Here is a 144,179-nt window from a genome sequence, read left to right on the forward strand (position 1 = left end):
TCACATGTGTTGTGTGGGTTGTGCAAACACTTTACACATTCCTCTAGGTTTGACCTGACTGCTCGTGCCAAGCTACCAAGGGGGTGAGCAGGGGTTATCTTGGACGTGTAACTCCCTTGCCTTGACTAGAGTGGGTGGGTTCTGCCTGGCTTAGGTGCATCCCCTAGCCAACTAGAAACCCCATTTCTAGCAAATACCTTTGCCCAGTTTGTTTAGATTGCAATGGGAATAACATTTTCACTCCTGTAGTGTCCCACACCTTCTTTAGTTTGGTTTAGATTGGAGTGGGCAGAGTAAATGTTACCCTATTGGTGCCCAACAGCCCTCTCCAAATTAAGTTAGATTAGAATATTAGAATGGGAATGGTAAATGCCATTCCTTTGCAGTCTAATACCTTTCATAAAGTGGTTCATATAGGTTTGGGAATAGTATGTCACCTTTGTAGTGCCAAATCCTTCTTCAAACTGGTATAGATTGATGTATGATTAGTAAATCTACACCCCTTTAGTGTCAAAAACCTTCCCTAAATTGGAATAGGTTGGAGTAGGAATAATCAATGGCATCCGTTTTATGTCAAACATCTTTCTCAAATTTGTTTAGATTCCAGTGGGAATAGCATTTTTCACCCCTTTGGTGTCCCACACCTTCATCAAATTGGTATAGATTGGAGTGGGAATAGTAAATGGTACCCTTTTAATGTTAATCAACTTCCCAAAATTGGTATGGGTTCATGTGGGAATAGTAAATTACACTCTTTTAGTGTCCAACACTTTCTCCAAATTGGTTTATATTGGAGCAAGATTAGTATATGTCTCCCCTTTCATGTCCAAAACTGTCCCCAAATTAATTGAGATTTGTATTGAAATAGCATTTTCACCCATTTAGTGTCCAACTCCTTCTTCAAATTGGTATAGTTTGGAGTAGGAATAATAAATGTTAGCCTTTTAATGTCCTTCACCTTCCCCAAATTTGTTTAGGTTAGAGTGGAAATAGCAAAATGACACCCTTTTAGTGTCCAGAACTTTCTTCAAAATGACGTGATTATTTAATTTTAGATTTTTGTTAAATTCTTTGTTTTAATTTTATTTGTATGTAGTACAAATAGCTTGTGTTATTTCATTAGTATTGCTGGTGTTTAGAAACATGAAATAGTCATTTGTAAGCAATGATTTGATTACTTAATATATTTTATAGAATAAAGGCATGTAACACATTTTTCTCATTTTTTAAGTTTTTAAAATGTATTGTAGAAGTTTCCGTTTTTTAAACACAAGTTTCATCTTAAAAATAAACATTTATATATAGTTCAGTAAATGAAACATTTTCAATTATTTTTATTATTAACCCCTTCGCTGCCAGGCCTTTCCCCCCTCAGGTGCCAAGCCTTTATTTGGCTATTTGGGGCAGTTCGCACTTAGGCCCTCATAACCTTTTGTCCACATAAGCTACCCATGCCAAATTTGCATCCTTTTTTTCCAACCTCCTAGGGATTCTAGAGGTATCCAGAGTTTGTGGGTTCCCCTGCAGGAGACCAAGAAATTAGCCAAAATACAGCAAAGATTTTGTGTTTTTCAAAAAAATTGGAAAAAAGGGCTGCAGAAGAAGGATTGTGGTTTTTCCCTGATAATGGCATCAACAAAGGGTTTGCAGTGCTAAAATCACCATCTTCCCAGCTTTCAGGAACGGGCAGACTTGAATCAGACACCCACATTTTTCAACACAATTTTGGAATTTTACTGGGACATACCCCATTTCTACAATTTCTTGTGCTTTCATCCTCCTTCAAGTTAGTGACAAAAACGGGTGTGAAACCAATGCTGGATCCCAGAAAGCTAAACATTTCTGAAAAGTAGACAAATTCTGAATTCAGCAATGGGTAATTTGTGTAGATCCTAGAAGGGTTTCCTACAGACAATAACAGCAGAAATTAAAAAAAATTGAAATTGAGCGAAAAATACAGCCATTATTCGCCACGATTTACTCTGTAAATTTTTCCTGCGATGTCAGATTTTTTAAAGCAATATACCGTTACATCTGCTGGACTCTTCTGGTTGCGGGGATATATAGGGCTTGTAGGTTCATCAAGAATCCCAGGCACCCAGAGCCAATAAATGAGCTGCAGCTTGTAGTGGGTTTTCATTCTTTAACGGGTATGCAGCAATTCATTTGCTAAAATATAAAGAGTGAAAAATAGGTATCAAGAGAACCTTTGTATTTCCAAAATAGGCACAAGACAAGGTGTTGAGAAGCAGTGGTTATTTGCACATCTCTGAATTCTGGGGTGCCCATACTAGCATGTGAATTACAGGGCATTTCTCAAATAGATGTCTTTTTTACATACTGTCTTACATTTGGAAGGAACAAAATTAGTAAAGGACAAGAGGCAATAACACTTGTTTTGCTATTCTGTGTTCCCCTAAGTCTACAGATAAAAATGGTACCTTCCTTGCGTGGTTAGGCCTAATGCTCACGACAGGAAACACAACAAGGACACATCACATTTTTATATTAAAATCTGACATGTTTTTTGCAAAGTGTCTAGCTGTAGATTTTGGCCTCTAGCTCAGCCGGCACCTAGGTAAACCTACCAAACCTGTACAACTATACACCTAGGGGAATCCAAGATGGGGTGATTTGTGGGGCTCTGACCAGGTTCTGTTACCCAGAATCCTTTGCAAACCTCAACATTTGGCCAACAAAAACACTTTTTCCTCTCATTTCGGTGAAAGAAAGTTCTGAAATCTGAGAGGAGCCACAAAATTCCTTCCACCCAGCATTCCCCCAAGTCTCCTGATGAAAATGGTACCTCACTTCTGTTGGTAGGCCTAGCGCCCGCGACAGGAAATGCCCCGAAACAGAAGGTGGACACATCACATTTTACCAAAGAAAACAGAGCTGTTATTTGCAAAGTGCCTAGCTGTGGATTTTGGTCCCTAGCTCAGCCGGCACGTAGGGAAACCTAGCAATCCTGCACATTTATGAAAACTAGACACCTAGGGGAATCCAAGATGGGGTGACTTGTAGGGCTTTCACCAGGTTCTGTTACCCAGAATCCTTTGTAAACCTCAAAATTTGGCCAAAAAAAACCTTTTCCTCTCATTTTGGTGACAGAAAGTTCTGGAATCTGAGAGGATAAAAATGGCACCTCACTTGTGTGGTTAGGCTTAGTGCTTGCCCCAAAACACTATCTGGACACATCAAAATTATCAAATACAAAACTACCTGTTTTTGAGGGGGTGGCACCTGCATTTTTGGTCCTGGGCTCAGCTGCCATCTAGGGAAACCTACCAAACCCGGATGTTTCTGAAAACTAGACACCCAAGGGAGCCCAGGGAGGTGTGACTTGCGTGGATCCCCCAATGTTTTCTTACCCAGAATACTCAGCAAACCTCAAATTTAGCTAAGCAATCATTTTTTCCCCACATTTCTGTGTGGGATTACCGCACCGGGACAAATTTCTTACCTCCCAGTTTCCTGGTAAAAATGATACCTCACTTGTGTAGGTGGGCTAAGTGCCTGTGACAGGGAAGAGCCAAAAACATGTCAAAATTGAGGGGGAACCAAAGCGGGGCTAAAAGGGCAGTTTGGAAAAAAACATTTTTAGGCTGACAAGTGCATCAGTATTTTTATTGGTATAGATGAGACAAAGTAGGGTGACAGGAATTTTGTGGATTCCTGCAGATTCCGGAAGGTTCCATCACAAACATGTGGGAAAAATGTGTGATTTCCAGCAAAGTTGGAGGTTTGCAGGGCATTGTGGGTAAGAAAATGGTGCGGGTGCATGTGAAGCACACCAACCTGGAATCAACCAGATGTTTAGTTTTCAGATGTGTCTAGGTCTTGCGCATTTTTCTACATGGCAGCGTCTCAAAGCCAAAAAAGTTCAGCCCTCACCATTCCTACTGGGATGATTTTGAGAGTTACCAAGCTCTCATGGCCCAAATGTAAAACCAAAACCTAAAATAATCAAATGTCCTCTTGCTTGCCATGGGATAAGTTGTTTTAGTGTGTGGGGGGAGAGCTGAAGGACTGTTACCCCCTTCAGTTGGGGTGGGGGCATAACCAGGCCCATACTGGTTGGGAGCCACCATGCCACGTTTTTTAAATTTTTTTATTCAATGGCATCTAGTAGACTTTCTGCCCCGGGGTGTGGATCTGGGGTAATTGTCCCATCTGCCCACTGGTGGGCAGAAAAACTTTGGCCCCATTTATTTGGGGTGGGGGTATGGCCATACCCCCACCCTCCTATTTTGGAAAAAAAATCTTCCCTGGTCTCTGTTGACATTTCTGCCCCTCTGGGGAAAGATGGACCTTCCAAAAATAGGCCAATCTGCCCCTAAGGGGGGCAGGTATGGCCAACAGTAATGTGCCCCCATTGGGAGCGATCCTTGCCCAAGGGGCTGCCCCCAAACGAAACACACACTCACCAATCCCTGGTGTCTAGTGGTTTCTTCCTCCCTTGGGAGCGAATTGGACTAACAAAAATAGGCCGATCTGCCCCCAAGGGGGGCAGAAATGGCCTAAATACAATTTTTCCCCCAGGGGAGCGACCCTTGCCTAAGGGGTCGCTCCCCATACATAAAAACATAAAGTAAATAAAAATATATATAAATATCCCTGGTGTCTAGAGGTTTCTGCCCCCCTGGTGGCAGTTCGGCCTAATTATATTAGGCTGATGTGCCTCCAGGGGCTGCAGAAAAGGCCTAAACATATTTTTCCCCCCTTGGGGAGCCACCCTCGCCCAAGCGGCCGCTCCCCTTATGCGTTAGTATATATAAAAAAGAATTCCCTCTGGTCTAGTGGCTTCTGACCCCCGTGGGGGCAGATCAGCATAATATATTTAGGCTGATCTGCCCTAGGGGGGCAGAAATGGCCTAAAAATAATTTGGCCCCCGGGAGCAATCCTTGCCTAAGGGGTCACTCCCCACATGCAAAAGAAAAAAAATAAACAAAAAATAAATTATCCCTGGTGTCTAGGAGTTTTCTGCCCCCAGGTGGGGCAGAAATGGCCCAAAAATATTTTGTCCCCCCGGGAAGCGGCCCTTGCCCAAGGGGCCGCTTACCTTATGCGTAGGTATAAAAAAAAGAAAAATCCCTGCTGTATATTGGTTTCTCCCCCCCCGGAGGCAGACCTACCTAATTATATTAGGCCAATGGCCAGCAGAAATGGGGGGGCAGAAATGGCCTAAAAATAATTTGTCCCCCGTGGAGCGACCCTTGCCTAAGGGGTTGTTCCCCACATATAAAAAAAAATATCCCTGGTGTCTAGGAGTTTTCTGCCCCCCCTGGGGGCGGATCAGGCTGATCTGCCCCGGGGGGGCATAAATGGCCTAAAAATAATTTTGTCCCCCGGGGAGCGGCCCCTGCCCAAGGAGCCGCTCCCCTTATGTGTCAGTATAATAAAAAAAACTCCCTGGTGTGTAGTGGTTTCTCTTCCTCCTGGGGGCAGATCGGCCTAAATGTATTAGCCCGATCTGCACCTGGGGGGGCAGAAATGGCCTAAACACAATTTGCCCCCCCAGGGAGTGACCCATGCCTAAAGGGTCGCTCCCTACACATAAAAGAAAAAAATATATATATATCCCTGGTGTATAGGGGTTTCCTGCCGGGGGGACAGAAATGGCCTAAAAATAATATGTCCCCCCGGGAAGCGGCCCTTGCCCAAGGGGCCGCTTACCTTATGCGTAAGTATAAAAAAAAGAAAAATCCCTGCTGTATATTGGTTTCTCACCCCCCCCGGAGGCAGACCTACCTAATTATATTAGGCCAAAGGCCGGCAGAAATGGGGGGGCAGAAATGGCCTAAAAATAATTTGTCCCCCGTGGAGCGACCCTTGCCTAAGGGTTTGTTCCCCACATATAAAAAAAAAATATCCCTGGTGTCTAGGAGTTTTCTGCCCCCCCTGGGGGCGGATCAGCCTACTTATATTAGGCTGATCTGCCCCGGGGGGCATAAATGGCCTACAAATAATTTTGTCCCCCGGGGAGCGGCCCCTGCCCAAGGAGCCGCTCCCCTTATGTGTCAGTATAATAAAAAAAACTCCCTGGTGTGTAGTGGTTTCTGTCCCTCCTGGGGGCAGATCGGCCTAAATGTATTAGCCCGATCTGCACCTGGGGTGGCAGAAATGGCCTAAACACAATTTGCCCCCCCAGGGAGTGACCCATGCCTAAAGGGTCGCTCCCTACACATAAAAGAAAAAAATATATATATATCAATGGTGTATAGTGGTTTCCTGCCGGGAGGACAGAAATGGCCAAAAATAATATGTCCCCGAGGGAGCGACCCTTGCCCAACGGGTCGCTCCCTTTATTGATAATCCCTAAAAATAATAATTCTGCAATCGGGCAGCAGAAATGCTGTGAGAGACAAGAAAGGACTAGGCTACAGGAATGTGATAAAATTACTATAATAATAACAACACAGTAGAAATACGAAAAGTCAATCTCATGGTATATACATATGTACAGTTCAAGGGACACTGCCCAGTCCTCATTGTGTGTAGGCCACAGGGCCACAGGCCAAAGTCCAAGGGCCCACTTGTCACCTGCACCAAGACGGAGAGAACACTGCAGGGGAATCAGTTGGAAAATAGGCAGGCACCTCAGGGGGATGGTGAACGGGGGAGCACCTCAGCTGGCAGATGGAACAAAACCACTGGTTCTGAAGGGGGCAACATGCCCTGTGCTTGGTCCTGGTGAGTGCAAGGCCACAGTCTCTCAAGTGGGTGATTTGCCCACACGCTCTCGAGGGGACAACATGCCCTATGCTTGGTCCTGGGGAGTACAAGGCCACAGTCTCTCAAGTGGGTGATTTGCCCACATGCTCTGGAGGGAGCACCATGCCCTGTTCTTGGTTCTGGGGAATGCATCATGCCTTGTGCTCTTGACCTGGGGAAGCTGGGGTTGGTGGGTGGCTTACCCACTGTTCTGGAGGGGGCATCGTGCCCTGTGCTCTTGATCCTGGGGAGGCTGGGGTTGGTGGGTAGCTCACCCACTGGTTCTAGAGGTTGCATCATACCCTGTGCTCTTGATCCTGGGGTTGGTGGGTGGCTCACCCACTGGTTCTGGAGGGGGCATCGTGCCCTGTGCTCTTGATCCTGGGAGGCTGGGGTTGGAGGGTGGCTCACCCACTGTTTCTAGAGGAGAAATCGTGCCCTGTGCTTTTGATCCTGGGGAGTGCAAGGTTACAGTCTCTCAGCTGGGTGATTTGCCCACACGCTCTGGAGGGGACAACATGCCCTATGCTTGGTCCTGGGGAGTACAAGGCCACAGTCTCTCAAGTGGGTGATTTGCCCACACGCTCTGGAGGGGACAACATGCTCTATGCTTTGTCCTGGGCAGTACAAGGCCACAGTCTCTCAAGTGGGTGATTTGCCCACATGCTCTGGAGGGAGCAACATGCCCTGTGCTTGGTTCTGGGGAGTGCATCATGCCCTGTGCTCTTGATCCTGGGGAAGCTGGGGTTGGTGGGTGGCTTACCCACTGTTCTGGAGGGGGCATCATGCCCTGTGCTCTCGATCCCGGGGAGGCTGAGGTTGGTGGGTAGCTCACCCACTGGTTCTAGAGGTTGCATCGTACCCTGTGCTCTTGATCCTGGGGTTGGTGGGTGGCTTACCCACTGTTCTGGAGGGGGCATTGTGCCCTGTGCTCTTGATCCTGGGGAGGCTGGGGTTGGTGGGTAGCTCACCCACTGGTTCTAGAGGTTGCATCGTACCCTGTGCTCTTGATCCTGGGGTTGGTGGGTGGCTCACCCACTGGTTCTGGAGGGGGCATTGTGCCCTGTGCTCTTGATCCTGGGTAGGCTGGGGTTGGAGGGTGACTCACCCACTGGTTCTAGAGGGGACATCGTGCCCTGTGATTTTGATCCTGGGGAGTGCAAGGTTACAGTCTCTCAGCTGGGTGTCACACCCACAGGACTTGCAGGGGCAGGCTGCACAGCAGCCCATGGAGGCAGGACTACCTACCGTCCACCAACAGTGATGGCTGCTCAGTGGTGTTAGTTGTGCTTCTGCTGGTAGGGGGAGGCTCCAGCCGATCCGGTGCAGCCTCAGATGGCTACCCACTGCTGGTGGTGGTGCTACTGCTGGTGGTGGGGCGGAGGCTCCAGCCCATTCCCTGCAGCCTTGGATGGTTTTACAACCATGGTTGCTTGTGGGGCTCTGTCTGGGTCCCTGCACCAGGCCCCTTGTCCTTCCTGCCTGCTGGTGCAGGTCCCTTGCCCTTCCTGGCAGCACTTGGGGCAGGCTCCTTGCCCTTCCAGGGAGCAGCTGGGGCAGGCTCCTTGCTCTTTCGGGCAACAGCTATGGCAGGCTCCATGCCCTTCTGGGCAGCTGCTTGGGCAGGCTCCTTGCCCTTCCGGGTAGCAGCTGGGGCAGGCTCCTTGCCCTTCCAGGCAGCAGATTGGGCAGGCACACTTTCTTTGAGGATGGCTGGTGCCCTGGATCCTTTCCCATCATGAGTGGGTGCGGAGACTACTGAGCCCGTGGACTTGGTGGCTGAGGTGCTTGCCTGGGTTTTTGCCACCCTGGCCAGACATAAAGGATGGGGGAAGGGATAGGGAAGAGGTCAATGGTGGAGAGGAAAAGCTTCTTAGTGACATTGGGGTGGGAAGAGGAAGAAGGTTTGGGAGTGGAGGAAGAGGGAGTGATTGTAGGAGGTGTCTGTCTGCCGTGTTTGAGTGCAGGTGCATGGGCTGGATGCTGTTGTGAGGTGGATGGCTGTTGGGTGTCTGAGTGCTTGCGTTTGTGTACCTTGGGAGGGGGGGACAGACTCAGTGGGAGTGGACATAGGGCACATGTGCATGGCTTTTGTAGAGGTGTCTACAAGTGAGGTGTGTATTCTGCTAGGTGTGGTGGTGATGCTGGTAGTTGCTGAGGATGTAGTTCATGCAGGTGTGAGTGTAGATGCAACTGGGATAGGTTGGGGTTGAGGTGAATGGGATTGAGAAGAGGAAGTTGGAGGGGGGACGGTAGAAACAGGGACAATGGCTGCCATCAGAGTGGAAGCCAGAGACTGGATTGATATCTGTTGGGCCGCCACGCCAGTGTGAATGCCCTCCAGAAATGCATTTGTCTGTTGCATTTGGGTTACCAGCCCCTGGATGGCATTCCCAATGGTTGACTGCCCAACAGAGATGGATCTCAAGAGGTCAATAGCCTCCTCACTTAGGGCAGCAGGACTAACTAGGGCAGGACCTGAGGTGCCTGGGGCGAAGGTGATGCCCACCCTCCGGGGTGAGCGGGCATGGGCAACTCGATGATGGGCTGCTGGGAGGGTGTGCTGGTATGGGGGTGGCAAATGTACCTGTAGCTAGGGTGGACACAGAGGTGTCCGCCACCACCAGGGAGCTTCCATTGGAGGGGGTATCTGTGTCCAAACTGTCCCCTCCTGTCTCTGCAGTTGTGCTCCCATTGCCCTCCGTCCCACTGGTGCCCTCACCGTCGCTTGACCCCTGGGTCATGTGGGATGCGGTGCCTCTAACCCTCTGCCAGATGATGCTAATGCACATAAAGACAGGATGACAAAACAAAAGGGGAGGAGACAAAGGATACACTTGGTCAATGGCAGCACCAACACCACCATTGGCGTACACACCACTGTCACACAGGGAACAGCCCTACACACTATGCAATGCACTATGATAATGCTAGCCACCAAGGCATGGGGAGGGGCACATACCGCCAAATGCAGCACACCTTGGACCCACACAGCCCTGACCAGTTGTAGATGCCTACAAGCTGGGTAGCAGGATTATCACTTTGGAACCCTGCCCACCATGGGACCTACTCTGCAATGACAGGCCTGGCCTAGGGGCACACACTGACACACATCCCCCTCCTGGGTACCACCCTACCATGCGTAAGTAGTGATGATGGGCACTGTACTAACCCCCTTGTAGCTGCTGTAATGCCCTCAAGCGCCCATCCAGCTCCGGATAGGCCACCACCAGTATGCGGGCCATCAGGTGAGTCAAGGTTCGACGGGCACCCCTTCCTTGTTGGGAGGCCATCCCCAGCTGGGCCTCCGCCGTCTTCAGTGCCCAGCATCTCAGGTCCTCCCACCGTTTCCGACAGTGGGTGCTCCGCCTGTCGTAGACCCCCAGGGTCTGCACGTCTTTGGCGATGGCACGCCATATACCCTTTTTGTGATGGGCGCTGACCTGCTGAGGAATACACACAGATATGGTATCAGTCAGACCGTCCCACCTGTTACACTTATGGCTCACCATACCCCTTCACATCGCCATTTGCACATACAGGGCCCAGCACACAAGCTGCACGCCGCCCAGGGGACATCCACCAACCCCCCTTACATGAGGCCTTCACACACACCATTCCACGTATTATGCCACATGATTCATGCTCACAGTGGAGGCCCATACAGCAGTCTGTACTGGCGTAGGACCCCGTCTACCAGTCGCTCCAACTCTGCCGAGGTGAAGACAGAGGCCCTTTTCCCAGTCGCATGAGCCATGGTAGGTTCCAGACACAGGTCAGAGCAGCACATGCAGTGTAGGTCCTCTTCTGTTGAAGGTCAGGTAGCAAGTGAGTGATCAGATAGAAAAGGGCGGTCACATCAGCGGCAGTGTATGCCGTCACTGCAGGTGTACATTACCATTGGCCACAGTACACCATAGGCCCCAATGTTATCCAATGAGAAGTTGCACGGCTCAGTGGAATTACCTCACTTCCACCTGTCCCTCCATACAGGACAGGCGAACGCCATTTCAGGGGGTGGGGGGGGACAGGCCCTGGATAATAACTGCGTCAAAGTTCAAAATAAGACATACAGGAAAAATACCACTTACCCATTACAAATTAACATCATACATTGTACTGATGTGGCTCCAATGTTCAGTTTGTGACCGGCTCCTCACTCTTTTGCCCTATAGATTGCTTCCACTGAAGATGAATAGGAGATGGAGACATCCCCCGTGTACAGACTCCTGGTGGACTTGGCAACAATGGAGGACAGGCACATTATCCTCACCTATAGATTTGACAGAGCCACAATCACAGAGCTGTGTGCCCACCTGGAGCCTGACCTGATTTCTGCTATCCATCACCCCACTAGGATCCCCCCTCTTGTGCAAGTCCTATCTGTGCTCCATGTCTTGGTAACTGGTTCTTTCCAAGTGACAGTGGGCTTGGCAGCAGGAATGTCCGAGCCAATGTTCTCAGTAGTGCTAACAAGAGTGTTGTCTGCCAGGATTAAACACATGTGCAGCTACATTGTTTTCCCCCAGGTGGAAGATGTGGCCACAGTGAAGGCTGACTTCTATGCAATGGGACATATCCCCAACATAATTGTGGCAATTGATGGATCACATATTGCATTTGTCCCCACCCCCCGGCAACATAAACAGGTGTTCAGAAATCGAAAGAGTTTTCACTCCTTGAATGTGCACATGGTGTGCTTGGCGGACCAGTACATCTCCCATGTCAATGCTAAGTATCCTGGGTCGGGTCATGATGTCTTTATCCTTAGGAATATCAGCATCCTAAATGTGATGGCCCAACTACAGAGTCACCGGATGTGGCTAATAGGTGAGCCCTAGTTCCCACCCAGTCAATGTTGGTGTGTGGCTAAATGTTGTCCCTCGATATTTGCAGGTGACTCAGGTTACCCCAACCTATCATGACTATTGACACCTTTGAGGAATGCCAGGACAAGGACAGAAGAAAGTTGCAATGAAGCACATGGGCGAACAAGAAGGATTATCACTCATACCTTTGGCCTCTAGAAGGCCAGGATCCGGTGCCTCCATCTAACAAGTGGATCCCTGTGCTACTCACCCAAGAAGGTCTGCCAGATCATCATGGCATGCTGCATGTTGTGCAACCTTGCCTTTAGACGCCATGTGCCTTTCTGCAGGAGGAGGAGGCTGGAGATGGCTGTGTGGCGGCAGTGGACACTGTGGACAGTGAGGATGAGGAGGCAGAGGATGAGGATGAGGACAACAGAACTGCAGTGATTCGACAATATTTTCAATGACACACAGGTAAGACAGTGTTACTTCGCATTTCATTGTCATTTTTTGAATTATCTATGGCACTGGCATGCTGTTTATTCCCACTTCTATGCCCACTCACTGTACCCTTTGGCAACTCATTTTGAAGATGTTGGTGCCCCACTATCGCTCCTGGTGTAATCACTGCAGCCAACTACAGGTCTTTAATATGTCAACATTACTGTACAGTTGAATTTCAATGTTTGAACCTCGTTAAACAAATACATACTTAAAACAAGTGACATACTCCATACTTGTATTTTTTCAAAATGTGTTTATTGAAGAAGAGGGGCAAGTGCAATGGATGGGGGTGATGATGGAGGAAAGTCCAGGGTATTGTTCCAGCCTATTTGTAGCACAGGTGCATTGTCCAAGTGGATATAGAAAAGGGAGCAGTTCAAGGTGGACAGGGTGACAGAGTGGGACACAAGGGTGACAATCAGGAGAGTCTCATTTCCTAGCGGGGGTCTTGGCAATAGTCTCTGGCTTCTGTCTGGATCACAGGGAACATTTGAAGGGTGGTTTTCCTTCTGCTGGGGGAGGGGTGCTGGTGGCCTTTGGTCCTGTGGCGGGGCCTCCTTTCCACTAGCGGCAGCAGAGGTGGAAGGCAGTTCAGATGTCTGGCTAGTGGCAGGGGCCTGCTGGTGTGAGACTGCCTCCCTCATAATGTTGGCTTGCTGCCAGCACCCCTGTATAGTGTTGATGGCCTAAAAGTCCTCCCTGATCGCCTGGTACTGTCCCTCCTGCAGCCGCCTGTTCTGAATGTTGTCAAGCATCTGGCCCAGTGTATCCTGGGAATGTTGGTATGCTCCCAGGATCTCAGAGAGTGCCTGCTGGAGAGTCGGTTCACTGTGCCTGTCCTCCCCCGGCACACAGCAGTCCTCCCAGTTTCCATGTTGTCCTGTGCCTCTGTCCCCTGAACTGTGTGATCATTTCCACTGAACCCAGATCCCTGATTGTCTTGGGTCTGATGTGTGCCCAGGGGTCCCTGTAGAGGTAGACACACTGCTGATTGATGTGTTCTGGGGACAGAGATATGGGTACCCTGGGTGGGTGCTGTGGTGGTGTTTCCAGATGGTGGAGACTCTGTGGTGGTGTGTGACTCGTCCTGGGTAACCGGCTGTCAAGAGGTCCCTGATGGGCCAGGTTGGTCATCCAGATCCAAGCGACCAGAGTTGCTATCATTACTGTGAGCCTCTTCTGTGGAGGGGGCTGGATAGTGCTGGCACCTCTCCGCCACTGACATTGGCTGGGGTACCTGTGGGGATGTAAATGCAGTGGTATTGTTTCTGTGTGTGACATATTGTGCATCAGTGGGTTGCCTTCTTTGTTTGTATTTGCCCTTGCATCTTTCATTTGCGTATGTTGGTGTATGGTGGGATGATTAATTCTCTCTAGTGTGCATGCTTTAGTGATAGGTGTCCATGCAAGTCTGTGAGTGGTTTCCCATGCATTGGTATGGCATGCTGGGCTTGGCATTGGGATGAGTGAGATGTGATAGTGGGGGTGTGGGATGTGGTGGAGTGATGGGAAGGAGGGTGAGGGGAGGGGTATGTGATGTCATCCAGGTAGGGGGTGATAGTAGTATAGAGCTGACTTACCAGAGTCCGGTCCTCCTTCTACTCCACCATGCACTTAGGATGCATGATTGCCAAGACGTGCTCCTCCCATGTTGTTAGTTGTGGGGGAGGAGGTGGGGGTCCACCACCAGTCCTCTGTACAGCGAGTTGGTGTCTTGCTGCAATGGAACGTACCTTCCCCCGTAGGTCATTCCACCTCTTCCTGATGTCGTCCCTTGTTCTTGGGTGCTGTGCCACAACGTTGACACTGTCTACAATTCTCCGCCATGGCTCAATCTTCCTAGCAATTGATATCTGCTGCACCTGTGCTCCAAATAGCTGACGCTCTACCCTGATGATTTCCTCCAACATGACCCTTAGCTCCTCCTCTGTGAATCTGGGGTGTCTTTGTGGTGTCATAGGTGTTGTGTGAGTTGTGTAGGTGAGGGTGTGTATGGTGATGTGTTGGGGTGTGTGATGTGGGGTGTGTGGGTGGTATATAGGTGTAGGTGGTGTGTGGCTCTGGCTTTGTCTGTAGTCGTGGTGTCTGTCTTGTGCCAATGGTTTATATTCGTAAAGGGTTGTGGGTACTGTGCGTGTGTTTTTTTATAGTGGTGTTGGTGTGTGTATGGGTGTCAGGTGTGTGTAGTTTGAATTGACCAATGTGGTGCTGTTTTGTAAGTGTGTGTGTATTTTGAGCACAGTGGTATGTACCGCCAGTGGTTTACAGCCATTGAATGTCCGCCGTGGTGATTCGTGGGTCATAATGTGGTGGACGTTGTTCTGTTGGCGTAACAGTGTGGGTTTTGATACCGCCAGTCTATCACTGACCTTTGGTCAGGCAGATTTGTGTGTATGGCTGAATAGTGACGGATTGGTGTGTGTGTGTGTGTCATAATATGGTGAACTGATATCCCCGGCGGTATGTTGCAGGCAGTCAGCATGGCAGTAGATGGGTTTTACCGCAATGTCATAATGAGGGCCTTTGTCTCCAAAGTTTTATTATAAAAACACTACTTTGACCCATATAAGTTAGAGGGAGATTCTAGCCAGATGACCACGACTGTATTCTGATTGTTGAGTGCTTCGCTGCAGCTGCTTATGTAGAGTAGAGGCCTTCTGCTCAGGTATGAGGGAGGATGTCTTCCCAGGGGAACCTAAAGGGCAGAATTAGAGCTTAACATGCTGTGCTCTAACATAGTCTAGGTAGGAACTATTTAAAAAACCGTAGTAACAATATGGTAGCGTTATTTTTAAGTTTTACTCTGCTCGTCACAATTTTAATCTTGTTGTGCTAAATCATCCTAGTTATTGCAATACATGCTTCATTATCTAAGATACAGTTGCTTCAATAAAACCTTATTGAACTACACTCTGCCTCTGATTGTCTTTGCATACGTGAGACTAATGTAACTGAGAGAAACGTATGAGATCTGAGTGACCACGATTTCCCTTAGGAGTCATTTGTGTCATGCGCTTGGTTGCCCAATCATCCCTGCTCTTGGGTGGAGATAAGGCACTGCTAGTTAGCCGGAACAAAACCCGGATTAGGCCGACAGGTGTCACCTGCTGTGGGATCAGACTCAGTCCCCCGCAATACAGGTGATTCTGCTGTCCAAATCCAGTAGTCCCATTAGGATAGTGAGAACCTACATGACATGAGGCCTCCAAAGTTTGGTCAGGCACTAATTTTCGGGGCCTCCTGAGTATCGCCGTTCTCACTATGCAAAGACACCTCAGTACACTATACAGAGACGTCCATGGTATTGAGGATTTTCCTCCTCAGCTAAGTAGGGACTAACTAACTAACGCTGTAGGTTGTTCAAGCTTGAACCCTAAAAGGATAATCCCCAGTTGGTGTGCTTATCTCTGAACAAAATATACCATTCATCATGGCGAACCCACAATGAGTAGCAATTGCAGTCAGTATGCCACTACCCCTTACTGCACATTATTGGCACATGGCCTAACAGCCCAGGGGGGTCGTGTTATGTTTGTTGTTGAGGTTCACCCAGCCCATAGAAAATAAATGTTCTATTCTTGGGTCACATTTGCAGCAGTTGATGGGAACACAAATTCATTTAATCACTATACACCTGCAAACATACCAGCACAATATAGAGCATATGCATATCTAGAAATACCGCTATCTTATCAAAAACATAATAATTGGCTTGATGGCCCCCTAACATTACAATCCTACATGGTAGGTTAGGTCCCCTAAGTAATGATGGTTCTACCTGGCCTTTATTGGCCACATGTACACCGCACCCTGATGAAGCAATCTCGACCGTGGCTGAAGTCCGCCGCTGATATGTTGAGCCGACAAAAGTACAATTTGTAATGCAAACATAAATACAAACCCAGCACACGCTTCCCTGGCACACCCACATGCAGTAACAACAGGCATTGATCCTGCAGCTGTACTTTCGATCATGGGTAAAGTACCCGCCAAATGAGAGGAGATTCTGTTTTGGTTACCTCAAAAAATAAATGCACTGGAAGCAGTATTTCCCCATCCATGACCTCAGGATAACTATGGAATATTAACTGTGTGCTTGCCATTTAGGATGGTTCCCACAGTATATAACACCAATACTTGGGGCACAGTGTTCGCCACGCTCTATACTACCGCACACGGTACACCAACACTTGCCAATTTACTGGAAGTGTTAAAACAAATTCAAGATGAATATGGGGCTGCCCCGGCCCTAGACTTGGGGATGCATCTTATGGGCAATTTCGCCACTGTACCTTCTGTTATACTGAGTAACCTTAAAGGCGAAGCAGTTGCACTAGCAGTGTACCTGCGTCTCCGGGATGTTCTTCCACAGGATCAAGAGCGTGAGCTGCCAAAGATTGTCACGGAAACCTACTCTAGTATTGGTCAAGATAGTCTGGGGCCAGACCCACAAAACCACAGTTTCAGGGTAAATCTAATAAAGATTCTACCAAGCAAGCTCCTGAGGGTTCTAAAAAACACTGGGATAAAAAACAACAAACACCAAAAAAAGAAAGAGGAGAATGTCCGCATACAGAGACCCCACAGAATAGATATAATCTCAGAAACAGAGATAATATAAAAACGTCTGACATATATCAATATTACTGATACACGTCAATCTCGTTCCTTGCAGGACTCACCGGAAAAACGCAATGAGAGAGGTGGGCAGTCAGAATGAAGAACTGAGTATGTGAAACTGAGACAAGAATCACAACGCCCTACAAAAGTTTTTGTTAAAAAATAAGAGAAACTTCCCTAACACAAGACTCAATTTAAAAAGAAGAAAGTATCAGCAGTTGCGATTCGTCATGCCACTCAAGAAGAGGGCTCTATTGAAGAACAAGACGTGGGCACTAGCTCTGCTAGACAGCAGAGATCACAATAGTTCACCAGAATCTTCAAGAGCATCTAGAGGTGAAAGCAACTGATGACTTCTTACAAGTTGAAACTGCAGACATGCGTGTCTCCACGCCTGATAGGTTGTACAAAGTAACGTTACAGTCAGAAGGAGACATTGAACGAACAATCGACGCAATCATTTGGGACCACATTGCAAACATATATGATATTCTACTGGCCGAAAGGGATTGGCAACCTGAATTTGTCTGTACTTGACTATCTGGGGAAGAGGTTATCAAACCAACTTTCTCGACCCTTATTCCAGATGAGCTTGCAGAATCCTACGCCAGTGATTGGGCACTGGCGCAGGCATCCGCGTTATATCGCAACCGCGTAGGGTGGCATAACGATTACCTCTATCATGTAATTTCAATTAAAAATCAACCCCAACCTCAACCCCAATACCCAATAAAACATGATGCTAAAGCACCTGTGAGAGAAATCCTTACACAACTAGAGTACCAGGGTGTAATCGAACCCTGCGTCTCACCAATGAATAATCCTCTATTCCCTGTAGCTAAACTGGACCATTCACACAGAATAGTCTTAGACTACAGACACTTAAACAGTCATACACGCACATACGCTTACAAAACGCTCACAGCATAGCACTTATGAACAACATGGTGTGCAAAAAGTACAAAACAACAATGGACAATTCCAATGGTTTTTTTTCTGCCAAAATATAGCACCTGAGAGTAGAGTCCTAACAAGTTTCAGTCCACTAGGCTCTCAGAAATAATTCTGTCATTTACCACAGGAGTATAAGAACAGTCGAGGACTGTTCGCAGCTCGCATAACTTCAGTATTGCACGCCATTGACCTGGAGGCATTATCCTATGTAGATGACATCTACCTTACAGATTATGAATTACTGCAACATCTAAAATGGGTAGCCCGCATTGTTATGGGATTTGCCAAATTTAGCTGTAAATTCAAAATCCAAAAGCAAAAATAGCCTTCCTTAGCATCCTGTTTCTGGGATACGAATTATCAAGTGAAGGAAAGAGCCTAGCGCCACAATTGTTGGAAAAATGTGCAGTTACAATTTCCAAATACCATTCAAAAACTCCAATCCCTACTGGGTTTCCTACATTTTGGCAGAATTTACATTCCAGATTACGCATCACACATAAAACCTTTATATGACTCAATACGTCCTGACTTTTCCAGTAAATTCTGGACAGTTGAACATACACGCATTCTCAGAGCATTGCAGCAAGACATGCTTGCAGCACAACATTTACACACAAGGGACAATAAAAAACTTCTGGTCATCAGAGTAATTGCTGGAACGATTGATTTCACCTATGTAACATTCAATGAGGGTGAGAAAGTCCCGATTGCATACAAATCAAATCTGTATTCAACAGAAGAACATCGTTTTTCTCCCACTGAAAAATTCTCACTGCTGTTCAGATGGCTGTCATTAAAGAAAGACCACTGGCCCAGGGGAAACACATTATTGTCATATCTCCAATCCCAGCCCTTGAGGCTGTTACCAAAGCCAGCGTTCCAAACCCTAAAGCATTACATCCACGTTGGATCTAATGGGCAATTTCTCTGACAGCTACTGATGTTGACTACATCTTTGACCCAAAGTCATTAACTCAAGAATTTTTTAAATATGGGCAAAAATAACCAGTTCTGGCAAATACATTGCCTATTGATCAATATCAAAGAGTAATGTACACGGATGGCTCAACGCAACCTGCAATAGGCACAAAGCATTTATGCGCACTCATAAGTGGCTACATGGAGGGTAATAACTTTTATCCATAACATACCTTCACGTAAACCCTAGGGGATTGCACTGCACAACTTGAAGAGCTAAAGGCTCAGGTGATGGCACTGGAACATACGAATCCTGACCAGCTAATGCTGATTGTCTGTGATTCGTACTATTGTGTCCAGTCCTTCAATGAATGCCTGCATTACTGTCACCAGAATGGGTTCAGAGATTCCAAAGGTAACACCATCAAACACAGACTTCTCTGGGGGAAAGTAATGGATCTGAAGGAAACACTACCAAATGTCCATGTTGTACGTACACTTGGACACCAGTGCATTGGAATAAACGTTGCTGGAAATACACTGGCTGGTGAAGCAGACAAATCAGCATTAGCTATGGCTGCAGTAACTTGTTCTAGAATGAAACCTGACGATGACATATGGGCTGTCGTGAAAGCCACGACTGAAGGCACGCCCTTACGAAAAGCATTTCCTGCTAAATATTCATACCCCATGGGAGGCTTTCTTGATGCAGAAGTAAAAATACCAGGCGTGGGAATTTGAGTAATTCCCAATAAAGATCTAAGACCAGAGTTGATTAAAGCAGCGCATGAGGCAGTTGCCTCTGTCCATGCTGGTGTGGAAGCTAAAATATCATTATTGTGAGCACGTCATTGGTGGGCAGGTCTTTAAAAATGGACTAAGCAGTATGTACTTTGTTGTGAAATCTGCCAGCAAATTAAAGGGTCCACCGTCAAATGCCCAGGGCAGACACCCCTCCTAATTTCTAACAAACCAATACAATGTGTGTACTTGGACCATTGTGGTCCCCTAACACCGGACAGTGTATACAAATACATTTTAGTCACTGTTGACTCCTGCTCCAGGAGTCTTGCAAATCTTTGCTGACGCCTGGACTGTTATTAAATATTTGCAAGACTTAATCAGCATATATGCAGTTGCGGCTTTCCACTCGGACCAGGGCACTGCTTTCGCCTCAAGGGTTTTCAGAGACGTGATGGTTTCACTAGGGGTCCAACTCCATTACTTGTCTCCATTTCATCCTGAGGGAAATAGTGTCGTGGAGCAACGAAACTGAGATTTAGAGCAACCCTTAACAGCCAGAGTTATAGGTACAGTCGTAGTTGGCTGAATCACCTGTATGGAGTCTAGAAAGAACTTTATAATCTGCCTAGGAGGTCCCAGGGGGGTCGTACTTCATACGAGTGCTTGTTTGGAACTCAAATGTATGTTCCAGATCTTGATGGTCCTGGCGTGAAGGAGGCAGAAACACCTTTTGACATAAATTAATGTGTCACTCTCTTGTGGGACTTACGACAGTTCTGTGGCGACAAAGCTTCTGCCAGTGCTGCCTCCATGGGAAATAAGGATGTACCAATAACATCTACCGGCTTGATTCCAAAGTTTGGGGATCTAGTACGTGACAAAGCTGCTGTGAAAAAATAGTTTGGTCCTTTCTATTGTGCACTGGTCCCAGTACTGGGAATACACAGTACCAGAAATGTCATTCTACCAAAGCTGCATGGTTCTAAAGAAAACCGCTTTGTCTCCATTGACAATGTCAAGTTACACCATGTGGCCGATCCTGCACAGCAGACCAAGAGGAACAAACAGTAGTACCCGAATCCCTATCGCTACTGGTCAAGATGTCCCTCTACAAGTTTTGAGCAGCAACGCTGATGCCTCTCTGAGCTTGGGGAGGGTGGAAAATGATCTTGCATTAGTTCCACTAACATCTATTACAACAAGCAATACGGAAATTGCTGATCGATTGGATTTGACTTCTACACAAACGGATGGCGTAATTTACAGTGAACCACCACGGGAGACCCCTACCAATTCTACCCCTTCAAATACAGCTCCAATTTTTGCACAAACTTCTTCTGGATATTTTGCCGACATCGATAACACATTTTAGGACTCATTTGTCTCTTCTACACCTGAACTGCCAAACACACGTAAGCTGGTAAATTGGCCTAAAACAAATTACTTTATTTTTCTAGGGAACTATCTGAGACTTTCCTTGACTGTATTAGCTTTCCCCCCTGTGGGCTGGCTTTGTTATTACTTTCTTTCTATTAATACATGGTCATTACCTTCCTGAACGATCAACAGTTGAACTGGTGGATGAGGTCCTAAAACCCCATTTTTCTTCTCACAAGGTCCGTAAAGACTTGTCTTTCGTGAACATTTTCGCTATACCAATTCCTGATCGGATTGTTTGGGATAAAGTCACATTTGATATATATGGCTCGACGGCGATAATTCAAATACCATATGTGTTTAAACTTTCTATGAATGATGTAATAATAACCAGAGTTATTTCTGATGACTGGGACGTGAAAACAGTTGATTCTATGGTGACTGAATTGCAGTATTTTACTGTATTTGAAAGTGAGGATGTTTATCAATCCAAGGAAAATTATGATGACATGTTTTGCTATAATTATTATGGACACCATTTCATTCACAGAGCAAGTACTCTGAAAACTATTTTTAATTACACACAAAGGGAACATTTTCCAACTCCACCAGAAGGGAGTTCTAAAACATATTTTGAAAAATGTGCATATTTTTCTGGGCACAATGTTAAAAATGCTGAGTCATATTATTTTCAATTGCCATAGCTGGAAAATGTACATATATTATTGACAGATACAAAATTCATTTATTCAGATTCCTTTGTTTCCCGGTTAGCTATAGAAGGCTATGAATATTGTTTGAAGTCGATTGACTTAAAAAGTGTCTCGGGAACACAAAATTGGCAAATAAGGGGAAAGGAAGCTTTATTTAGAGCATGCCTGATACTAGTTCAAATGATATTTTTAAATGAAACTGTACAACAGATAAGCTGTTTGGGCTTAGCAAAAATTAGGGATTTGAATGCACCCAGTATTCATGCCCCTGCAAAATGTTACAAATGGCAAAATGTTATCAATGAGACAGAAAATTAGCTTGATGAATGGGTCAAAAATGGCACGTTTAATGCTTCACTTTCACATCCTGGTGGGTGGTTGTTGTGGCCAATAGATACTAATGGGTGTCATAAACATTTTATAAACTCCACAGGGGTTTTTAGAACAAGTAGGCCTGACCCTAGCTATTTGTCATCTGATTATGCGGGAATAGTAACAACATACTATGTAGGGAAGCTGTGCCAGCAATGGTTGAAGAGTTCCTCACTAGATGCTGTTAGATAACACCTCAGTCTCCTGTCTAATAACACTGACTTACAGGATTTCCTGATAGGCCCCAGAAAACAACACAGAAAGCGCTTCTTATATGCAGTCTATAATGAAATTTTGAAGCTTTCTCAACAAGAAGCTGCTGCCCGGTTAAGGCAAATAGATCAGGAAAATTTACAGAAAGCATTAGCTGTTGTAGATATGGGATTAATACCCTGTCCAACTGGATATACACCTTAAACAACATTGTTTCTTCTGCAATAAACATAATACAAAGTGTCATGTCCTCTATACACCATGGACAGATCAGCTAAGGTCCATTATGCAGTTAGGTTGGACACTACAAACACTGAATGTAGGTCGTAATACCTGGCCACACGTTACTGCAAGGGACATATTTTCCACATTTAATTTCAACAACTAATGGCTAAGAAAAAAGCGACTTATGTCATGTTAAATATTGAAAAATTAGAAAAGTTGCCTTTTACTGCGGCTGAAATACCATCTGCTGAGTGGTTAATACATGGGGTCATTAATCGGCTTATTTCAACACTTCATTTCACGTCCTGCTTAAAACACATTCCAGTGGGCAGATATGAATGCATAGGAGATAGTTACGTCCCTGAGGTGTGGAAGCTGCACTTCTTGTACAAATGTCTCAGTGGCATGAAAGAGGTTTTTCTCAGTGGTAGTGAATGGAAGACCTCTGTCAGCCATTCGATGGTTTGTAAACAGCTGTCCTTGCATGGGCATGTAACACTTTGGCAGCGAACTTGGTTTGTTATCTGAAGGGAGTCCCAGTCCCCTTGATTAGACCTGCGGTCCAGGTGCTGTTGAATGACAGCTATGTCCTCCGCAATAGTGAAAACTGTTGTGGGATGCGAGCCGGAATAGTTTATGTAGTTTTGGTCTCTAAGATTGTTACATGGTGTGGGAACTTACTTTTTCCTCCTACACACAGAAGGTAGTTGTAGATATTTGACCCCATATCGCTGCTTCAAATGTGAATTTTGACAAGCTGAGCAGACTCAAATCGTTATTGTTTCAAAAACATGTGGCGCTCACATCTACACATGAGACCTATGCCCTTCAGGTTGCAAGGTCATTGGCAGAGATCCAGCCCCTTTTAAGAACTAACTTTCCGAGACACTTTGGTGAGCTTGTGGGACAAATATTTAAGGCTGCTGATTTTGGTTTTGTTCACACCTTCTCCTGTACATTTGGCTTAATACCTTCAGCCATTCACTCAATATTCTCCAGTAGTTTTGGGGGATTTCCAGTAACTTTGGTTATAGAGGTGGCATTTTGCTATTGCTACTTTTTCTGCGCAATGGCTGTCCCGTCACAACAAGGAGGACTGAAAGTGCTTCCACCTGCGCCGCTGTGTCATGAATGCAAGATGCAGTACTTTGGAGCATCACTCCTGGAGCAATTGGTGTGTGACTGGTCTCTGTCATTCAGACCGGTTTTGCATTGTGTGCAGCCCGTGTTTCGGTGCCTCTGGTGCTCGTTTGAACATGCACTGAAAGTTTGTCTTTCTACGCAGCGCTTGCTTTCATTGAACGCTGATCTGTTAATGTTCTCGCTGAGGGCTCATTACCAGACATTCTCGTTGATGGTGCATTTGCTACGGGAAGCTGTTTATGAGTTGCCCTTTGTGGATCGTGCAGCTCTAAACTCACTGTTGGGCATACCACGGAATGCTGCTGCCTTGGCTGGAGCTCAGTCTTTGGAACACAAATGCTCCTTGGTTTTCTTTGGCTATGAACTTCCTAATTCACCACCTGCTGAAGTGAAAGATTTCCTGTCTTCAATTATCTTGGATCTAATTGGCAACTTCCAAAATGACTCTCATTTTTTAAATTCGGCTTTTTCTGACACCACAATTAACATTTTAAATTATCCTTCTAATACATTCTCAAGTGTCTTTTAAATTGTCATCATTTACATTTCCATAGAGATGCTTTAAGATTACTTTTAGTAGCTTTTATATATTTAGGCTTTGAACCAGCTTTGAACCAGCAAGGGAGGGGTGGTGTGTAGCCATTTTAGCTATAGTTTTAGACATGTTATTTTAGAAAATTAGGCCTGCCGCTGTGCACTTTCACCAAGATATGTGTTATCCTAGCTCCATTATATTATTTTAACATTAGCCACATTTGTGGTCTTGTTTTATTTTCTCTATCTAGCTCTTCTTCACCTAGGTCAGCACTGCATTCTTAAACAAGACATTTCTTTTACTCTGTGCTTTTCTCGAGGCTTTAGTAAGATAGGTTGCTGGCAAAAGTGATACACTTTGTCTACAATGTTCATAGAAACATACACACTCTGACGTGGGGACCCTTTCTTGGAACATAAGCTGTTTTATTATAAAAACACTACTTCGACCCATGTATGTTAGAGGGAGATACCAGCCAGATGACCACAACTGTATGCTGATTGCTGAGTGTTTCGCTGCAGCTGCTTATGTAGACTACAGGCCTTTTGCTCAGGTATGAGGGATGATGTGTCCCCAGGGGAACCTGAAGGGCAGAGTTAGAGCTTAACATGCTGTGCTCTAACATAGTCTAGGTAGGAACTATTTATCAAACCGTAGTGACAATAAGGTAGCGTTATTTTTTTGTTATACTCTCCTCTTCACAATTTTAATCTTGTTGTGCTTCATCGTCCTAGTTATTGCAATACATGCTTTAACATCTAAGATGCAGTTACTTCAATAAAACCTTATTGAACTACACACTGCCTCTGATTGTCCTTGCATACGTGAGACTAATGTAACTGAGAGAAACGGATGAGATCTGAATGACCACGATTTCCCTCAGGAGTCATTGTGTCATGTGCTTGGTTGCCCAATCATCCCTGCTCTTGGGTGGAGATAAGGCACTGATAGTTAGCCGGAACAAAACCCGGATTAGGCCGACAAGTGTCACCTGGCACTGGATCAGACTCAGTCCCCCTCAATACAGGTGATTCTGCTGCCCAAATCCAATAGTCTCATTAGGATAATGAGAACCTACGCGACAGTCATTTTCGTATACTATTTTATTAATGTATCATTATGTTAAGTTACTTATTTTCAATGATTAAGTGTGATGTACATGTAGTTTTGGGAATGTGATGTGTTTTGCAGGTCGGTTTTCTTATTTACTTTACAGGTTTTTGTCTACAAACATGACTAATACGCACTGGGATTTTTTTTGGTGACAATCAATTTTGGTTCATAATAAACCAATGATTTTTACTTTGATTTTTTTTTTTCTTTGGTTTGCTGGTATATTTCTTCTTTTAAACACTTCAGGTTTTTTATGGTTTCTGGATACTTTGAGTTGCTTCAAGGAATCTAAATTGGATTTGTTTTATTTCGCATTTTTACTTTGGGCTTTTTGGACAATATTTTTCTCATTTTTTCTCATTACTGTTTTTGCCCATGTGAGGTGACAAATATAATGTTTTACTGTTTGTGTAAAAATTACGTAATTGTGTTTTGGAGTTGTATGGTTTATGTTGTAATTATTTATACAAAGGGATGAGTTTGTTTTTTAGATTCTTGGTACGTGACAGTCATAGTTTTTTTAAATAATTTAAATACAACTTTATTGTAGCGGTCTTCATTAACAATGGGCTTTTAGACTGTTGTAATAACATAATATAATTATTATTTATAAAAAATATTGGTCATGTTGGTTTAGATTTTGTGATAGTTTTGTGGGACTTTGATAGGTGACTATTTAATATATAGGGGGTCATTCTGACCCTGGAGGTAAAATCCGCCAGGGCCAACGACCGCCGGAGCACCGCCAACAGGCTGGCGGTGCTCCCTTGGGCATTCTGACCGCGGCGGTACAGCCACGGTCAGAAACGGAAAACCGGCGGTGTACCACCGGTTTTCCACTGCCCTGAGGAAGCTGCGCCGCCATGGGGATTCCGACCCCCATACCGCCATCCTGTTCCTGGCGGTTTTGGCCGCCAGGTACAGGATGGCGGTATGGGGTGTCGTGGGGCCCCTGGGGGCCCCTGCAGTGCCCATGCCAATGGCATGGGCACTGCAGGGGCCCCTGTAACAGGGCCCCACCAAGATTTTCAGTGTCTGCCATGCAGACACTGAAAATCGCGACGGGTGCAACTGCACACGTCGCACCCCTTCCACTCCGCCGGCTCCATTCGGAGCCGGCATCCTCATGGAAGGGTGTTTCCCGCTGGGCTGGCGGGCGGCCTTCTGGCGGTCGCCCGCCATCCCAGCGGGAAACCCAGAATACCCGCGGCGGTCTATGACCGCGCAGCGGTATTCTGGCGGTCCCAGCCAGGCCGGCGGCGGAAGGTCAGAATGACCCCCATAATGTGCTTTTTGCTATAATTTCTATGTAATTTACCCCCTTTTATTTAGGGAGAAATTAGCTTCAAATTGTCACATGTCATACATTCTTTTGGTTTGTTTGCTAGGTTTAGGGCCAATTTAGCTACCAGATTGCTCCAGTTATGGTTTTTAGTAGTGTTTTTTGTACTGCTTTGTGAGGACTGGAGGGCATTGTGCCATCCTTCCACCACATAGTTTGTTTTGGCTTCCTGTGTCAAGTTGCTGTCATAGACATTCCATCATAGTATTTAGACAGGATTGGCATTTATGAACTCAACGATGCAGTCTGCTAACCCAAGGTTCTATGAAAAAATCCATTAGGGGTCTTAGTTTGTCTTCATTGTGTTGGTGGAAATGGCTTTCCATTAGTAAATTGTAGTGGTAAGCTACCTCTGTGGCAGGGCAGTGCTGTTACTTTTTATTTCAATGGCAAAATGAATGTTGGTTGGATATTCTACACTTAGTGCAGATTGTTGGTGGTGTCTCCATATTCTTTGACTGAAATGATAATAAAAGCCTTGTATGATTGTGTGGGTAAATCTTTCAAATGGTCTGAATCATGGCGCGCTCATAGTCTATCAATATTTTGGGTGGTATTCTTTATTAGGTTTATGTTTAATGTAATTTAAGAGGTCATAGTAAGTGCTACTTTGTTTATTTGGTAGTAGGGCATTTATAAAAAAAGACATTTGTGTTTTGATATTCCCCATTCATGGTGTATATCTGAATTAATGGTTTGGCCATATTTTGAAGGTCCTGTCCATTATCTAGGTCAGACAATGGTTTAGTTTTTGTTATTTATTTGGCGTAGAGAACATGAGGATAAATTTTTCATTGTTTACAATGTCATATAAAAGGGAAGGTTCCTCATTATGTGTCATTGTAAATGTTCAGGTATTTCTATGTCTTGATTTCTTCTAGGGGTATGAGTAGTATAGCTAGAGGCTTGCTTACTTCAAGCAATTCAGTGTTGTAAAGTTGGTATAGACTGTAGTTGGCCTATGATGTGTTCGGGTATTTAAGGCAGTCAATCAATCAATCAAGGATTTGTAGAGCATAGCTAATCACCCATAGGATCTCAATGTGCTGCCTTGGCTCTAGGCAGTAGTGGCCTCATTATGAGTTTTCCAGTCGGACCCCTAGACCGCCATGTTGGCAGCCGCCAAAAGACCATCATGTTGGCGGTCATACAGACTGCCACATTCCAAGTCAAACAGGCAGGCCAGCAAAAAGCCAGCCATAATTCAACCCTGCCAGAACTCTGAGGGCTGGAAATAGGAGGTCTGACCACTGACACCGCCAGCCCATCAACCAACCACCGACTGTATTACAAGTTGAAAATCGCGATGCGGTCCAATCATGTCAGTCTTCCAATGGCGGTGCAAACCGAAACAATCGGTGGTCACTGTAGTAATATACAGCACCACATTGGATACATTTGAAAACAACACAGCTGTACACATTCTCACTCTCAACACACTAACAAACTACACTATAAAATACACCCCTTCACATGCCACAATCCTTTGCAATTCCACGCCCAACACCAACCAGAGCACTGCCCAAAAGCTTCACTAACCATAAATTAGGCACCCCTCTATTTTGCACTAAGCACACATCCCACACCCTCAACACACACCCAACACACATATTTGCATCTCTACACTCCATGTACTCCCCGTCACATCCTCATTACACTGCACCTCACCAGTATATCTATTTTTTACGTTTATTTACAGCGCCATGTCACCACAGAAAAATCCCCATTTCACAGATGACAAGTTAAGAATCATGGTCGATGAAATTATGAGAGTAGAGCCACAATTATTTGGAGCCCAAGTCCAACAAACTACTATCGCTAGGGAAATAGAAATTTGGCAAAGAATAGTCAATAGGCTTAACTCTGTAGGCAGCTCTACCCACGCACAAGGGACAACATCAGGAAGAGGTGGAACGACCTCTGGGGGAAGGTCCGTACCATGGGGTCCAAGCACCAGCTTGTGGTCCGGAAGACTGGCAGATGTCCCCCACCTCCTCCCCTATAAGTAACATTGTGAGTATAGAAGGTCTTGGCCATCCTGCATCCTGAGGTCTTGACAGGAATACCTGGGGAAGTGGAGTTGGGTAAGTCACAACAACAAAAATGTCATGAAAATGTCTTGGCATGCATGCTCACTGATCAACTCTTGCCACCTATTATATCACCCACCTCAACAACCCAGTGTCCACCTGTCCATAGACCTCTGCCTGGCCTCCGACATATCAAGTAGAGTCATCTGAGGGAACATCATCTTTGTATAGTGGGTGTAGTACAGGCACTACAAGTCCCAGCAGGCACTGTTCCACCATCACTAAAACCAGAACAGTGTAGCCTAAACCAAAACCCTGTTTGGCAAGTCCCCTTTGGAGTGGACTCACCTGATCACAATTGCACAGTTTGTGGGTAAGACAGGCATTAACAGAAATCCTAAGGCCAGGAAGTACTGGGATTCCCACTACACTCAGCCACAACTGTATGCTCTGCCACTATGACCATTTACCATCTAATCGGCCATGTAACTGTACTCACCTGAAGTGATCACAAATGCATAGTGTTTGGGTAGGACAGGCAATGACAAGAATGCTGAGTCCAAGAGACATTAGGACTCCCATTACACTCAGCCACAACTGTGTGCTCTTCTACCATGACCATTCTCTATCTAAACAGCCATCCAACTGTATTTACCTGAGGTGATCACAAATGCACAGTGTGTCAGAAGAACAGACAATGGCAGAAATAAAAAGGCCAGGAGGCACTGGGACTCCCACTACACTCATCACCAACTGTGTGCTCTGCTACCATGAACATTCTCCATCTAATCAGCCTATGACTTGTACTCACCTGACGAAGATCAACTCTACAGTGTGTGGAATACAGGGAGTGAAATGGTTAGTACTCATAGGAAGATTCCTTACTCACACTCCAAACAATAGTACACTGTACACTAGAAAAAAATACCTGAAAGCACACTCATGACCTGTACACAATTGAGAGAGTCTAATTGAAAAGCATGTAGTACAGGGAGTCCCATGACTGCTGCAGCAAGGAGACTCCGTCCACCCAATCCAATTACCCAGTCTACTCTGCATATGGTAAATTTCCCCATGTTGGTATACTTGTTGTGAACGTCCACTCACCTCAAAGGAAGGACAATGTGAACTGTGAGTTGTGTTAAAAGTAAAATATGAATTCAAGGAAGACCAGACCATGCAAACCCAAACACCAGATTATTGTCCAGATAATATTGTGCCTGAGTCCCTGAACCCACAATGAATGTGATACAGCTGAAAGGGACAAAGATTTAGGTCATGGTACACCCTGTGATGTGGCAACATACCCAGTTCCATCTAAAGCTGACATGCCAAAATGAAAACAGTGTAGATAGAAAGGACAGCTCAAAATGTCTGATAGGAACTCCCTCCACTGAACAAAGCCCCCAAAATGTGTCTCCTGTATGCCATTGGCAGAAGTCACTTTCTCAATGCACTGACCACAGATGACAACTATAACACATCATCCAAGGTTCTGACAATGTCTGCATGACAAACAAATAGCTTTCAAGATGACTCAAACAACTTCCTGCCCTGCCAATGTCCTGCCTGCAATACTGGCAAGACATGCATCTATTAATGTCTCTCCAATAGCTAAGGATTCCAGACAGTGTGAGGCTAGGTCACTGAACAGTATTTGGTATTTGGCTACAAACTCAGCTCTGTACAAATGACAATATGTGAACCTGTCACATGAGGGAAATTAGTAAATACAATGTGAACATGGCCCTGGCGCTAAGTCATTGTCAACTATTTGAGGTAGATGTCACAATATAACCACTAACATTATCCCTCCACATCAATAGGTTGTGCTGCCATTGCAACTGTGAATGCTACTACCGACATCACAGAGGAGACTGCCACTACCCCCAAGAATAAAGCCATCAGTCAAGTTAACACTTCTGGACCACTGGACATTGAGGACAGCTCTAGCCCATCCTGGTAACCTGGGGAGATGACACCTGTCAGCCTCAGCCTGACCACATATACTCCTCCCACCCCTTGTGGCCTTAACATTACAGGCAGCCAGATCCCCCAGACCTGCGTACCTACTACAGTCTCCGACATCTTGTACCTCCCAGTCCAGGTTCCTGAGTCACAACCTACTGACCCTGACAATGGTGGACCTGGAACTAGTGGAAGGGGTCAGGCTGCAGCAAGGGTGCAGGTATGTGGGGGTAGGGTGTGTGGGAGAGATGGTGTGGCCCAGCAGCAAGATGCTGCTTGTGATGCCCCAGGCCAGGATATCATCAGCCAGGTCTTGTGTGCCTAGCAACTTTCCCAAGAAGTGATGGGCCAGGTACTGAATATACTCAGGGACATCGAGGAGCTACAGAGGGTTTTTAATTGTGAGATTCAGGAACAGTGGGAGGCCCACAATTTCAACATGGCCTCCCTAACATGGGTGGTGAGGGACAGGAACAGTACCCGGAGCAGGGCTATACAACAACATCACATCCCTACCTTTGGCACATCCACACCAGGCCCTTCATCTGTGCTATCCACTGGAAGGGTGGCATTGCCAGTGGAAGCACCCACCTCAGACACCCATGCCTCTGTAGTTATTGAGTACCCTGGAAGTGGGGATGTCCAGCCAAGCATCCAGGAGGTGCGGCTGGCAAGACAACAACCACTTCCAGCAACTGACCACTTCTTGATGTCACTCCTTTGTGTGCCACGGACTCACTCTTTTGATTGTTCTTTAACCACGTCCCATATTCCATGCTAGTAGAAACTGGATTCTGGCGCTACTCTAATGATTGCATCCACCATGACTGATCCCTTCACCTTAAGAATTGTTTTTATCTAATATCACTATTCATTTTTGTTATAACGTAAATAAATACCTCATCACTAAAACATTGCCTACCGCCTCTCTTTTTTATCTGTCTGTAATGTGGAATGCCAATCACATGTAATGTACATGCCTAAGACATTAGAAGACTGTGGAGAGGGTGAGACGTCTCAGGTAGTGTCATGGTGAGAATGATTAGCAACACAATGTCACAGGTGTGTGGTCACATCAAACTATTTACTGTACTGTAATGCAAATAAGGTGGTAAGAATATCTGCCCATTATAGCCGAGAATGCCCAAGCCATATGGAGGCAGGCCAGATATCCTATCACTAACATACACCAGACCACACCAGAAAGGGCATGTAAGATCTTGCCCCGTAGATTAGACAAAAAGAGCATGTTTTTTTCCCAGTTTGACCCTTAGCGCATAGCAAAACCAGGCCTGCCAACTTAACATAAATCATGGAACAGACAGAGGGCAGTACAGCAGAGCATGAGCCCAAGCCCTTCCCATAACAATGAGCAAGCGCTTGGTGTGATGTTACAAATGTGTTTTGGTATTGTGACACAGGCACACTGGCCTGTAATGACACACATGAGGCCATTGGACCAACACACCACAGCAAACATTCCTGCCACTGTCTAGGGAGCCTGGGTGTGTGACTCATACACTTCAAATCTGCAAAAAATAGTACCTAGATTAATCCATGTCCACTTCACTTGTCAGAGCAGCAACAACCACCTGCCAGTCACACGTTTAAGCCTGTTGTAGCCAGCAAACCAGGCCTGTATGATGCATAGCATGAGATGTCCTGTCTCATGGTGACAGAGATACCCTTCTCAACAAATACTGACACCCACTGTACCCCATGCAGTCACACTAATCATAGTACATACTTACACTCCACCTTCATCCTCATCACTGTCATCCTGACTTGGCATTTCAGGAGGCTCACCTGGTGGCAGTGCTAGGTCCCTCTCATCAGGGATGCATGGGATGTTTCTCCTCAGGGCAAGGTTGTGAAGCATGCAGCAGGCCACAATTATCTTACACACTTTTGTGGGTGAGTAGAGGAGGGCTCCATCTGTCTTTTCCATGGCCCAGAATCTTGCTTCAGGAGCCCAAAAGCCCACTTCATGACACAATGTGTTCTTCCATGTGCCTCATTGAAGCGTATTTCCCCTGAAATAGTTGAGTTCCTCACTGGTATCAACAACCAGGGTCAGTTTGGGTAAGCAGAGTCCCCTGTAAGAGAATGTGACGTGTGCAACAATGAGTACAAAGCATTGTCTTACTAGCACCAGACATTGCATACAAAAACACATGACATATTTTACTTACCAGCCAGCCAGCCATGCCCTCTTTGGGTACAGTTGTGTTATCAACTGTGGAATAGCAATGTTGTGCATGATGAAAGCATCATGGACTTAACCCGGGTACTGGGCACAGACCTGGAAAATTAAGAGGTCCGCCAGACAAACTACTTGGACATTGATGGAACGGTAGTTCTTCTTGTTACAATAGACTTCTTCATTGCCATGTCGTGGAACCAAGGCTGCATGGGCACCATCAGTGGCTCCTACAACATGTGCCAAACCATAGAACTCTGCCTTCACATGGGCAAAATCCTCACTTTGAGGAAACCAGATGCATCTGTCCAGGTGTTTCAATATTGCTGAGAGAACATCCTTCAAGACAAGACTGAACATAGGCTGGAATATCCCAGCAGTTAGGGCCACTGTATTTTGGAAGGACCCTCTGGCCAGAAAGTGCAACATTGACAAGACTTGTGCAATGGGCGGTATGCTATTTGGATGGCATATGGCTGGCATCTGATCTGGCTCTACCTGACAACAAAGATCCAAAGTTGTCTGCCTATCCTGGCGGTATATATGGATTACAAGTATGTCTTCCATGGCCTGCAAGTCTGCTAATGGGTGTGTGACAGGGTGCTGAGTTCAGAGCCGCAGTGGAATTACCCTGGGGGCACTTCACAGATCATGGATGCCGTGCCGGAGAAGGCGGAACCGCAGGGAGGCGGAAGCCGCCAGAAGGAGACGGAAATCAAGGGGGTTATAAGCTCCATTAGTCATGACAAAAGGAGTTGACAGCAAAAGAGGAGAACGGAGGGACAACCGCATCGGGAGACGGAGGAACACGAGACAAGGGAGGAACCGTGGAGATTCGAGGAAAAGAAAGACCTTAGGAGGTGGATGGTGGTACGGACGATTCCTGCAACTAAGGAGGCAGAAGACATGCAGAGGCCGGCCACGTTCAGGGAAGAACGTGGTCAGTTCAGGTACGGACCTCTCCATCAATGGGGGATGGGGGACGGGCTGTAGAAAGGGGGGAAGGGAGGGGGAAGAGAAGCACGAATAGGCATAATTTGAACACTTGGGCAAAGTACAATAGAAGGCACAATCGGGGAACACGCTACTAAGCAAAACGGAGGGGAAGGAGGAAAAAGTAAGAGACCAGAGTCTTTATTGATAATAAAAGAAGGACCATAGACAAACGAGACAGCAACAAAGAAAACCGCTGACAGAGAAGGAAGGGTTAGAGAAAAAGCTTATAATGTGGAGCAGACCAGAAAGAAGAGTAAGAAAACAGAAGTGTAAAAGCCTATCAAGAAAGAAAGCTGTGAGACAGAAGACACAGGAGACAGAAGAGAGAGAGAAAGAGTTACAGGAAAGGATAAGAGGATAGGTAAAAGAAAAACAGAGAAAATACATATCTTCTAAATGGTCTCTTCTTTTCTTCTTCTCCCACATAAACTCCCCCACTGCACTCTGAGATGACCACCTAAAATGAGGGAAGAAAGAAGAAAAAAAAAATCAAGAACCAAAGAACTCGGAAGAGCTCCAGACAATAGCTAACAGAAGAAAAAAATATAACAAGAAATAAATAAAAAAAATTTATAAACCCATCACTATGCTTGTAAGCCTCCATTATTACTTAGCCTGTCACAGGCTGGTAGTAAGAAATTGGGTGTCTAGTTGCAGAGGTATACACCCTTGTCCAAATAGTGATCACAATTTTAGTCAGGGTAAGTCACACACAATCCAAATTATCCTGTGCCCACCCTCTGGTAGCTTGGCACTGAGCAGTCAGGCTTAACCTAGAAGGCAATGTGTAAAGTATTTGTGCAATAAATCATGCAATAACATAGTGAGAACACTACAGAAAGACACCACACATGTTTAGAAACATAAAGGATATTTATCTGATTAAATTAAGGTCAAAACTATCAAGATTTGATAATCGCAAGCTGAAATATCACTTTTTGTAATGATAAGGAGAGTCTTAAGTTCTTGAAAGCAATAATTGTCTCTTGCAAGCACAAAGTACCTGGTTTGCGTCAAAATTACATGCACGAGGACCGTAGAGGAGGAGATGTGTGGAAAAAAGGTAGGTGTGCGTTGGATTTCGGGGTGCACACAGACAATGTGTTGATTCTTTTACATGTGACAGCGGCTTTACTTTGATTTCCGGCACGGAGGCTTGAATCCTCTTTGCGATGTGGGGTCTTTTGATGCCCACGGATGATGCGTGGAAATCCTGGGCCTGCATGCAAAGACACAGCTGTTGCGTCGATCCGGTGACACTGCATTTATTCCTTTTGCAGGAAGTTGGGCTGCTTTGTTCTGGCTCGGCGATGCATTGATCCTGTGAGCCGTACATTGAAGTTCCAGTCGCAACGTTCGCGCTGCATCGATCTCCACTCGGGGAGCCAGGCTGCGTCTTTCCAGTAAGGCGATGCAGTGATTTTCTCACCGCTGGACAGGCTGTGCATCGATTCCAGCAGGCTGTGCATCAAGTTTCTTTGCAGAGATAAAGGCCCTCCTGATGTACTTGGCGGTCGAGACCACCTTGCCGGCGGTGGTGGAAATTTCCACCACCGGCATGACGGTCTCGAAAGCCACATAATGTACACAGCGGGGACTGCCACAGACGACCTTCCACCACCGCCAGTCTACCACCGCCAGGCAGCCTGACGATGGTGGAACTCTTCATTTGACAGGGCAGCGCTGCAAGCAGTGCTGCTGTCAGAATAAAGAACCCTTGTTCCACCAGCCATTCCCTGGCGGGTTCACCTGCCAGGGAAAGGCTGGCAGAAGGGGTGCTCCGGGGTTCCCGTGCAGTGCCCGGTCATGCAGGTCACTACCCGATTTACGGGCAGTGATCTACATGACGGGTGCTGCTGCACACGCCGCACAGCGGCATTGACGACGGCTCCATGTGGAGCTGTCAGCAATGTCCTGGCATAGCGGAATGTTCATTATTCAGCCTGTGGGGTCTCAGGGGGGCTGGCGGTCTGTGAGAAGACCGCCAGCATGAACACGGCGGGGATTCCTGCCTTGTTCATAATGACCCCCAAAGTTTTTTTCGCCCTGAGACTTCAGTAAACAGGAGGCAAGCTTAATCCAAGCCCTTGGAGAGCACTTCCCAGCTGAGCAGAGGCCAGCAAGGCAACAGCAAGGTAGCAGTAATTTACAGCAACGAAGTCCAGCTGAGTGCTTTGGGCTTCCAGGCAGCTTCTCTTGGCAAGTTGCAGGTTCTGGTGCACAGTGTCTGTCCTGAGAAGTGTCTAGTTTGGTAGGGTCAGGGACCCAGTTAAATACGAAAAAGTGCCTTTGAAGTGGGGGAGACTTCAAAGAGTGGTTTTGAAGTGCACAAGGTCCCCTTTCAGTACAACCCATTCTGCCAGGGTCCCACTAGGGGGTTTGGCAGTCCTTTGTGTGAGGGCAGGCCACTGTCCTTTGAAATGTAAGTGTCAGGCCCTCCATCCTTCCTGCCCAGGAAGACCTATTCAGTATGCAGATGTTTGCAGGTGTGACTGAGCATCCTGTGTTTGTGGTTGTCTGGCTGAAATGCACAAGGGAGCTGTCAACCAGCTCAGCCCAGACGTGGATTGGAGACAGGATGTAAGGAACAGAAGGATTTAAGTAAAGAGAAAAGCTCACTTCCTAAAAGAAGATTTTCTAAAATAGTAATATTAAATTCAACCTCACCAGTCAGCAGGATTTTGTATTGCCATTCTGGCCATACTAAATATGACCTGTTTACTCCTTTCTACTCAAAATCTACCACTCACACAGTTTATGAGGATAGCCCTAATGTTAGCCTATGAAAGGAGCAGGCCTCACAGCAGTGGAATATGAATTTAGGGGTTTTCCACTACTAGGACATATAAAACTCAAAAGTATCTGTCCTGCCTTTTACCTACACAGCACCCTGCCCTTTGGGTAACCTAGGGTCTACCTTAGGGGTGACTTATTTTGGAAAAAGAGGAGTTTAAGGCTTGGCAAGTACTTTTAAATGCCAAGTCGAAGTGTCAGTGAAACTGCACGCACCGGTCTTGCAATGGCAGGCCTGAGACAGGGTTAAGGGGCTACTTATGTGGGTGGCACAATCAGAACTGCAGGCCCACTAGTAGCATTTAATTTACAGGCCCTGGACACATGCAGTGCACTTTACTAGGGGCCTACAAATACATTAAATATGCCAGTTGGGTATGAGCCAATGCAACCATGTTTTAAGGGAGGGAGCATAGGCATTTTAGCACTGTTTAGCAGAGGTAAAGCATGCAGAGTCCTAAAACCAGAAAAACAGTATCAAAAAGTGGAGGGAAGCAGGCAAAAAGTTGGAGGTGACCACCCTAAGGCTGTCAGGTCTAACAGTTGTACACAGGAGGTTGTCTGATCCTTCTCCCCCCAGGGTAACTATGTGGGGTAAAAAGGAAGTTATGACTCTTTCATTGTGTCCCTTGCATATTACATAATACATGTCATATACGTATTGTGACATGTCATGTGAGCCACTGAAAACATGATACACAGCCCTCATCAGGAATAACATTTTCACATTTGTAGCATGTTACCCCCTTGCTATTTAATATATGTGAGCACATCCTCTATTTGGGCAGCAACAATATGAGCATCTAACATACAAATCTGACTGTGATTAGGAGCCCCCAAATCCTAGAATGCCCATAGGGGAGATGGTGGTGGCTCTGCCCCCAATTATGTTGTTATATGTGCTGGATCACATACCAATATGTTCACTAAAATGATTGACTTACATGACAGCACAAGGCCAGCACTCAAGATTTACAAGGAAAACATTTTCCATATTGTGACGCATCTAAAATAACATTAAATTACATTTATGCCTCTAAAATGCTGGCTGCCTGACCTACTACACTGGACATTAGGAACTGCCCTCTACCACCGGCAGAAGTCATCATGGCGGTAGGTGGATGCTACAGCTGCGGACTTTGCCATAGGATAACATTGCTGCCTGTGGGGGTCTTGGGCCAATGGTAGTGTCCGGTGGCACTCACGGTCTTATACATGTGAGACGTGACTGCCATCTTGTGCTGAATCCCTCACTTGACTCCTGACAGTGATACCAGCAGACCTCCTCTCCCTGAGCTGCTGTGTACCGCCTTTGGGAGCAATCATGCCTTATTCAACAAGTGATAGGGCCCCTGCCTTCTTTCCACAAGAACTAGAGAAGCTGGTGGGTGAGCTCCTACCCCTGTATGAACAGTTCTATAGTGCACCAGATTAGCAGGTAAGTGCCCCATGTGCACACTTTTCTCTGTACCTCTTCCTAAGCTTTAGTCAGTCTAGGGTTAGGCCCAGTTTGTCAGCTTGTGCCCTCAAAGTCCTGTAGGGGCTGACAGTGTGCACAACTGGTTGAGCCAATGGGCATTTATCTATATCAAGTGACAGGATTGGAGTTCTGAGGCAATGTGTTGAGTGTGTTTTGGGTGTTCCCTGACCCATATTGTTTTGGATGCACATGAGTAGGTGATTTGTCATGGCAGCCATCCCCAGGCAACTCATAAAATGTTTCTCTTTTGTGGTCACATGTGATGTATGTGACAGTTGATCACTATTTATGCTCTTTCTGTGTTTGCACAGTGTTCTCTAGCACATCTGTCCTTGATAAACTGTTCTTCTGCAGCCAGGTAATAACTCATAATGCCTCTCAGGTCTGCACATAGTTACCCAATGGCAATTACATCATATACTATGATGCATGTGATTTGTTGGACATGGTGTTTTGTGTAGGCCTTTTTGCCTTGCCTGCAGAGCAGGTTACTCCAGCAAAAGTCAAAATCTGGGCTGGTATAGATTCCCTTTTGAAATGCAAGTGTAACACAGTGCGCACACCCTGTACCCCTGCACAGCATGTGGTATTTCCAAATCATGCCTCACTGCCAATATGCAGCTTTGTGAGCGTCTGTCCGTTGATTACAATGGGTATTGCATTGGGGGCAGGCTGGTGATCTGTGACTGATGTGCTCTTTTCCACTCTGACAATGCGTGTCACAAAGCCTTGACAGGTACCTTGAACACACAGCCCTGTTGTCTTTGTCATCCAGCTCTGATGTGTCCTGTGCAGGATCCTTGCATTTTGATCATTGTACTTCTTCAAACAGTGTGTTGTTAACTGATGTGCCATGATATTGGAACCTGTGGTTTGGGCATAAAGTGGGACATGTAGAATGCATGACCAAGTTTCTCTTAAGGTACTTTAGGTTTAGTGAACACACATGTGTGGAAATGTGTATTGTAATGTTGATGTGACACGAAGAGCTCCACTTATTGATATAGCAGGTGCCTGCATCTGTATCTGCACATATCCACACATGGACAGGCTTGATTCTTTGTGTGCTCTACATGTCACTCCCTTCATTGTGTCCAAGTGCAATGGATCTGACTTTAGGCTTGCCGTGACCTGAAGGGACTGTATACAGTGGGTGACATTCATAGGTAGTGGATATTTGTGCACATTCTATGCTGTGTAGTGTCACTTGTCACTTTATGGAATATGTTCCATTGTGTTACTGCTCAATGTCATGCGGCTAGCTTATGTCCCACAAAAGTCACATTTGGCCAACCTGGTCAGACAGGGCCTGAAATGGGGGGAATGGGAGGTTTAGGGCACCCTATTGGGGAGTGTTTGTAGTCATGTCCCTGTGTCCAATGACTGCCATGTGTCGCAGGTGGACAGGATAGTCAAGAAAGGATGTTAATAGCTTGCTGCACTGAAAGTTATGCAACTCAGCCATTTGGTAGGGGGCTTGTGAACATAATATGCGGTCTTGTCATTTGCATCCATGCAGGTCAACGACCATCAGAAGAAGGGGATCTGGAGGGCCATTACCAATAAGGTGAGAATCCTGGGGGTCCACAGTCAGCGGAGCACCCACTGTCATGAGATGCTGGGCCCGAAAGACTGCAGAAGCCCAGGTGGGGCTGTCGTCGTAATGAGGAAAGAGTTCCCTTCAGACCCTGACCCCCCTGATGGCCCGCATTTTGGCGGTGGCCTACCCAACTTTGGATGGCCATTTGAGGGTAGCACAGCAGCCTCAAGCGGGGTGAGTACAAACCAAATTCATGCCTGACTCTTTGCCAGATGATTGGGTGAGGGGCAGGCTGCTCTCCTTGAAAATGTGGGATGTTTCATGTGTCACAGATCATCTGGGATCAAATTGGTGTAGACGTGCCATGTGTTTACATATGGGGTGCTCATCCTTTTGGTGCTGGGACCTAGAACTAAACTGTTAGAAACTCTAAGAACAATTGCACAGCAGCAAACACATATGTGTTTAGTGTACAAAAGAGCTGCTTTACCTACTCTGGTGGGTGTTAGTTTCTACCAATGGATCACGCTCCCAAAAGTTACAGTCCAAAGGTAGGTAGAATGTGGCTTACTGTCCACTGGCATTTGTCTGGGGATGTGTGTAGGTTGACATCTGCAACCTATGGGCATGTTTTCTCCATTGTATATTGAGTGTGGGTGCCTCACAACAGTCTGTGATGCATGGGTGTCCATCATACATGGGACATGACTTACATGACAAAAGCTTGGCAGACATGTCTAGCTCCAAAATATAAATATAGAGTTAAGTTTGCGCCAGATTTGCTTAAAACAAATGACGCAAATCCGGCGCAAACAGAGTATAAATATGTCCCTTAGAATCTAGGTATATAGTGGAATTGAAGACCAGGATTCCGAATTGGTTGAATACGGATAATGAATGGCATATCCATTTGGTCTGAGAGGGACGTTTCCACTTTAGGATTTACAGTTTACTCTAGTAATGGCTTTTTCCTGGTATTATTGAGGATCTATGTCACTCTAGTAACAGTACAAAATAATTATTGGAGTTTCTGCTAAATTGCCTTTATTTGTCCTTGGTTTCTTCTATGGTTATCACTGTGGTTCACTTTTAACAATGTTTTTACTTTTCTTTTTAGGACTACAGAGCATGAACATGATGTTTCTGCTGGCTGAATAGCAGTCCTTGAGCTAAGAATTATTTTCTAACTATTAAAAAACTTTCTTCTATGAGCTATTGTTATGATTGAGGTTGATTTATTTGATTGAAATTATTTGATTTATTTGATTGAATGTATTCGCCTACTTGGGCACAATGTAATTTTCCTTTTAGATGCTGGGGCTGATGTATGGAATCATATTATTAGGATAGATGGAGGTTTGTTGAAGTGTACTTTCTATGATGGCATTGAGATAGTATTGGGGGTAGTACAAGATTTCAAATGATACTAGATGCTCCCTATAGTACAGGGTTCATATCTGGGAGGGATCTTACAACAGTTGAATTTGTTTGTTATGCCCAAGTAGGATGTGATGTATATCTAAGATTGTACCATGGGGTGAAAGTAGATTTCTTCATGCTACCCAGATGTCTGAATCTATATTTCTGGATGGTGTTCTGGTTTATTTCTAGGTGACCACCCTCACACATTTCCACCATTACATGATCTATATTATTGATACTCGGACGGAGATATATCTATCTATCTACCTATCTATCTATCTCTACATATATATATATATATATATATAAAATCCGTCCTGCTATTCTTCCTGCGCTCGCCTATCGAGGTGGGTGTGCAGACAATGGGCACAGGACCCATTCAATATATGCTGCACATAAAATTCGAACGATGGCACTCCATGCAGATTACTGTCCTATATTTATATCCAAAATTTCATATCAATCCATGTAACTCAGAAATCACAGATTTAGGGTGACGCGTTTCAACCATTACGGTCTTCCTCCTTGGCCCTCCAAGTATTCAAGTCATGTGACCCATCCTACTCTTTATATAACCACTGATCCATTGCATAGACATAGAAAAAATCTTTGTATATTTTTTTTTTATATTACCATGTGCATTCTACATCTATTTTGATTTTGAAATATTAAACCTTCAAAGTTAACCTGATAAACAATGTGTCAATATCTTCAACATTGTTTTCGAACTGGTGGGGTCACCACTTTACTTTACTAACAAAATTACAAAGTAATACTAAAAAATACAAAACTCTGAAACCCTGACCCAATTCTCCCAATTTTTAACAATATCTGACTGTCCAATATGAACATCAAGTTCTTCATCCTTATTCAATCCCCAGGGGAATCAAAAGTTTAATCAAATAATGTATTCTGATTCTAACTTCCTCAATTGTTTCTCTCTGTCACCCCCCCTTGGGGTACCCACTACCCTGTCAATACCAAAACATGTAATCTTATCCAATTTTCCATCATGTGCTAGGTTGCAGTGGTGCGCTACTGGGTACATGGTGTCCTTATTCACTATTGCTCACCAATGTTCTAAAATGCGTTTTGTGAGGGGAAAAATTGTGCTTCCAACATATTGCAGCCCACAAGGGCACTCAATAACATAAATAGCAAAATCTGAAGTACAATTGATAAATTTCCTAATGTTCTCTTTCTTGCACGTGGGTAATGTATACTGTTTACGACTGGTGCTATATCTGCATGCTTTACATTTGGAACATTTGTAGAAACCTAGTTGTGTATCTAAAAAGGTTCCCTTCTTTCTCCTTGCATAACTATGTACCAAGATATCTCTCAAGGAGCTGCTTTTCTTATATGTTATGATCGATAGAGGGCTGAAAAACTGACCAATCACTTTCTCAGCCTTAATTAGATGCCAATATTTCCTGAGAATCTTTTTAACTTCCAATGAGTATGCATTAAAGGTTGTCACAAATCTTGGGAAATTAAGGTCAGTATCCTTCTTTTTTGGAACTAAAAGCTTTTCCCTTTGGACTTCTCCTGCCTTACGGCAGGCGTTCTTGATAATTTTATACAGATATCCCCTGGATTGGAACCTCTGTATCATTGTTTCTTGTTCTCTGCCAAAGCTTTGTCATGTGCTGCAGTTCCTCTTTGCTCTAAGCAATTCCCCATAGGGAATGCTCCATTTAACACTGGGTCGATGGTGACTTGCAGCGTGTAGGATACTGTTTCCCGCTGTGGTTTTCCTGAACAATCTAGTGTGTAAAGTGCCTTCTTCCACACTGACCTCTACATCTAAAAATTCCATGATCTGTCTGTGTATTTTATATGAGAATTGTAAATTCAAGTTGTTATTTGGTAAAGAATTCATAAATTCATATAACAATGATTCAGAACCGTCCCAGATCATGAATATATCATCAATATATTGTGTCCTGAAAAGAATATGCTGGAACCATTTCAAATTCTCATCCGCCATCACCCATTGTGTTTCCCACCACCCCATAAACAGACAGGCATAACTCGGAGCAAAGCAACTCCCCATTGCAGTCCCGGTTATTTGTTTAAACCACCGATCCTCAAATATACAGTAGAAAAATTATTTTCCAAACAGAACCTTAACATGCTCAGAAGTAACTCAGAATGTTCCAAGAGTCCAAGAGTCTAATAGGTTTGTCTCTGAAAAAATGCCTGCACGCCTGAATTCCCTTCTCATGTGGAATGCACGTATACAGCAATACAACATCTATAGTCACCATAATGTAATGAGTTTGCCACGGGATACCCTGCATTTTTGTCGAAAAATCCATAGTATCTCTGAAATAAGAACTCAAATTAAATACATACATATTTAAGAAATGATCTAAGTAAATAGAAGCATTCTCTAAGAGGCTACCTCTTGCTGAAACTATTGGTCGGCCTGGAGGGTTACAGATATTCTTGTGTATCTTAGGTAACAGATAAAAGCAAGGTGCCAATGGTTTCCGTACCAGTAAAAACCTGTACTCGTCCTCAGAAAGCAGACCTCTGCTAACACTATCAGACAAAAAAATCATGGAACCTACTTATAGATTGCCGATACGCTGAAACAGTGGAGATCTCATAGCAATTTGAGTCTAACAATTGTCTCTTGGTTTCTTTTTGATATTTCAATGCATCCCATAACACGATATTACCCCCTTGTCTGCTGGTTTAATGACAAAGGAAGATGCTTTGTTTAGGGATATTAATGCTGACCTTTGACCACCTGGGGTTAGATTTTGTGCAAATACAGTGTTCGCTTTCTTCCACAATTTAAATAAATCGAAGATCACAGCTTTGTGAAAAGCGTCAATGTTATCATGTGGCAATATTGGATTATATCTTGATTTAGCTTTAAAGCTGCTACCACTGGTACTGTCTGTCTGCAAACCCAGATCACCCAATAACTCAGTATCTGTTACCCATGTTTTTTCACCTATTTCTAATTCTCGAAGGGGAGCTAGACCTTCTATATCACTGATCATTAATCCTAAAGTCCCATCCATATTATCCACTTTCTCTGACTGTGTTGTGACTGCATCTTTTTGTTGCACAAAGATTTTCATTAACTTCAATTTCCTAGTTGAATGGAACATTTCAATTCTTGTTTTTGTATAATCAAAATTGGCACTGGGGCCAAAAGATAAGCCTAATTCTAATACACTACGTTCATCCTGCGATAAAGTGTGAGATGAGATATTCACAACTGTCAGCTTTCTATCATTTATTATTTCTTCCTCCTGTTCTGACGTATATATTTTTGCCAATTAGTTTTTCGCTTCCTTTCTGACATGCCACCTCTCCTGATCTTTCTATTCCTGCGCTTTCTACCCTGCCTCGCGGGAGTTTCCTCTGTGGTCTTAAACTCATTTGTGAAAAACGATATTCCTCCAAGGTTGTAAAGGGTTGTCCCGTCAATGCACTTGAGCCCGGTGCCTCTTCGATATCTGAGATGTTCTCCACGCTAGATTCTGATGAGGACAACTCCTGTCACCGTAGAGCTTCCCCCTGTCTATAGTCCTGTCTGGCTTGATCAAATCGCCTACTAAATGTCAGAATACGTCCCATTGCATAGTCATTTTTATCCCGTAGGAATTTCCTCCTCTTCCTCAGTTAAATTTCATCTTCATATTTTTTAAATCGCTCCTCCATTGATTCGCAAAATTTCTTGATTTCACATTATGGTGACTATAGATGTTGTAGCGCTGTATACATGCATTCGACATGAGAAGGGAATTCAGGCGTGCTGACATTTTTTCAGAGACAAACCTATTAGACTCTTGGAACATTCTGAGTTATTTCTAAGCATGTTAAGGTTCTGTTTGGAAAATATTTTTTTTATATTTGAGGATCAGTGGTTTAAACAAACAACCAGGACTGCAATGGGGAGTTGCTTTGCTCCGAGTTATGCCTGTCTGTTTATGGGGTGGTGGGAAACTCAATGGGTGATGGCGGATGAGAATTTGAAATGGTTCCAGCATATTATTATCTGGACATGATATATTGACGATATATTCATGATCTGGGATGGTTCTGAATCAATGTTATATGAATTTATGAATTCTTTACCAAATAACAACTTGAATTTCCAATTCTCATATAAAATACACAGACAGATCATGGAATTTTTAGATGTAGAGGTCAGTGTGGAAGAAGGCACTTTACATACTAGATTTTCAGGAAAACAACAGCGGGAAACAGTATCCTACATGCCGCAAGTCACCATCCACCCAGTGTTAAATGGAGCATTCCCTATGGGGAATTGCTTAGAGCAAAGAGGAACTGCAGTATACAACAAAGCTTTGACAGGGGACAAGAAACAATGATACAGAGGTTCCGATCTAGGGGATATCTGTATAAAATGATCAAGAACGCCTGCCGTAAGGCAGGAGAAGTCCAAAGGGAAAAGCTATTGGTTCCAAAAAGAAGGATACTGACCTTAATTCCCCGAGATTTGTGACAACCTTTAATGCATACTCATTGGAAGTCAAAAAGATTCTCATGAAATATTGGCATCTAATTAAGGCTGATAAAGTGATTGGTCAGTTAGTCAGCCCTCTACCGATGATAACATATAAGAAAAGCATCTCATTGAGAGATATCTTGGTACATAGTTATGCAAGGAGAAAGAAGGGAACCTTTCTAAATACACAACTAGGTTTCAACAAATGTTCCAAATGTAAAGCATGCAGATATAGCCCCAGTCGTAAAAAGTATACTTTACCCACGGGAAAGAAAGAGAACATTAAGAAATGTATCAATTGTACTTCAGATTTTGCTATTTATGTTATTGAGTGCCCATGTGGGCTGCAATATGTTGGAAGCACATTTTTTCCCCACAAAAAACGCATTTTAGAACATTGGAGAGCAATAATGAATAAGGACACCACATACCCAGTAGCGCGCAACTGCAACCTAGCACATGATGGAAAATTGGATAAGATGCAATTTTTTGGTATTGACAGGGTAGTGGGTACCCCAAGGGGGGGTGACAGAGAGAAAAAATTGAGGAAGTTAGAATCGGAATGCACTATTCAATTAAACTGTTGATTCCCCTGGGGATTGAATAAGGATGAAGAACTTCATGTTCATATAGGATAGTCAGATATTGTTAAGAATTGGGAGAATTGGGTCAGGGTTTCAGAGTTTTGTATTTTTTTGTATAATTTTGTAATTTTGTTAGTAAAGTGATGTGCTGACCCCAACAGTTCAAAAACAATGTTGAAGATATTGACACATTGTTTAGCAGGTTAACTTTGAAGGTTTAATATTTCAAAATCAAAATAGACGTAGAATGCACATGGTAATATAAAAAAAAAAAATACAAAGATTTTTTCTATGTCTATGCAATGGATCAGTGGTTCTATAAAGAGCAGGATGGGTCACATGACTTGAATACTTGGAGGGCCAAGGAGGAAGACCGTGATGGTTGAAACGCGTCACCCTAAATCTGTGATTTCTGAGTTACATGGTTTGATATTAAATTGTGGATATAAACAAAGGACAGTAATCTGCATGGAGTGCCATTGTTCGAATTTTATGTGCAGTATATATATTTATATATATCTATATATATATATATATATTGTTATATATAAAATATATATATATATATATAATTATATATATATATATATACACACACATACACCTTTGTGGGTTGTTGTCCATATCTTTGTAGTTAATGCTAATTTTTCTTTGAGTTGTATTGCTAAGATTTTAGCCATTATTATATATTGGCATGAATGGGAAATATTTTGGTGATATCATATATTTATATTTGATTTAAACATGTGTATAAAATGCTTCAAGTTTATTTCAAATAACCATTTTACTTAAAAAGTGTGTTTTTGCATTTATCCATAATAATTTAATTATTTGCCAATATTATTGCAGTTGATATAGTTTGAATCAATATATTTGACACAGTATATGTTTTTTTAAAGGTGACAATATTTGTATTTCCGATATCTGTGTTTTCAGATATGTAAAATTGATATTTTTGACAACAATATTTATGTTCTCAATATTTGTGGTTTTATTAGTTAAGTATAGGGCGTTGATAATTTTGTTATGGATGTTTTGTTTCCAATATTTTTGTATTTCAATATGGTATGCATCGATATTATGTCAGTGGTCATGGCTGCTTCTAATGGTGATTCTTGGCTGAGCTTTCCCTATTAGATTTATATTGGATTTAAATTCAAAGTTTGAAACTATAAATTAGTCTACTCGAATTGAGTGTTAAAAAATGGAGCAAGGTGGTGAATTAGCTGAGTATTTCCTCTATGCACCTTCACTGTTTTTAAACCATTCTAACTAGGGGGCATTTAGTTGGCTGCCATTAGCTCCCAAGGTCAAATAAGGGATCCCAGATGAATGGCGATGCCAGCGTCTTTTATCATACCAGGTATGATATTGCTCTAGACTAACTGTGTCACATATAATACTAAACTACATTTCAAAATGATAGTGCCTGAAAAACACCGGAAATCCACATTGATTCGAGCAAATTCATTTTTGGAAGATGGCTAACTGGATGCCCTGAACTGTGATGTATACCAGATAGGCACTGTAGCTGTACAGACTATTCCTGGATTTACACTGACATTCCACAGTGCACAGCAATTTTATTCCTGAACGTTATATCAGATATTTTGGCTATTGGCTAACACTAAATTCTACTGTCATTCTTAAGGAAGAAGTCTTGATTATGAGAATGTCTTTTTGATTAAACTTATCAAGGACCTGGTTCTCATTTTCCATTTTTCCCAGCACAAGGGACCCGATGAAGGCCATGGCTAGTGTCAAACTATTTTTTTCAATACATTCTGTTGGTCTAAGACCACGTTCCATATATGTGGCTCTTGCTTTTCTTCAAACACTCCATGGTAGCTGATATCACAATCAATTTCACAGTCTCAAAGATCATTCCCAACCTATCCCAAATGCTTGATGTTGCCTAAACTTGTTAACAGCTTCCAAATATCTAACTAGGCAGAAGTGTGTTATCCCCTTCTTGCAGGACAGCTGTAATGAATTAATGTCAATGATCTTTTGCACTTGAATATTAAAGTTTATAAAGCTGCTGTAGATCAAACTTCGATGGTTCAGATTAGAGACCACATTGCCTGATGAGATGCCTCAGGGACTAATTTCATTCTCTGCAACAGACTGTGCATTTCATTTTCACAGTAGAGTTCAGTCCGAGCAAAACATGTTGGAGGACAGGTTTTAGTGAGGGTGTTGCTAAATCTATGTTTGTTGACACAATACTTGCCTGGTGTTCAAAGGTTGAAAACATTTCCATCACCAGATATTAAGATGCTTTTTAGTAAACTATTGGCAAATTTTCACAAGGCCTCACAATATGTTTTTACCATAAAAATAACATGAGAAGTAGGTACTGGTTGTGGGAAAAGCTTCAAAACGAGTTTACTGGCTAAGAACCTTGTCAAATTTTGTAAATGGGGGAATTTTTCATATGCACTTCAGTTGTTTTTGATCCTACAATAAGGTTTAGAGTGGTATATAGTTTTTGTAGACCTGCTTAAGCCGAGTACTTAATTTGTAAAAAACAAATAAGTGCCAGGGCCCCTGTCAGAAGGCCACTGCAATTTGCACCACCCATTGCACCACCCATTACCCCACTAGCACTGCCAATGACAGTACCATCACAACTAACCATCACACTCACACAAGTGTGACAATTTGAGTTTTGAATGGACATTAAAAATGACTAATACATGACCTGCAAGCAATTCTTATAGCTGTGGATGGCAGGTATTAGTGTTTTGAATGTATATTTAATAATTAAACTGTTGTTGTGCTCCTTACAAAATGGGAAGGCTGTTATAAGAGCCTGTATTGACAATAAAGAACTAGTGCCGAGCACCAGAATCCACCAGCTCAAATAGAGCACTGAGCTTAGGTCCGGGTGTATGACTTAACCATTTTTATCAGGTGTCCGCCCATTACTTCACAGCTCCTGTGTCAAACTCAGAAAACAGCTTCGGTGAAGCAGGCTCACAGCTTCATTACATTTTAGCTGCTCTATTTCTGACACTAAACCTCAAGTTACCTACAACTTTAGAATCAGGCTGCAAAATCAGGCACAGTGCCAAGAAATAAATCAGCCACAACTTCCCACCATAAATGTAATTTGAGAAATAAGAGAATCTTCTCAATTATTTGCCGAAGATATCTGTGATTCCTTCTTCAATAACCTGCAAAACAGCTTGTAAGTGTAGCTAGCCCTTTAAATTTAAACTGTCCAAGGAGGGTTGTTGCATTTTTCCAGGCTTTGGAAAAACAAATTGCCACGTTTTCAAAAGGCTTGATCTTGTTTTCCAGAAGGTTAATTGGGGCTACTAAATCTCACATTCTTTCATATCCAGCATGGATCCTTGCTTTAGCTAATGCAGTGGATCAATTACCTTCTAATCTGGCAGACAGGGTTACCTAGCATTGTAAGGATAAGGTGGGGCCACTCAATGGAGTCAATGGCAGTAGTCTGTTACTTGTCTTTAAAAGTACAATAGATTCAAGGGGCAGCTCCTCCATTAGGGTGGAGGAGTCTCGCCCCCCACCACAGCGGCAGGGGCTGCTGCAAATCCTTTACAGGAAAATGATAATAAACTGCATATATTATCATTTTCTTGTAAAGGGGCTGGGCCACAGGGTTGATGATCAGTGAGGGGGAGTGCACAGCACTTCCCCTCAGAGCGCATGTGTGTTTGGCCAGCTATCTCGGACATGCACAGTGTGCTCTCTCCAGCCCAGCAGCTGTGCGCTCCCGGCCAGTCCTGACACTGCTGTGCTGGAGCAAAACTAACTCCATATTTATACTTTGGTGCTAGACCCTTCTAGTGCCAAAGTTATGGAGTTAAAGTAATTTTTTTAACGTGAAAACTTACCTTGCATCAATGAGATGACTCTATGGCCTTAGCGCCATATTTATCCCCCCAGTGGTAAAATCACACACATGGGGGAGGAGAGGTCAAATAAAGGTGCAAAGCGTGCTTTGCACCATTAGTTAACACCTGGGTCAGGTCAGGCATTAGGGGACCTGTGGGCCTATTTCCATGGTGGACCCACAGGTGCCCTTCCCAGGGACACCACTGTCCACACCAGAGGGACAGTTAAGGATGGGGGACCCCATCCCAGGTAAGTGTACGTAAGTACATTTTTAAAGTTTTTAAGTGACGTTGGGGGTCCTGAAATGGGCCCCCCTACATGGCACAGGGTTCAGTGGCCATGCCCAGGGGACCCTGGTCCCCTGTGCTGGGAAGTGGGGTGGTGGGCATTACTCCTGTCTTTTCTAAGGCAGGAGTCATGTGGTATGGATGGTTTTGCGTAAAAAAATGACGCTGTGCTGGTTAGAGTCATTTTCTTTACTTTTACCTCCCTAATGTCACTTTTTGGTCAAAACCCCCTTCTACAATACTGCCCCGCCCGCCCAGCTAACGTCATATTTTTTACTCTAGCATACCCTTTGCGCTGGCTTGGACCCTTCCATAAATATGGTGCCCAGCTGGAACTGAAGAATAGTGCAAGCCAGTGCAAAACTGCGTTAGTGATGTTTTGCACCACAAAGTAGAAATATACCCCTTATTCTTTCACAAATTAAGCACCGTGCATTTGTATAGTGACCTTTTCTTACATGTTGCAAGAACTGGCAACTTCAAATATCATGTATCATGCAAAGGGCTTTCTTTGAAAATAACGTGTCCATTTACAGTGCAGGGCTCTGCATCACCATCCCTAGAATCCTCTTAGAGCTTGTTTAAAATATTTCAAACGTAAATCAAGGAAACATAACTTCTTAAAACAGAATTGCCATATTAAGAAGGAAATACGTTTAAATACAGCAGTATAAACATTTTGCTATTTAAAAGGGCAGCTGTGGACACTATATGGATGCCATGTTGGCGCTTCGGTAAGGCATTGGAAGGCTACTTCTTTAGGGGCTACCAAAATGGGCACTAAAGAGCAATAGTGTGACTCAGAGAAGCAAATATAGCCCCTTTGCCCTGGGACGGACTAGGAAAGAAAATATTGTTTTGCTTGTGGTGCTAATAATCGTTGTACCATCCGACGGACCGGACCATGTAGCCATGTAGCTCAGTCCAAAATGAATTTAGCAATGGAAACGGATAATGGATTTTTTAAATCGAATAAATTCCTTGTTAGGTCGGTAGCTAATAGCATATGTATATATATATATATACATATATATATATATATATACAGTTGAATAAGTGAGTGCCTATCCCTCAGGCATTGTAACCAATATTCATCAATTATTTCATTTACATTTCTAATTTCTACACAGTGATATGGGTTGTATGCTATGCTTTTATTAGGTTACAGAATCTTTCGACGATTGGTGCTTTTGTATTGAATAGACTTCTGACAAATAAGTGTACAGTCAGTTTAGAGTACATTCATAAAATAAATATTATTGAAAGCTTCTGACTATAATTTAAAAACGACGATGCTTCACCAAGTTATTTCTAAAAGGTTTATATCCTTCCCATCTATAATCACTGCCGTTCATGTGTGGCAAAGCCAATAAAATTGATTACTTGTTGACAGGAAAGTGACAGTGCCCCATTGAGGCAGCCAAAAGCAGTTAGCTGGCTCTTCTGTCATTGTCAGATGAGTGGCAGAAAAGCCTGTGGATTTTGATGCGATTGCAAAGGGTTTGTAGAGTCCATATATGACATGTCCAATATCCCAGCCCTCAGCCAATATAAATTAAAGGGGAATTTGTTTTCAGGGGCTATTTTCACGAGGATCATCATGTCACCTGCATGGGAACCGCATTGGTTCATCACATTGCAGTCTCGAGCTGTGCTGTTGTGCATTGGTTCAAAAAACAATGCATCCCAGAAAGCCACAGTTTCTCGTAATTTATATAATTCAGTTTGTTCAAAGGACATGGTAGAACAGGCGTATCTAACCATAACTCATGTGTTTGTTTCTGCTACTGTGACAGGTATTTCAGATTTTTTTTCAAATGCAAGCTATAGTTTTAATTGAATTATATTCATAACTGCGATTGGCCTGTTTGTAGTGAATTCGTGAGGTTTTTTGTACGTTAAAATATGTTAGATGCATTTTAATTATAACTTACATTTAACGGTGTTTTAAGGGAATACATGTTACATTGAAAACGCATATTTTGGATTGCTTATAGTTTTGGCACCATTGGACGACTGCATGAAACTTAGCAAACCCCTGACAATTATGGTATGAGTGTGTTAACATTCGTGCAAGCATGCCAAACTGAATGCAGATCATGCAGAGAAAAAATGGTAATGAGGAGAGTGGTAAAAATAAAAAGATGCATTTCACATTTGCAGTCCAATAGGAAATGATTCTCTCCTTATGACTACTACCCCTCCTAGGGTATAGGTCATCGACCAGGACTCTCTAGCCCTATCTATCCTGGGCTTTTTTTTCAAACTGACTCCAGGTATAACACATCACTTTGCAGTAAACCTGAGGCCTCTGTGTGCCAGGTGTTGCTTGGCCTTCTACTTTTCCTATTCCCTTGAGGCTTCCAGGTCAGGGCTTGCCAGGTGGTGTCTGATGCAGGCATGTGGAGGGTGTGACTTATCCAGACTCAGCATCTTTCCAAGATTTCTTCATGAGCAGAGAGTTGGAAAGTCTGATGTGATTGTTTCTGATGGTGTTTGTCCAGTGGATTTGGAGGATTTTCCGCAGACAGGTGTTGAAGGTCTGGACTTGGTTGGTGGTGATCACTTTTGTCCCCCAAGTTTTTGCTTCATACAGAAGGACTGGTTTTACATTGGTGTTAAAAAGTCTGATCTTGATTTGCAGCATTAAGTCCTTGGCATTCCAGAACATAATTAGCTGAATAAAGGCAGCTCTTACTTTGCAGATTCTTGCCATCATGCTAGTGTCTGTGCCACCCTGCTTGTCTATGACACTGCTCAGGTAGGTGAAGGCCTCAACCTCTTCCAGTGCATCGTCTGCAAGAGTGACTACAGTTGTGCTAGCTGTGTTAGCCTTCAGGATCCTGGTCTTTCCGCTGTGGATGTTGAGGCCAAGTTATTCTGACGTGGCTACCACATTGTCAGTCTACACCTGCAGGTGGCTATGAGAGAGTAAGGCAAGGTCATCTGCAAAGTCCAGGTTATTGAGCTTCATCCAAGGTGCCCAATGAGTCCTCTTTCATCTCCTTGCTGTAGATGTCTTCATGATCCAGTCAATGGCCATTATTAAGAGAAAAGGTGAGAGCTAACAAGCCTGTCGGACTTTGGTCCTCACTTGGAAGGCTTCCATGAGATGTCCTCCGTTAACTCTCGTGCAGGTCATTCCCTCGTAAGAGCGCCTGATGATTCTTACAAGAATATCTGGCACACCAGAGTGGAGGAGGGGTTTCCAAAGTGTTTTTTCTGTCCACATTGCCGAATGCCTTCTTATAGAGTTGACAAAGAAGGGTGAGTTCCATTCCATCGACTACTCAATGCACTGTGTGCAGTGTTGCAATGTGGTCCGTGTAGGATCTATCTTTGAAGAAGCCAGCTTGCTGGTCTCCCCACTGTGCATTAACCTGTTCCTTAATTCTATTCAGGATGACTCTGTTGAACTGTTTGCCTGGGGTTGATAGAAAAATTATACCTCTTTAGTTTGCATAGTTTGCAGGTCACATTTCTTGGGGATTTTTATGTGATATACCTTCTTCACATCTGATGGCACCTTTTTCTCTTCTCAGATGCTTCCACACATGGGGTAGAGGATGTCTACTGATGTATCAATGTCTGCCTTCAGTGCCTCTGCAGGAATTTTGTTAGGTCCTGCTGCCTTCCCATTTCTCAGATGTTTGATTGCTTGCTGTATTTTTTCCTTGGTTGGTCTGTTGCAGTTTTTGATAAATCCTTGTCGGCTGACTGTATGTCTGATGGAGACTGCTAGGTGGGCTGGTTCAGCATTTTTTCAAAGTGCTCCACCCGTCTTCATTGTTGGCCTTCACTACCCATGATTGTCTTTCTAACTTTGTTTAAAACAGGTCGTGTGTAGTATCTGCCAGAGAGTGTCCTTGTTTTGTCGTATAGTACATTTAAGTTTCCATGGCTTGCTGCTTCCTGGACCTCTGTGGCATGACCATCAATGAATCTTCGCTTGTCTGCTCTAAGGCTTTTCTTTGTTTCCTTGTTGGTTTTGTTGTACTCGCCCTGAGTTTTCACTTTTTCTGCTATTGTCTGGCTGGTGTTGACTGCATCTTTCTTTTCTTTTCTCTCTTGTATTTTGTGGAGAGTTTCAGTGGAGAACCATTCTTTAAGCTGATGTTTCTTGGGACAAAGTACTTCCTGGCAGGTTAATGTCACTGTGTTTTTTTATCCTCTGCCACTGACTTTCTACTGAGTCTCTTTCATCCTCTAATTCTTGCAGAACCTGACCCTTATTACTGAGGGTGACTAAGTATTGATTTTGTTTCTGGGTTCCCACAATGTAAAAAGTCCTAAGCTAGAGAATCATCAACAAAGAGACATACCAGCCTTGGGAAAAGAGAAGTCTTCTTCACAGCAAACTATGATGCCTTGTGATGAAAGCCAGAGATCCCTGGAAGCTGCAAAGCTGATCTACATATGTTCAACCAAAACCATCACCATTGATTAATGGAACACAAGGACCATCCACAAGACAAACAAGACAGCCCAAGAGGCAGCAGTGATAAAAAAATACAACCTTGCCCTGCTTGACATCAGTGAGACAAGTTGGACACAATCCAGACAAAAAAGATGGCCTCAGGAGGAGTGCGTCTGTATTCTGGACACAAGGAAGAGAATGCCACACATACTCAGGGAGTAGCACAGAAGCTGGCACTAGCAGCCAACAGAACTCTGATTGAATGGGAAGCCCACAGTCCCAGAACCATCACAGTGACCCGCACAAAAAAAGAGGATCAACATGAATGTTATCTACTGCTATGCACTTACAAATGACAGTAATGAAAAGGAAAATGAAAAGTTTTACAACACACTCTAGTTCATCCTGGAGAAATTACTTGAGAGAGACATCGCCAAAATGAAATGGACCTCAATGCCAAGATTGTAAGCAACAACACTGGGTATGAAGACGTCATGACCTCACATGGCCTTCGCGACATGAATGAGAATGGTGAAAGTCTCACAGATCTCTGTGCCTTAACTAGTCTGGTGATAGGTGGTAGTGTATTGCCACACAAAAGAATACACAAGGCAACATTTGTGTCACCAGATCATTCATCAGTGAATCAGCCTACCATGGCTGCATTGTCAAAAAGTTCAGAGGTTCTTGCAGGATGTGAAAATGATGAGAGGAATGGACGTGGTATCAGACCATCACTTTGTTGTGGCCTGGCAAAAGCTTAAGCTGTGGAAAGCATGGACGGAGCAGACAAAACAACACCAACAATATAACACCACCCTACTTAAAGATGCACATAAATGGAAATTTTGTTCTCCAGTACAGCATAAATATATGAACAGAATTACTTTACAGTTCAAGAAAACAGAACTTTACTTAAATGAGGCATTTGCTTTACTTGGTCTGGTGTAAATTTGTTCTTTAATTGTTATTTTAATTTAGGAAAATGTGCAAGGTGAGCATCAGTGATTTGAAATGTAGAGACATCTTGACTACTGGAAAGTTTTTTTTTTTTTATTTACCCATAATGTGAACACAATCAGATGAATTTGCATGGAATCTGGCAAATGATTAGCATGTTTAGCATCGCAGCTTGCATTTTTAAATGTATGCTCAACTATGTGGAGGAGTAAAGTTGTGGATCAAAAAGTGTTAATTTTCTAATTACTGTGGCATGATTTGGCATTCAATAAGCTGTTTAGTTTTTGTTGATGTGATAGATTTTTGTAAGATCAATAAGTGGGGATAAGTTAAAGTCGTGTCAACTCTAAGTTGGATCTTTTGCTGTCAACCACATGAACCGTAACTCGATGAAGTATCACCGTACAGTATTTCAACGTACCATGTTTTGTGCTGTGTGGATAGTCTTTTTTTACATACTACTGACTAGAGGGTAGACTGGGTATATCATTGGCATGAGTCAGTGAATACATTGTGTTTTGCATACCGTAGCTGGCAAATTTCAGAAGTTTGTTGGTTTTGGGTTTTGTGAGATGGGTGCAGGACCTCCCTGACCTTGCTCATGGTCTAGTTTGCTGCCTAACTCATTTCATGCAGATTCATCAAACAGCCCCTTATAAATGCCTTAACCTTTAATTGCCCTCATATATCATTGTCCCTTACCCGGTGGAGTGGCTTAAAACATGATGTAAATAACAGAAAGCCAAACCTTATCTAAATGTCTGCCACATTTTGGGCAGATTCATTAAATCTTTCAATCCCCTGTAACTCTACCTCTCTTTATCAACAAGCATGAACTTGAGGAAACCAAGAGTAGACCAAAATGTTGGGGCCTCTTTACAAATTGCAGTTTTGCGTATGCTAATTAGAACTACAGAAGAACTGCTCAAGTGCTAAAAACAATAGTCAAAATAGAACAGACAGAGACACTACCATCCGTCCCTCCTATCTTTTCTATACAGAGATCACCACCAAATGCACCAGATTCCCGCACACCGAAGTAAACACATCATCAGCAGTTGTGGAAAGAATAAGCGTGTGGAAGAAAAATAGCACTGGGCCCAATTCCATGCCACACATGGCACACACAATTAAAGACCGCAGGGTTGGTGGTTGGTGAATTGTTGGTTGCAGAGCCTGGCCTGTGGCTAGTCCCTGCACCCAAACTGTCAACTGCATACTCCTAAAGGCAGTGCACTGTGGGCATTTGGTATAGTTGGTATGGTAATGAAATTGTAATTCACATCAAGAAAACTCTAGACAGTCTCTGATAAAACCAACATGTAAAATAACATTATAGTTAGGCATGATAATGCTGACTTTACATTAAAAAACATTAGAAATTCACAAAAAAAAGGTTAGGTTGAAAATATAGTTAGATGAAAATATCAGTCCAAAATTACCATTTTAAACAAAAAAACACTGACATTTGCCAGTTATAATTAACTGAAGTAACCAATACTCGTACACTTACCATGTACCTCTTATTACATCATGCATGAAATGGTCTATGATATAGTTGATATCAGCATGGATAATATTTGAAATGACATCATTAATGACATCACTGTGCATAGCAAGAGCATAGGATGTGGTAGGCGACAGGCCCAATGCCTGTTGAGCATGGACTGTACCCAGGCCCTCGCCCAATCTTGCACACTCAGAAAAACATTATGCATCACCCCACATTTCCCTTGTTTCATTATTTTTACTTTGATATTTTTTTTGCTGTACCCAGTACTCTGATACCACAGCTGAAACACCAACAACAGTACAATGAGACTGCACAAGCATCACTTGTCGATAATTGGGTGGTCCTGTAATACCATACGTCCCATGAGATTCTTGTGATACCACATGGGGGCACGCTGGGTCCCACAGGAGAACCACAGGACCTACAGCATTTGATTATTTTTTTGGGCCCTTGGGTTTCCATCTTGGACAAACACAAGAACCAGTGGGTTACGATTCCCCTAACCTGTATTCTTGTATTCAATTTTTTTATTCACTCAGGACACAGAGACCTAGTCCTCGAGTCCTGAAATGGCAGCTGCAACATTTCTGTTCATGTTGCTGCTAGCCATTGTAACTGTAGAACAGACCCACTGGGGTAAAAAAAAAGCTCTCTTGGCCAATCAAACTGTTTTATTTTTTTAGCTGTGGTACACCAGTGAGACCAACTGTCAAGATTTCTCTTGTTTTAATCCTTAATTTTTCAAAACTAGTTGAACATAACATATAACAAATCACAAAACATGCTTCCTGAGTAAAGATGTAGGCCCTCATTATGACCATAGTGGTGAGTGATAAAGTGGCAGTAATACCGCCAACAGGATGGTGGTAATTACCATAAAAATATAACCAAGGTGGAGAAAACTCCGATAGACAGCCAATGTACCACACCAACCACCAGGGCATTAACAACACTCACCACGGTGGTAGCCAACATCAGCCAGGCGTAAGACAAAGTAGCACCCACCTTATTTTGACCCTTCAATCCGCCACAATTGCTGGGGCGGTACCATTGCTGTCAAAAGCCTGGCTGAAACACTGCACAGAAGAGCAAAGACTCACCGTCGGAGATACAGGGAAGAACAATGCCGCTATGGAACCGGAACTGGAAGTCTTCCCGATGCTCATCTATGTCTTGCTCCAACTGGAACACCAATGCCGATGAAGACGACGATGGTGAGTACAGCTGCCTAGCACACAAGCGAGGGAGGAAAATGAGGGTGACACACACACACGCATGACACACACCCAACACACACACACACTACACACACAACCAACTGCAGACGAAAAACAATGGCACACTATACATGGCAGAATAATGCAAGGACAACAAGAATGCAGTAATGAGAATGTATTACTATAAACTGCTACCAAATAAACCAATTGTACTAGAAACAGATATGTACAAATGTACACAAAGGGCCAATGCCCAGTCCAATGTACTAGGGGCCCACATGGCCACAGGGCACAGTCCACGGTCCAACTGGAATCCTGAATTCATCTGGATATAACTCTGCAGGGGCATCAGTTTGCAAGTGGGCAGGCACCTCAGGGGGATATGGGGTGGGAGGGCACCTCAGCCGAATACGGGAACAAGCCCACTGGTTCTGGAGGAGGCTCCATGCCCACATCTCTGTGATGGGGAGTGCAAGGCCACAGTCTCTGGAGTGGGTGACTTTCCCACTGGTTCTAGAGGGGGCTCCATGCCCATTACTCTGTGCTGTGGGGGGCAAGGCCACAGACTCTGGAGTGGGTGACTTTCCCACTGGTTGTGGAGGGGGCTCCATGCCCATTTCTCTGTCCTGGGGAGTGCAAGGTCTCAATTTCTCAGGTGGGGAGCATGCCCACTGCTCCTGCAGGGGGCCCCTTGTACAGTAGTCCCCAGAGTGTGGCCTACATGGCTTCTGCTGGTGGTGATGGCTGCACTGTGTCATCTGGAGGTTAGGGCTGCACAGTGTCACCAGGTGAAGGTGCCTCCTGGGCAGCCTCTGCTGGAGGTGAGGGCTGAACTGTGGTGGCAGGTGGAGGTGCCTTCTGGGCAGCCTCTGCTGGAGGTAAAGGCTGAACTCTGGTGGCAGGTGGAGGTGCCTCCTGGGCAGCCTCTGCTGGAGGTGAGGCATGCACTTCCCCAGCTGTTGGTGGGGGCCCCGTGACAACTGGTGGTGGTGTCACCCTGACAGCCTCCACTGGAATCAAGGGCTTCTTCTCCTTCATGGCAGGAGGCATTGGATCCTTACCCTTCCTGGCAGGGGTTAAGGGCTTCTTCCCCTTCATGGCAGGTTGTGCGTGTTCCTTAGCCTTCCGGGCAGGAGTCGAGGGCTTCTTCCCTATCATGGCATGAGGTACAGGCTCTGTCCCCTTCATGACAGGAGGTGTGGTATCCATAACCTTCCTGGATGGTGGAGTGGGATCCTTCACTGACTTGCCACCACGACTAGGTGGTGCCACAAGTCTGCGTGGACTGTTTGGCTGAGGTGCTGGGCTGGGTCATTGGCACCCTGCTCTTATGGGCAGTATGGTAGTGAGGGGGAGGGAAGAGGTCAAGTTGGGCAAGGAAAAGCTTCTCAGGGACGGTGGGGAGGGATGAGGGAGGAGGGATGGGAGTGGAGGTTGAGGGAATGGTTGTAGGAGGTGTATGTCTGCTGGATTTGGGTTCAGGTGCATGGTGTGAGGTGTGAGGTGGATGACTGTTGGTTGTGTGAGTGCTTGCTTTTGTGTCCTTTAGGAGGGGGGACAGACAGGGTGGGAGAGGACACAGGGGACGTGTGCATGTATGTTGTGGAGGTGTCTGCTAGTGAGGTGTGTGTGCTGCTTGGTGTGGTGATGTTGGTGGTGGATGTTAATGCAGTGCATGCAGGTGTGAGTGTAGATAAGATTGTGAGGGAGGTGGAGGAGGAGGAAGTGGGGGAGACAGTGGAGGCAGTGGATGTGGTTGTGTCTGCAACTGTCTGGTGTTTGTGTGAGTGCTTGTGGGATGAAGTGTGGTGCCTGTGTTTAGCTGTGCCTCTCTTGGGTGTTGTTTTGTGTGCATGCTCGTCTGTATTTGTGCATGGGATGGGTTGGGGTTGAGGAGACTGGGACTGGGAAGTGGTAGTTGGAGTGGGGACGGTAGGAAAAGGGACAATGACTGCCATCAGAGAGGAGGCCAGAGCCGGAATCGATCTCTGTTGGGCTGCCAATCCACCGTGAATGCCCTTAGGAATGCATTGCATTGCTGCATCTTGGATGCCAGCTCTTGGATGGCATTCACAGTGGTTGACTGCCCTACAAAGATGGATCTCAGGAGGTCAATAGCCTCCTCACTCAGGGCAGCAGGGCTCACTGGGGCAGGGCCTGAGGTGCCTGGACGAAGGAGATGCCCAGCCTCCTGGGTAGGTGGGCATGGGCAACTCGCTGAGGGGCTACTGGGAGGGCGGTACTGGTATGGGGTGGTGGCTGTTCCTGCAGTTGCAGTGGTCACAGAGGTGTCCGCCACCACCAGGAAGCTTCCATCGGAGGAGGTATCTGAGTCTGTGTTGTCACTTCCTGTCTCTGCGGTGGTGCTCCTCTCTCCCTCCATCCCAATGGTTCTCTCTGCGTCGGTGAACTCTGCCTCCTGGGTCCTGTGGGAGGCAGCTCTCTCTGTTACCGGTGCCCCTGCTCCTCTGCCAGATGATGCTAATGCACACATGGACAGGATGACAGAAGAAAATAGAGGGGAGAGAGAAAAAGGAAACACTGGGTAAATTACTGCACCAACACCACCGTCACACAGAGGGATCAGGCTTGAGCACTATGCATTGCACTGCCTGTGATTTGGCTAGTTGCCCCAGCAAGATGAGGGGCACACACCGCCAACTGCACCCCTCCTGGTAACCACAAAGTCCTAACTGGCATGGAATGCTAACAATCTAGGTTACCTGCATTTGCCATACATCCATTACCCTTGAGCTGAATCACGCTGCAATATCTGGCCTGGCCTTAGGGGCACCCACTAACTCACATCCACCACCCAGATTCATGCCACCTGCCAATTATTGTAATAATGCCCACTATCCTCACCCCCTTGTGGCTGCTGTGATCTCCTCAAGCGCCCATCCAGCTCTGGGTAGTCCACCACCAGTATGCGGGCCATCAGTGGGGTCAGGTTCCGATGGGCACCCCTTCCTCGTTGGGAGGCCATCCCCAGCTGGACCTCCACGGTCTTCCGTGCCCAGTGTCTTAGGTCCTCCCACTGTTTCCGACAGTGGGTGCTCTGCCTGCCATAGACCCCCAAGGTTTGCATGTCCTTGGCAATAGCACGCCATAATCCCTTCTTCGGATGGGCGCTGACTTGCAGAGGTAATACAGACAGGAAGACACCATTATACATACAATCCAGCCTGTCACACTTATGGCCTACCAATCCTGTTTCAGTCACCTTTTGCCGACATGTAGGCCGGCGTACACCATGTACACCACCACAAGACATTCCCCCTGATGACACGATGCTTGCACACACATCTCCATGTATCCTTCACGCATGCATCGTGCCCAAGGTGTACTCACCTGTTGGGCTGGAGGTCCATACAGCAGTCCGTACTGGGGTAGGACCTGATCCACCAATTGCTCCAACTCCTCCGGAGTGAAAGGAGGGGCCTTTTCCCCAGTCACACGGTCCATGGTAGGTTCCAGACACAGGTCACAGCAGCACACACAGTGTAGGTGTACTCCTATTGAAGGTCAGGAACCAAATGAGGAATCAGATAGAAAATGGAGGTCACGTCTGCGGCTGTGTACACTGTCACCTTCAGTGCAGATCGCCATTGGCCACTGTACTCCATAGAGCCCCATATTATCCAATGAGGAATTGCACTGCGGTGAAAGACCGCGTTCCTCTATGACGCCCAACGGCAGCGGAGTTACCTCACTTCCACCTGTCCCTACATACAGGACAGGTGGTCCCAGTTCATGGTGGGAGACAACAGTCATATCAACCTTAACTGCATCACAGCCTAGATTAGCACATACCACACCATTCCCACTGTCCCATCACATAAATGCACTATGTACACTGAGGTTGTGACTCCATCGTTAAAATTGTGCCACTCTTGTGTCCCTTAGATACATACCACTGTGGATAAATAGGAGGAGGAGACATAACCCGGTGTACAGACCCCTTGCGGACTTGGCTACACTGGAGGACAGGCACATTATACTCACCTATAGACAGGACAGGGCCACAATCACAGACCTGTGTGCACAATTGGAGCCTGACCTGATATTTGCTATCCATCATCCGACTGGATCCCCCCTCTTGTGCAAGTGATATCAGTGCTCCATTTCCAGACAACTGGTTCTTTCCAAGTGAAAGTGGGCTTGGCAGTGCTGGCAAGAGTTTTGTCTTCCCTGCTGAAACATGTGCAGCTACATAGCTTTCCTCCAGGTGGAAGATCTGGCCACTGTGAAGGCCAGACTCTATGCAATGGGACATATTCCCAATATTGTTGGGGCCACTGATGATGCACATATTGCGTTAGCCCCCCCCATCAAAATGAACAGGTGTCCAGGAATCAGAAGAGTTTCCATTCACTGAATGTGCAAATGATGTGCCTAGCGGACCAGTACATCTCCCACGTCAATGCTAAGTACCCTGGGTCAATGCATGATGCCACTGTTCTGAGGAATAGCAGCATCCCTAATGTGATGGCCCAACTACAGAGGCACAGGTGTGGCTAATAGGTGAGCCATGGTCCCCACCCACTGTATGTTAGTGTATGCCTTCAGGTGTCATCCTCAAATTATTGTGTGAGGCTAAATGTTGTCCCTCAATACTTGCAGGTGACTCTGGCTACCCAAACCTATCATGGCTGCTGACCCCTGTGGTGAATGCCAGGACAGGGGCTGAGGAACATTATAATGAGGCACATGGGTGAACCAGAAGGCTCATCGATAGGACCTTCGGGCTCCTGAAAGCCAGGTTCAGGTGCCTCCATCTGACAGGTGAATCCCTATGCTACTCACCTGGGAAGGTCTGCCAGATAGTAGTGGCATGCTGCATGTTGCACAACCTGGCCCTCTGATGGCATGTACCCTTTCTGCAGGAGGAGACTAGAGATGCCCCTGTGGCAGCAGTGGACCCTGAGGAGAGTGAGGCTGAGGAGGCTGAGGATAAGGATGAGGACAACAGAACATCAGTTAGCCATCAGTACTTCCAATGACACACAGCCGAGACAATGCAACTGACCATTCCTCTGGCTATTGATGTATTCTGTGTGGCTGTGGCATGATGGCAATAACTTCCATTGCATCAGAACTTACTGTCACCTATGGCTTCTCATTTTACAGATGTTGATGAGATAAGAACTGTGTACTGATGTGATGACTACAGACAGCTACAGGTCCTTATTTCTCTGCTCTCACAGTGTTCAGATAATTTGCACTAGATGTGACTGTTTCCATAAATGCACATTTTCAAAACATAAAATACTGGTAGTCAAGTTGCGTTCAAGGGTATTTATTGTAGTGCTATGAAATTGAGGGAAAAGTGCAGTGGAATGGGGTGATGATGGAGGAAAGTCCAGGGTATTGTTCGAGTCTGTTTGTAGCACAGGTCCAGTGTCCAGGTGGCCATAGGAAGGGGAGCAAAGGCAGTTCAAAGTGGATAAGATGACTGTGTGGGACACAAGGGGGACAATCAGGAGAGTCTCATTTCCTGGCAGAGGTCTTGGCAAGTGTCTCTGGCTTTTTTCTGGCTCGCAGGGAACGTTTGCAGGGTGGTTCACCTTTTGCAGGGGAAGGGGTGCTGGTGGCCTGTGGGTCCTGTGGCAGGGCCTCGTGTCCACTAGCTGCAGTGGACGTGGAGGGCTGGTCAATGGACTAGCTAGTGGTAGGGGCTCAATGCTGTGCTGTTGCCTCCCTCATGATGTTGACCATGTCTGCCAGCACCACTGCTATGGAGATCAAGGTGGTGTTAATTGCCTGCAAGTCCTCCCTAATCCCCTGCTACTGTTCCTCCTGCAGTTGCCTGTTCTCCTGCACGTTGTCAAGGCTCTGGCCCATCATGTCCTGTGAATGTTGGTAGGCTCCCAGGATCTCGATGAGTGCCTCCTGGAGGGTGAGTTCCCTGGGCCTTTCCTCCCCATTGTGCACAGCGGTCCTCCCAGTGTCCCTGTTGGCCTGAGCCTCTGTCCCCCGAACAGTGTCCCCACTGTCACTGACCCCAGGTCTCTGATTGTCTTGTATATGAGGTGTAGACTGGGGTCCCTATACAGGTGGGCACACTGTTGATTGATGTGTCCTGGGGACAGAGGTGTGGGTGCGCTGGGTGTATCCTGCGGTGCTGGATACTGATGGAGGAGGCTCTGTGGTGGACTGTGAGTGGGCTTGGGTGACCTACTGTCCAGTGGTCCCTGATGTGCCAGGTTGCTGGTCCAGATCCTGAAGTCCATAGTTAATGTCATCACTGGTGGCATCTCTGTTGGGGAACTGGATAGTTGTGGCACCTTCTTTCCTCTGACATTGGCTGGGGCACCTGTGGGGATGTAAGTGATGTATTATGCTTCATGCCTGTGACATATTGGACCTCCCTGACTTCCCCTCTATGGTTGTTGTTGCCTTGCCATCTTTGTTTGTGTATTGTGATGTATTATGAGACTATGGCCCTCATTCTGACCTTGGCGGGCGGCGGAGGCCGCCCGCCAAAGTCCCGCCGTCAGGTTACCGTTCCGCGGTCGAAAGACCGCGGCGGTAATTCTGACTTTCCCGCTGGGCTGGCGGGCGGTCGCCTTCAGACCGCCAGCCAGCCCAGCGGGAAAGAGGCTTCCACGATGAAGCCGGCTCGGAATCGAGCCGGCGGAGTGGAAGCTGTGCGACGGGTGCAGTTGCACCCGTCGCGTATTTCACTGTCTGCGCAGCAGACAGTGAAATACATGTAGGGGCCCTCTTACGGGGGCCCCTGCAATGCCCATGCCAGTGGCATGGGCACTGCAGGGGCCCCCAGGGGCCCCGCGACCCCCCCTACCGCCATCCGGATCTCGGCGGTCCGACCGCCGGGATCTGGATGGCGGTAGGGGGGGTCGGAATCCCCGCGGCGGTGCAGCAAGCTGCGCCGCCGCGGAGGATTCAATGGGGCCGCGGTACACTGGCGGGACCCCGCCAGTGGTGCCGGTCCGACCGCGGCTTTACCGCCGCGGTCGGAATCCCCATTGGAGCACCGCCGGCCTGTCGGCGGTGCTCCCGCGGTCCTCCGCCCTGGCGGTCAAAGACCGCCAGGGTCAGAATGACCACCTATTTGTTTCCCTATGCTGTGCATGCTTTGGTGATGGGTGACCATGCAGGGCTGGGAGGGCTGACCATGCAGTGGTATGGTATGCAGGTCTTGGCATTGTGGTTAGTCATCTGCATTGGTGCAGTGTGTGGGGTGGAGTGGAGTGATGGGAGTGAGGGTGAGGGGGTATGATGGCATGCAGGTATGGGTGGTGATAAGTGATAAATGTTGACTTACCAGTGTCCAGTCCTCCGGCTTCTCCAGTGAGTCTCTCAGGATGCAGTAATGCCAAGACTTGCTCCTCCCATGCTGTGAGCTGTGGGGGAGGAGGTGGAGGTACACCACCAGTCCTCTGTATGGCGATCTGGTGCCTTGCTGCTATGGCATGTACCTTTGCCCGTAGGTCGTTCCACCCCTTCATGATGTCGACCCTTGTTTCTGGATGCTGTCCCATGACGTTCACCCTGTCCGTGATTCACCACCATAGCTCCATCTTCCTGGCAATGGATATCTGCTGTTCCTGTGCTCCAAACAGCTGTGGCTCTATCCTGACTATTTCCTCCACCATGACCCTTAACTACTCATCAGTGAAATGGGGATTCCTTTGTGGGAGATGGGTATTGTGTGGTGTGTGTTGGTGAGAGTGTGTTGAGTAATGTGGTGGGGTGTGTGATGTGGGGTACGTGAGGGATGTATGGGTGTATGTGATCAGTGTGTCTAGTTGTCTCTGCTGTTCGAGTCAATCTCCTGGCAGTAATTGTTGTTTGTATAGGGTTGTGGCTAATGTGGGTGGGTGTTTTATAGTGCTGTGGGTGGGTGAGTGTGGTGTGTGTATGAGTGTAAGGTGTGTGTTTTTAGTATTGGCCAATGTGGTGTTTTGTATGTGGGTGTCCATTCTGAGAGCGGCGGTATGTACCGCCAATGGTTTACCACCATTGAATGTCTGCTGTAGTGATTCATCGGTCATAATGTGGTGGGTGTTGTTCTGTTGGCGTAACTGTATGGGTGTTGGTACCACCACTTTAGCACTGACCTTTGGGCTGGCAGATTTGTGTATGTGGCAGTGTTCTGTTGGATTGTGTGTGTGTGTCATAATACGGTGAACAGATATTCGCCACTGCGGCGGTATGTGTGCGGCTGTTACTGTGGCAGTAAGTGGGATGTACCACCAATGTCATAATGAGGGCCCTATTTTCCTGTCGAAGTTGGCATAATTCTTTTTTTTTCTGTATTCCTTCCCAATATTCCTATAGGAATTTGCTTTAGAGGAATACGTTTTGGGACCCACCTTTTTCCTGGTCCCCACTGAACAGATGGCTCTGAAACTTTCCAAAAAGGAGCTGAGAAGGATGAACTAATTTTTTGGAAAGTTTTATGAAGATCTGTCAAACAAAGAGAAAGTTATTATCAAAACTAAAAATGCTTTTCCTTTGGAAACTGTGACCGATTGTATAACTACGTCTCCGCCACTGTGATATATATATATTTTTCAAATAACAAAATTACAGATTAAAGTGATGTTATAGTTAGATGTTGACATAATACAAAACTATTGTTTTAAAACACTGAAATTTACCAGTTGTAGTTTACTGAGCTAACTGTAACTTGTGTCCATTACTTATGACCTCAAATAAGCTATTCATGTCATATTTGGGTCCTTTTTCTCCACTATCTTGGGGATTCTAAAGGTATCCAGGGTTTGTGGATTCCCGTAGAGGAAACTGATGAATTAGCCAAAATACGGCTAAAATGTTGGCTTATGGAGAAAAAAGTGCTGCAGAAGAAAGCATTTGCCTTTTCCCCTGCAAACAGCATCAAAGAAGGGTTTGCTGTGCTAAACTCACCATCCTTCCAGCTTTCAGGAACAGGCAGACTTGAATCAGTAAACCAAATATTTCAACACAGCTTTGGCATTTTACTGGGGCATAGCCCATTTTTTCCTATATTTTGTGCTTTCAACCTCCTTCCAGTTAGTGGTAGAAATGGGTGTGAAAACAATGGTGTATCCTAGAAAGCTATACATTTCTAAAATGTTGACATAATTATTAATTTAGCCAGGTGTCATTTGTGTAGATCCTTCAAGGTTTTCCTATAGAAAGTAACAGTTGAATTAAAAAACTATTGAAATTGAGTTGAAAAAAACAGCTATTTGTGTCTACGTTTTCATCTGTGCGTTTTTCTAACTATGGCAGATTTTCAAAAGCAATATACTGTTGCTTCCACTGTACCCTTCTGGTTGCAGGGATAAGTAGGGCTTGTAGGTTCACCAAGAACCTATGTTTCCAGAGTCAATAACTGAGCTGAACCTGGCAATGCTTTTTCATTGTGTACCGGCCATACAGCAATGAATCTGATAAAATAGCAAGAGTGAAAAATAGGTATCAAAGAAACCCATGTATTTCCAAAATGGGCACAAGATGGAGTTTGGAAGCAGTGGTTGTTTGCACATCTCTGAATTTGAGGGTTCCCTTAATGGAATGTGAATTACAGAGCATTTCTCAAAATGACTTTTTTCATATGCACTATCTTACATTTGGATGCACAAATGAAGCCAGAGTCAATTAGTAATAAAATGTATACTGCTATTCTGTATTCCCCCAAGTCTCCTGATACAAATGGTACCTCACATGTGTGGGTATGCCTAGTGCTCATGAAGGAAACTCCACAAAACGCAATATGGACACATCACAATTTCCCGCTGAAAACTGACTCATTTTTTGCGAAGTGCCTAGCTGTGGATTTTGGGCTCTAGCTCAGTCAGCATCTAGGGCAACCTAGCAAACCTGCACATTTTTTAAACTAGACTCAAAGAGGTAGCCAGAGTGGGCTGACTTGCACAGCTCTCCCCACATTTATTTACCCAGAATCCCTTGCAAACCTCAAACTCTGATAAATAAACACATTTTCCTCACATTTCTGTGATGGGAAGTTCTGGAAACTGTGGGGAGCCACAAACTTCCTTCTGCCAAACATTTTACCAAGTCTCCCAATATAAATGGTACCTCACTTGTGTGGGTAGACCTAGTGCCCACAACAGGAAAGGGCCCAAAATACCATATGCCTGCAGCATTTTTTTCCACAAAAAATGGACCCTCTTTTTCCAATGTATGTTGCCCTAGATTTTGAACCATACCTGAGGCGTAACATAGGGAAACCTAGCCAACCTGTACATTTTTGAACACTAAACACCTAGGGGAATGCAGGGTGGTATTACCTGTGTGGATCCCATTAGGTTTTCTTACCCACAATGCCCTGCCTTACATTTCCGTGGTGTTAACTTCCAGAATCTGCAGGAATCCACACAATTCCTCTAAGTCAGCCTTGCCCCACCTGTGCCAATACAAACACTGCCCCACCCTTGTGGCTTTGCCTGGTGGCGCAACAGGAATGGATCAAACCAAGGACAATGGGAGCGCTTGCGTGGATATACATATTGACCTCTGTTGGATCCTTTCCCGTCCCTGGCACTAGGCCCAACCAAACAAGTGGAGAGTTTTTATCGTCACAGGTGGGGCAATGCTGGGTGTTAGGAACATTGTGGGTTCCTGCAGATTCCAGAAGTTTCCATCACAGAAATTGAGAGAAAATGCATGACTTCAAACAAATTTAGATAGTTGCAGGGCATTTTGGGCAAGAAAATTGTGTGCAGTGCATTTGAAGCACACCACCCTGGACTTACAGGTGTCTACTTTTCAGAATTGACCGGGTCTGGTAGGTTTTTCCAGGTAGCAGCCTCCCAAAGCCCAAAAAGAACAGTCGCTCACCATCGCAAATGGGATGATATTGGGAGTTAGCCAAGCTCTGCTGGACCATATGTGAAATCAATACCCATTAGAGCCAAATCTCCTTTTCCTTGCCATGGGATAAAATGCTTTAGTCAGCAGGGTGGGCAGAAAAACTGTGCCCATTTTGGGGGTTGGGGGCATTGCTATGCTCATTCTGGGCAGCCACCAACCGTAATAGTCACTGATGCCTAGTTGGCTTTCTGCTCCCCCCCGGTGGGCAGATCAGGGCCTATTGCCCCATCTGCCACCCCAAGGGGGGGTAGAAAGCCTGTGCCCATTTTTTTGAGTGGGGGCATTGACAGGGCCCTCATGGTCAGCCCCCACCCCTACACTAATAATACAAAAAAATCCTTGATGTGCTAGTGGTCTTTCTGCCACTACGGGGGCAGATCGGGGGCTATTGCCTCCATCTGCCCCTTGGGGAGACAGAAGACTGTGTCCATTTTTTGTGGGGTGGAGGCATTGACAGGGCCATCATGGTCTACCCCCACCCATACACTAATTAAATTTAAAAAATCCTGGTGCCATGGTGGGCTTTCTGCCCCCCTGGGAAACAGATTGGGAGCTATTGCCCCCATGACTCCCTCAAGTGGGGGGCAGAACGTCTGTGCCCATTCTTTTACACTAATAATATTAAAAAAGTCATTGATGTGATAGTGATCTTTCTGCCACTAGGAGGGCAGAGCGCGGGCTATTGCCTCCATCTACCCCTCGGGGGCAGAAAGACTATACACATTTTGTTTTGGGTGGCGGCATTGAAAGAGCCATCATGGCCCACCCACACCCCTACACAAATTAAACATAAAAGTCATTGGTGCCCAAGTGGGCTTTCTGCCCCCCTGGAAGGCAGAAAGACTGACTGTGCCTAAAATTTGAGGTGGAGCAAAATATATTGCCCAAGGAGCCGCTCACCCCTTCCTGGTGCCTAGTGGGTGGATTCCTGCATGGGGATTGCCCTCCTGGGGCAATCCCCAAGCAGGGATCCACTTGGGAGGGGTACAATTCAAAATTGGAGATTCTTTCCTTTCTAACAATACCTCTCACACCTGTCTCAGTGCATAGGGGGTTGAGATAGCCCCTTGGGCACTGAGGCAGGAAAAATGAAATGAGACGATCTGTTCATTTCACTTTCGTTTTCATTAAAATTAAGTCAATGCACGCTGATCATCACTTCAATTAAAACCGAAAACAGCCTTGGGAGATGGAGAACTTGTTCCCCACCTCCTGAGGCTGTTTTTTTGAAGCAGGGAATTCCTCTGTTGTCCATACCAGGGGGTTTTCCCGGCTCATGTGGGATGACAGCAGAGGGCTGTCATACCACACAAGCACCGTGGCTGAGGGCGGCTCCCAGCCATCCTCGGCATGGAGGGGGTTAAAGGACATCTTTGTTGATACCATTGATGACATTTCAATTAACATCATTGATGACATCAATGATGACATCAATGATAACATCATTCAAGCTACTGATCCTTAAATAGCTCGAGAAACCACTTGATCATTTTGAGAAAACAAAGTGGATAGTAAAGGGCCCATTAACATATACAGCATAGATTGACTTTATGTACATATGAATATGTATGAAATAGAAACAGTACAGACTGGAAGCAAGTTGAATTCAGTATGGTAACAATTAAATGGTGCACAGTTTAGCCACTAGTGAAGGTTTAAGCGTAAGCAGTAGGTCATTTAAACAAGACAGAGACTGGGCGCAGCTGGTTTGAGTTGCAAACCTAACTTTTAAATAGATAATGGGTTAAATCGAAGGCATATTGCCAAAACGTGACAATCTAAAGCGTCTCCTTACAATACTTTATTTACCTTGGGATTTCTCTCTGTATTCACTAGTTGCTGTATGAAGGTAAGGGCTTCCTTATAAAATCTAATTTTAGATTTACGTAATATTATATCAATCAATCAATCAAAAAATTTTATAGAGCACGCTACTCACCCATGAGGGTCTCAAGGCACTTGTGGGGGGGGTGAGGGGGGATACTGTTCAAACAACCATGTCTTGAGGTTTTTTCTAAAGAGTAGGAGGTCTTTGGTTTTGCAGAGGTTGGTGGGGAGGGAGTTCCAGGTTGTGGGGGCGAGGTAAGAGAAGGCCCTGCCTCCTGTGGTGGTTCGTTGGAAGCGGGGGACTGTAGCTAGTACAAGGTCGGCTGATCGGAGGTTATGGGTGGGAGTGTGGAAGTTCACTCTTTTGTTGAGGTAGGTCGGGCTGGGGTTGTGGAGGGATTTGTGTGCGTGGATGAGGATCTTGAAAGTGATTCTCTTGTCTATGGGGAGCCAGTGAAGGGATTTGAGGTGTGGTGAGATTCGTTTGTGGCGGGGGAGACCAAGGACGAGGCGTGCAGCTGTGTTCTGGATTCTCTGTAGTTAACGTTTGAGTTTGAGTGTGGTGCTGGCGTAGAGGGCGTTACCGTAGTCTAGTCTGCTGCTGATGAGTGCACGGGTGACTGTCTTCCTGGTCTCTGGGGGAATCCATTTGAAGGATTTTTTTAGAGTGCAGAGTGTGTGGAAGCAGGAGGAGGATAGTGCATTGATTTGCTGTGTCATGGAGAGGGAGGGGTCCAGGATGATGCAGAGGTTGCGTGTGTGGTTTGTGGGCGGATGCGGGGCCTAGGGCGGTGGGCCACCAGGAGTCGTCCCATATGGCCGAAGATGATGATCTCGGTTTTGTTGGAGTTAAGCTTGAGGTGGTTAGTTGTCACACAGTTGGCGGTGTCGAGGAGAGCAGCGTGTAGGTTGGTTTTGGCGGTTGTGGGGTTGCGGGTGAGGGAGAGGATGAGTTGGGTGTCGTCTGCGTAGGAGAGGATAGGGATTCTGTGTGGTCAGAGGATGTTGGCTAGGGGGATCATGTAAATGTTGAAGAGTGTGGGGCTGAGGGAGGACCCTTGGGGGACTCCGCAGATGATCTTGGTAGCGGTGGAGTGGAAAGGTGGAAGGTGGACTCTTTGGGTCCGGTCGGTGAGGAAGGAGGTGAGCCAGTCTAAGGCTTTGTGGTGAATTCCTGTGTTGTGGAGGTGTGTGCGGAGTGTGTGGTGGCAGACAGTGTCAAAGGCTGCGGAGAGGTCTAGGAGGATGAGTGCGACGGTCTCGCCTTTGTCGACTTTGGTCCTGATGTCGTCAGTGCATGGGATGAGGGCGGTTTCCGTGCTGTGGTTCTTGTGGAACCCGGATTGTGAGGGGTTAAGAGTGTTGTTTTCTTTAAGGAAGTGGGATAGGCGGGCGTTTACTAGTTTCTCGGCAACCTTGGCGGGGAAAGGGATTAGGGAGATGGGGCGATAGTTGGAGAGGACCTCCGGGTCGGCTTTGGGTTTTTTAAGGAGAGCAGTGATTTCTGCGTGCTTCCAGGTGTCAGGGTAGGTGGCGGAGTCGAAAGAGGAGTTTATTGGGGGGCGATGGTTGGGCTGGCTTTGTTGTAGATGCGATGAGGACAGGGGCCAGAGGGGGATCCAGAGTGGATGGAGTTCATGGTGTTTTCGGTTTCTTCATGTGTGGTGGGGGCCCAGGTGGTGAGTGTGGTGGGGGGGTCATGAGTGGGGGTTCAGTTGGGTGAGTGAGGGGTATGTGTGGTGGGTGTGTGTGGTATGAAGCTGTTGTGGATGTCCAGGATTTTGTGGTGGAAGTGGTTGGAGAGGGCGTCACATAGGGGCTGTGTGTGTGTGGAGTCTATGTTGCTGGCTTTGGGTTTGGCTAGCTCTTTAATGATGGTGAAGAGTTCTTTGTTGTTTTGAGAGTTGTTGTCAAGGCGTGTCTTGTAGTCATCTCTTTTGGTGGTGCTTATTAGTTGGTGATGAGTGTGAATGGTAGTTTTGAGGGTGGAGAAGTTGGTTGCAGAGGGTTCTTGTCGCCTTTTTCTCTCCGCTTGGCGGCATTTGCGCTTGGAGTCTTGGAGTTCGGGGGTGAACCATGGGGCATTCTTGATGTTGCGGGTGGCGATGTGTTTTCTGAGGGGGGCTAGTGTATCTGCGCAGGTAGTGATCCATTTAGAGACGTTGTGTGCTCCTGCGTTGGGGTCGTTGGTGTGGGGGGGAGGTTGTGAGCCAGTTGGTAGTTCAGGCGTTCTGTGGGGATCTTGTCCCACATGCGGTAGGGTGTGGTGTGTTGATGGTGGTGTGTGGGGGGTTTGGTGAAGGAGAAGTGGACGCAGTGGTGGTCAGTCCAGTGGAGTTCGGTGGTGTGGGCTATGTGTTGGCTTAAGGTGAAAATTACATTGAGTGTGTGTCCTGCTGAGTGGGTGGGTGCGGTGACCAGTTGCTTGAGTCCGAGGTTGCTGAGGTTGTCTATGAGAGAGGTTGAGTTGTGGTCTTGAAGGTTCTCCAAGTGAAAGTTGAAATCAACAAGGAGGATGTAGTCTGTGGAGGTGAGGGTGTGCAAGCTGATGGTGTAGGCGATTGTGTCGCAGAAGGCGGGGCGTGGTCCTGGTGGTCTGTAGATTAGTGTACCTCTGAGGGTGGAGATTTTGTTAATGTGGATTAGGAAGTGCATGTGTTCTGTGTTGTCGATAGTGCCTTGGAAGCTGGTGGTGACCTTGATGGTGTTCCTGTGTAGGATGGTGATGCCACCACCTGGCCTGTTGAGGCGGTCTTTGCTTTGGAGTTTGTATCCCTTGGGGTGGCGATGGCTTTGTCGGGTTCCGAGGAGGGGTTGGTCCAGGTTTCCGTGAGGAAGGCGATGTAAGGTGAGTGTGATGTGATGAGGTCCCAGAGTTCTATGGCATGTTTGTGAAGGGAGCGGATGTTGAGGAGCAGGCAGTTGAGGTGGTTGTGGTGGGTGGTGTTGGTGTGGTGCATGATGGTGTTGTTGCGGGGTGTGTTCTGGTTGTGGGGTGGTGTGCGGCGGGGCTGGTTGGTGGGGGTGGGGGCAGAGCAGGTGAGTATTGCGTTGGGGGTGTTGTGTTTGTTTTTGGGGGAATCGCTATGGTTGGTGTGTGCTGTGAGAGACGAGGAGCAGAAGAAATGACAGGTGTAACAGGTGAAGGGGCCATGAGTGCGTGTGGGACTGGAAAGGGTTGCAGGTGGGGTGAGGGCCTGGGTTGAGTGAGTGGAGGGTAAGGGGGAGTAGATTTGTCTGAGGGGGCCAGGGGGACTGGTGCTGGGCACGGTCTTGGCACGGACGGACGCAGACAGGCTTGCCTTTGGTGCACCTTCGGCGCACCCGCTGCGCACGTCTATGCCGCACTTCCGTGCCGCGGCTCCCATAAATGGGGAGGAGGGAGGGAGTGGCAGTTGGGAGGAGGGAGGGGTGGGCAAATGGAAAGGCTGGGGGGGTGGGGCCACAGGGATTAGCAGCGGCGGGAAAACCGGATGGAGAGGAGGTGGGGGAAAGGGCCGCGGGGACGCAGAGGCAGGGGTTTTAGAAAAGAAAACAGATGGAGAGAAGTTGGGGAGGGGGGAGGGGCCGCGGGGCCGCAGCGGCAGGGATTGTAGAAAAGAAAAAGATGCAACCGGCAAAGTGGAGGCAGTGCGGGGCGGCGCTTGAGGAGCGACCTGCCTGCTGGAAGCAGGGTCAAGGGTTGCTCCTGTTACCGCGCTGCGGCTGCCATAAATGGGGAGGAGGGAGGGAGTGGTAGCTGGGAGGAGGGAGGGCTGGGCGAATGGGAAGGCTGGGGGTGTGGGGCCGCAGGGATTAGTAGTGGCGGGAAAACCGGACAGAGAGGAGGCGGGGGGAAGGGGGAGGGGCCACGGGGCCGCAGCCGCAGGGATTTTAGAAAAGAAAAGGATGCATCCGGCAAAGTGGAAGTGGCACGGGGCGGCGGCGCGAGGAGCGACCTGCCTGCTGGAAGCAGGGTCAAGGGTTGCTCCTGTTACCGCGCCGTGGCTGCCATAAGTGGGGAGGAGGGAGGGAGTGGCAGCTGGGAGGGAGGGAGGGCTGAGCGAATGGGAAAGGTGGGGGGTGGGGCCGCAGGGATTAGCAGCAGCGGGAAAACTGGACAGAGAGGAGGTGGGGGCGGGGCTACGAGGATGCAGTGGCAGGGGTTTTAGAAAAGAAAACAGACGGAGAGGAGGTAGGGTGAGTGGGGAGGGGCCGCGGGGACGCAGCGGCAGGGGTTTTAGAAAAGAAAACGGACGGAGAGGAGGTGGGGCCTGTGCCCCATATTTATACTCTGACGTCATTTTGATGCACAGGAAGGGGTGGGCCTTAAAAAACGACGCACAGCCTGATGGGGGCTGTTTTTTAACGCCTGGGTCAGGGCAGGCGTTAAGGGACCTGTGGGCTCGGAAGGAGCCCAGAGGTGCCCTCCCCTGCCCCCAGGGACACCCCCTGCCACCCTTGCCCACCCCAGGAGTACACCCAAGGATGGAGGGACCCATCCCAGGGAAGTAAAGGTAAGTTCGGGTAAGTATTTTTTTCAGATTTTTTTTGTGGCATAGGGGGGCCTGATTTGGGCCCCCCTACATGCCACTATGCCCAATGACCATGCCCAGGGGACATAAGTCCCCTGGGCATGGCCATTGGGCAAGGGGGCATGACTCCTGTCTTTGCTAAGACAGGAGTCATGTCAATTGAGGTTGAGCGTAAAAAAAAATGCCGCAAATCCGGTTTGAGGCCTGATTTTTGCCTCAGACCTGACTTGCCCCATTTTTTGATGCACAACCCCCATTTTCCCATACGCCGGCGCTGCCTGGTGTGAGTAATTTTTTTGACGCACACCAGTCCGCAGCGCCGGCTAACGTCATTCCATAAATAAGGCGCCCGCATGACGCGTTGGAATGGTGTTAGCCGGCGGTAACATTTTTGACGCACAACTGCTTTGGCGCAGTTGCGCGTCAAAAAGTATAAATATGGGCCTAAGTTCCCGAGAATTAAAAAACCTGGATACTTCTTTCATTACAAAACATTTAAAAACATTTGTCCTTAGCCCAAGATCATTTAAAAAAGTGTTAAAGGCATCCAAAAGAACCCGTAGTCCATTATCCTTGTGGTTGTGAATACATTATCAACCGTGTACAATAGTCTCTACCTCTAGAACTCAGAAAATCATCAAGGCCATTGATATACAATTAAAAAGAAACAGAGCCAAGACGGAATCCTGACGTACCCCTACAGTGGAATTAATCTTGGTTGAGAGATGGCCCTCACTGGTATAGCGTACCTTGGCAGAGGTTTGCCAGTGTAATTGGTGAAATAAATGAACTAAGGCTCTATCAATTCCCTAACATTCCATATTATCCCAACTTTTAGAGCACTGGACAGTATCACAGGCACACGTAAGATCCATAAATGCCAGGTACATAAAACCCTTCTTAATTCTCACTTGTTTCTGGGTAATGGGCTAGATATTGAAAATGATCCACGGTGCCCATGCCTGGATGGAACCCTAACTGTACATCCAACAGTATCTGGTTCTCAAGTGCCAATCTTCAAGTTTGGACAAAATTACCCTGCCCAAGATTTTAACCTGCTATCCAGCAGTGAAGTAGGGCAGTAGGAGCAATGTTAGCTTGTGTTCCCCTTTTTTAAATATAGGTACAATTGCTGCTTCATGCCAAGTGGGAATCAATAGACCTGTAACAGCTGCCCTTAGAGCATTGGTGGTTAGTGTGGTCCATAGCATGGCATTCTTTTTAAATAAATCTACAGGAATGCCATCGTCGCTGGGTGCGTTCCCCGAAGACTAATGTCTGTAACAAAGATGATGTCTCTCAGTTCAATTGATTGACTTAATCGCACAGCAGCCTTATGATCATATATAATTTCTTCCACTGCCGAAAAGGCTATGGGTCAGACTGTTAGAATCAAAAATCTTAGAGAAGTACTCAACCCAAGCATCAGCTGAAATAACAGTGCTTGTCTGTGGGCTGTCATAATTAGAAAAAAAGGATCATGAACTGTTTTTCAGAATCACAACAATAATTTGTATTATTTGCAGTTTCCAGGTCTTATGAGGAATCTGTGTGTCTCTAGTGGCAAAATAAAAATGAACGGAATCACAATAATGGGGTTAAAATGTTAGTACAACTTACCACTATATTATAGGTCAGAGCAGTGGATACTGAGGTGGTCATTCTGACTTTGGCAGTCTTTACCGAAGACTGTTGTGTAAGCGGGCGCCGAAAGACTGCCAGTGATGGTGGTCTGAAGACCACTGTATTACGAGTCACAAACACAACACACCCCAAAAATATCAAAAATACGACACTGTCATCCTGAATGACAGCGTGAAAGAGGTGTCTGAACCACCAGCACCACCACCATGAGAAAATCCCCCCCACTAAAAATCAAAAACCACAAATCAGCACTAAAGTCTTAGCACAGTGGCAATCCGAAGCAGGAAAAAAGCACCTCCACCAGAACAACTGCACCACATTGGACAAATACCAATACCCCTACCCCACACCAGATACACACACCACACACACCTGACAACAGCACTACAAAACACCCCCCCACGCATACCCAGAACCCTTTGCATCCAGGAAGTTTGACATAGCGAGAAGCAAGAGCACACTGACAGAGGGCACTGCACCAAGATATCACAGGCACCATCAAACTGAACACACATCACGCAACACACAAAATCCAGAGAAACACAACATGCACATAACGACTGCACACAAACACCACAAACCACACGCACATCCTATCACCCAAACTCACACCAACAAACAGCACACCCAGCAGGGAAACAACCTGAACAACTACATTTGAATTACTACTTGCTTTAACAACGAATCTTGAAGAACTACTGGGTCTTAACAACAACGTTTTGAACAACTACTGGTTTAACAACGATTTTACTTTAACAACTAATGCTAGAACAACGAATTTTAAGGTAAGTGAATTATTTTTTGATGAATTTTAAGGTGAGTTTTGTGTTTTGTTTTTTATTTGTTTAGGGTTTAATTATTATATGTTAAATTTTTTAAAGTATATTGTGTGGATTAAGTAATGGATTCTATGGGTTGTGGGTGTTATGGGTGGGGAATTGTATTAATACTCAGGTATTATTTTAAGTACTTTTGTTTTTTTATTTGTGGTAATTTATGTTCTGGGTTTAGGGGCGGGATATATGGGATGTAGGGGTTATGGGTGGGGAAGTGTATTAATACTCAGGTATTAATTTAAGTACTTGTGTTTTTTTATATGGTGTAATTTATGTTGTGGGTTTAGGGGCGGGATATATGGGATGTAGGGGTTATGGGTGGGGAAGTGTATTAATACTCAGGTATTAATTTAAGTACTTGTGTTTTTTTATATGTTGTAATTTATGTTGTGGGTTTAGGGGCGGGATATATGGGATGTCGAGGTTATGGGTGGGGAAGTGTATTAATACTCAGGTATTAATTTAAGTAATTGTGTTTTTTATATGTTGTAATTTATGTTGTGGGTTTAGGGGCGGGATATATGGGATGTAGGGGTTATGGGTGCGGAAGTGTATTAATACTCAGAGATTAATATAAGTACTTGTGTTTTTTTATATGTTGTAATTTGTGTTGTGGGTTTAGGGGTGGGATATATGGGATGTAGGGGTTATGGGTGGGGAAGTGTATTAATACTCAGGTATTAATTTAAGTACTTGTGTTTTTCTATATGTTGTAATTTATGTTGTGAGTTTAGGGGTGGGATATATGGGATGTTGGGGTTATGGGTGGGGGAGTGTATTAATACTCAGGTATTAATTTAAGTACTTGTGTTTTTTATATGTTGTAATTTATGTTGTGGGTTTTGGGGCGGGATATATGGGATGTAGGGGTTATGGGTGGGGAAGTGTATTAATACTCAGGTATTAATTTAAGTACTTGTATTTTTTTAATATTGTAGTTTATGTTGTGGTTTTAGGTGCGGGATATATGGGATGTAGGGCTTATGGGTGGCGAAGTGAATTAGTAATTGGGTGTTAATTTACATAGTTGGGTATTTTTATTTTGTTTTGTGAAATCGGTGTGGGGTAGTATATTCATATTTGAGTATTTTATTAGGACTTTGAGTATTTTTAAATATTTTATTAAGGGTATATTGTGGATTAATTTTTGGAATGTATGGGTTGTGTTTGTTATGGGTGGGGAAGTGTGTTAATACTTGGGTATTGATTTAAGTAATTGTATTTTATTAAATGTTATCATTTATGTTGTGGGTTTAGGGGTGAGATATATGGGATTATTTTAGATACTTGGGTATTTTTAGTTTATTTTGTGAAATCAGTGTGGGGAAGTTTATGAATCCTTGGGTATTAATTTAAGTTCTTGTATTTTATTAAATTTTGCAATTTATGTTGTGGGTTTTGGGGTGGGATATATGGGATGTAGGGGTTATGGGTGGGGAAGTGTATTAATACTTGGGTATTAATTTAAGTAATTGTATTTTATAAAATCTTGGCATTTATGTTTTGGGTTTAGGGGTGGGATATATGGGATCTAGGAGTTATGGGTGGGAAGTATATTAGTAGTCTGGTATTATTTATTGTATTTGGTGAATTGTTTTTTTTTTATTGAAAGTATATTTAGAATTAGGGGTGGGATATAGGGGATGTAGGGTTTATGGATGGGGTATTGTTTTTATGATTAGTTTTTTTTTCTATGTTTGAGTTTTTTTTCTATTTATGTTATTTTATTTTTTTGGGATGCAATTTGGTTTATTGGTGGATCATGATTTGGACATGTATTGATAGTTTATAATTTTTTGTTATGGGTGAATTATTTTTTTGTGTTATTTTTTAGGTTTTGTATTTTTTTGTTTTGTTATTAAAGGTGTAAAAATAATTTTGTTTACAAATAGTTATGTTTAAAAATTTATATTTGAATTTTTAAAAGTATAGTAGTTGGTATTGTAGATTTTGGAATATAATAATGTTACTTTTTTTATATTTATTAGATTTTGATTTGTTTTTGTGATTTTTAAAATTTGTTAAAATGTTTTTTATTTTTTATTTTGATTATTTTTTTTGATCTGATGTAATTAATATTATTCATTTTTGTACATTATTTTTGGGATGTATAATTGTATATCTATATTTATTTGTCTTAATATTATTTCTAAAAATTAATTAATTAAATAATTATTTGTAGATTATATATAGATTTTTTTTTGTTTTTAGATGTTAGAAAAATTTTCATTTGCAATAATGTTTTTTTCATGCAAATTTAATTAAAAAAAATAAAAATACCATTCATTTTTTGTATTTTTGTTTTATTTTGAACATAAGCAAGTTTAAAAAATACAATTTTTTTTTTACATTATTATTTGATATTTACAGATTTTTAGAAATTTTTTACATATTTATTTATATTTCTTTATCTATTTTCTGTGGTATTTTCTTATTTTCCCTATTATAGTCTATGAGTGAAATAGTCCGTTTTCTATTTTTAGTGCTCTTCCATTTTTACGTTGTTTGACGTCTTCTGTTTTCAGTCGGAGGAGCGTCGCGGTCAAGATAGGACGGAAACGGAGACCTCGTTCAGGTAAGTGGGATTATAATTTTTTTTACAGTATGTAGTAGGGAATTTTTATTACAGAAATAGTTGTCGGAGGTAGTTATAAGGTAGGTAGTAGATTTTCGGTGTTTGCTATGTTTCTTATATTTAATTATTTGGTTTTGTATATTTTTGTATACGATAGTGGTTTCATAAAAGTAAACAAATTTGTTTAGCAGTGTTTTATCTTACAAATGATTATACTGCTTTTGTAGTAGTTGGAAAGTATTGTATATTTTTTTGATAAATTTAGTTTTGGGATTTTTTAGGGAGTCAGTTGTTCCGTTTATGAAAAAAAAAATTGGTTCATTGTAATAGGTTTTGTGATTAATTTTTTCTTTTGTGTTAGTAGTATCCTTTATTTCGTTTTCATGTCTTTTTTTTTATAGTTAATGTTTTAATTAATGATGTGGCTTTGGTTAGTATGTGATTATTTTTTTTTACTTTTTTTTTGTAAAAAAAAGTATATTTGGTATTTTACATTTTTTAGATATTTTTCGAATTTCTGGTTTGGTAAAGTACTATATTTTATTTCTTGGATTGTTTTTATAGGATATAGAGTTGTTTTTTTATCATCCATTTAATATGAATATTTTAAAATTGTTTTTGGATGATTAATGTTTTTTATAAGTATGAGATGTTTCTTCTATATTAATGAAGAAGATTTATTCAGCAACACGTTTTTGGATAAAGTCATGAAAACTTGAAAGGTAGAAACAATTTTTGTTGTGTAAATTTAGTGTAATTTTTTTTTAAAAAATGCCAATTTAATTGATGGTGTTTATTTTTTTTAGAACTGGCAAGTAATTTTTTAGTAGGTTACTGGTTGTTAGTAATGTAGAATATATGCTAGACTGTTGAGGTAGTCTGATGGTGTTATTGTATCAAATTGTTGTATTTTTGCCAAAATTCTTTCGGTCATTTCTTTGCTTTTTTTACTTGTGCGTGGGTTCAGGCTACCTGACAGTGATTGAGCAAGTCTCATTTCTTGGAAACTTTGTTCCTTTTTCAAAATTTCCATGAAATGATACAGATTTGGGTGGGGTTTACCTATTACTTTATTGAAGGCGTTGTGCCATCCTTCTATGGCATTATTAGTCTTTGCACCACCTTCTAAACAGGTTTGGTAGCAGTTCCACCATTCTATTGGAAATCTTGGCTTTCGTCTGCGACCAGATCTGTTTAGGTGTCCAATCCAGGTTTCTTCGAAGTAATTTAGTAAGGGTGCTAATTTGTCTTCATTTTGTGTATAATAGTTAGAGTCTGTTATTGCGGTGTAATACTCATCTACTTTTGTAGGTGGTACAAAGCATAATGCTGTGAGTTTTTTTAATTCAAATTGTAGTATGCAATCTGAGAAATATTCTCTACTTAGGAATGATTTTTGTATTCTACGCCAATATGCTTGTGAAAAGTGGCAAAAGCATCCTTGAATTTGGGTTTGTGGATATATTTTTAGTATTGTATTTATCATTGATAATTCGAAATCTAGTATTACTTTTCTAGGTGTTTTATTTAATGTTTTGTTTTTGATTGTTGATAAAAATTCACTGTAAGGAGAGGAATGTTTATCAGGCAGTAATGCATACACTAGGGGGGTTGTAGTGTTGTTTTTTGTGGCATGTATGGTGTAAATTTGAGTGAATGGATGGGGTGTAGATTTAAAGGTTCCATCCATCATCCAAATTTCACTATTTTGTAGGATTAGTAAGTTGGATGTTATGCTGAATATTAAAATTCTTTTTTGAGGGTTTTCGTTGTCGTGAATGAGGAAAGTTTCTTTGGAGAAGGTAATTGTTAGTTTTGGGGGGATGTTAATGTCTTCATAGGTTTGTGGTGTTACATGTTGGGGATTACTTGCCAGTCTTTCTCGTTGAAATATTCTCCTAAGGTTTGGTACAGAAGGCATGCTACCGGAAATCTGTATTGGAATATTTTGTACTACCTCCATTATAACCTGTCCGCAGGAGTCATTGGAGGTGTGTGCATTGTTTTTAATTTTTTGTATGTTTTCTCTTATCTCAATTTCTATTGCAGAGGCAGAGTGGTTGTGATCTGTTGTCTTAACAACGGTGTTTTCTAGAGTTACAGCTCTGCCTCTACAATGTGAAGAGTAGAATTGTACACACCTCCAATGGTTCCTGAGGTTGACAACCTTGTCTCTGCAATAAAGATAACCTTCATACTTTAGTAGCTGGTTTCCGGTTCTTGAGGTTATGTATCTTGCTTCTCCTTGCGATGCCATTTGTGAAATATCTGTAAATAATATAAAAGAAATAGGTTAAAAGAAGTTTGCAGTTTTTATTATTCAATTTGTGGTGGATTTAATTTTCCACTTAGTAAGTTAATTAATATATAATGTGTCCTATTTGTAAGTGTTTGGTATAGGTGGTTTGTTATCTTTTATATTTGGCGATTGTGTGTTATTTATTGAGGTAAGTAATTTTGGTTTTAGATTTGTATTTGTGGGTCTATTGTGTTCCTAGTTTTTGTTACGAGGTAAGTAGTTAGTGGAGTTGTAATAGTATGTTATTTGATAGTTATTCTGCAGCACCTATGTTAATGTAAGTTGCTTTGGTTATTTTGTAATGTTCTGAGTATTTGTAATGTGATATGAGGTAAGTAGTTGGTGGAGTAGGAATAGTAATTTTAGTGCTATTTACAGCGTAGCAGCTGCTGTGACGTAAGTATGTGGTGGAGTTGTTATAGTAAATTTTGGGAAACATTCTTTATTACGATGTTTTATTTACGAAGTCGTGGTTAATGAAAGTGTAACAATGCTTTTTTTAACCATGAATCCGTTATTTTGTGACTTAACTATGTATGTTCTGAATAATGAACATGTGTGGTTAAGGTACAAAGAAGGGAGTTGGTGAAGGAGGACGATGCAGCTGACAAGGGGTTTAATAAGGTAAGTGGGGGGTTTTAGGTTTTGGGGAGGGGGTGGGGGTTTTAGGTTTTGGGGTGGGGTTGGGTGGGTGGGTTGTTTTTGGCTTTGGTGAGGGGGTGGAGGGTCAGTGGGTTTTAGGTTTTGGGGTGCGGTTGGGGGGGTGGGCCATTTTTGGTTTTGGGGAAGTGGTGGAGGGTGAGGGGGTTTTAGGTTTTGGGGTGGGGTTGGGGGGGTGGGGCGTTTTTGGTTTTGGGGAGTGGATGTGGGGTCAGGGGGTTTTAGGTTTTGGGGCAGGGTTGGGGGGTGGGGTATTTTTGGTTTTGGGGAGGGGGTGGGGGTAGGGGGTTTTAGGTTTTGGGGTGGGGCTGGGGGGGTGGGGCATTTTTGGTTTTGGGGAGGGGGTGGGGGTCAGGGGGTTTAAGGTTTTGGGGTGGGGTTGGGGGGGTAGGGCGTTTTTGGTTTTGGGGAGGGGATGGGGGTTAGGGGATTTTAGGTTTTGGGGTGGGGTTGGGGGGGTGGGGTGTTTTTGTTTTGGGGGAGGGGGTGGGGGGTCAGGAGGTTTTAGGTTTTGGGGTGGGGTTGGGGGGGTGGGGTGAGGGATGTAGGGTGAATGGTGCCTATTAGTAATGCTTTTATCAAGAATGCTTTTACAATGAAATATTGTTGTTAAGGCATTTGTGGTAAAATTATTAGTAGTAAGAACAAGGTTGGTGTTCTGTCATTGTTGTTAAGGTACTAGTTGTTTTGGAAGTTGGTGTTTTGTCGTAAAATTTATTTATGTTTATTGTCCAGCAGCTGTTTAGAGGTAAGTGTTTGGTGGAGTTGTAATAAGTATTTTTTAAAATAATATATGTACTATGTTTGTGAAGTGTTTTTAATTTTATTGAATTTATGTGTGTTTGGTGTTAAGTTAAGGGGTATTTGAATAAGAATGTTTGTTTAGTTTTATTTAACTAGAAAATCTGGTTGTATGTTATAATGAAAATATTATACTTACTTTGAATTTTTTTTCTTATTTCAGATGTTATTTTTTTTACAAATTGATTTATTTCACTTTTTTATGTCTTCTGGTGTTTTTTTGGGTTCCTTGGAGTCTGTAAGAAATAAGAAAGAGTGTATTATTTAGTTTATTATTTTGTTTTATTAATTATTTAGTTCTTTTGATTTAGAAGTAATTTTTTTAGTAGGTTTGAAATTTGGTGAATAATATTTGGGCCCATATTTATACTTTTTGACGTAAAACTGCGCTAACGCAGTTTTGCGTCAAAAAAATTAGCGCTGGCTAACGCCATTCTGAAGCGCCATGCGGGCGCCGTATTAATCGAATGACGTTAGCCGGCGTTAGCCGCCGGCGCCGTCTGGTGTGCGTTAAAAAAAACGACGTACACCAGGCAGCGCCGGCATAGGGGGATATGGGGCTTGGGCGTCAAGAAATGGGGCAAGTCAGGTTGAGGCAATTTTTTTGCCTCAACCCGATTTGCGCCATTTTTTTTCACTCCCAACCCCCATAGAAATGACTCCTGTCTTAGCAAAGACAGGAGTCATGCCCCCTTGCCCAATGGCCATGCCCAGGGGACTTCTGTCCCCTGGGCATGGTCATTGGGCATAGTGGCATGTAGGGGGGCACAATCAGGCCCCCCTATGCCACAAAAAATAAATTAAAAAAAACACTTACCTGAACTTACCTTAATGTCCCTGGGATGGGTCCCTCCAGCCTTGGGTGTCCTCCTGGGGTGGGCAAGGGTGACAGGGGGTGTCGCTGGGGGCATGGGAGGGCACCTCTGGGCTCCTTCAGAGCCCACAGGTCCCTTAACGCCTGCCTTTTGCAGGCGCAAAAAAACGGCGCAAAAGCGGGCGTACGTCATTTTTTTTTACCCGCCCACTCCCGGGCGTGAATTTTGCCCGGGAGTATAAATCCGACGCACATGCCTCGGAGTCGATTTTTTAGACGGGAACGCCTACCTTGCATATAATTAACGCAAAGTAGGTGTCCACGCTAAAAAATGACGCTAACTCCATGGACTTTGGCACTAGACGCGTCTAACGCCAAAGTATAAATATAGAGTTAGTTTTGCGTCGGAATTGCGTCAAAAAAAACGACGCAATTCCGGCACAAATGGAGTATAAATATGCCCCTTGGTTTTTGGTTATATTTATTAGGTGATTTTTTTTAAAAAAAAACTAATTTGTAGTTCTAATATTTTAAATATATATATTTTAATTATATTATGGTATTCGTTATTTAACAATTTTTTTAATGCAATTGTTTATGGTTTAGTGAAATTGTTTTTGAATAATGGTAATGGTTTACCTTTGATGGTGAAGGTGTGGTGTTTATCTTTTTGGTCAGATTCTTGATATTTATGCCTGTAACAAAATAGTACAAAAGGTACATTAATTATATATTATTTTAGCTGTGGTATAGGTTAGTAAATTTCTTTATATTTATTTGTGGATATTTTACCTTGTTATCTCAGTAGATGGCGTTGTTGGATAAATTATATTTTAATTCTTTTCCGTAGTGATATGCTCGTCTTCTCTGTAAGTTGTTCGGTGTAGTAATGAGTAGAAAATGGAGGTCGTTAATATTTATATGTGTTTTTGTAAGTATTGTTTTATTTGTGAATTGAATGTGTTTTGGATGTGTTTTTTTATTGTGAATTCGTTTGTGATGTTAGATATATATAATTGTGGAGTGTATTTGTTTTGTAGTTTGTATTTTTTTTATGTTCGTTCTCGTTTGTTCAGTAGAGGAAGTACTTCCTGGGTCATGTAGAAAGTGTTGTAGGACTATCGTTTTATGTAGTTTTTTTTTTTAGTGTTGTGTTTGTTTTATAATTATTTAAGTATTATTTATTTTGATTTAAAAGGGTGTTTATATGTTTTGGATTTTTGTGATGTCTTGTTTTTTGTATTTTTGGAAATATATTGTTATTTTCGATTTTGTTTATTTTTTACATAGTACTGTAGTGGTTTTAATATTTTATTTATTAATCGTTATTGTTTAGTTGTGATATTAATTATTAATATTTTTCGTTGTTTGGAGTTCGTTTTAAAAATATTAGGTGTTTAGGCGTTTTCGGTGTTGGGTAGTATTTGTTTGGGTATTCGTAGTTTGGCTAGTCGTTTGTTTGGGTAGTAGTTGTTTTAGGATTCGTTGTTTACGTATTGGTTGTTTGGGTAGTAGTTTGTTTGGGTATTAGTTATTTGGGGAGTCGTTATTTAGGTAATTTATGTTTGGGTAGTCGTTGTTTAGGTAGTAGTTATTTGGGGAGTCGTTGTTTAGGTAGTCGTTGTTTACATAGTAGTGGTTTAGTGGAATATTTGTGATTTAGTGGTTTTCGTAGTCGTTAAATAGGTGTTCGTTGTTCAGGAATAATTTAGTTAATGTTTTTTTCCGTTGTTTAGACTTCGTTGTAAAATAATTTGTTTTATAGGTTTTTTCGGTGTTGGGAAGTCGTTGTTTAAGTAGTAGTTGTTTAGGTAGTAGTGGTTTAGGGCCGTATTTATACTCCGTTTGAGCCGAATTTGCGTCGTTTTTTTCGACGCAAATTCGACGCTAAACTAACGCAAACTAACGCCATATTTATACTATGGCGTTAGAGGCGAATAGCGCCAAAGTTCCCGGAATGTGCGTCATTTTTTAGCGTGAACCCCTTCCTTGCGTTAATGATATGCAAGGGAGGCGTTCCCGTCTAAAAAATGACTCCCAGGCCTTTACGTGGTATTTATACTCCCGGGCAAAAGAGACGCCCGGGAGTGGGCGTGGCTAAAAACGGCGCATTTGCGCCGCTTTTTAACGCCTGGGTCAGGCATGGCGTTAAGGGACAAGTGGGCTCAAAATGAGCCCACAGTGCCCTCCCCTGCCCCCAGGGACCCCCCCTGCCACCCTTGCCCACCCCAGGAGGACACCCAAGGCTGGAGGGACCCACCCCAGGGACATTCAGGTAAGTTCAGGTAAGTATTTTTTTATTTTTTTTTAATAATTTTTTTTGGCATAGGGGGGCCTGATTTGTGCCCCCCTACATGCCACTATGCCCAATGACCATGCCCAGGGGACAGAAGTCCCCTGGGCATGGCCATTGGGCAAGGGGGCATGACTCCTATCTTTACAATGATAGGAGTCATGTTGATGGGGGATGGGCGTCGAAAATAAATGGCGCAAGTCGGGTTACGACGATTTTTTCGACGTAACCTGACTTGCCCCATTTTAAGACGCCCATGCGCCATTTTCCCCCTACGCCGGCGCTGTCTGGTCTACGTGGTTTTTTCCCACGCAAACCAGGCAGCGCCGGTCTGATTGCGCCGTCTAACGCCATTCCATAAATACGGCGCCTGCATGGCGCTTCAGAATGGCGTTAGACGGCGCAAAACTTTTTGACGCTAAACTGCGTTAGCGCAGTTTAGCGTCAAAAAGTATAAATATGGGCCTTAGTGTCATATTCCACCCAGCAACCTTACACAACACATACCCCACCACCCACAACACAACCACCATGGCACCACAAAAAACCCATGATTCACAGACGAGGAGCTAAGGGTCATGGTAAACGGAATCGTCAGATTGGAGCCACAACTGTTTGGAGCACAGGTCCAGCAGATATCCATAGCCCTGAAAATGGACTTATGGCAGAGGATCATTGTCAGGGTGAATGCAGTGGGAAACCATCCACGCACAAGGGGGGGCATTAGGAAGAGGTGGAAGGAACGACCTACGGGGGAAGGTACGGGCCATGGCATCCAGGCGCCAACATGAGGACTGGTGGTGGGTCCACATAACCTCCCCCAGAATTATCATCGTGGGAGGAGAAGGTCTTGTTCGTCCTACACCCAAAGGGGCTGACGGGAATATCTAGTGGACTGGACACTGGTAAGTCAACTAAAATCCCCAGCCAACATGTACCCCTGCACAGCATGTACCCCCACCACCCTCTCACCCCTTCACACCTCTGTAATGTTCACAAACTCACCATGGACCCAATACCCACCCCTGCATACCACAGCTCCCTACTAACACCATTCCCTCACAGGGTCACCCATACTATAGCAAGTACTACAACTAATACAATGCAACACTCCATACCCTTGCATGATTGCTAAATCTACTTTACATCTGTGCACCTGCAATAAAAAACATGTCACCCCCCTTCACCATCAAGTAATTGGAATGCACATCAGTGCATGGCAATGACAGTAGCAAGACCAATACCAATCACTGACCAAAAAAGGACTATTGCAACATTCCACTGATGCAAACACAACCAGTATTCTAGTAATTGTTAACTCCATTTCTGCCCTGTAAATCCAGACAATGATGGCATACAACTGTCAGGAAAACTATTGCCAGTATTGTTATGCTCTTCCCTCAGCAAACACGATCCCCCTTTTCCTTGTATCCACGTTGGGGTGCAGCGGCATCCTCACTCCTGGTGGCTCTTGCAGAGGCTATTCTTAGAACTAACTTCTTTAGGTTTAACTGCCACTCACGATGGTGGCTGCAAATCTTTGTGAAGTCAGTGCTCTAGTGTTTCTACCTTAGTCGCGTGCTGAAGCTTCCCTCCAGCTGTGCACTTCAACTGTCATCCTAAGGAGAACGAGCAGTGTTCCTGAGGCGCTTCGTTTCACAGAGAATTCTTACAGTTTTGAGTGATTAATTATTTTTCTTGTTATAGTGTGCACATTAGCTACCTTTTCTCTTCTGGAGAAGCTGAATTTTTTCCTTCTTCCAACAACTGGCTATCAGCTTTCTGAGGAGAATTCATTGTGGCTTAACAGAACTTCAAGCAACTACAGTATGGAATCCTTCTGTATGATTTCCAGACATGCCAATATATGTATGTACATATATATTGAAAAACTCTTCGCCTTGCAGACTTGTCAGTCCTAGAGACAAACCTCAGTGCTCACTCTAATTCCTAGAGAATGTGATTGAGAAAACTGAACCTTGAGAAGGAGTTTTCATTTCCTGTAAAAGACATTAATAGATTGTATATTTGTGAACCTTTGAGTTGTTCTCCAGGGGACCTTGGATACCTCTGACTCCTGGAGAAAAGAAGGTATTAAGTTAAGATTGTTCTCTTAGAGAGAGGCTAGTCTCTCAAGAGATCCAGGTTAGGAGAACGATACAATTGGGTGTATGTGAATGGGTGAACAGTTGAATGCTCCGTAAGAATGTACTTATCTATGCTCTTATCACCCGACTGCAGGTCCTTCCTTTAAAGAAATCCCAATAGGAAGAAAGGTGCATGTTACAGAAGCACACAGTGAATATCCTATCTTCAAGTGGGAAACATAGGCTGAAAATGGATCTGGAGGAGGTCTCTCTTTTCTATTCCCATTCCCCATTCCCCTTAGTGGATACAGGGCTAAGATAATCAGTAAACTCTGAGCATGAATCTGTTGGAGGGATTTGGGTAAAAGGCATCTGCTGCTGTGGAAGTTTGATTTAATGGGTAATCTACTGACTTATTGAAGTGCCTAAAAAATACTAAATTCCACCTGAGCAGAATGGCTGAAGGTTTAGATTTTAATGCCTTGGCAGCACTTATGGACAAAATGCAAAAAAAGTTAACCTTTGCCCTAGATGAAAACATAGACTTAAGAGAGGGAATAAAAAGATCCTATGTTGAGACCCAACAGCTCATGGACAAATTAAATAACCTCACTTCCGGGAATACCGCTGGGACTAGTGGGGTTTCAGGTAAAACCTTCCCTATCTTTACCTCAGAAATATCCACACAAGTCATTCATTCTATCTCCCCTATAATTCCCCTGGCCCCACCTGAACGTTTTAGTGAAGATCCTTACAAGGCGTAAATATTTTTAACCCAGTGCTCCTTACACTTCCTTTGTCGACCCATTATTTTTACAGAGGATCAGTCAAAAACAGCGTTCATTTTGTCATATTTGAGTGGCGATGGTCCATGGCTTTGGTGTCACGAACTGACCCTATATTATATGATTATGACGTTTTTAAAACCAAATTCCTTTGAATCTTTGACCACAGAAACATTTCCCAAGCCACAGATAATGAATTACTAGACTTAAAACAAGGAAATAGGGATTTGATCCCTTATCTGGCCCAATTCAACAAATTAATTTTGGAGACTGGTTGGCTCGAGAGCAAAAGGGCTGTGTTTTTTTAACCGAGGTGTACAAGAAGAACTAAGAGATGCGCTAGCCCAGATTCCAGATCAACCTACTGATGTGTCAAAATTAATTGATCACAGATTACAGATTGATCAGCTTCTGTTTGAAAGAAAAGCTGAACTAAAGAGAGATTTTCGTCATATCCCACCACGCTTCGACAGGAGTAAAGTGGAAAGTATGAAGACCTTTGAGACACACTCTTCGGAAGAGCCAATATAAATTGCCATTGTTAGAGGTTCCCTGACCAAATAGGAAAAGGACAAGCAAAGATCTAAAAGTCTATGGGCCTGATTCTAACTTTGGAGGACGGTGTTAAACCGTCCTAAAAGTGGCGGATATACCACCTACCGTATTACGAGTTCCATAGGATATAATGGACTCGTAATACGGTAGGTGGTATATCCGCCACTTTTGGGACGGTTTAACACCGTCCTCCAAAGTTAGAATCAGGCCCTATGTCTCTATTTTGGGTTGTCTAGGCATTCTGTAAGACAATTCCCAAAGAAAAATAAACAAGATAACTCAGGAAAAGAGAAAACTCATTCTACTAAGAGAGTAACCCTGGTTGACTCACAACACCAACCAACCCTTGAATCCCAATTAGTGGCAAACACTTTACAGTCTGCTTCCCCTCATCTAACCATCTACTTTGACCTCATCTTCAGAAAAAATAAGCTGCAGGAGGTTTCAGTGATGATTGACTCAGAAGCTATGGGAAATTTCTGCAACATCCAGTATGCCACATAAATGGGGATTCATTTTGTCAAAAAAAAGAATCGAGAGCCTGTTCGTGTGGTGGTTGGAACAAACCTGTCTTCAGGCACTATGACAGATGAAACTGAACCTATAGTTCTGAAATATCATCTAGGACCCCAAGAAAATATATCTTTCAATCTCATAGATGCTCCTCAATTTCAGCTGATCTTGGGCTTACTGTGGCTTATGGAGCACAACCCTGAAATTAATTGGGAAAAGAGGACTGTCCAATTAAACTCAAGCTACTTTCAGAAACATTGTTATGGTCCTCGAGAGATAAGTAATGCACCATATCCCGCTCAAGTTTTATCTACTAAATCCAATGTGGTTTGTGCTCTGGAAAATGTTGCATTGCCCCCAAAATATAAAGAATTGTCTGTAGTGTTTGACCAAGCAGAGACAGAGAAGCTACCTCCCCACAGATCTTATAATTGCAGGATCAAACTTGAGCCAGGTGCAAATCTACCTTGCAGTAGAATCTATGCCCTTACTAAAAAGGATAACAAGTTCCTAAAAGAATATTTGGAAAAATATTTGGCAATCGGTTTTATTCGTCCCTCGCAATTCCATGCCCAAAGAAGAAGAACGACGAGTTAAGCACTTGTATTGATTATAGACCATTAAAACAAGTTACAGTGAAGAATAGATATCCCCTGCCCTTGATTTCAGTACTGCTAGATCAGATAAAAGATGCAAAAATCTACACTTAACTAGATCTTTGTGGAGCGTACCATTTAATTCGAGTTGCTAAGGGAGCCGAATGGAAAAGGGCCTTCCGCACCCGGTATGTCTTATGGGCTATGTAACATGCTGGCTGCTTTCCAGCACTTTGTGAATGATGTTCTGAGAGAGTTTTTAGATCAATTTGCAGTAGTCTACATTGAAGATATTTTAATCTTCTCCCGGAATCTGCGAGACCATGTAGATCACATGAGAGCAGTTCTTAAGAAATTGTTGGAAAATAACCTAAATGTGAAGTTGGAAAAGTGTGCCTTTCATGCAAAAGGAAGTAGAATTCTTGGGATTCGTCTTATCGGAAAATGGATTTTCCATGGATCCTGATAAAATTCAAACAGTATTCAAGCTTTATTGGCTTTGCCAATTTTTACCACCGCTTTGTAAAAAAGTTTTCTAAAAAGGTGGTCCCCATTACAAAACTTTTCAGAAAAGGAGTACCCTTCCATTGGTCAACTGATGCAGAAGAATCTTTTGAGTTCCTCAAAAGAGCTTTAATGACAGCCCCGATCCTTCTCCATCCTAACCCTGAGGAGTAAGCTGATGCCTCTGACCAAACAATTGGTGGTATATTGTCTCAGAGGCACAAGGAAACTGGTCAACTTCACCCAGTGGCATTTCGATCCAGGGAATTAACGCCTCCTGAAAGAAATTATCCAACTGCTAACAAAGAGTTATTGGCAGAGAAGGATGCCTTTTAGGAATGGTGACAATATGTCACTGTGTTCACAGATCATAAAAATCTTCAGTTTTTAAAGACTGCTAAGAAATTAACTTCAAGGCAATTGAGATGGTCCTTGTACTTTGCAGATTTTAATTTTACCATTACCTATCGACCTGGTTCTGACAATGGTAGGGCAAATGTGTTATCGAGAATGAATAGTGTACCTGGAGCCGGAGAAGCTGAAAAGATTCCAATTATTTAAGCAGACAAGTTTGTTTGTACCTTACAATTTTCCAAAGTAAAAAGGAATGTTAGCGAATCCATGTCTGACCAAGCAATTTCAGATTGGGCCAACAAAAAGGAAGAAGGAAGAAAGGTTCTAGGGAATCTCCCTTTTTTTGAAAATGCTATGTATTTGCCAACTCGTGAGTTGCAAGAACTAGTGTTATGAGCGTGTCATGATGATCCTTTAGCTGGCCATAAAGGGATTTTCAAGACTACCAAATTAATTAGGAGGTATTTCTGGTGTCCTGCCATGATCCCTCAAATAAGACAGTACGTTCAAACCTGTGATAAATGCATTCGAGGAAAGACAACACGACTAGCTCCTGAAGGTGAACTTCAGCCTCTTCCCATTCCACCATATCCGTGGCACACCATTACTATGGATTTGATTGTAGATTTACCTACAAGTCAAGGTTTTGACACAATCCTAGTTTTGGTGGACACCATTTTTCAAATTAGTAATTTCATCCCTCTGAAGAAGGTTCCTAGAGCCTCTCAGTTAGCACAGTTATTTTCACATACTGAGAGCTCATGGAATTCCGGTGGTTGTAATCTCAGATCAAGGTCCCCAATTTGTTTCCCAATTCTGGAGGGTCTTTATGAAACATTTGGAATAGACTCATGTTATTTCTACTAGTTATCATCCGGAAAGGATTGACAGACAGAAAGAGTTAACCAGGAGATAGAGCAGTACCTATGCTTATATCTTCTGGACCAAGATAATGATTGGCCAGATTTCATTTGGACAGCAGAATTTGCATGCAACAATGCTATTCATGCCACCACTGGTTATTCTCCTTTCATTTTGAACTCTGGTAGGCACCCAAACATTATCTTAGGAAGGTGGGAGGCTCGGTCCCAGTTGCAAATGAGTTCTGTAAGAAAATTCAAAAGACCTATCAATCCACTAGCGAAAATTTGACCAAGGCGAAGGTCTCTTACAAGAAGCATGCTGAGAAAAAGAGGAGAGGCAATCCTGGGTATTGCGAGGGTGAGAAGGTCTAGCTATCCACTCAACATTTACATTTAAGAGGGAACAAAAAGTTCCAACCAAGATATGTCGGATCCTCTAAAATAAAGACAATTGTAAATCCTGTAACAGTCAAACTCGCCTTGCCTCCTCAGATTAAGGTTCATCCAGTATTCCACGTCTCGCTACTTAAAAGAAGCCCTCACAATGTTAGGGCAACCACCCCTCCAGATCCTATCCAAGTAGATTCACATTTAGAATATGAAGTGAATAGAATTTTAAACCCAAAGTTTAAAAAAGGGGCATTATATTACCTAATAGATTGGAAAGGTTTTGGCCCAGAAGAAAGGTTCTGGGATGCCTTACAAAATGTGCATGCTCCAAGGTTGATAAAACAATCTCACAACACTTTCCCCAACAAACCTTCTGTGGGAGCAACTGCAGTAAGGAATCCTGCTGTATGATTTCCAGACTTGTCAATATACATATGTATGTAGGAGACTGGCCTGGCTTATAGTGGGTAGCTTGTGGTATTTGCACCTTGTGCCAGGTCCAGTTGTCCCTTATTAGTAGATTAAAAGTGTTCTTGCAGCTTAGGCTGATAGAGGTAGCTATAGCAGAGCAGCTAAGGCTAAACTAGGAGACATGCAAAGCTCCTACTATACCACTTATATGACTTTGTACTATATCATAAGAAACACAATACTCAGAGTTGCTAAAAATAAAGGTACTTTATTTTAGTGACAAAATGGCAAAAGTATCTCAGAGGATATACTCCCTTAGGAGGTAAGTAATATACACAAAATATACACACAACCAAGTAAACAGTTAGAAAAGTAGTGCAAACACTGTAGAACACAATAGAATGCAATAGGAGACAATAGGCCTAGGGGCAACACAAACCATATACTCCAAAAGTGGAATGCGAACCACAAATGGACCCCAGGCCTAGTGTAGTGTGTAGAGGGTCACTGGGAGTGTAAGAAAACACTAAGGTGCCCAAGATACCCCACCCCAAGACCCTGAAAAGTAGGAGAAAAGTTACCCTACTACCCCAGAAAGACAGTAAAGTCGAGATAGGGGATTCTGCAAAGACAACAACTGACTGTGAAGCACTGAACACCTGAGGACCTGCAAAGGAAGGGGACCAAGTCCAAGAGTAACGCAACTGTCCGGGGGGGCAGGAGCCCACTAAACCCCGGATGAAGGTGCAAAAGGGCTGCCTCTGTGTGGAAGAAGCCAAAGATTCTGCAACAACGGAAGGTGCCAGAAACTTCTCCTTTGGTCAGAAGATGTCCCAGGGCATGCTGGAGGATGCAGAGCTGTTTCCACGCAGAAAGACCACAAACAAACCTTGCTTGCTGCAAGAGTTGCAGCTGAAGGTTTTGGGTGCTGCCAGGGCCCAGGACGGACCAGGAGGTCGCCCCTTGGAGGAGGAGACAGAGGGGGTGCTCAGCAACATGGAGAGCCCATGCAGAAGCAGACAGCACCTGCAGAAGCACCTGAACAGGTGTTCAGAAGATCTGAGCACGACGGTCAACTCAGCCCAACAAAAGGGGGTCCCACGAAGTCGGAGTCCAACTCAGCGAGTTGGGCAATGCAGGACAGAGTGCTGGGGACCTGGGCTAGGCTGTGCACAAAGGAAGTCTTGCAAAAGTGCACAGAAGCCCTAGCAGCTGCAGTTCACGCAGTACACAAGATTACTGTCTGGCGTGGGGAGGCAAGGACGTACCTCCACCAAATTTGGACAAAAGGGCCACTGGGGTGTCGGAGACACTTGGATCCAGCTCCTGTGTTCCAGGGAGCACGCTTGTCAAGATGAGAGGGGACCCAGAGGACCGGTGATGCAGAAGTTTGGTGCCTGCATTGGCAGGGGGAAGATTCCGTCGACCCACAGGAGATTTCTTCTTGGCTTCCAGTGCAGGGTGAAGGCAGACAGCCCTCAGAGCATGCACCACCAGGAAACAGTCAAGAAAGCCAGCAGGATGAGGCACTACAATGTTGCTGGTAGTCTTCTTGCTACTTTTTTGTGGTTTTGCAGGCATCCTGGAGCAGTCAGCGGTTGATCCTTGGCAGAAGTCAAAGATGGAAGTGCAGTGGAACTCTGGAGAGCTCTTTCATTCGTTATCTGGTGAGATACCCACAGGAGACACCCTAAATAGCCCTCAGAGGAGGATTGGCTACAGAGAAAGTTAAGCACCTATCAGGAGGAGTCTCTGACGTCACCTGCTGGCACTGGCCACTCAGAGGTGTCCATTGTGCCCTCACACCTCTGCATCCAAGATGGCAGAGGTCTGGGACACACTGGAGGAGCTCTGGGCACCTCCCCTGGGAGGTGCTGGTCAGGGGAGTGGTCACTCCCCTTTCCTTTGTCCAGTTTCGCACCAGAGCAGGGCTCGGGGAATCCCTGAACCGGTGTAGAGTGGCTAATGCAAGTAGAGCAACATCTGAGCCCTTCAAAGCATTTCCAGAGGCCAGGAGAGACTACTCCTCTCAGGCCCTTCACACGTATTTCCAAAGGGAGAGGGTGTAACACCCTCTCTCAGAAGAAATCCTTTGTTCTGCCTTCCTGAGACTGGGCTGCCTAGGCCCCAGGGGGGCAGAAACCTGTCTGAGGGTTTGCAGGAGTGGTAGCTGCAGAGAAAACCCCAGAAAGTTAGTTTGGCAGTACCCAGGCTCTAAGCTGGAGCCCCGGGGATGCATGGAATTGTCCCCCCAATACTAGAATGGTATTGGGGTGACAATTCCATGATCCTTGACATGTTCCATGGCCATGTTCGGAGTTACCATGGTGAAGCTATATATAGGTATTGGCCTATATGTAGTGCACACATGTAATGGTGTCCCCGCACTCACGTCCGGGGAAATTGCCCTGAACAATGTGGGGTCACCTTGGCTAGTGTCAGGGTGCGCTCACACTAAGTAACTTTGCACCTAACCTTCACTAAGTAAAGGTTAGACATATAGGTGACTTATAAGTTACTTAAGTGCAGTGTAAAATGGCTGTGAAATAACGTTTATGTTATTTCACTCAGGCTGCAGTGGCAGTCCTGTGTAAGAATTGTCTGAGATCCCTATGGGTGACAAAATAAATGCTGCAGCCCATAGGGATCTCCTGGAACCCCAATACCCTGGGTATCTAGGTACCATATACTAGGGAATTATAAGGGTGTTCCAGTGTGCCAATCAGAATTGGTAAAATTAGTCACTAGCCTGCAATGACAATTTTAAAAGCAGAGAGAGTATAAACACTGAGGTTCTGATTAGCAGAGCCTCTGTGATACAGTTAGGCACCACACAGGGAACACATACAGGGCACACTTTATTAGCACTGGGGTCCTGGCTAGCAGGATCCAAGTGACACAGGCAAAAACAAACATATATACAGTAAAAATTGGGTTAACATGCGAGGCAAGATGGTACTTTCCTACAATGTACATATATATTCAAAAACTCTTCATCTTGCAGACTTGTCAGTCTAAGAGACAAACCTCAGTGATCAGACTAATTCCTAGGGACTGTGACTGAGAAAACTGAACCTTGAGAAGAAGTTTTAGTTTCCTGTAAAAGACATTAGTAGATTGTGTATTTGCGAACCTTTGAACTGTTCTCCAGAGAACCTTCGATACCTCTGACTCCTGGAGAAAAGAAGATATTAAGTTAACATTGTTCTCTTAGAGAGAGGCTATTCTCTCAAAAGATCCAGGTTATGAAAATGATAGAATTGGGGGAATGTAAATGGCTGAACAGTTGAATGCACAGTAGGAATGTACTTATCTATGCTCTTATCCCCCGACTGCAGGTCCTTCCTTTAAAGAACTCCCAATAAGAAGAAAGGTGCAGGTTACAGAACCACTCAAAGAATATCCTATCTTCAAGTGGGAAACACAGTCTGGAACTGGATCGGGAGGCAATCTCTCTTTTTCAATTCCCATTCACATTTCCCCTTAGCGGATGCAGGGTTGAGATAATCAGTAAAGTCTGAGCACGCATCTGTTGGAGGGAGTTGGGTAAAAGGCATCTGCTCCTGTGGAAGTTTGATTTAATCGGTGATCTCCTGACAACAACCATGTGTATCACTTGTACAATACCATCATGTGACATATTACTTCTCATTCCACAGGTCTCCCAAGTACTGCAACACAGCAGAGGATGCCAGTGACAGAAATCCCAGCCCTGGAAGCAGGACCAATAGAGTAGGAATCGCTTGAATGTCTGGATAGGGATAATGTACCTGGCCCATCAGGCATGAGTCGTATGTCCACCACCACCAGCCTCACCCAGCCCACAACTGAAACCACCTCCTCTGTGGCACCCATTACACAGCGGAACCCACCTTCCCAAACCTGTTTCCCAAGGTCACATCAAACATCATTGTGCCCCACAGGATAGAGGCATGAGTCAACATTGCAATCCCAAAACAATTACAGTCCTGGTATCAGTGGGAGGGGACACACTGCAACAGGGGCATAGGCACAGGGGGCAAGAGCCAGTGGCAGGGCAATTGTGGGCCAAAGGACAAGGCAGCAACAGGACACGACTAGCTAGGAGGTTTTCTCCAGAGTCCTGGGAGCCTACCAGCAATCCCAGGACATGGTGGGCCACATACTTCCTACCTTGCAGGAGACCCAAAGACTGCAGGTGGTAAATCGCCAGGACGCCATGCAGCAGTGGCAGGTACTCAATGCCACCATGGTCTCCATGTTAGGGGAGCTCAAGGAACTCAACGACATCCTGCGTACATCCATTAGTCACACAACACCACTAACCTCTACATCAGCACCTGCTACTGGAATGGAGGCCCAGCAGGAGGACCCTCAGGCCACCAGCACCTCAACCCCTGCAGCTGAGGGACCTCCCCCCCCAATAAAAGAGGTCAGCAACCCAGACTTCCTGCAGGACCTGAGGCAAAGACCAATCCCCTGACCCAGAAGTGATTCCTCTCCTGAACTGTCACCCTTGTGTGCCACTGTTACACCCTATTGGCTGTCCAATGCCAAGTTCCCATCATCATAATGCTAATGGATACAGAACCTGTGAAATATGCAGGTGGGCCACCCACTCTGATCTTCACCAAAACCAAGTCCCCACTCCTCAGGACTGTGATGTAAAACATTCAATAAACACCAATCAGCATAAGTCATGGTGCTTGTGTCTTCATTGTTTTAAGTGGCATTTCTGTTTAAAGCAGCAATCAAATACACATATCGGCCCTACAAGAATGTCAAAGTGATAGGTGTGGTAGTACTCTCCAGCAGGTGTGCAAGTACATCCATATTGTAGTAGCATCCAGTGTCAAGGGTGCCAACAGGCATATCAGTAATCCGTTTGCAAACAGACATGTGACTTGAAGACGGAAAATGACATGGAATAAGGTTCAATGTTGTAAGCCAAGCAGTCCATATCCATACATCAACAGCAGTAGAACACAAACACGAATGATTTCCCCAGCAGATATGATACCACATATGTAAGGGCCTGCATTGTCACTCACACACATGTGTAGGAAATTGAAGATTTCACATAGGTGACATCCTCTACCGATCACCTCCTTGAGTAGTCACGAACAGGTAGTTGCCACACAACAGCTGACAATGCAGCATGATGGGCCGACACAGCAGGGCAAAGCTGATAGGTACTCCTTACATTTACCCAAATAGTCAGACTGAGGATCCAAAACCCTTGATACAACCATAAGGATGTTTTGTTATGGCACCAGCATTTCACACGTCATTGGCAACAAATACATTTCCACCTCCCCTCATGGTAAGTCAGCTACCTTTCAGGGTCAGAAACCAAGATGGAAGGCAGTAGTCTCCACACACACCTTGATGCATGAGTACAGACTATCTTTACCAATACAGAGTCTAAGTGCACATGACATAGCAATCACACATACCTGCTTATCATCGAAAGTAGTGACGAATCAGGTCAGTCCTGTTGTCATGTGCCTCATCCTTGTTGTCCTCCTCCTCTGTTTCAGAGTCACCAGCCTCAACCACTGCTCAAGCATCAATGTCCCCCTCCTCCAACAGTCGGATGTGCCTTCTGAGGGCCAGATTATGGAGCATGCAGCATGCAACCCCCATCTTGCAGACTTTCCCTCGTCCGTAGTGTAGGGCTCCACCGACACATGGAGGCAACAAAATCTAGCTTTAAAGAGACCAAAAGTCCTCTCAATCGCCCACCAAACCCAGCCATGTACCTCATTGTACCTGTTTTCCCCTCCTGTAGCTGGTTGTCTAACAGGTGTTAGGAGCCAGAGCAGGTTGGCTTATCTGGAATGACCTGTGTGGAAAAGGAGATATGACAATAGGTAACAATGCTAGGCAGAATGGAGACTGTAGGGAGGGATATCAAACGTCTGACATGGAGAGCAGTACACATACCTATTAGCCAGGCCCTTTCTCCCTGTAGCTGTAACATCAATGCAGGGACACTGCTGTTCCTCTGGACATGGGAATCATGTACCGAACCAGGGATTTTCGATGTTACATGTGTTATGTACTCATCTGCAAGACACACCACTTATACATTGAGCGAATATGTACTCTTCCAGCACATCCTGTACCACCTTACTGAACTTAGGCTGTGCCTTCCCTGTAGGCAGTCCCACAGCCACCTGAAATAAGCCACAGGCCAGAAAATGCAGGACTGGCAACACCTGGACTGTTGGAGGGATGGCATGGGGATTTCTCAAAGCCGGCAGGAGGTCTGGCTCCAACTGGGTGACCAGTTCCCTGATGGACACATGGTTCAGTTGATAGGTCATGATGATGTGGCATTCTTCCATTGTTTCAAGATCAACGAGGGGCTGGTAAACTGGTGCATTCTTCATCATTCCATTTGGTGGTATCTATGCAGGGAAACAAACAACAATCTGGGTACCTCTCACAATGTTGTGAACCAAGTATGACATGCAACAATCATGAAGCATTGGTCATGTAAGTTGTCTGTCACGTTGAGGAAAGACACATTACTCCACACTCCATTCCTAGCCAGACAATGCCACATAATCTCTGTGACAAGGTACGTGTACAGGACATGTGAACATAGACTTTCCATGTGTTCCACCATACAGATTGTCAATACAAACATATGTAGTGACAAGTGTGGTGATGTCACCTGACACCCACTACATATGTGGCTGTTCACAAAATTTAACCTACATGAATCATTTTGTGACGACATGCAATGTGAACCCAGGACAGTCATATAACATACTAAAATGGCATCTGCCTGTAATGCATGCTTTGGACAGATGGAAGTGACCTCATTCTGCCAGCGGCTGTCATCATGGCAGAAGGTGGTCGGAACTGCTGTGCAACTCCTCATTGGTTAACATTGACGTCTATGGGAAACTGTGACCAATGACGATCACCGCCGGTACTGACGGTCATGAACGCTGCAATCGTGACCGCCATTTTGTATAGGCAAGCTCACTTGACTCCTGGCATTCGGGCAAGGTAGACTTCCACTTAGTGTGCTGCTGTGTCCTGAATCCTGGAGCAAAGATGGCATGCACTGCAGAGGATAGGGCCCCAGCCTTCACAGCTGAGGAGTTGGATAAACTGGTGGAAGGGGTTGTACCCCTGAATGGGCAGTTGTTTGGGGCTCCAGGGCAACAGGTCTGTACAACATCTTTTGTCCCACATTTTGGGTGGTGTTTGACGGCGAATGTGTGCACACATTGACATGTGATGACTAATTTGGGGTTTTACATGGACATTATGTGTGTGGTGTGCGGTATATTGGCAAAGTGCATGAGCTGTGTATGTTGTGTGTCGCCAAAGGTTGCAACTGTATTGGTATCATTTACATTGTGTCTTCCATTTTCTGAATGTTTCCCATGCAGGTCAGCGCCCACCCGAAAAAAGTGTTGTGGAGAGCCATTGCTAAGGAAATGTGGACCCTGGGGGTCCATAGCCGTCGGAGCACCCACTACAGGAAGCGGTGGGAGGACCTGAGACGCTGGGCCTGTAAGATCGCAGAGGCCCAGCTGGGGATGGCCTCCCAATGTGGAAGGGGTGCCTGTCGGACCCTGACCACCCAATGGCCTGCAAATTGGCAGTGGCCTACACAGAGTTGGATGGGCAAACCAGGGCAGCACAGCAGCCACAAGGGGGTAAGTGGAGAATGTTAGGTGACTTCTGCATGGTTGCCTACTGTGACCCTCACTGGACTTGGGATTTACGTGATCAGATGAAATTTGGGGAGTGTACAGTCCTGATTGTCACACCAATCATGTTGGATTGTGACACGTTAGCCATGTAGAGCCATGCAGGAACAGAAGTGGTGGTACTGAAACACACACTCTACTGTACATATGGGTTACTCAAATGTTCAGGCATTTTTCTGGCTTCGTACTCCATCTCTGCGTATACTGTAGTAGTCCAAAGTGATCTTGTTGGCACTTTATTTGCGTATTGACAGGTATGTTTAGTTAACATTGCAATTGATTTAATTGCAATATCAATGGACATCTGTACCAAATGTAATGCCCACTTAACTGTCAAGTACTTTGTATGCACAGTTCCTCTGAGGTCAGATTTATTTCATCCTGTCATGACTGACATGTAGTTGGATATGTTAATGGATTATATTATTGGATTAGTTAGTTAGCTAGTTGACAGGCATGCAGGACTTTTCAATCAGGTGTCTAGGCTGCAGGGATGAGGCAATCGTTGATAAGTTTGGATATGGCTTGCAGGACTCCATTGTTCATGACTACAAAATGGGCTCTTGTTTTCCCAACAGGGGAAAATGTGTGTGTTGTTTGTATGTGAAGTGGGTGTCTGGGTTTTTACCATTTCCTCCCTTCCTTTTACTCCCACCCTCCTCAGTCCTCCTCTGTCCATGTGTGCATTAGCATCATCTGGCAAAGGAGGAAGGGCACCAGCGAGTGGGGATGCAGAAGCCCATGGGACCCAGAAGGCTGGTACAAATGAAGCCGAGGGGACCAGTGGGATGGCAGATGAGGAGATCACCACAGGAGAGGCTGGAGCTACCACCACATCTGATTCATATTCCTCTTCCGATGGTGGCTCCCTGGTGGTGGCGGACCCATCTGAGACCACCCCAGCATCATCCCTGTCTGCCACCCTCCTTTACCAGCACCACCCTATCTGTAGCTCCCCATCCAGTTGCCTGTGCCTGCTCACCCAGGAGGGTGGGTGTCTCCTTCGCCTCAGGCACCTCTGCCCCCACTGCTGCCCTCAACGAGGAGGCTATTGACCTCTTGAGGTCTATCTCTGTAAGGCAGACAACCACTGTGAATGCCAACCAGGTTCTGGCATCCCAGATGTAACAGTCCAATGCTTACCTGGAAGGCATTCACGGTTCCTTGTCTGGCCTACAGAGATTGTTTCAGGCTCTGGTCTCCTCGTTGATGGCAGCCAGTGTCTCTTCATCTGATTTCCCCCCTCCAGCTTCCTGTTCCCAATCCGCAACACCTCTCCCTTCACCCATCCAGGTCACACTTACATACCAGCATACACCCACTACAACAGACAAGGTGCGCAAAGACAAACATAAGCACCACAAACTAACCCACAGGCATGCACACACACAACACACATCTGTATACACAACAGACACGTCTCACACTGCCTCCCTAACAGTCACATCACCACTCACACCTGCCAGCACTGCATCATCACACTGGTCCTGCTAGCATTCCTGTCATACCCTCAATCACCACAAACAGCAGACTCAGAGACACCCACCCACACACCACATCCTCACTCACCACGACCACCTTCTCTGCCACCTGCTGCACATTCACCTCATTTGCACACACCACCCCAACATTCACTCACACATCTTCCAATCCCTCTCCCTGCATCTCTGCTCCCCTTCTCCCAAGATATGCACATGCGCCCACTCACCCACCGAACACACACCCACCTCACATGGACACATTGCGCACAACAACATCCACGTACAGCACACCAACACGTCACACGAGAACTTCCTCTACCTCCACTCCCTTCCCTCATTCATGTATCTACCCCTGTGTACCTAAAAACGTCTTCCTTGCCACCCATGACTTCTTCCCTACTCCTGCCCCACCCCGTGTTGCCCCTAAACATCATGTCCCCCTACCGCTCCAAGGCCCTTCCACCTCCCATTCCTCTAGTGCTCTCCACCCAGCAAAAAGCCCACCCTTCCCAGAGCCAAAGTCCCCTCCCGAGCCCAGAGACACCCACCTTACAAATCCAAGCCCCCCCCACCGCCCCAAACCCCTATGGTGCCGGCATGTCCAATTGATGCCTCTATGACGTGGAGGCCAATTCCCTGTCAGGAGTCAAGTTGGGGCCATGATATGTGGACTATATGTTGTGCAGTTCTGCACATTGGACTTGCCATTAGGCCCCCTCTGTATATAGTTCCTATTCATTGTTATTTTTATATCACATCTGCCACAATGCTGTGGTTGACAAGATGAGATGCTTGTTATGGTTTCCATCTACATGGTTGTGTGACATCTGTGTGCAACGCTGTGTGAGGTCTGTGTATGGCATGTGTCTGTGTTGTTGCAAGTGCTGGGTAGATGGTTGTGCCATATGTGTGTTGTTATGTGTCTGACTGCTTGGTTGTGGGATTGTATGGGGTGTTGTGTGTGTCCATGTGTATGGTGCTGCATCTGTGGATTTCTTTGTATGTTGGTTGCACTTGATGTCTCACCTGTGTTATTGTTTATGTGTGTTCACTGCTATTGATTGTGTGTCATTGCTACATACAGTTTTTTTGTGGATGTGGGTTTGTGGGGTTTCACAACGTGCCTCTCTATAACAGTTTTCAAGTGTTTGTGGTCTATTTGTCTTTGTGTGATGATGGGATGTTTGTATGGATGTGTATGACTGTGTTGGTGGTGTGTGTGTGTGTTTGGCACATATCTGCTTGGTTTCTTGTGAGTATTGGGTACTTCTCTTTTACGTATTTTGTTTGTGGGTGTGTGTGGGTGTATGAGTGTGCTGGTTCAGTATGTTTGTATGTGTGTGTGTGTGGCCTTCACTGTACATGCCAGGAGTGTTTGTTATGTGTGGATGTGTTTTACTGACATTTCCTCTACTATGTGCTAGGCATACTTACGGTTGTAGTCTTTGTTGTTGTCGCTGGCCCTGAATGTGTATTGCGAGATACAACGCTGGGAGGACTTGCAGTTCTTTTGGGCGGACATACCTGTATACCTGGAGGTGAGTGTCTCCTTTTGTAATTTCTGTTTCCACCAAGGTTTTTGGTGCAGTCAGCCTGTCCCAGATATCCTGGAAGTCTGGTGACTCATAATATGGTGGGCGGAAGATTGGTTCCTGCCAGCCTGAATTTGGCTTCCGCAGCCGGATGCTGCTTGTCGGCGGTGGCGGTAAGTTGTCTGTGTTGCGTTGGGTTCACTGCATTACTTGTTATATGGCGGTCCAGTTACCGCCAGACTTAGAATGACCACCTAAATATCATGAAAACAATATGGGGGTCATTATGACACAGCATGGAACACATGTCGGATGAGCCAGGGCATGTGCCCATGCCAAGACCAGGCCTATCTGCGTCCATCCGTGGTCAAATGAGGCCAAATGACTCAAATTAGGATTTCAAGGTGCTGATTAATTGTATTAATTTGTTATCTATGGGCAATTTTCATGTGAAAAAGCAAAGGTAACCAAGCTACAGACTTCAACAGGAAAAAAACACAGTGTCTAAATCCATCACCACCAATCTATTTTCAGTTATGGGTGTTAATGATGCTGAGATTGGCCGAGTAGAGGCTAGGGTCTAAGTTATTCTTAAAGATCCTTTGGTGTCACTGCCAATGATCCTGAGGGGGATGACGTTTTTTGCCAAAGCTCTAGCAGTGGTCATACCTATTTTCTCATCCATCTGTTACAACCCAGGAAATGGGCTCCATTATTCTTTAACACATCCAATTTATGTGTTGCCCATGATCCGCTCACATTAACAAACTTGGAGTCATCCACCTTGTCTAACGGTCCTCCATCAAAAAGGACAAGGAAGGAAGCTGTAAGAGCTACCAGTGTGGATGTACCTTCATTCCCAGCTACTGTAATGCCGCAGCCAGTCCTTAATGCTTGACCGAAAAGGCAAGGTTGTGCCTCTGGCAAAAGAGTTATCCCAGAATTTACTAATTTAGAAAATAATTTTAAAGAATTTAGCCGTAAATGTCTTCATAAACTGAGCAATCTGGACAACAATGTTGATAATGTTTGTTTTTCAGTTCTGGTTAAACTAAAAGAATGTGGTGAGAAAATGACAATTCTTTGTAAACCAATTGGTAACCTACAGCACTCAGTTCCAAATAACCAGAATTCTGATGGCAGTGATAAAGGTGCACATTCGCAACCCCAAAATTTGTTTGTGTGAGTTGTATTTCTTCCAGTAGTTCACAAGTCCATTCACATGAGTGGAGGGAGGTAAAGTTAAATTGGGGTTAGATCAGGGTATCAACAGGACATGAAGTTGAATTAGGGGTTAGCTCTGAACGCAATGGAACTCAGCTGGGCACCCTGCACCCTCAGAGCACTGTCTGTAACAGCCAAAACAAGGTTATTGATATTCATCCTCATATTCAACCAGAAGGCACTCTCCATACCATTATTATGAAAAATAATCCCAAACTTTCAAAATCCTATCCTGAAGTTCACACTTCCTTATGAAATAAAGTGGCCCACTGGCTTAGGAGACACTCCAGTTAGACTTGTAATTTGCATGCAGAAATACTATTGTGAGAAGAGTTTCTTGTGTTGGCCCTTGAATCAGGATTCTTTCCAGGTTGAATATATGGTCGGGCAGACTACAGTGGAGCATTGGAATGGATTGTTCTCATGATTTTGGTAGTAACTCCTGGGTTGAGGGGTTTCCAGGTTGTTCTGGTGGACTGATTTGAAGGTGGTGGACAGCTGGTTGATGAGTTTGTCTATCTTGCCTTGGGGGTTGAAGGTCTCTAGAGGTTAAATATTTTGTTGTGGAAGTCATTCAGAGAGGTTGTCACAGAGGTCTTGCAAAGGGGTGATGGAGGTGGTGCCGGCTGTGGAATTTGAGAAATCTTTAATGATGTTGAAGAGTTTTATGCAGTTTTTGGAATGGTTTTTCAGTTAGAGGGCTAGGGATGTTTTTCTTGCTTTTTCAATTGGGTGTGATATTTCTTGAGCTCAGACTTGTGTTCCTTCTTCTGGTGGAGTCCCGACTGGTTCTACATTTTCTATCCAGCTGTTTTCTGAGTTGTTTGGTTTTTCTCTGGTTTTAGGAGTATTTGGCTTGGGTGTTCTTCACAGGGAGATAGGGTGTCTACCCAGTTAGTGATTGTGTTCTTGAAGGCTTTGATGTTGGCATGTAAGTTGCCGATAAGATTTGGTTGTTTGGCAGTGAGGGTGTTTGTCCAGTCTGTGTCCTTTATCTTGTTCTAGGTACAACTGAGGTTATAGGCAGTCTCAACAGTCGTTGAAGAAGTACATGATGGAGTGGTTTGTCCATGTGAGTGGAGGTAGGGGGCTGAACTTGACCTTCTCACTGTCTGTGAAGTTGGGGTCGAGGATGTGCCCTGAATTGTGGGTGAGACCAGGGGTGGGGTCCTGTACAATCTGGGTAAATCTTAGGATCTCGAGGCTCTTGAGCAGAGTTGTGGAGTTGGGGTCTTATTGGTGTTTGAAATGGATATTGAAATCACAAAGTAAGATGAATTTGTATGAGCTGATGGCAATGGGGCAAAAAAGACCTTGAAGAGGTTGCTGACATGGTGGCATATGGTCCCGGCAGATGGTAAGCTAAGGTGTCTTTGATGGAGGTATTGTTGATGGTCTGAAGACTGAAGTGCATATGTGCCATGAAGGCTGTGTCCTTGTCGGTGCAGCACATTTTAGAGTCCTTGTGTATGACAGCAACTCCTCCTCTTGGTTTGTTTGTGGCCCTGGTGGGATAGCTTACAACCCAGTTGAATGGCTGTGGTGATGTGGGGTTTCTCTCAGTCTTTTTTATGAAGAAGATGCCCAGAAAGTGTGTCACAATGGTGTCCAGATCTCTGTGGCATGTTTGCTTAGCGATCTAGTGTTGAGGAGCATGCGTACCAGACAGGATGAGGCATGTGTGGTGCATGAGAAATGCATATTGGTGTAGATGAAATGGCAGTGAGTGCATGAAAAGGTCCTACCATGGAGAAAGGGGGCACTCGGAAGCAGCTGGTGTGGCAGTGTCAGGTGCTGAGTGCGTGCAGGCTGGAGGCTGTGCAGCAGCGTCGTCCAATTGGACCAGAGTCCCTGACACTGCTCATGGGTGGCACCTGCTGCGCAAACCTGCTGCACAGTCACGCTGCAGCTGCCATCAAGTAGGGCAAGAGAGCAGGACGCGTAGGGAGCGGAGGGTGGGTTTAGGGAAGGGCAGAGCACAGGAGGTGGGATATGGTAGTTAAGGAGCCGGGGAGACAGGAAAATGTATGAGGAAGTGGGAAGCACAGGTAAAAAAGGGGACACAAGAAAAAGGGAAAAAGGTGCACAAAGAGAGTGAGTGAAAAGTGGAAAAAAACAGGCACAAGAGGCAGAGAGAGATTCGAGTGGAGAGTGAAAAACTGGCAGTAAGAGAGAGAATGGAGAGTAGAAAAAACGGTCCCAAAAGGGTCAGAGGGAGGCACAACGTGACAAAGAAATTCACAAACAGTCAGAGGGAGGCACAAAGAAAGAGAAAATGCATAAAAAGAGAGAGAGAGAGATTGAGAGTGGAGAGTGCAATGACAGGCACAAAAAAAGCCCAAACCGAGAGTGTGGAAAGTGGAAAATTGGCAAAAAGACAAAGAAAAGGACAGGGAGAAGGGTGAGAGGAAGGAGCAGAAAGCGAGAGAGAAGAAGGAGTGCAAGAATCAGATTGGACCTCAAGGCACTGAGGCTGGGTCCAAAATGACCTTAGACTGGTCGGAGGACCAGCCAGGTAAGTGGGAACTGGGGCGTGGGCACCTGCTAAATGGAGTTGCGCACCTGCCACCATTAAGTAGATCCTGTGGGGTGCAAAGGGTGGAGTGCAGGAGGCAGAAGAAGGCACACAAGCAGATGTAGGTAAGGAGCAGGGGAAGCAGGAGGCAGAAATGAGCAGAAGGGGGAGGTGAAGACAAAAAGCACAGGAGAAAAGCAGGCACAAGAAAAAGAGAAAAGGCCCAACGATAAACATTGGATAGTTGGAAAAAAATAATCACAATGGAACAGAGAGAGAGAGAGAAAGAGGGAGAGAGTGGAAAATGGGCACTAATAGAGAGTGGAAAATAGGTCCCGAAATGGTCACAGAGAGGCACAAAGGAGGCAAAAGAAAGTCACAGATGGTCACAAGGAGGTACAAGGGTGAAACAAAGTCAGAGAGTGAATAGTGGAAATAACGGTCAAATAGAGGAAGAGAGAGAGATTAGAGAGTGGAAACACTGAGCACAAGGAGACCCAAAGAGATAGAGTAGAAATGGAAAATGAGCAAAAAGAAAGAGAAATGGAACAAAAGTTTGTTTCCACCCAGCTGGATCATTTTCACTGTAAATGGTCCCATTTGTGGTCACAAGGAGCCCATCCTTCTGAATTTTCACCTTTTCGTCTTACAGGAGATTCAACTGATAGCAGCCAAGGATCTGGGACCTATGGGCATCACTTGGGAAGCAGGACTCACTCCAGCATTTTCCAGTAGCAGGGCTCAAGCAGGTCCAGTTTCAACTGTTCAGCTGGGCAGTTCCAGCGAGGCCTCTGAAGCTGTTGTGTACCTGTAGCTCACACAGGAGGTTAGCCACTGACTCTTGAAGTCACTGTGGGTAGCCTGAGTATAAGGCAAGCATGTCCAATCTTCCTTCTTCAGACACTGTCTAGAAGCAATACACAAAGACCAACAACAGAAAAAATCACAGTCAAGTGGCCCAGGAAATTGGCAAAAGGCTCCGTTGGTTGAGCCAATAAAATGGCAACTTTTTAAAAGTGGCATTCTCAAACTTGAATCTTCAAATGTGACTTCAAAATTAAAGAGGATTTTAAATTACAATTCCTCTATTTGCTCTCGATCCAAAGTTAGCACTTTGTTAAATGTAAAAACATTGCAGTGTTAAGTGAGGGAACCGATAGGCTTTACCACAGTGAAAAAACACCTATAGAGGTTTTTCACTGTAAGAATATGTGAATCCTAAACCCACATGCACAGTTTTTTAAATACAATGCACCCTTCCCTATGAGCCTTTAGGGCTTACCTTAGGTATCACGTATGTGTATTAAAAGGGAAGGCTCAAGGACTGGCAAAAAGTTTATTTTGCAAGTCAAAATGGCCTGTTAAATCTGCACTACAGTCTGCAGTGGCTTACCTTAGACATTTTGTTTTTACAAGGCTACTTTATAGGGTGCCACAAGGTGTGATATTTCCCACTGGTAGCAGTTAATTTGAGGGTCTTGGTATGTAGTGCGATTCACTAGGGACTTAGAAGTAAATTAAATATGCTAATTAGATGTAGTCCAATTTTACCATGTTTCATTGAGAGGGTACAAACCTTTTACCACTGTTTAGCAGGGAAAATGTGCACAAACTTCTAATGCCAACAACAATTTGTTCAGCAACAGAAAGCAAAAATCAGTGGGTGGCCCTGCATAAAGGGCTAGGTCCAACATATAGGGAATAAGATATACAAAGCCTTCTCTGGTATCCGAATTCCTCAATTACATACGTTTACAATCATATTTGACAAACGGAGAGCATAGCACTAAACTATGTTTAGTCTGAAACCAGGAAAAAATAATTGCAATGCAGTTCATGTCAACCCACCATGTTCCTGAACACCTATGATAAGATTTTCTTGAACATTTTTGCAAATCATCTGGCCCAGCTGGTAGGAGGTGTTGGTGAGTCAAGATCCCAAACTGTTTTATTTAATGCAGAGAACTGGGATTACCTGAGGGCGGTCTTAAATGGAATGAAGATTTCTTCCCAGTTCATCAGGTCGATATTCTGGTGCAAGGGCATGACTCACATTCAAAATTAGTAGTGGTGATAACATTTACGTGGACCACAGTACCAGACAGGGGCATCCACTCTGTTTTTTCTGGATGAGGTATTTGTCAATAAAATAAGTGTGCACAAACTCCTGCCTAGTAGCTTACCTGGCAAAAGAAAGAAAAAACTATATGTGCATGATGTATCTGTTGAGAATAATACTAACAGAGCACTCAGCACCATTCAAGAGTCTTCAGCATTATCAGAAAAGCAAAGCCAATCAGAGTAAAATAGAGGTGTCGTTTATTGGAGGTCAGTCTGATGACTCCTTCTTTTACAAGGTGTGACTATGAGAGGCAATCAAATAGCTTTAGTAATTAAATGTTGTACCCCTATTGATACAAATCAAATGCCAGTTTTAAAGCCTGGCATCAGAACTTGTTTAGGTTAACTAATATGTTGCTATTCTGTGGACATTTTGGCACAACAGTTTAAACACTTCTAAAATGGCATGTATTGACCACATTTTTAGACTACAGACTAAGAAAGGGTGCCCAGCATGGTTCCACATCTTTCTTACTCCGTAGTCTTGGTCCCAGAAAGTCAGACGAAGGACCTGATTTAGAGTTTGGCGGATGGGGTTATTCCTTCACAAATGAGACGGACATACCGCTTGCCGATTTACAATCCGATTATAGCCTATGGAGATTGCAATAAGGTGGATGGAATATCTGTCATGTTTGTGATGGAGTAACACGTCTGCAAACTCTAAATTAGGCCCAAAGTAATGACCACAAACTTACCAAGGTCTGTATCTGTCAGGATCCATGAACTCTGTGGCGAGTTTCTGGATCCAGTGACACAAAGGTTTTGGAGGTGGATGAGAGGACTGCTTTCTAGGCTTAGGGGTCAGGATGTGATCACCCTCTACCAATATGTGACCTTTTGATTAAATTTTTCAGGAGTCAGGGACGATGCTGCTCATCCTGTAAAGGCACTGTAAGAGAAAGTGTTCTCCCTTGTCCAACAGCATTGCTTTTTCAAAAACTACTGAACACATTTGGAACAAAACAAGTAAAGGCACATTACTGGATACATTTCTAATTCATGCCATGTGTATTACAATTCTTTTCAACTTTTTTTTTCCTTAAAGGAGATGAAATATTCCTATGAGGCTCTAAAATGAGAAATGCCACTATTTTGACACCATCATCACTCTCCCGTTGACGGATGTGCAGAAAACTTGCCTTGTCAAACCCAAATCAAAGAAACTTTTTTTTAGATAGTTTCATGTAGATTTGTCAAAGGCCTCCAACAATTGTAAGGAAACAAAAATGGCCTTTTAGTACAAACACTGACCTTACCATAACTACACATTGGATTAAAGACAATTGACCAGATTTATCAACCTCTCACCCAATGCAGAGCAGCAGCTAAAAATGCTGTGCTGCATTGTGTGGCAGGGAGGGAGCAATGAGCACCGTATCTACAGAAATATGTCACTTTCCTCCCCTTTCCCTAGCACAGAATTTTGCTGCTGAGTGCCATGCACACACCTTTGTGCCATAGTGCAAGGGTATGTGCGTGAGTCTTGCTTAAGTTTTGTACTGGAACAGTTCACTTCCAGTACAAAATACTATGCCTGGACAACATTTAAAACTTTTCCTACTTCGTATGTGTGCTATACAGTGCAGCACATATGCAAATTCGGAAAAGAAAACTGAAAACATTTCTCCTTTTAATGCCTGCTTTCAAATTATATTAAGTTTTGATGTAAAAATCTCCCTTACATTTTTGGTAGACAGGGTTTGTGTCAAAAAGCCTGGGTAGTTGCATGGGAACACCCATGTAATGTCCCCTTGAACTAAGCAATGCAAAGCAGTGCTTTGCACTACTTTGCGTTACTTTTTAGCAGTTTCCAGCACAAAACAGGTTTGTGATGCAAGCACAGCACAAAATACTGGTACATCTGCCCCTATGTGTTTTCACATGTGTGGTGCATAACCTGGCATGATGAATGTACTAGGTTCAATGGGACAGAGATTGTGTAGAAAGGCATCAGTGAAATGTGGTCGTCATCCCATTAAAATGGTAAAAACAAACCAAAACGGGAGTTACTGCAGGTATATCTTAATGAAACAAATATTCACTGAATTTGAAAGTTATTCTTCTCTTTGCAAACAATAAAAAGGCCTTCTCAGACATGGATAAGGTGTATCTGGAGAAAGCCATTAAGATTCAGGAAATCAGGAACAGATTTATTAATATGGTAATAGCAAGTTACTGGCCTTTGCGGTGAGCCAGACCTCAGGGAGTTATATCAAACACACAAAAGGGGATGAGAGGAATGAATGTAATAGGTCTAACCACTGGTAATTGTTCGAGTAGTATTCCAACTCATCATTTTTGCCCATCATGTCACCTCAATTTCGAGACAGCCACATGCAATCAGTCTTTACCATGTTCCAATAGGAACAGGCCAGCCTGAATTACCAGACCAGGCCTTCTCTGAACCGGAACAAAAGATATCCAGAACCGGTTTAGTCCTCATTGGGGCTTGCCAGTCTGTTGTAGCTTTGTGTGAGTGGCACATTGAGCACAGAACCCATGTCTGGGCAGACTTTTGCCACTTAGGTCATAATATCAAATGCACAAACAGTGATGGGAGGAATGCTTACAATAAGTCTAACCACTGACAATTGCTTCTTTTGCCCACAAAGCCACCTCAGTTTGGACCCAGCCATTTGTAGACAAATCCAATAAGAATAGTTCAGCCTGAACTGCCTAGTCAGGTCCTCGCTGAACTACAACATATGCAATCCAAGACTGGAATGTGTCTCAAACACCAGTGGATGAGATTAATTAATTAATTACATCCATCACCTTGTTGTTTGTCACAGTTGATGCCCTGAGTGTGATGAGTATGACAAGATGTGGATCACATGCTCAATGTGCCAAAGGACTTATGTTGTGCCCTACTGATGAGCCCCAACTAGAGTGATACCAGTCTGGGGCAGCTTGTAGTCCCTTGTAGAGGGGACCTTACCAGGATGGACTGTTGTCATGAGGAGCAGTGTTGGTACTGATTTACTTAAGGCAGGAATTTATCTAGAGTGGCATGGTGGGTGAAAAAAGAGGGACTGGAATATGTCCTGAGTGATTGCCATTGATTGAGATTAATGCCAGCCTTCTATCTATCATTTTGTTGTTTATTGCAATACCCCAGGGAGGTTGTAGGGGTATGATCCAGAGAGGTGTAAAGCAGAATGTTTCCTCCTGGGCTCTTGTTCACCCTATCCTAATAGCCCTTTGCTCACTGGATTAAGCATTGTCAGGTAGGTTCTCATTATGCTAATGAAAGACACTGTCCCCATGTAGGTCAGTGGTTCCACAGTTTAAGCAAGCAGCTGTAGTGAAAAAATCAGCAATCAGCATGCAGTCGTGGTCATCTGGCTGAAATCTCCCTCTAACATGTTTGTGGTAAAGATGTGTTTTTGTAATAAAGCAGTTGACATTCTAAGAAATGGTCCAGATCTATGAGTGTGTGCGTTTCTGTGAATGTTGAAGACACAGAAAACCACATTTGTCAGCAACCCTATCTGACTGTAGAACAACAAGTAGGTAATACAACAGAACGTTGACAAATTAACTATATTAGCACTACCTAACATAATCACTCAAGTAAGAAGGTGGTTTTCTAAATCTTTTTCCTGAGGCAGGAGGATCTCTTGAACCAGCATCATTACTGTTCCCTGAAACAGGACCAATAGAAACATTCGCACACACACCACTCTGGACACCATCTCTTCAATGTGAATCCCTGCTACAGATCCCACTAACCACTTCATCATCATTCATAAACATCAACCCTGAACAATCATCCTCAGTACATTCATCTGACTTGTCCCCCTTTGCTGAAATAACGTGCCTAAAAATGGCTAAAATACCCATACAACAGCATAATAGAAATTTCAGGTGGACAGGGTAGAAGAGGTTCTGTTAAATTCTCAATTTTTTCAGTTGACGTCAGAATGTCTTTGACAAGTCCACAGGTTTCACCCTAGCACTTTTGAAAGAGCTGGTACAATTTAGAGCAGCATCTGGGTTTAAGGTTAATATTTCAAAGTCTGAGATGTTGAACCTGACTGTCCCTGCTTCATTCAGAAAATTGTCATTTGGTTGACAAAAACAACCACAAAAGAATACGAAAGACATAAATATAAAATAATCTTCATAAAACATTTCCATATATAAAAAGACAATCAGTAAAACAGAAAACTTCAATCAGTCAGAACAATACATTTGTGTCTCGATCTCCTAGAAGAAATGCAGCTTGTGAAAAGCTTAAAATGGCATACATACAAAATTCATTGGTGGAGCTTCTACAGACATACCAGAGCCGAACTTACTTTAGAAAAAATCAAAGACGTCAACAAGGGGAATAACAATAACTATTAAAATAGCAGAAAAACATAGCAAAGTGTAGGGTGCCCTGACAAGACTTGTTGTCAGAACTGCAGGACAGCCAACAACTCGGCAAAGCCCAGCCAGTTGGAGAGGCCAAAAGATGTTAAAACAAGTTGAATCAGAACTTGGCCAGGAGAAACCTATCTCGCTGATGCAAAACCTGTGCAATATACGACTCCATACCGTGAACACTCTTTAAAAGCATATGTCCCTGCACTGAGATTTTCTGCATTTCTAGCTACTCTCTATCCAGCAGGGCTCAATTCATAAACAACCTCTTAACATGTGTCAAATCGTGAGAGGACAAAGAGTTTGGGTCAGTGAAGATGTCTGCTCTCCCAAGAGAGGAAAAGACTGCCTTCACATGAACTATCCATAGGATTTTGAGCCCCAGGTCAAGGGTCTGGAAATCCACAAAGATCGACCGGTTAGGTTTTAGTTCCTCCTTGGTCCACACCTTGATTCATTACAGTAGGGGCTAGGGGCCTGAGGGCCAAAATGTCCATCACATAATCAAGACAAAGCTCCGCACACACTGAAAATGTAAGGAGAGAGTGCGGAACCCACACTACCTGTTGTAAAAATTGGTTCTCCTGCGTTTGGATCTTGCCAAATCTGTGTACCCCAGACATCACTTCCCTATCATAGCCGGGACACACATTTGGCCTGATATATTTTTAAAAGGACCCTCATTGACCAGGAGCCTAGCCCATGTGCAGAACCAAAAACCATGCCCATAGTTCTAATAAACTCAGATCTCTTGCCCTCAATTAACAGCTTTCAGTTGTTTTTGGCATCAAATAAAACTCCCAGATAGGGAAAAGCCGATACTTTATCCAAAGTGTGATTTGCCACATTAAGGCCCTCATTACAACCCTGGTGGTCGGTGTTAAAGAAGCGGTAGTACCGACAAAGTACCGCCCATTGTATCACAAGAGGCCTAGCCGCCACCTTTTCCAGGGCGGAACCAACGCTATCAAAAGCACGGCAGAAACAGTACACAGAAGGGAAAACACTCACCTCTCGACACCCAACCAGGAACCAAGACGTCATGGAGCCCAAACTACACGTACTGACCATGTTGGTTTACCTCCTCTTCTACCAGGAGTACGAACGGCGGCGGCGACCACGGTGAGTACTGCACATACAACACAGGGGAGGGGGGGAGGAAAGAGAGTGACACACACACACGCAACACGCAACACCCCCACCTTCACCCCCTTGCACAACAACATACACACAAATACATGCAGCAACATTACATATACACCCCCACCCCCTAGAAGAACACAAGGACAAAAGGAAATTATTGTAACCATTGTAATCATTAAAAATCTATTAGTCAAAACTCCAAATTCAGTATATACAAATATGTACACCAACTACACAAGTCCGGATAGTGTACTAATCATTGTCCGTGGACCACTGGGCCCAAAATGCATGGGTGAGGCCCACACATGATACCTGACTGGAAACGGAGAGAACACTGCTGGTGCATCAGATCGAAAATATACAGGCACCTCAGGGAGAGGGGGGGTCACCTCAGCCTGATTAACGCACAATGCCACTGCTGCATAAGGGGGCTCCATGCCCATTGATGGATCCTGGGGAGTGCAAAGCCACAGTCTCTCAAGTCTCTCCAGTGGGTGGTTTGCGCACTGCTTTATCCTGGGGAGTGCAAAGCCACAGTCTCTCAAGTCTCTCCAGTGGGTGGTTTGCCCACTGCTTTATCCTGGGGAGTGCAAAGCCATAGTCTCACAAGTCTCTCCAGTGGGTGGGTTGCCCACTGCTTTATCCTTGGGAGTGCAAAGCCACAATCTCTCAAGTGGATAACAGTCTCCACTGGTTCTGGATGGGGCTTTGTGCCTAGAGTGCTTCATCCTGCCAAGGACTGAGGTGGTGGATGTGATACTCCACTGGTTCTGGAGGGGGCCTGGTGCCCAGAGTGCTTCATCCTGCCAAGGACTGAGGTAGTGGATTCCTTTCTCCACTGGTTCTGGAGGGGGCCTGGTGCCCAGAGTGCTCCACGTGCAGTGTGGCCGGTACAATTCTCTCACCTGGGTTTGCGTGCCATGAGATTTGTGAGGTTCAGGTAGCATGATACGCCATGGAGGCAGAAACATATCTCACAATGCTGCTGCTGCGCCTTCCACCTGCAAACAGTGATGGAATAAATGCCTCATGGAAGCTGCCCAGGGTCCAGGAACTCTCCTCCAGCCTCAGGAGATGGCGCACAGGGGATGGTAGCCATGTCAGTGGTGGTGCCTGTGTCTGAGGACGCCGCGGGGCCGGTGGCAGTGCTTGCGGCGGTGTCTGTTGTGGCGGTGGTTGCGGCAGTGCTGGCAGCGGTGCATGGGTCAGGACCTGCAGAGGGACAGAGCAGGACGACTCCTGCAGCCTCGGACAGCTGCCCACCGAGGAAGAGGCTGGGGACTGTCACTGAGGCTGCAGACGTGCCGGGGGCGCTGCAGGTGGCGGTGCTTGCGGTGGTGTCTGTCGCGGCGGTGCTTGTGGTGGTGCTGGCGGCGGTGCATGGGACAGAACCTGCTGAGGGACACAGCACGACGTCTCCTGCAGCCTCGGAGGGCTGCCAACTGGGGAAGAGGCTGGGGACTGTCGTTGAGGCTGTAGACGTGCTAGGGGCGGTGCAGGTGGCGGTGCAGGTGGCGGGGCAGCTAGCGGTGTTTGCCGCCGTACAGGTTGGCATGGTCGTGGACAGAAAGTGTGACACTGGTCCCTCAGTCGGTGCCACCATGCCCTCTCCTGACCTGCTCTTCAGCTTTTGGCCCTTGCCCAGCTTTGATGGTGCCGCAGTTGTCTTGCCACTATCCCCTTTGGTTTTTGCTGAGCCCTTGGTGGCTGGTACTTTCAGCTTCTCTCTCTGGGATGTGGGTACCTTTTTCACCTTGGCAGGTGGTGGAATGTCCTTGCCCTCGCTACGTGGCACACTGGCAGCCCTGATGGGTGGCGCACTCCATGACCCCGCAGTTGCTGGCACCACTGTGCCTGGGGATTTGGTGGCTCAGGTGCTGGGCTGGGACCTGGAAAGCCTGGCTCTAGGGGAAGGACGGGGGCAGGGAGGTGAAGGGAAGAGCTCAAGGTTTGCCAGGAAATGTTTTTTAGACACACTTGGACGGGAAGATGGAGGGGGTTTGGGAGTGGAGGTAGAGGTAGTGGTTGTAGGAGGTGTACGTCTGCTGAATTTGGGTGAAGGTGCATGGGCTGGAAGCTGTTGTGAGGTGGATGGCTGTTGGGTGGGTGTGTGCCTGCGTTTGTGTACTTTGGGAGGAGGGCTCACTGACACACTGGGAGAGGACACTGGGGATGTGTGAATGGTAGTGGGGGTGGTGAGTGCACATGAGCGGTGTGTGGTGATGGGCCTGCTGGTGATGGAGGCAGTGACTGAGGATGTAGTGCATGCAGGTGTGAGTGGAGACAAGACAGGGAGGGAGGAGGAGGAAGTTGAGGAGGGGGACACAGTGGAAGCAGTGGATGTTGCTGGGTCTGCATGGGGATGGCGCTTGTGTGAGTGCCTGTGGGATGTGTGGTGCTTATGTTTGCTGAGCCACTCTTGTGTGTTGATGAGTGTGCATGCTGGTCTGATGGTGTGCTTGGGATAGGCTGAGGTACAGGGGATTGAGTCTGGGTGGAGGAAGTTGGAGGGGGGAGGCTGGACACAGGGACAATGGCTGCCATCAGTGCTGAGGCCAGAGCCTGAAATGCTATCTGTTGGGCTGCCTAGCCAGAATGAATGCCCTCCAGGTAGGCATTTGTTTGCAAATGCCTCTCTACACCCTGGATGGCATTCACAGTGGTAAGTTGCCCAACAGTGAGGGATCTCCCGAGGTCAGTAGCCTCCTCACTGAGGGCAGCAAGGCTGACTGGGGCAGGGCCTGAGGTGCCTTGGGCAAAGGAGATGCCCACCTCCTGGGTCAGCGGGCACGGGACACACGCTGAGGGGCTGCTGGGAGGGTGGGGCTGGTAGGGGGTGGCGGCTGTACCTGTTGATGCGGTGGGCACAGAGGTGCCCACCACCGCAAGGGAGCTCCCATCAGAGGAGGTGTCGCTGTCACTGCTGTCTGCTCCTGTCCCCGCTGTGAAGCTCCCCTCGCCCTCCGTCCCACTGGTGGCTTCAGACTTTGTTGTTTCGCCCTCAAGGGCCAAGTGGGTTGCAGCTCCCTCCTGCTCCGGTGCCAATGCTCCTCCACCTGATGATGCTATTGTACACAAGAACAGGGAGACCACAAAAAGGGGGGGAAAGACAGAAGAAAAATATGTTCAGTGCATGCAACAACACTACCGTTGGGACACAACACACATGGAGCAGCCCTCTGCACTACACCATGCACTAACAGTTCCTAGAAATTTCAGCTGACCATGGGGTACGAGGCCTAAGACCAATTGCTGGACACCTGGAAGTCACAGGAGCATGACTAGGTGTAGATGGCTCTTACCACTGGTGGGGTTGGAGTGCCACATAGCCTGCCTCACAAGGGACCTTGCCTACCAAGTTCGCCCTGGTCTAGGGGAACCCACTGCCCACTGCCCACCTCCCCCACTCAGACACCTCGTAATGCGTGCAGAGTCAGCTGAATGAGAGTGTACTCACCCTCTTGTGGCTACTGTGATGCCCTCAAGCGCCCATCCAACTCCAGATAGGCCACCACCAGGATCCAGAACATCAGGGGGGTCATGGTGCATCGGGCACCCCTTCCACGTTGGGAGGCCATCCCCAGCTGGGCCTCCGTCGTCTTCTTGCTCCAGTGACACAGGTCCTCCCATCTTTTCCGGCAGTGGGTGCTCCGTCTGTGATAGACCCCCAGGGTCCGGACATCCTTGGCGATGGCACGCCAAATATCTTTCTTCTGGTGGGTGCTGCCTAGAGGAATGGTACTGGGGGAAAGGAAATGACTTGCCCGTCCGGACCATCATACTCATTGCCCCCCAGTTCCCACCCTTGCCCTGAGACACATACACTCACCATCTGCACATGCAGGCCTCAGCCCCCCCCATGAATCTTCCATCCGCACCACTCAAAACAGGCATTGCCCATGCAGCATGCCCACAGTGTACTCACCTGTTTGTCTGGAGGACCGTACAGTTGCGTGTACTGGGGGAGGACCCCATCCACTAGTTTCACCAACTCCTCCGAAGTGAAGGCAGGGGTCCTTTCCCCAGACACATGAGCCATAGTGCTTCCAGACTGAGGTCACAGCAGCACTTGCAGTGTAGGTCCTCTCCTGTTGAAGGTCAGGGATCAAGTGAGGGAACAGACAGAAAATGGCAGTCATGTCCGCGGCGGTGCGTACCGTCACCGCTGACGTACATCGTCATTGGCTCCTGGGACCCATAGGGCCCAATGTTAACCAATGCAGAATTGCGCTGCGGTCTTTGACCGCCCACCGCAACGGTGTACAACGCTAGTGCAGTTACCTCACATCCCCTTGTCCCACCTTACAGGTTAGGCGGCCGCCATTTCAGGAGGCCACATGGGATGGATGTTAACTGCATCACACCTATCTAGTCCGGGAATATAGACAGATACCGGCACATTGCGGATTAATAACGTTTCTGAAAAAAATACATTGTGGTACCTCAGTGTAGGATGACTCTCTGCTCGCTGTTCTCCTGCATAGGGCACGTCCGCTGGGGCAGGTGATGAGATGGCGGCATCCTCCGGTGTACAGATCCATGGTGGACCTGTTGACAATGGAAGAGAGACACATCCTGGTCACATACAGACTTGATCGTGCAACAATCCAGGAACTGTGTGCCCTGTTGGAGCCGGACCTGATGTCAGCTATCCGCCATCCCACAGGAATCCCCCTCTAGTGCAGGTCCTGTCTGTACTCCATTTCCTGGCCAGTGGGTCTTTTCAAACAACAGTGGCCATGGCATCTGGAATGTCCCAGCTAATGTTCTCTAACGTGTTGTCCAGAGTGTTGTCTGCCCTGCTGAAACACATGCGCAGCTACATGGTGTTCCCTCAGGTAGAGAATTTGCCCACAATGAAAGGTGACTTTTATGCCCTGGGACATATCCCCAACATCATTGGTGCCATTGATGGTACACATGTGGCATTTGCACCCCCCGCAGAAATGAACAGGTGTACAGAAACCGGAAGAGCTACCATTCTATGAATGTGCAGATGATGTGTTTGGCAGACCAGTACATCTCCCATGTGAATGGCAAGTATCCTGGCTCTGTGCATGACGCTTACATTTTGAGGAATAGCAGTATCCTTATGTGATGGGCCAACTCCAGAGGCACTGTGTGTGGCTAATAGGTGAGGCCAAGGTCCCAATACGGTTGACATAGGTGTCTGGGTATCGGGCTGCCCCTAAGGGTTAGTGTGTGTGTAACAGTTGTCCCTCGAAATTTGCAGGTGACTCTGGATACCCAAATCTGTCATGGCTACTGACCCCAGTGAGGAATCCCAGGACAAGGGCAGAGAAATGCTACAATGAGGCACATGGGCGAACTAGCAGGGTGATCGAACGCACCTTCAGCCTCCTGAAGGCCAGATTCCGGTGCCTCCATCTGACAGGTGGCTCCCTATACTACTCACCGAAGAATGTGTGCCAGATAATCGTGGCCTGCTGTATGCTGCACAAACTGGCTTTGCGACACCAGGTGCCTTTTCTGCAGGAGGATGGGCCAGATGGTGGTCTTGTACAGTGAAGAAGAGGAGGCAGAAGAAGAGGATATCGACAACAGAAACAACATCATCAACCAATACTTTTAGTGAGACACAGGTAAGAAGATGTCACTGCTTCCCACATCTCATACTATTGTTGGAACTAGCATAAGTCTGTCATTTTCATTTAGTGTATGGACCCTGACTTGTCACTTTGACTTTCCATTTCACAGATCTCGGTCCCACTTTGTGCCCTCTGCTATGTTTACTGCTGGCCTACAGCTGTGTTACATTGGTATGTGAACAAGTAAATTGACATTGCCACATTCCATAGTTATTGCAATTTCACATTTGTAAAAGCACAGACTGACTCCAGATTGTTTTGTGATTGAAGTGTGCTTATTCCTGTGCTAATAAGTGGAGGGGTTGTAAAATGGGCTGGGGGGATGGTGGAGGAATGTCCATGGCAGAGTCTAGTCTATTTGTTTCACAGGTGCATTGTCCGAAGGGGCATAGGAAGTAAAGCAATGGCAGTTTAAGGATGGACAGGGTGACAAAGTGGGACAGAAGGGTGACATTCAGGGGGGTCTTGGCAATGTTCTCTGTCTTGTTCCTGGATCTCAGGGACCGTTTGCGGGGTGGTTCTCCATCTGCGGGGGTGGGGTGCTGGTTTCCTGTTGTGCCTGTGGTGGTGCCTCCTGTCCACTCGCGCCGGCGGAGGTGGAGGGCTGTTTATCGTCCAGGCTAGTATCAGGGGCTCCTTTTTGTGCCACTGTGTCCCTCCTGGTATTGACAAGGTCTGCCAGCACCCCTGGAATGGTGACCAGGATGGTGTTAATGGACTTCAAGTCCTCCCTGATCCCAAGGTAGTGTTGCTCCTGCAGCCGCTGCGTCTCCTGAAACTTGTCCAGTACCGTTGCCATTGTCTCCTGGGAATGATGGTAAGCTCCCATGATGTTTGGGAGTGCCTCTTGGAGAGTGGGTTCCCTGGGCCTGTCCTCACCCTGTTGCACAGCAGTCCTCCCAGATTCCCTTTTATCCTGTGCCTCTGTCCCCTGAACCGTGTGCCCACTGCCACTGCCCCCAGGTTCCTGATTTTCTTGGGTTGGTTGGTTTGCCTGGGTTCCCTGCAGTGGTGGACACACTGCTGATTGATGTGTCCTGGGGACAGAGGGATGGGCCCACTGGGTGGGTGCTGTTCTGGTGTTTCCTGAGGGGGAAGGGCTCTGTGGTGGCTTGTGACAGTGTCAGGGCAACCGACTGTCCCAAGGTCCCAGATGAGCCGGGCTGGTCATCTTGATCCAGGCGTGCAGAGCTGCTGTCATCACTGTGGGCCTCTTCTGTGGGGGGACTGGATATGTCTGGCACCTCCTGTCTGGTGATGTTGGGTAGGGGTCCTGTTTGGGTGTAAATGCATAATTATTGCATCTGTGTGTGCCATCGTGTGCAATGGGTGGTTGACCCTCTACTCCAGTGCTTGCATTATTGGCTTGGTCCTTGTGTGATTGGTGATATTGGGGCCTGAGTGAGTCTCTGTACTGGACATGCTTGAGTGATGGGTGCCCATGCATTGGTGTTACATGCAGGGCTTTGTTTTGGGATGTGGGGTTGTATCAGTGGGGTATCTGTGGGTTTTTGGGGTGATGGGTGTGAGGGTAAGGATGGGAGTATGTGATGGCATGGAGGTGGGGTGGGGGAGATAAGGTAGTAAAGATTTGCCTTACCAGAGTCCAGTCCTCCTGCTACTCCTGCTAGGTTCCCTCAGGATGCAGTATTGCCAAGACTTGCTCCTCCCATGTTGTTAGTTGTTGGGGAGGAGGAGGGGTCCATCGCCAGTCCTCTGTACACAATCTGGTGTCTGGAGACCACGGAAATCACCTTCCCCCGTAGGTGTTTCCATCTCTTCCTGATGCCATCCCTAGTTCTTGGATGCTGTCCCACTGCGTTTACCCTGTCGACAATTCTGCACCATAGCTCCATCTTCCTTGCAATGGATGTCTGCTGCACCTGTGATCCGAGTAGCTGTGGCTCTACCCGGACGACTTACTCCACCATGACCCTGAGCTCCTCCTCAGATAACCTGGTAGGTAGTGTCTGTTGTGATGTGTGAGGGTGTGTGTTGGTGTGTGTTGTTTGAGGTGCGTGGATGTTGTGTAAGTGATGGTGTTATGTGACTGTGGATGCTGGTGTTGTTTTAGGTAGTGTCTCTCTCTTGCCTGCTTTGAAATTTCTAGTAGTAAGGGTTTGTGGGTGATGTGGGTTTGTGCTTTATATTGGATTGGTTGTGTGGGTGTGGTGTGTGTATGCGTATCATGTGTGTGTATTTTAATTGTCCAATGTGTTTGCGTTTTGTATATGTGTGTGTATTTTGAGTGCGGCGGTGTGTACCGCCAATAGATTACTGCTGTTGAAAGACCGCCGCGTTGATTTGTGGGTCGTGATAGTGTGGGCATATTCTTGTTGGCATGACGGTGTCGGTTTTGTTATTGCCAGTTTATCACTGACCTTTGGTGTGGCGGACTTGTGTGGGTGTCTGTATTGTGGCGGATTCTGGGCAGTGTCTCGTAATACCTGTAGAGAAATTCTGCTGCCGCAGCAGTATGTTGGCAGTCTTCTGCATGGTGGGAAGTGGGATTTACCGCCAGGGTTGTAATGAGGGCCTAAATACCTTGCTACTAATGGACGTTGGCCCAACAACCATAATATAGGACTTAAAAAAGTTAACGGACAGGTGCAAATCCCCCATTAATGAAACAACCTCACTGTCAGTGTATAACAAGACTGGGAGGGATCTAGCTATAACCCTAAGGCAATCCGCCTGAATTAAAAGGAGTGCAAACTCAAGCCTGTTTACATATAGAGTGAACAGGAATGGGGCAAGTATGTCCCCATGGCACACATCACTACTAGGGGTAAATAACTGGGCGTGAGCAGTACTCTGGGAGAAACGCACTGAGATAGAAGTGTCAGAGTGAAGGTTAGTTAAAAGAGACACAATATTCAGGTCAACCCTCATCTTAAAAAGCAAGGACCAGAGTTTAACACTGTTCACCCTGTTGAATGTGGATATTAAGTCCATAAAAGATAAATACAAAGATTCAAACTGGGCAACCATGTATTTATTGATGATAAGCTGACGAATCAAGCTTTGGTCAGAGGTGGACCCATCAGACCTAAAATCACATTGGACATCGCTCATGATTTTACTCAACTCCACCCACTCTGAAACAATAATTAGAATTACCCTCCTCAAAACCTTTACCACCATGATTATTAACAAGATGGGGTGGTAGCATCAGGGGGTTGTCCTTTCTCACCTTTTTAAAGACTAGAACAATCATTGGAGTGGACCACAAAAGTATCACCCCTTCTGAGCAGCCACATTCAAGATATGGGTCTAGAGACCTTAGCTCTAAACAAATCCGGGGGAATTCCATCTGGACCCAGGGCCTTTCTACAAGACAATTTCATAACGCCCTGGACAACTTCTTCCAAGGAAAAAACTACAGGGCACCAGCTAAAACCTCTACTGCTATGTCATTATCCCCCCCACGCCCTCCTCTGGTTGTAAACACCTTCAGGGTGGTTGACCCACTGCTGTTCAGAAATTGATGACATATTGCTGGGCCACAGCCATCTGCAAAGCAAGGCCCATTAACCACTTTCCAAAAGAGTGAGCTATTCACACTCTCACACACCTGCCATGGCTCCTCCCCAGTTATCTCCTGCAGAGTAGATTTGTGATTATATAAGGCTTGCCTATAGACCAATATGCATCCTAATACCAAGCTCCTATCCCTGGAAAACTGCTTTAATGGAGCCTTCAGCTGTCGTAGGGAATATCGCAAAGTTGCTGTCGAGCCATTTAGGGTTATGTGGGCTCATGCTGGGGGTTGTTGTTGACAGTAGATTAAGAGCACCCTGGACAATACCATCAAAAGCTTGGAGGATCTCCCTTCCCCCAGCATCTATGTTCAAACAAGTGCTAAATTCCAGTCCAGACTTGGCGAAAATAAAAGCTTTAAGGTGCTGAGGATCCACCTGGGACCAATTAATCCTTCTACCCTGACCCACCAATGAAAGCCTCCTAAGAGTCCCCTTAACTGGGCCCTGGGGCTGTAAGAACATCCAAGGATAAGGAAAGGGGTTTATGATCACTAAAGGGGCTATGGATGATGTTAAAATGAAAAATAAATGGGAACAACAGAGCTGGGATGAAAATAAAATCAATAATTGACATACAGCCCCCCCCCCCTTAAAAGTCAGAAAAATTACTGGATAAGGAGAATTTACCAGTTTGTCCATGGTGAATACTAAGTTATGGCTTTCCAAGACAGCACCAAGCTCAAGGCCCTCCTAAGAGTGCAGCTTCTCTAAAAGTAAACTCTTGGATTTTGAGACAACGGGTCCCAGGGAGTAGTCACATAGTCACAGTTAAAGTCTCCCACAAGCACAATTTATTCCCTCCATCTGCTCTTCTACGCAATGCATTCAGGGCCAAATTAAGGTGGAAGAGAATGGAATCCATACCATGCTCCACTCTGGCATTATAGAAATTAACTGACTAGCTAGGAGGAATCCAGCAATGACAACACCATTACCTGAATTATCCAGGGCCTCCAAACACAGATCACCGATATAACCACTCAGCTCAATTTCAATAAACGTGGTCAAACCACCCCCGGCTCTCCCCGCCACTGAGGGCTCTGCTGGAAAAAGTAGGGAGTGTATCCATCCAGGAAAAAGCTGTTCCTAACTTTCCACATTTCTTAGAGGCAAATATTCTGATAGGTTTTTGCAAACTGCAACCAGATAGAGTCAGTAAACTTTGCAGAAAGTCCTGCAACATTCTACAACAGGGGATTCCACCCAGTGGGACACAATGAAATAGCCACTGGGGAAGTGGGGGTTGGAGTGCAGAAAGAGCAAGAGGGAATCATGAGAGCCCAAACAATCACACAATTCCAAATCACTCAGGGGGGACAACCTATTTGATGTGGATAATGGAGGGGGCTTTCTGGATACTAAGCTCGCACTAGGTAAAAAAGTCCCTCTCTCTCAGACCTGAGACACATGAAGGGCAACTATGCCAGGCGGGTCACATATCCTCAGATAGGGCAGGGCAGGCAGAACATCAGCCACAATCTGGGGATTATTCAAATTAACAATCACACAATCCCCCACCCATAGTTTTCTATCTAGGCCCACCCAACTAACTCTCTGGGCCATTATAGTAGATTCCACAAGCTCCCACCATCCGTTGGTGGGCAACTTCCACCAATGCATCACCTAGTTTTTAAGCTTGGGTGAGTTTTTGCAGGTAGGTTTGAGCAAGGAGGATCATTCTGTAGCACAAAGGGCAACAAAATAAGAACAACACCCGGACTCATAGGAGGTAAAGGAGCCAAAATACGTGAACTGGCTGCCTTACTAGAAGCAGCTAGGGAGGGTCAAGTTACTTATGGGGCCTTGTCAAGCTCAAGGGCATAGGAGCAATCAGAGAAGGACTCACCACAACAGGTGAGCACTGAAGCTAGAATCTGAAGCAAGATGACTAGAGTTGGCAGAACTCAACTGAGCAATTGGGGTAATCTACTCCTGCTGTGACCCATTCCACAGGCTTATGTGACTCAAAACTCCAATACCCTATCCTCAATGTAGGTAAGCCTCATACAATGTGGGATCAAGCTTCTCAAAAATGTATAGAGCTCAGTTAACTCCCTGATAGAAATAGTCCTCCCTTTAAACAAATGGGATTGTGGTCCGTTTGAGCTGACACACTGACCTGGGAAAAACACTGGAAAGTGGCAAGACCTCACCTTTTCGGCTCACATCTAGCACTAGCAACCGGGCATAAGGGTTAGGGGCCTGGGTATGTCCCAGCACAACAATTCCTGGCCCTCTCTCTGATGGTCCTGGTGTTTCATAAAGTGGATAAGTGGGTTTTAGAAGGTTAACACTTTTATCTATCCTGGCAGTTTTAATTAGAGAGGGCTTATGGAGTCGATCCATGGATTTCTCAATGCAAAAACATGAAAAATAATGGAATCCATTTGGGAGAGGAAGCCTTTTTCCTAAATCCATTGACCGGCATAATCTGGGGAATTTTGCATTGTGAAAGTTACACTTAACACCTCAAATTACATCATTATTCCTCCTTGTATAAACATTATGTCAATTCAGGGAAAAATCCCATCACAATAGTGTGAGAATAATGCGATCTACACACATGAGCATTGTGATGCACCCTAACACAAGCAACAGTCTTGAAAGCGGGCACTAATAACATGTATTAGCTTCCGTTTCTTGTCACAAAGATATCTCCCAGCCCCTTTTCCAGTCATTAGTCATTATGAATTTGGAGTTCGAAGGGACACCATCACTCTTCCCTTGCCTTTGGAATATTTACTGTTTTTGGAAAATCAAGTAAGTTCAGTGCAGTTCTTTGCAAAAGGTTTGTGTTGGCATGCATCACTATTTTTATTACTTCTTTGTTTTTTTTAATTTTTTTGATCTTGCTAATGGCCTGGAGTTTGGAGTGGGGAAAGAGCAGGCACACCTCTGTGAGATTAAGGGAAGATGGACATTTTTGGATGATGATGACCTGGGATATATAATATTTTAGTGAATCTTCTCTAGATTTGTTTTCATTCTCTGGTGTGTTTTAGTGTTTGGAGCAAAGGCCCTTGGATGTATTTTTAATGTATTCATCACATTTCCACTGCTACTATGGTATAGATTTTTTCAAATTATTTTATGGTCTTTTGGAGGGCCTGCGTTTATGCCAAATATAGTTTATTTTTTGCCTACATTTTCCTGTTTTCCTTTGTTTTTCCCACATGCTCGTCACTATTTTGTGTGTGTGTTTCTAAGACATTATTGATTAATTTTTGTTTTCAACTTCTAAATGTTTTACTAAGAGTGTTGCTTAGTGCTGTTTGTTTTATGAACATTTTATTTTAATTGATTTCATCATGTCCATTTTACTGTGCTGTAATTTTTGTTTTATCTTGTTTTCATTCTCTTATATATAATTGTTTATGTATGCTTTATTGGTGTTGCAGTAACAGTCCACCGTTGGCACTTGTCACATTTTAGGTGTATATTTGTGCAGTCCTTTCCCTACAGTCCGGTAGATTTGTGGGTTGGTGGATGAGGAGGAAGAGACTCTATCCAGGTAGAGTACCTATGTTCCCTTTATTGTCCAGCTCTTCTTCTTGGCTTGTATTTTGAGAGATTACCATAATGTGGAGGTATTGTATATGACTGTGTCATAGCTGGCCATTTTTTTATTGCTCTCCATGCCTCTTTCGTTGGTGGTCATGTGGTGATCAGCCACTTATTTGTGGAGACACAGTGTGTTTGTGTGTCTCTGTTTCTGTGTGTGTATGTGTGTGTGCAATAAGCAACCATTTTGGCTTTTGTTCTCTTTGTCTCCTTCTTTGCTGATCATGTGGCAAGTGTCCATAATATGTGTGTGTTTCTGGGCATTATTAATTTAATCCCAATTAATAAAAACTTTTTCTAGGATCATTTATTCTGGAAACCCACTACATTTTTGGGCTCACTACTCCCAGCCGTGACTGTAGGTCAATACAGCACAAAGATCTGATTTGTGTTAGTGGTGGTGTCGTTGAATTTGGGGTGATCCCATACATTTCTATGGTGCAGCAGTTACAACACATTGCACACCTTCACAGAAAATTGAAGCTTTAATGTTAGTGGTGTATCTAGTGGGGGCAATAAACTTCTCACTATCTGTTTTCTTGGCAGAATCATGTGTATTTTTGTGCCGCAATTGTGGCTTCCCATTGGTTGGTATATAGCTGTCAGGACCAAACAACTCTGCCTACTTTGTCAACTTCCTCAGGGACGTTGTGTCAATCATATGCATGTAGCACCACTGGGTTGCTTGGAATGTTATTGTACTGTCTGCATTTCAAGATAGATATTGTCGATGTTTGATATGTACTTTATGTTACCAATTCTTGTTGCACTATATAGTTGTTTTCACCAATGTTTGTTGAACTCATGTGGCTGTGTCAAGTCCTTGTGCTTCTAAATGTGTCAGGTTCACTTGTTTATTGGTTGCCAGGCAACCACCACGCCCCTAAGGTCTCCAGGGAGCAGTTGCCACGTGTTTTCAAAAGCAAGAGTCATGCTGGCTATAAATACTCTTGCTGTGCACATGACTCTGCTTGACTTTCTTCCAGTCTGGCAAGAAAAGCTCTCTGCTCTCTGGAATTTCCTCCAGGCCCTACCCGCTGCCCTCTTGACTAGGCTGGCAGCAAAGAGCCTCAACACAGATCTTCTGGAAAGAATACACTTCAGTCAGCTAAGTGGAGCATGCTGTCTGGAATCTGTGTAGAATTTTATTCTGGTCGCTTTGTTTTTTGGTGAAAGCTGAAAACTATGAGTGATTTCACCCTAGCCTTCTTGAGACTTTAAAAGGCCCCTTCTAAGGATACAGACTGACTTATTAGTGGGGGCCTTGACGATGGTTGAATAATGGATTTAGCACGAGGACCTTGACAACTTTTGTTTTGTAACTTAGAACTGTGACAGAACTTCACTATCCTCCACTTGTTTATTTTTTGTACAAATAGTGATTATGCAATTCAGTGCTAGGGTTACTTTATGTGTGAGTTTATTTGCTTTTGGTATTTCAATTCATTGTATGATAATAGTGATTATGCATTTCAGTGCTAGGAATACTCTCTATGTGAGGTTTCTTGCTTTTGGTTTTGCAACTTGTTTTATCATAGAAAACCTAATGTGAAAGTGCAGATCAATTAAAGAGACTTGCAGAACTTCCTAATTTGTTTAGAGACATTCAGATTTCAGCACCTTTGTATATATTAATCCGTGAGAAGAGAGAGAGGGCCAAGTTGCTGATATTACCAGGTGAATGTGCAGTGATAACCAAATTAGACGAAATTAGTGAGATCAGAGTATTCCTTTTTAAGTGCTGTTTAATGAGACAAGTGCATGCTTTATTGAATGTTGTGAAACAGTATCTTAATAGCACATAGCTTCACCATTACCATAATTCATCAGAGAAAGGCATATTCCAGGGACTTCACTGACAGTCCTCCATAACCAAAAGAACCACACCCAGCTGGACATGGTGAAAAGGAGTGCAGTGTTTCTTTCTCTCTTTTTCCAAATCCCCTTCCCTTTTGGGGCACCTGCTGGGGCTCCTGGTGTGATCATCAGCACCGAGAGGTACCTCAGCAGGTCGAGAGAACAACCATCATCCCTGCAGACAGCCTGTTTTTCAGGTGTTTGGCCGCACCACAACAGTAACAGAGACATCTCTGGACTCTTATGTCAGTTAGTTCCCAGATGTCTCGATCTCAGTTTCATTCAGTGGCATGCAATAATAAATGAAAAAGGAAAAGTTGATCTTGACCTGATGTCTTCACTTGAATGACCATCAACTTAGTCATTTGGGTGAATGCAATACAAGGCATCATAAAATGTAACAACCATGTGAAACTAAGTGTTAAGCAAAGATCAGTGAAAAGATGATTTTACAGAAATGTGTTTTTTTCATTATCAAAACTGACTTGATTCTGGAAGTTGATACAATAATTACGACGTAACAAAATAGCACCAAACACAGAGGAAAAAAAGAAAAACATAATATATATCTGGCTGTCATTGAGGGCCCTTGGGATCTTCATGAAAGCAAAGGGTAACCTGACAAAGTAACTTAACTTAATTCAAAATAATCACCGTTATTGCATCTCAGTAGGCCCAACTACCTTGTCAGAAAATTCAAAGTAACTTCTGCAAATGAAGGCTAAGCACATGGCTTGACAAGGAAGTAAAAGGCATGGAGAACAAAGAGAAAATGACCACCTAACAAACACATGCTAGATTCACAAAACAGTGGATAAACTCATGGCTTGGCTGGGAAGGAAAAGGCATAGAGAACACAGAGAAAATTGATCCTTAACAGGCAAATACTGTTTTCACAAACTAGTGAATGAGTACATACCTATGCAAGGAAGCAAAAGGCACAGAGGAGAAAAAGAAAATAACTATCTAACAAGCACACAAAGGTTCACAAAGCAGTGGTCACAGGGCTCGCGCTAGGCATGGGCAGTGTGAGCAGATGCCCAGGACCCACACTCAGCCCACTAATTTGGGACCCCGCACCAGCACAGCACAGCCAGCCCACAGCACACAGATCCCCTTGTGCCCACCTGCCTTTCCAATTAAAGAAAGGTGTCTCGTTGCAAATGGGCCCAGAAGAGGGGGTTCCCTCCCTTGGCCTTGCTGCTTTGGTGTAGTGACATGAGGCTTAGAGGAGGGATGCCCATCCCAGTTGCAAGTAGACACATTCTGCAGGTTTGTCCTGCAATTAGGCCTCCTGCCCACACAGACGCATACAGAAGCACAACGGGATGCCTATGTCCCTGCCCCAGATCTCCCTGGCAGTATTAACCCTCTCTGGTGATAAACAACCCTCACACCTTCAGCCATTTATGAGCCCTTTATGAGCTGTTAATAGGTGCTAGTAAATGGCCGAGAAGGAAGAGCTGCACCCCAGGAGGGGTCTGCATGAAACAGTTTCAAGAGGAGGGTCATCTATTGAATGAGTCCCATTGCATGCAAATTAGAGGGGGCCCCATTTGTTTCCTTTATGCCTTGCTCACAGAAATCCTAGAACCGTCCCTGAGTGGATAAGCACATGGTTCAGCAATTAAGCAGAAGACATAGAGATCAAAGAGAAAAGAGCCACCTATCAAACACACACAGGTTTACAAAAAACTGTTGACCAGCAGATGGCATGAACAGAAATAAACAGGTATGGAAAACAAAGAGAAAATCACCACTTAACAGGCACATGCTGGTTTCACAGAATGGTGGATGACCATATAGAAAGTCAGAAAGTCTAGAGGGCAACGAGATAAAAGATACACACTTGTTTCACAAAATGAAGGACAAGCACATGGATTCACAAGGAAAGAGAATGCAAAAACTAGTGAATGAAAACATGTCTTAGAATGAAAGGTGAACGTATGGAAAAAAGGGAAAACAACCACTTAAAAGCCACACACTTGTTTCACAAATTCGAGAATGAGCACATGAAATTAGCAGGCAAGTAGAAAGCATGAATGAGAAAAAGTAGATGACTGCCTGACCTGGAGCCACTCACCCCAACTGCCAGCATACACAAGCCGCACTGCAGGGCAACAGTTTTACTAATTGTTAGAAATGGGGTCTCTGGTTGGCAGTCAGTTTACACTCTGTCCAAGTAGGGACTCTCACTTTAGTCAGGGTAAGTGAGTCACACTTCTTAGATAACCCCTGCTCACCACCTTGGTAACTTGGCACAAGCAGTCAGGCTCATCCCAGAGGCAATGTCTAAAGGATTTGCACAAACACATACAGTAACACATTGAAAACCCAACGAAATAACTCTAGACCAGTTTAGAAAAATAGCCAATATTTATCTAAATAAAACAGGCAAGCAAATATATTCATTTTTAAAGTATTAATAGTCTTAATCAATAGAAATCAATGAATGCTTTGCTTTGGCACAAAGTACCTGATATGCATTAAAAATAAAGCAGCACGGGCAAATGTGCATAGGAAAAGCAAGTGACCTTGCTCGCCAATGAGGCCGTGCATCAATTCTTTCTCCACCAGGTAAGCAATGTGTAGATTTATGGACAATCAGCCTCGGGTCTGTGCGATGATGTTGAAGATTTTGACACCCCGGGACGATGCGTGGAACTTCCAGATGCACAGTAGTGACAAAGTCACTCTTAGCTGACGATGCATCGATTTTATTGGCGCTGCTTGAATTTTTCAGATGAGGTGCAGGCGCTGTGTTGATTTTTCTGCCACTCGGCTCCAGTGCTTAGATTTTCACTCTGGTTCTGCCAGCTTCTCCTTTCAGGGGCTAAGAGACTGGATATGGCACCACTTGGCAAGTCAGGGGGTCTCAGCAAGAGAGCCCAGGTGGTGACAGATGAAGCCTTTGATGTTCCTGATACTTCTTGACAAGAGGCAAGCTCAGTCAAAATCCTTGGAAACACTTCACAAGCAGAATACACAACAAAGCCCAGTCTTTGTCCTCTCTAAAGCAGAAACAGCAAATGCAGGCCAACCCAGCAAAACACACACAGAAAAGGGGCAGTACTCCCCTCACAGCTCTTCAGCTCTTCTCCTTGGCAGATGTTCCCTTGATCCAGAAGTGTTCTAAAATCTGGGTTATGGGTCCACTATCCATACTCATCTCTGCCTTTGAAGAAGGCAAATTTCAAAGAAAAGTCTTTGTAGTGCACAAAACCCTGCCTCTTCCTTGCTCTGCCCTAGCCACACTCTAGATGGTTGGAGACTGTACTGTGAGGGGTCAGGCACAGAACGTTCAAGTACAGGTGTCTGCTCCTCCCTCCAACTCTAGCCCAGGCAGACTCATCAGGATATACAGGCCACACTTCAGCTCCCTTTGCGTCACTGTCTAGAGGCAATTCACAAACAGCCCAACTGTTAGTCTGACCCAGAAGTGGATTCAGCAGCCAAGCAGAGGTACAGCTGGTTAAGCAAGAAAATGCACACTGTTTAAAAGTGGCATTTTCAAACTGATAATTCTAGAGCCAACTTTACCCAAATATGTATTTTTAAATTGTGAGTTCAGAGACCCCACACTCCATATCTCTATCTGCCCAATGGGAAACTGCACTTAAAAATATCTGAAGGCAATCCCCATGTTAATCTACAGGAGAGATAGGCCTTGCAATAGTGAAATCCGAATTTGGCATTATTTCACTATCAGGACATGTAAAACACATCAGTGCATATCTTACCTTCACACTGCACCCTGCTCATGGGGCTACCTAGGGCCTATGTTAGGGGTGACTTACATCTAGTAAAAAGGAAGAATTGGGCCTGACAAGTGGGTACACTTGCCAGGTCGAATTGGCTGTGCAAAACCTCACACTCAGACACTGCAGTTGAAGGTCCGAGACATGTTTTCAGGGCTACTCAGGCCCACTAATAGCATTTGATTTACAGGCCCTGGGCACTTCTAGTGCACTTTACTAGGGACTTACTAGTAAATCAAATATGGCAGACAGGGACAACCAATCATAATTTACACAGGGAGCACTGCTCAGCAGTGGTAAAGTTCCCAGAGTACCAAAACCAAGGAAAAACGAAGTCCAGCACACAGTCAAAAATAAAGGAAGCAGAGGCAAAAAGACAGGGGAACCACACCAAGGGTGCCAGGTCTAACACTAATATATACCCAAAATGTGTCAAGACGTAAACACAGGTTCAGACACGAGTGAAGCTGTAAGTATGATGTAAGAGAAATTAGTTCAAATAAAAAATGTTAACAGCACAGCAAAATGGAAACTGACAAAAATTCAATTAAAATAAATGTTTTCATTTCTCCTGTCCCCAAAGACAAAACTCCTTAGGCAACAATTGTCCTAGCCTTAAATATTGCTGCAAATGCACACTAATCGATAGTCTCACACACAAACACATGTTTGGAAAGGAAATGTAGGCCTCCCTGGGGCTGCGCACCTTTCCGCCACTAACAGCCCCATGGAGAAAAAAATACCCAGTATTTGACATGAATTCAAGCCCAGCATAGGCATCAAAAATATTTCTAGCAGCGCAGCACTGAGATCATGAAAAATCCAATTAACTAACGGAGAAAAACATCTACGATCAAATAGTGAAACATCACAGTACATTACGATGCACAATGAAAATGCGGAAATATGTCTGCAGGGGTCCACCTCCAACCCAAAAGGGCCATTGCCCATGTAATCCAGTCCCTTAAACCACACATAGGAATGTCCTATATCTCTTAGTTCAGATTCTGTGCCCTCCAGAAAAAACACACACAGTAAAATAAATCACAAAAGAAAGATGGTGATGCCTGTCCTCCTTCAAACATCAGCCTCTAAAAAATATTTTGGAAAGTCCTGTAGTAAACCTACTTGATTTTCTCATAAAATTCCAATAATTTCATTGTGGCTGATGTTTCAGAGCTTGCAGACAAAAGATGAGGAATGTTTTCCCTTCAGTATCCTAATCCAAGGATTGACAGCACGGACAGGAGGGGGAGTTTGATGCTGTATGCCACTCTGTATAAAAATAGATTTTGCGCTAAAAAAGTTGTTCAGATGTTTCTCTTACATAACAAATCCACTCAAATTGAATTTTGCTTAATGACCATTGACTTAGCAACAAACAACGTGCTTACAATAGCTGCTTGCATTCGGGAAGGCCCATTAGCATAGTTCTCATGTGGCCACAATATGGCTTTACCTGCAAAAAATGTTTATGCTACATGGTGTTATGGAATTATCTATGCATTAAGTATCACAAGCATCACACAGACTGACTGATATTGCAGAAGATTATGCTATTTTAGTAAAAATGTTGTCCAAGTTTAGTCAGTAGTTGTTTTGTTGTTTTGACAAAAAATCAGTTAGCCCCCTTCAGCCATAACTTTGTTGGCATTTCATTTGCAGTTGAGATCAGACCCCAGGGTAGCACGCATAGAATGTGGCATCAAGTCAGCCCCATTCAGAAATTGCATTGTTGGCAGTGCTTTTCGCATTTTATCTGCCTCGGGATATCTATTCAGTGATTTGGGTCCTGATTTAGAAGCGGCGTGTAGCAGAATTTAGAAAGGGAGTTGGTGGGTGGCAGGCTTATATTACTCAAGACCTGTCACCTCCCATTCCCTTCTTCACACCCACTAAGCTCTTCCTTGAGACATCAAATACAAAATAGTGGATGCTGAGTGACAGCCTATGCTGCACCTGGCTACAAATTGCAGAGGGATGAGCAGCACAAGCAAATGAACTTTGGCTATATATAACATTTGTAACTTTCTGCATAAATGCTGTGCTCCCCTTGGTGCTGTGCTAACATTCTTGAGTGCAGGAATGTGATAATGACCACGGTTTGGTGTCCTTCTTAGGAGCCTGGTGAACAGTGCATTTATTGCAGCACACCTACCCCTTGTACGTTCCTTCCAGCCCCACCAGGCAATGTCTTTTTTTTTGTTACATTCTGTGGTAATTGTGTCCACTCTATTGCGAATGCTTTGATTTTTTCTATACATGGCCCCATTATTCTCCTTTCAAACCCATGGTCGAATGAATCAAGGTTTTGAATCGCCCTTGTGCCATTGAAGGGAACACTAGGGCGATGCAAAACCGAAATGAGACTTATCAAGCCATGCAAGGCAACCTTGCATGGCCCTGCATGACTTGATAAATCTATAGTAAAACAAGGTAGCTCAAATTGATGCCTTGAGTAACTCTGTGGCAGCGAGATGTTCCATGGGTTTGCGCGAGTGTTCCTACACATCCACCAATGGATTTTGACGCATTCCCAGATTTATCATTAGTAGTATACCTTGGAATTCATCTGAATGCTACCCCTCCCTAGGTGAGGTGGAATGAGGAGAATTATCTTTATTTTTCCTAATTTTCCCTCTTTCTCTTTCTGCAGCACGCATAGAGAGTGGAAAATGCCTTTCAGGATTGATTTTGTGAGTGAAGTTGTTCCCGCACAAAAACAATGCTGCCTAAAACATAGACACCTTTGCATCATGACAAGGGTATCTGCATTTGGCGATAGGCAGCCAAATGTGTGCCAGCACTAGGAAATGACAGGAATGCACTGTATAATGGTAAATGTGGTGCATTGTCAGCCAGCCATCAATTAGATGTCTTACAGAAACATTGATAGACATTATTCTCCATTTTAAGGTGCATGAACTGTGCAACTGTGCTATGTTATCCCACAATTCGGGGCAGGTTTCATCTGTCAGCAATCACGAGAGTAATCACCAAGGATCTGCACCAATATTGTAATCCCATTTTGGGTGCAAAAGGGGAGTTTGGGCTAAGAACAAGATTAAGAGCCTGACCATGATCATGTCATAAGTATACTAAAATCCTTGTTTTTTTACAAAACTTGTAAACTGTACTAAAAATTCCAATGCAGCAGTCATTTTTTATTTTTGAGTGACCTAGCAAGACATTTCACACATAAAGCTGACAAATTTCCCTTTAGAGAATTATTTTAGTTCAGGTTTTAAGTATAATTGACAGGAGCAGTCTAGTTATCCATCATATTGTTATTCATCTAGTGTTAAATCTGTTTCCCATATTTTCTTATGTGTATGCAACTGAAAATATTGACACTAAACTGGAAATCTTCCCCTCCAATGTTGAACCCTCTGTGCATCGCCAAGCTCTGCTTCTTCCTCTCTGTTCCTGCTGTACCGAAACACGAAGGTTGCAGATTGTGATTGGGCAACCACTTTGGATACAGCTGGGACCCGGCAATCTTTGTTCTTCTCAACTGAGACCCTCAGTGGAGAGTCTGAGAGGTGGCACAGATGGAATCTTATAGGGACTGTTGAAGGCCTGCTTACAGTTTATTAGCTTGGGGTTAGTTATTAACATTCACCAACGAATGGCATTCTTTTGATCCCCGTTAAAAATCCATATGAATATTGCTGTAGGAGCCATGACTTAGTTTACTGACCATTCTTAAGTGTCACTCCAAGGCCGTCACATGGACCGTACCATATATTGCATTTTCAGCCAGACGTTGGCATCTTTGGGCAGGGATGAAAGGTAGATAAATGAATGAATGGAGCAGTGACTGAATACATAGATAACTCGATAAGTTAATCAGGGGTGGCTCCTCCTTTTGGGCGGAGGAGTGTTGCCGACCTGCCAGCAGAAGCAGAAGCAGCAGCAGCTGCAAACCTTTACAGGGAAACAATAATAAACCATGTTTATTATTGTTTCCTTATAAAGGGTCCGGGCTATGGGGGTGACAAGGAGTAAGAGGGAGTGCAAAGCACTCCCCCTCAGAGTGCATGTGTGTTTGGCCGGCCCTCTTGAGCCAGCCAAACACACATGCGCACAGGGCTCTCTCAAAGAGCCTGCATAGGCTCCAGTCTACCTGGGAGCCCGATGGCTGGGCACTCCAAGCCAATCCTGATGCTGCTCTGAGGAGTGTCAGGATTGGCACAGGGCAGGCTGGAAGCCTGTGAGCCTGTCTGGAGTGACAAGGGAAAGAGGAGCGTCCTGGCAAGGATCGCTGTAAGTGTTTTTTATTATCAATTTGTTTAATTAAATTTTTATTCATTCCAGAGATCACCTCCCTCCCGCCCCCGTGGCTGAATTAATAGATGAATGAGTAAGAGAAAGGGTGTGTCCATGGATGAAAACTGTCACGTATGCTCCAGTCACACACTCAAGTGGTGGAAGTCATATTGGAAGCTATTCCCCTTTCCCTTCTGCTGTTTACTCAAACATTCAACCACTATATATCTAATAATTTATCCATTCATCCAAGCACCTTTACTCACCTATATAACCCTTGCATTTAGTGACCTGCCCAACCTTGCCATTCCACACAAAAAGATATACAAACTCACTCATCAACTACCAACCACTTTCATTAATAAAAAATCAGTTGATGTGATTTACTAGTGATTGTTTACATAGATTTTATTTCTCAGGCTACAATCAACAGTATTTTTAACTTGGTACAATAGGGTTATTCAGAGCCATGAGCTGCTAATGAATGAGGTGCAAATAGTATTTTGACCTATTTTAGCCCTTGCATCCAGTAGGGGTCAAATGAAAACTACACTTTCTACAGGTTTTGCATCGGTGCTTTTCACCTTCTTGTAACTGATGATAATTGCTCATGCAAAATACTCTCCCTAGGGTAAACGCATCACCAAAAGGGATGCAAAAACATTTGACTATGTTGCTTCCATTTACTTGCAGCCATTACCTTACACATTAATCTGGGCTTATAGTAATGTCCCACTGCAAGCACACATCACATCCCAACATTTGGTTTCATTATATCATACTACTGCCAACAGAACTATCAACAATGCTAACATCATTACTAATATTTATAGGAATAATGGATCCAAAAAGCTGTCCCACTCACAAGAACTATATTTAAAATCTCCACACAGCTCAGAAATACCTTGAATTCACTGAAAGTGCTTTTGAGAAAATCTATAATATTACACTTTGCTTCTTACTTTCATGGTTTGGTTTGGATTGAAACCCCCAAAATTGTAGTGTGGATTTGTGAATTATCACCCTTACTGTTTGTTGTTGTACTGAAAACATCTAACTGAAAACGTGACCAGATGTCCATCGCCTTTACCAAGGGGAGCATTGAAAACTTTGCCTGTGCTAGCTCTAATTCCTACACTCCTCATTGCCCATTTGAGAATGTACTTAGGTAGGTAAGGTTATCCTACTGTTAACTTAGTTTGAACTGAACTTTAAACGTGAACAGCTACAACTCTCTCACTGGTTTCTCATTTACAGTGAACAGGAGCGTTGCTTAATCACTAAGATTAAGGGAAGTGATTCTCACATTACACAACTAATAAAGCAGTAGGCTGCAGGGTACAGGGGTGCTTTGATCAAGGTTCAGCATGGACTTTTTCCATGCAGAACAGGTTCAGTAATGATTTGCATGAGGTAGGCCTCTGTCTAGAGTAGCACAGTGGACAAAACTTTCTTGCCTTTTACAATTCATTTTATCAAGTGACCAACAGTCCAATCTACTAAGCCCAAATTGCAAATAGAGAAGGACATGCAGGCAAAATAGGGTGAGCCAAGCCAGAGCCAAACTTCAGCGTCACCGGTACTCTGGGACCCTCTCATCCTGACGAGCGTGGCCCCTGGAACACAGGTGGTGGACCCAATTGACCAAGACTGTCCAGTGGTCCAACTGTCCAAATTTGGAGGACAACACCTTGAAGCCTTCCTCCCTAATCTTCACCTTACCTTATCTGACAGCCTATAAGCCTTCTGTGCTTTCAGGTATATTGTCACTAGCATCAGTATTTCGAACAAGCCACTCAGTGAGTCCGTTGTCAGTAAAAATCACTAGCAAATCTGGGCAAGTAACTGGTGACAGTGCTGCTGCTTTCTTCTGCTAATATGGCATTGGGGACAACCTCCCCCACTACGGGGCATATTTATAATGCCCTAGCACCGCCTTGCGCCACATTAACGTAATTACTTTTGACGTTAATGTGACCCAACAATGCCGAAATCGCAGCGCCGTATTTACAGAGAGGCACAATGCATGCTTTGTGCCACTCTGTAACTATTTGCACTGCATTATGCCTGCGCCAGGCATAATGTATGCAAAGGGGGTGTTATGAGATTTCCTTGCAACATTTTTTATGCCACTTTTAATCCCTGCTCTGGAGCAGGAGTTAAAAGGGGGCTTCCAATCTTTAGAAGGGGGCCCTGTGTACTCTGCAGGAGTAGCGCCAATATTTTGGCACTACTCCTGCAGAGTACATCAATAGCGTCATGAGGAATTACGCTATTGTCCCCTACCCTGCACCATGGTGTGCCACATTTTAAATACATAGTACACATGGTGGCTATGGGGGGGTGCTAAGGGGTGCAGGGAATGTGGTGCTGCACTCAGTACAGCACAACTTTCCATAAATCTGCCCCATCGGTCTTCATTGTCATTAAGAAAGGCAGATGAGGAAGGTGCTCACTCTCCTCTTCTCCTCCATCTACCCGAGTTAGCATCATAGTGTCAAGCCTTACATAATGGGGTTTAAGGCGGTAGACATGGAACATCCTGTGGGTGTATTTCTCGAGGTGGTAAGGTCTATAAGGTACATCACTTTGCCAACCTTCTCAAGAACAGTGTACAGCCTGGTCGACATGCCTTAATGTGCTCTGGGCTTTTTCCGGCTCAACTACTCAAAACTTCTATCCAGGTTGGTATTCAGTCATGGTCATCTTCTGACTTTTATAAACTGCTATTGACTTGCCCTTCTTACACCTTAGTTTCAACATACAGTCCACACCATACCATGAGGTTTTCTTGTGAGCATTCTTTCATCCCTCAAGGGACTTCTGACAGGGTGCCCTAAGAGAAGCTCAAAGAGGCTGAAGTGCACTCCCTTCTCCAGACCATTATTTTTGGTGAGAAGCAGACCTGGCAGGTGAGTGTCCAACTTCTTCCTGTTTTTCATTGGCTTTTAGAACATTTCCACAAGAAAGGGGTTAGAGAGTGATAGGGTGTATTGAACTTTTAAGTTTCCTCACTCCCATCTGATAATGCTTTCCTGTACACAGCCAGGAAAACAGCTTCCCTGCGCGAAACTATCTCCCCTAGGAATTCTAATTAGTTAGAGATACTGAATAGGAATCTGATCACTATCTAAGCTCAGGATATCTAGTGGTGTGATGCATTACATCCAGTTGGTCTTGCTCATTGAGTAAATCTTAAGGTTTAACATTGCAAAATTGTTCGATCCCATTCTTTTGCAAGTTCGTGCTTTCTCCCTTTGTGATAGGTTTTCCGCCTTTCTCTTCTTCTCATTCTTTTTTCTCGTTTGTGTGTTTTTCCCTCGTTTACTCTCGGTAAATGTCTGATGAGCAAAAACTTAGTGTCAGTCCCCAAAACTGAGTGCCAGAGTGCTCCACCTGATATCACGACTCAAATGAAGCATTGCCTCGAATGTCCCAGTTAAGGAATTAGTCTAATTCTTACCAAGGTATCAGTGGCGTACTTGAGGCCCGCATGTATGGAACATGGAGGGCCACCCCTCCGTACTCACTCAGGAGCTCTCAGGCCAGGGCGCTTTACTGAGGGACCCCTTGGAGCTCAACTCCCACCCCACACACACACACACACACCACGGGGGCTGTAGGGGCCTTTGTTACTTCACTGAAAGATATCTGTGCAAAACATAAGCATTCTAGGATTCGCTACACAGCCACGACCATTACGCAGGGCTGTAATCCGCAGAATATGTAGAATGCCTGACTCCAAAATCGAAGGACAGTGCTGTTCAATGAACCAGAAATCACGGGCCTCAACAGGACATTGATGCAGAGGTTACCAGAAGACATAACATATTATTCTCTTATTGACCTTAGTCTGGTGGCATCAAATTGAATTAAGAGTAGTAAACAAACATCCCAATTTTTTCTTTCGTTTTTCTTTTAATTCAGCAGTCTGCATGTACTTTCTGACGTATGCGAGTTTCCTCCTAGTACCGAAATCGAAGTGGGGTGTCCAAATTAGATTACAACGCCTTCTCTACAGCACCTTCATAACAATATAATGGATTTTTCATTTTAGGTGACAATCTATAAAACAATCTCCACGGTATTTTGAAGCAGAAACAGCTACCCAAGAAGACAATTTGGCCTTCGAATCGGGCAGCCTTTTTTAGCACGTCATCTTTGCAGCTCTTTTTGTCTCTGCTGCAGTGTAATTGTGCCATGGCCTATCAGCTAAACAGCAAATGCTCTGTATATACGTCTGCAATCAGTTTGCATTATCAACCCAATTCCTGTATGCCATGCAATATTTTCGTCCAAGAGATAAGGGGAATCATTAACCAACTGCCTCCCTCAGGACGACGACATATTTCTCTGTCAGAGCATGTCCGTCCCTGGGTGAGGCAATTAATCCATCCAGTGAATTTTTTTGGACTGATAACCTTTCTCATTCTCTACAAGCCAATGCATCTTGTTCAGCCTCAGCGACTCTTGTCAGGCACCTCTAGAATGACTGATCCGGGAATCTGTGTTTTGTCACTATGACTCTGATTTCCTGCGTGAAGCTAATCTTGATGCGTGGCTTCCTTTTCCGTTTAATATTACAGTGGTATTGGGCTATCGCGCAGGCTCTTCTCTTTATTAACCGCGACAGCGTGGATTCTGTATTCCAGCTGGCAGGGAACCTGACACCTTTCCGATAATGAACCCGTTTCAACGTAATGCTGCGCTGATGAATGGAAAGTACATGCGGCGCTGTTTGGTAGCATTGTTATCATATTTACTTCCATCATCTAATTCCTCGTTTCAAGGTGCTACCATTGGAAATCAATGCAGGAATAAAGCCTTCAAGCAGTAATTCCAAAGGGTGAGGCAAGGGGTGTAGCTTCCCTGGACGCAGTAGGTACAGTGGCACCCAGGCTCAAAGGCCTGAAGAACCAACTAAACTCTGAATATTGCTGTGTTTTGTGATTTAAACAGTGGTCGGAAAGGGAGGAACTGGCTCACTGCGGTCCATGAAATATTGTTTACACTACTGGCAGCTCATGGCGTGTTTTTTTTTCTTTGTTTCTTGTTTTCACCATCAAAAATGTAACAAGCAACTGTACTGCGTTTTTATATAGCCACCATTATTCGTTTTATGATCTCCAATGCTCTTAATGTCAGGTGTTTATTATACAATTGTGGGAAAAGATGACGTAAATGCGTTGTTACATTTTTGATGGTGAAAACAAGAAACAAAGAAAAAAAGCAAAATCA

The sequence above is a fragment of the Pleurodeles waltl genome, chromosome 5 (genome assembly GCF_031143425.1).
Source record: "Pleurodeles waltl isolate 20211129_DDA chromosome 5, aPleWal1.hap1.20221129, whole genome shotgun sequence".
In the NCBI taxonomy this organism is placed as follows: Eukaryota; Metazoa; Chordata; class Amphibia; order Caudata; family Salamandridae; genus Pleurodeles; species Pleurodeles waltl.